Genomic DNA, 144,179 nt, shown 5'->3' on the forward strand with positions numbered 1-144,179 from the left:
AGTGCCATAGAATGGAGTGGAGTGGTGTAGCATTGTTAACTTTGTGTCAGTGCATGCTCTGGTGCCTGCTCCAACCACTACCTCCAAAGCTATGTCTCCCTGATATTTTGTGCAGTGGGTCTATGTTCCATGTAGCAGGGAGCATCGTGTTCAGGGACTGCCTTGTGACAAGATTCATGGTAGCGATGCCTCAGTACATTGGGGGCTGTGCTGTGTTCATTGAAGTGCTTGTACTGATGTGCTTGTTTATAATATACTACTGCTGCTGGTGTTGTTTTTTTCTTCCAGCCCAGTTTTTACAACCGGCCTTCAATTCCTAGCTGCCCTGGGGTGGCAGACACTTTTAGTGGGGCCTTCCTATTTAAGGCATTAACTTTTGGGCTGAGGTTTATAGTTGAGAGCTCCCTGTGACAATAACTGGAGAATAAGATGATCTCGAGCGCTCTTACCACACGAGTGCTTATAACTGGGGGGGTGGTATTAGTGGTGCATCATTCTGCATCGCACATTAAAGTGGTTTTAGTGTTAAGAAATCATGTCCTTGAGAAACTTGGAGTGTTTATGTGTAGCGTGTGTGACATTGTGGGTGAGCTACGCCAGTGCAAATCAATCACACCATCAGTGTGGTCTTCGTTGCCTTAACCCACTTGGGAAGAACATTTCATGAAAGAGACTCCGCAGCTCTATCTGATGATTGTATACTATTTGTTTATTGTAAGCTAACCCACTCTATTTCAGATCTCCCTCCCTCCCTCCAGTTCACTTGCAGGCACCCTTTCTCTCACTTTGCCACTCTAATACTCAACGCTATAGTAATAATAGCCTCTAAGTTGGAGGTGTCTGGCACTGGACCAAGAGATTATTGGGCAGATCCTGAGGAAGGAGCCATTGTTGTCAAGCATTGAGTGAAGTAGCGTGTTCTAGACCAGCAGCCGGAGCCAAGTAGACTAGAATGACGTTGTATATAGTAGACTATGGGTTGTAGAGTGGAGTGGTTTGTTATACAGTAGAGTGGACTGGTATGATGTAGCTTGTCAAAAAGTATTGTAGAGTGGAGTAGAGCAGAGTGTCACATAGTGTATTAAAGTGTTGTACAGTTGAGTGGCATAGAGTAGCATGCAGTGGAGTGGAATAGAGTGCAATAGTGGAGTAAAATTGAATATAGCAGAGCAGTGTCTCATAGAATAGAGTATATAAATGAGGGTATGGTGGCAAAGAGGGAGTTACTCAGAGTGTTGTAGAATGGAGTAGAGTGTTGTAAATGTCTATAGCATAGAGCATGGCCACTTACTAACATTTTTCCAGGGGCAAAAGGTTTGTCTGTGATGTGACAGAGGGTTGCATTGATGCCAGTAAGGTGAAGGTGAAGGTGGGTGCGAGTGGTGCTGGGGGGCTGTGCCAGTTTGGTGTATGCACGGAATGCGAAACATATACATCCAGTGGATCAATTGCACAATGGGAAACTAGAAAACCTGGGATTAATTCCGGCTTCCCCACTTCACCAAACTATGTGATTCTAGGCAATTGTTCAATTTCACTTTTCCTCCTTTATCGTGCAGGATAACCTAGTTACTTCCTTTCTTTAGCTTCAATTAACCTCTAAATAAATGCTTGCATGTTCATTTAACTTATTTCTCAATGCTACTGCTGAGTTGAGAAAACAGCAGACCAGTGCTGCTGTTGACCAGGGGACCGCATGCAGCCCCCAGGCCGTACTTTGGGTATCACTGGGATAGAGTGGCATTGACATTGTTGTACAGTGTAGTGCTATACAGTGGACTATAGTGTGGTACAGTGGAGCAGTGTAGACTGTTGTTGAATGAAACATGGTGGTATGGAGTGGAGCATTGTGTAATGGCATGGAGTGGAGTTTCTTAAAGTGGAATTGCAGGGATAGAACAGAGAAACGTACAGTTCAGCGGATTAGTGTAGTGTGGCATAAAGTGCAACAGCGTACATTGGAGTCACGTAGAATGCAGTGGCATAGAGTGGAATATCATAGAGTGGAACGCGGTAGAGTGGTGCTCAGTGTCGTAGAGTAGATTGGCATACAGTGGAGTGCCATTGACTGCAGTTTTCTGAAGTGGAGTAGCATGCAGGGGAATAGCGTACAGTGGAGTGCTGTAGAGTGGAGTGACATAGATGGGGTTGAGTGGAGTGGCGAACAGTGGAAAAGCATAAAGAAGACTGGCGTACAGGGGAATGGTATAGTTTGGAGTAGAGTAGAATGGAGTTGGGTAGACTGGAGAGGTATAAAGTGAAATACTGTAAAGTGGAGTGGAATAAAGGGGAGTGGCATAGAGTGGAGTGGCATACACTGGAATGCTGTAGAATAGACTGATGTGAATTGGAATAGTGTACATTGGAGTTGCAAAGAGTTGAGTGCCTTACAGTGGAGTGAATACAGTGGAGTGGGGTCTGGGGGAGTAGTGGACACTGGAATAGCATCCAGTGGAGTGGAATAGACTGGATATTTTTTCTAAATATTTCTCTATTGGTATTTAGGTATCATTACAGTACAGTAGTAACCAAGGCAATAGTCATAGTGCCCACGAGAGCACAAAAATAACAAACAGGGCCCACTTAGGGGGAGGGAGCTCTAGACCGCACAGTTTACCCCATACAATGATACCTGTTACTAATACTCACATGGTCATAATGATCACTAATGTGTGTAGAACAAACAAACAACAATATTCAGGGTACCAGGGGGCAGTCATGGCAAACCAACGGCCCTGGACAGAGAGAGGGCAATGTGAGGACAGTTGACATTGAGACGATGTTCCACTTTCACAGATAAACCCTCTAAAGGACACCAGGCAGAGCATTAGCCATGCAAAACAGGGAATCAGAAATGCTCCCAAATCTAGCACTAGTCAAGAGGTTGCATCTATTTTATCTTGTAATTTAAGGACATAAGTGTCACAAAATGTGGCACCCTTAGCCCCCCTCACATGTATCTCTCGGGACATAACATTAGCCTCAGCTGCAGCCCATTTCAATACCACCAGGTGCCAGCAGGTAATCAAAGGTGGTGACAGGGTTTTCCATTATATTGCATTGAGAAACTTGAAGAGACCTGTTGGACCCGGGCCTTTGGGCTGGTTCACCCCTGAACTTTTTGCTTTTGATGGCGACCTGGTGTTCATGATTTCTGGCTTGGAGCACTTTTTCCCAGAGTAAAGTGTGTGCGTGTAGTATGGCTGGCTGCCCTCCCATAGGAATGCATGGGGAATGTGCGTGTCCATGTTAGATCCTGATGCGTGGGGAGTGCAGGCTCGAGTTTGGTATGTGCAAACTCGTGAGATTGAATGCTGCGTGATGATGCATGTGGCATGTATGTGTCTAGTGGGGAAGTGCAACTTCTAGACATTGATGTGTGTGTGCAGTGAGGGTGCTGGAGCGTGATTGGCTGGAGCTGGCTGGCAAGCCTGGCTCCAGGAAGTCTGGATGGGTCTGCCCAGGAGTGAGTGGAGAGATCAGCATGAGTGATGTGTGGGAGTGCTACACCTGGTTCCTGATGGGGCTGGGCTTTCCCCACACAATCCTGGCTCCGCCCCCTGTGGTGCATCTAACGACCCTAGCCTCCCCAGTGAATGAAAGGGGTGGTTGGGCCATCAAGGGTGCTTCAAAACCAGCTGCGACTGGTTCTTCCCCCACCCTGCACCCTGAAACAAAGGATCTACTAGTATAAGAAGGGGCTGTCCCCTTAGAAAGGGTTCTCTTCCAGGATCCTGAGGGGGCTGCTGCTGTTGCTGGGCAGGGGGACCGCCACTTGGATTGCCTCCCTGCCTGGAGGCCCAGTAAGCTGGCTCTGGGCCCAGCCTTGCCCCCTGCCCACCAAATAACTTTGCTGGACTTTGCCAAGTGCCTGGAAGCACTTCATTTCTCCCCCAAAGCGCCTGGGAGCTCTCTATCTGTCTTTCTAGCGCAAGGAGCGCTTTATTTGTCTCATAGCGCCTGGGTGCCCTTGATTTCGGCCCCAGCGCTTAAGAGCGCGTTATTTGCTATTTTAGCGCAGGGAGCGCTTTAAATTTCATTTAGCGCTTGGGAGCGCTTCAAGGGTGTTAGCGAGTGCTCACCTCGCGTTACAATTTTAAAGGAGCCGGTGCCCACCCGGCATTGCCCTGCGAAGTTGTCTCCGTCCCCGTCGCCGCCCGGCCGAACTGGAAGTCAGGCAGGCCGGGGGCGGGACGACGAGACACCCGGAAGCAACCTCCCTTCCCCGGGGCTCTGAGACGAGAGGAGAGCCCCGGGGTGAAGCAGCAGAGGCGCGGCCACCGGCGAAGCCCCAGAGGAGAGGAGCCCCTCCCGCGGCCCCTCTGGAGACTCCAGTGAGGTCTGAAAGAAGAAGCGCCCCGGCGAGAGCAGCCCCCGCCAAGGAGCCACACCGGGACCAGAGTGGAGTCCCGCCCGCCTCCAGCAAAGTCCGGAGCAAGTGAGTCGGTAAGTGAGGCGGGCCCTGTTGGTCCTCCCGGGTGGCCCCCATTGGTTCTTTGAGCCCCGAGAGGCTCCAGGCATTCCGGGGGTAACAGAGCGGCCCCGAAAGGCAGCGGGCCGTTCCAACGGGCACAGCTACTTTCCGAGTCCACGAGGGACTCCAACGAGAAGGGCATTTAATTATTTAGAGCCCAAGAGGCTCTGGGGCACATTTGGTTTTGAGCCCTGGAGGCTCCAACGACGCCCGCATTTTGCGCTTTAGAGCCTCGAGAGGCTCAGTGTGCCATTTTTGCTTTACGAGCCCAGAGAGGCTAGAGGGGGCATTCGTTATTACAGAGCCTGAGAGGCTCATCGCCCACCTTTCTTCTTCGAGCCCCGAGAGGCTCCAGCCACAGTTGCTTTGCGAGCCCCAGAGGCACGAGTTGCCATTGCGTATTGTAGAGCCTAGCGAGGCTCTTTGGGGGATAGTGGATTTGGCCAGAGCCTGCGAGGCTCCAGCGTTGGCCCTTGTTATCTACACCAGTTGCCCAGCACTTTGTGGGCAACTGCCACGTTTAGGCCCCCCTGACACTGGGACACAGGGCGTCCTAGCCCCAACAAGGCCAGAGGGCCTAGGGACTGCCACAGGTTGTGGCTCATGTGAGTTTTGCGCAAGTGCTTGTGCTTGCACCTCTGAATGTGTTTTGATGCATCATGTGTTTTTCCTTCCTTACACCTCTGAATGTGTTTTGATGCATCATGTGTTTTCTTTCCCTACACCGATGAATGTCAATGCATCATGTGTAATGTTCCTATGCTTATACCCCTAAATGTTGGTGATACTTAGGTGGTTGTTTTTCTCCTAGTACAGGTGTTGCTAGTGAGGTCTTGGTTCCCTGCGCAATATTTTCTCAAGGTGGTTAGGGTTGCGTAGGAGGTACTTACCCTTTACCAGTAATTACTGGTTGTGTGCTAATTTGTGCTACATTTTCTATTTGGTTCTAAAAGTGTTCTATGTGCTAATTACTATTCCTAAAAAGTGATAATTCCTGACAGTGGTCCAGGTGGTCCTGTCTTGTACATATCCCCTGTCAATTCTGCCCGTGCCTGTTGGCACATTGTAAAATGTGTGTTCTTATCTAATGTGTTTTGGTATAATACAAAGGCTATTTTTATATAACCTTGTGTGGAGTTTCCTTTGTGGTGGGCCTTGGGAGTTGTTGCTGGGTGCGCGCGCAAACACTTAACCTACATAGCCTCCAAGTTTAGCCTGGTTGCTCGCGTCACGTTACCTAGAGGGTGAGCAGGGGTTATCTTGGTGTGTGACTCCCTTGCCCTGATGTGGAAGTGGTGGTCTCTGACTGACCCTGGCGCAAGCCTTGGCCAGCCAGAGATCCCGTTTCTAACAAGACCCATGGCCAAATCAGCTAATTTCAAGTAATGGTTGGTCTACTTCATATGTTTCACAATACCTAATAGGCTAACTAGAGGATTTACTGGTAAATGCACATCAACAATCTCACAGACATGAGCCATGAATTGCCTCCAGGTCTGGAACAAGGGGTGGATTCCTACACCATATTGACAAAAGTTGCGCCATAATGGCCACATCTAGGACTTCCTGAGCCACCCCCAGAAACATCTTGTGGAGATGGTGCAAGATGAATTAACTATGACACAAGTAAAAAAAAACTGGGAAACCTTAATTGAGGATTATGGGAAACTTGCTTTACCTGTGTAAGAGCCATCTCCCACTGCTTAGATATCAACTATGCACCCAAACATGCATCCCACTTTGGCCTACTAGTCAATGCCAGACTCTTATCTCCCACCTGTAGCACAGTATATGGGACTGTAACGGCTCTACGTCCCAATCCATGCATAAGTATACATTGTAGTCTTGAACGGTGAGGATCCCCTGTCCCATTGTGCAAATATTTCCCATCTCAAGGATCAGGGCATTATAAGTCAGGAATTGGCTGGCCTCCGACCCAGTACTGTCCTGTAGCTCCTGAAAGAATCACACATCCCTATTTGTTAGCCGGTTACCAAGACACATCACACCTGTCTCCCTCCAAGATGTGGAGTTGTGGGCTTCCAACAGAGCCCACAACCTAGGCATGCTCCATAATGGCAACTGAGGGTCATATGGCGGGGCACCTCACTTAGGTTAATGAATTTATTCCAGCACATTTTCGAAATGCGCACCAGTCTGCTCATTCCCCTAGGGAGGGGCCACCAGGCGACACAACAACTCCAATATACCAACGTCATGGAGTTCATCCCTAATCAATTTACCTTCGCCCATCGGGTCACCTGCCAACCAAACGACCCTCCATCAAAGAACACTGCAGTGTATGAATGGAGACCTGCTTATGCACTGCTCCCCAGATTAGATCAGCCAGGACACACCGGAGGTCCCCAAAATAGGCCCTGGTAGGAACCACAAAGACTACCACAAAGAAATAAAGGATCTTCTGTAATAATAAAATCTTTGCTGTATAGAGGCCCGTCCTCTAGTTTATAGGGGTAGGCGAGTCCAAAACCGTACTGATTGCTTTTTAAGGTCCTGTAGTGATTACCATCTAAAAGGTATTTGCCCAAATGATATATATTGACAATCAAGTACCGGAACATCACTGGATGGCAAGGGAGACGGCCATGTTCCAGCCTCTCCATCTTCCCTAGGCCTGTCACTCACAGAGGAAAGATACACGACTTGCCACAGTTGACCTTGAGTCCCAACATCTCTCCAAAGTGGTCCAACAAGACGAAGAGAACAGAGAGGTCCTGTAAAGGCTTCCTCAGATACATCAAAACATCAGCCGCTTATAGGGATACCATGTTCTCCGCCACACCCCATTCCGGTCCCCTAGCTCAGAGCAAGGTGGCTAGGGGTTCCATAGCCAAAGCAAATATTATGAGCAATAGTGGGCACCCCTTTTGAGTCTCTCTGCCAAAAGAGAACTGACAAGAGATATTGTGTCCCATCTGCACCCTGGCCCATGAGGCTAACCCAACTCAAAAACTCGGGCCCATCCCTAAGGTCTCCAGGACAAGCGGAAGATAGGACCACCCCAGGGTGTCAAATGCTTTTTTGAAGTCAAGGGAAAATGCTACCAAAAGCCCTGTGGATCCCTTGACTGCCCCCATGATGTGACACAATCTACGGACATTACCAGAGGTAGCCATGTGGGGTATGAACCCACATTGGTTGGTGTGCACCAGTGTCTGGAGCATTAGCAGCAGGTGATTCGATAACAGGTTACTCAAGTTGATGTGCTTTATGAAAGACCTCAAGCAACCTGCATGTTAGTGTGTCCCTGAATGTAATATAATATTCAACAGGAAATCCATCAGAGCCTGGGACTTTATTACGTGCTATCTGACTCATGCCCGGGTGCATCATTTCAATCTACCGGGGCTGTTCGAGTTACTGAAATTACAGGAAATTGAGGCAAGGGAGGCCGGCCCCAGCAGTGTATGCCTATAGGTGTTCCAGTGGTGGATCAAGGAGGGGAATACAAAGTCCCATAATATTGTGAGAAAATCTCACAAAATGCAGATTATTAGTTCACGATCTGTCCTAGGGACCGCAGAGCGCAGGAGCCACGCTAGTGTGTGGCCAAGCTTGTCACCATCCGCGTGCTGATAAGACACAAGGTGCTCTATAATCAATGTTAGCAATGCCTCCTCAATACATGCAGTCACTCACATGCCTCCATCTCGGTCACTGCTTCTACCTTAGTGGGATGGAGGTAAGCCTCCAAGGTCATTAGAACCCTAAGGAGTCAGGACCATTCCTTCATGTCATCTTAATACAATGCCCCCTTAGGACCACCTTCATGACATCCCATTCCACACCTCTAGATCCTGTTGAGCTATCATTCTCCTGGAAATTAGGAGCTAGATGTCTGAATATGACATCCCTATAGACCTCAGTCCACAATCGCCAGGTAGCAATCGGAGGTCTGTCACTCCCCCATTTAAATGTCACTTTAAGGGGGCTGTGATTCAATATTGTACGCTCTAGGTACTCTGAGTCCTGTACACATGGCCACAGCTCAGCATTGCAAAAAGCACAATCCAGTCTCGTATGTACTTGATTTCCCGGGGCATAGTAGGAATATTCGGTGTCGCTCAGGTGCCCCATATACCAGATGTCATGCAACTGTGTGGCGGCTGTCCAGTGCCAGACATGCTTGGTGGTCTGCAGACCTGTTCTTCTCAGCAATGGGGGCACCGACTCATCTCTCTCGGTGCAGTGGACCCAATTGAAGTCTCCCCCACAAAGGCTCGGGCGGAACAAAGCTGGCAAAAGTGTAAAAAGAAAATCTTCTTGAAGTGTGTTAGGTCCATAAACGGACACTAAGAATAATGTATGCCCATCCAGTGCCCCTTCCAATAGTATAAAATTGCCATCTGGGTCCACCTCAGACCTGCCCTGAACAAAGGAGACCCCAGGGGCTATTAAGATCAAACCTCCCCTAGCAAATGCAGGGAAGCTAGTACCTGTCATCTGCCTGCCCTATCTCCTAGAAACCTTGCTCAATTCAACAGCAGTAAGGTGTGTCTCTTGTAGATAAGCAAAATGAATACATCTCCACCTGAGATTAGTATAAATTATGTGACTCGTGTCGGGGTCGCCACCACCCTAATATTCCATGTTAAAGCATTATAAGTGATAGCCATGAGAGCAATAAATCTCCCCATCTCAGAGACCCAAATACAAAATAAAACAACAAGAACTCCCATTCCCTTGGCTCAGACACCAGCAGGTATCACACAAAAACATCCCCAACAAGGTAGTGGACAATGATTATGTGCCTTAGCAGTAAAACAGTCTATGTGGAAGTCAATGGAGGGTGGGCCAAGAAGAAGAGCTAGTCAAAGTTCATAAGGGCCCCAAGCATGCTGGTTAATACCTACCATTTATAACACAAATCTGTTTACTCACAAGCATATGACAATGCTTCTAATTGGAGAAATCTTTTTAGGTGACCTTACCATGGCATTCGCAAACTCATCATTGGCGACTACAGAACTGGGAGCTTCTTGCATAAATTTCTGATCGTTGTGTGCCTGCAAACCCCAAAATCGATTCACCCCTTGTAGTGAACCCTCTGTGACCATCTGCGCACATTCCCATTCAGCCTGCTCATTAGCCAGGTGCAATCTGGGCCTCCTCTGGAGGTGTCTACAGCGGGGTCTTGCATCGAACTATGCTCTCAGATCGTCTTCTTCCGGCTCTGGTGGGATCTGCACGGAGGGTGACCAACTGGCATGGGTGCAAATTCAGGACAGTGAGTGTAAAAATTCAGGACAAAGGGTCAAAATTCAGGACAGACATTCAGGACAGTAGGTCAACATTCAGGACAAATGTTTGGGACAAAAGGTAAAACAAAAAGCCAGAGTCCAGAATAGGTGAAACCCTGTTGACCAATCCACAGAAGCAAATACGTGACATTTGTAGCAACAACAATTCTTTCAGTTAACATATTAGCTGTCATGTTTCTGTTTATTTTTATACATTTATGAATACTGCCAAAGGAAAATATGTTTTCTTCTGTATTTATAAACAAAAATGCATTTAAATGGAAAATCGGAGCCTTAATTATAAGTCAGTATGTTATTGGCTAATGGCTGTGTTTACCAAATGTAAATTTGTCAGTTTCAGCACAGTTTGGCTGTTTTCTGTGGTCTACATTTCCCGACATTCTGAATTAGGGTCTTACATAAAGGTAAGCAATAGGTTTTATTGTTGATCCCTACCTATTACCATTTTATTAAAGGGTAAATAGGAGGAGAACTGCACATATAATGTTTTATATATTTTTACAGTAGTTCTGGGGTAACTGTGCATAAAATATTTAAAGTAGAACAGTAATTTGTAGGTATTACCATGGTACTCTGCAGACATTTTTGACTATTTAAATATGTTTGAAAATAGAAAATACTCTCTAGTACACTAATTCATAAAATATAAGGCATTGCAGTGCATATTTGAGTTTTGTTATCATATATAAATGTCTTTCTTTATGTTTTTAGGTGCCACTGTACTCTTGAGGCAGTAAGCAGTACACCGTACATTTTTTGGATTTAGATCCATTTTATTGATTTTATATAGAATAGGCGAAACACAACAACGCACATACATCCACTGGCTGGTGGTGATCCTAATAGTAGGCAGTGTAGGCATGCATCACCGAAAGGTAGAAAAGGATGGATAGAGTGAAGAAAGAGGCAATAGAGGAGTTTAGGACAGGGAGGAAGTGGCATTCTGGCTTGAGCAAGGTGGCAAGGGCTTCAGGTGTGAGCTCAGATGTTCTAGCGACCTTCAGGTACAGCTGCTGAGGTTAAGCGCAGTATTTGCAAGTACCGGGGGCAGGACAGCTCTCGGAACTCATCCCACAGGTATTGAAGGCAGGGTTGCGGCATCTTATCAAAGAAGGGTAGGCGATGCTTTGCCACTGATGGCGGTACAAAAGGGGGTGGTGATGGACGGAGCATCTGAACCAATCAAACACTCACACCCAGTCAAAAGATCTGGGTGTAATACATCACCGTTCTTTAGCCCACTCTGCCACCCCAGTTCAGACATGGCTATATGCAAATCAGTCTTACCCTGTGCCTCATGGGAACAGTCCAGCCCGAACTGCCAAGCCATGCCTTCCCTGGACCGGAAACAAGCTTCCGAGGACCGGTTTCTGGCATTACAGCCTTCTTCAGCCCGGCTTGCTTGAATCCAGTGGCAAAGTGAGCAAGGGACTCACGTCTGAGCATACCCTGCCACACTTATGGTGGCCAAAAGCGGTACAAAAGGGGGTGGTGATGGACGGAGCATCTGAACCAATCAAACACTCACACCCAGTCAATAGATCTGGGTTTAATCCATCACCGTTCTTTAGCCCACTCTGCCACCCCAGTTCAGACATGGCTATATGCAAATCAGTCTGACCCTGTGCCTCATGGGAACAGTCCAGCCCGAACTGCCAAGCCATGCCTTCCCTGGACCGGAAACAAGCTTCCGAGGACCGGTTTCTGGCATTACAGCCGTCTTCAGCCCGGCTTGCTTGAATCCAGTGGCAAAGTGAGCAAGGGACTCACGTCTGAGCATACCCTGCCACACTTATGGTGGCCAAAAGCGGTACAAAAGGGGGTGGTGATGGACGGAGCATCTGAACCAATTAAACACTCACACCCAGTCAAAAGATCTGGGTTTAATCCATCACTGTTCTTTAGCCCACTCTGCCACCCCAGTTCAGACATGGCTATATGCAAATCAGTCTGACCCTGTGCCTCATGGGAACACTGATGGCAACTTTCAATCCCTAGTATATCCCGTAATTTGTGAAACCAGTCTAAATGTGTAGGTATGGCGTCCGTATCCCATTTAGCAAGGATAATCTGTTTAGCTGCTCCTAGTGGTAGGGTGATCACTCTGCCTCTATTGGTCTCAGGAATCTGGGAATATCTGTCATAATCATAATGGAGGGCAACCCTCCCAGTTCCCCGGTCTATAGGAAATTGAGGTGACTTATGGCCGATCATGTTTACGCATATTCTAGCCTGGGGAGCTGCTTAACATGAACAGACCCAACTACGGAACGGGGTGTTGAAGCCCATTTACTCGTGTTGTTGCTACATCCTCGCACAGGAATAAATCCGGGCTGGTCAGGATCAACCAATCCCTGAATGGAAGGGGCCAGCTGATGGGCCAGAACACTCATAAAGATCTTTGTGTCCACATTTCAAAGTAAGATTGTGTGGTAGGAGGTGCAACACTTGGGTTCTTTGCCTGTCTTGGGAATTCCCATCATGGTGGCTAGGTGCAGGAATCTGGTAGCGTACCCATCACACTAAACGAGTTGAACAACCATGCCTAACAGTAGCCAGCTGTGTTCCAGAGGCCTTGTAAAATTCCGCACTATAGTCATTCGGGTCAAGTGCCTTGTTGGGCTGTAGTATTGGGATGGTGGCCAGGACCTCCTGGAGTGTGATATCAACATCTAGGGCTGTACATGTAGTGAAGTTGGCATTAGAGGAGAGTGTCTAGGAGAGGTATACACTCACATCAGATTCCAGCAGGGGGTTGGCAGTATAGAAGGCATCATCTCTGTCTTTGTCCATAGAGCACATAGAGCCATCCACCCTTTGTACTTCGGGAATCCTACAATCCACCACCTTGTTGCCACCAGCATAGTATTTCTGGCATATTCTAAGCAGGGCATATTCCGCCATCCACATATCCACCGCCCGCAATTGTTTCTTTGCAGCTGTTAATTGACAGCAATCCTTGACCTGTGACTCCAACTGGCGGAGTTTGGCTCGCCTCTCCTTGTTGTAGCCCATGGCCAGGCCAATAAAGTGGCCTCTAATCATGACTTTCAGTGTCTCCCACAGCGTAGCGATGGAGAGTAGACCTCAGCTATATCATTGATTTCCAAAAAACATGTTTATGGCCGTCAGTTTGTCTGCATCTATTTGGTTATAGATGAGATTTGTATAAAGTTGCCAGTTAGGTGGGGCAGGCAGATGCTAAGGTTGAACTTCAAGACAATGGGGGAATGGTCAGAAGGAGCTGCCACTCCAAGATCCACTGAAACTGTGTCTCGGGTTACCCCTCGGGATGTGAAGAAATTGTCAAAGCATGCATACATCTGGTGGGCAGCTGAGAAGAAGGTGTAGTCCAGAGTTTTGGGGTGTTTTTACCTCTATACATCCGTTAGTCCCACGTCACCCAACCATTGTCTAGTGTCTTGTGTAAGTCCCATGACTTGTCCCACCCACAGGGTGGACCTGTCCCTCCGTGTGTCCATTGTGATGTTGAAGTCTCCAACCATTACTAGCTCCTTATTTATCAAGTTCAGCAGTCGGCCTAAGAAGTCCCTAAGGAATGCTTCCTGACATTCATTGGGTGCATAAACCGTGGACATGGTGTACCTAATGCCCTGTATTAAGACATGCAACGCTGGAAATCTGCCCGGAATCTCCATAAAAAAACACGCCACCCTCCCTGTAAAATAAGTAGCAAGCAAGATTGCCACCCCAGCCTTCTTGGTAACCCCTAAGGAAAAATATTGATGATCAAACCAGCAAGAGTGTTGTCGTGGTAAGTCACTCTGGAGTAAACGGGTCTCCTGCAACATAAAAATGTTCATTTAGTGTCCTTAAGGAAAGAAAGAAGGACTAGTCACTGAGAAAGTGCATTAAGGCCTCGAACGCTGAGAATAAGTAAAGAAAGTACCATAATAACCTGAGTAGAAAGATAATACTTTGCACCTTCGCAACAACTGCACACTGGGCCTCCCAGGAGGGGGAGCGTGGGGTAGCATGGACAATGAGAGGAAGAAAGGAGGGAGAGAAAGTGTGTAAAATATGAGACAGAGAGGAAAACGGTATATCAGGAACTTTCCCCACCGGGGGACAATCAAAAACTGGAAGAGAGTTCCATGTCATAGGAGAACATAACTGGAGTTCATCACCATCAGAAAGGAACACAACCAGTAAAGTGGCAAGCCTATGGCAGAGGAGGTACATGATCAAAATGACAGTAGCATTGGCATCGAGAAGGGTTTCTGGACTAGTGCAGGGCAACTCCATACCCTTTGACAATAAGCGATTTACAAATGCACTTACATAATTGCCCTCCAGCTGAAGCTATTGGAGCAGCCAAGAACATTTTTTGTGGCTGTCTGCTTTGGAAGGCTTGCTCAATTTCATCTTCTTCCATCTGGAGGAGCGCTGTGAGTCGGGCCTGTAGACCTGGATTCCTGTGCTAGTGAGCCCGCAGGTGCGGCATGTCGCAGGGATGGCATGTCTGGAAGCACCCGGGCATCTTCAAGGGTCCGTATCACCAAGACTTCATCTTCTCACACAAATTGAAGGCAAAAGGGGTGGCCACATTTATGTCTAATGTTCTAAGACTGATGAAAATCCATGAGAGGTCTGAGGTCTTATCAATGCTGTAATGCTAGCGGGGAGAGATCCTGGTAGAGCCATAGATCGCTTCAAAGTCGATAATTTTCAAATCCAATGCAGCTGTCATAATAATATATTTCTGCTGATAATAATGGAGGCAGGTAAGTATGTCCTAAGGTTGGCCTGGTGTGTTAGCCGGTCATCCAAAATGATGCATATGGTCTAGTATGATCGCCTGATCCAGCAGGGAAATGTCCACTTGCTTGAAAAGATGAATGACAAACTACTCAACGTTGAATGGAGCGGCAGGATCTAGTCTCAAGATCCTCAACCTGATAATGGAGTTCCAAGTTCTGGTCACGCAGCTCCAGCAGCTCCTGGCGATGACCATTCAGTTTCTCCTCCCAAGCGTCCTGGCCCTGCCGCCAACTATGCCATTCTCTGTTCCATGGCTTCCACATGTTGGCAATTCTTAATCTCAGATGGTAATATCCCACTTGAGCCCTGTGAAGTCTTTTTGCAAAAATGATGGGGGAGTAATCTCAGGCAGCGCCTCACAATCAAGCAACATCCACAGATGATTCTGGTGCAATGGCCTCAGATGCCACATCTGTTTTCCTAGTGGCAGTTTTAGGGAATATAACTTTTACTGAAGGGTCTTTCTTTGCCACTCTGTGGAGACATAGCCAGACCTCAATGGTGCCACTGTGAACAGAGGTCACTGCACTACCACACCAGAGATCCTCAACACCAGTCGGGTGGTCCACTGCAGAGGTGCTTTAGGTGGGCAGGCCAGTGGTGCCCACACTGGTGCTGCCCCAAGAAGATCAAAATGCACCAAGAGGGTAGCCTGTGCACCACCAATCACTGACTGCAAATTAACGGGCTGCCAAACCTGATCAGAGGGCCCTGGAACCCCTCTCTGCCCAACAGAGCTAATCCCTGACACAGGCAGGAGGCACATTTCAAGGGGCCAGCACACTGCCCTGCAATTGCAAGAGACCAGGAGGGTAGCACCAAGAGAAGTTTGTCTTGTGCTACCGCATAGGTGCCCCTGCCACCAAAGAATCATTGTACAAAGAGGGAGCAAGGCGGCACAGAGACGGGCCAACCCACCATCAGTGGGCCGCAGAAGGCCACAAGTACTGACCCTCATCTTGCACCCCCCACTGCAATTGACTGGCAGACAGCCATGTATTAGGGACTTTAATTTGCACGCCCACGTTCTCTCCACAAGGTCCTATGCTCCTTGACAAACACTGCTGTGCCACCACAAGAGATAAGCAGTCAGCAATTTTATTGATAACTGTGCGATTACTTAAAATCTGTACAGTATAACACAAGGAACATCAACCCACCCCCCCGGCACACCCATTGCCCAGTAAAACCATATATACAACTTTAAAATAAAATACTTTTTGTCCAATCAAAAATTCTGTTAAAGAAAAGAAAGGGTTTTGTTGTTCCTTAACTTCACTCCTTCTAGAGTCTAGGGGAAGTGTGGAAATTCGGCAGGAACATTCTCACTGCACTGCACAGTGGGTGAGTTCTTCATTGGACCCTTGTCAATTCCTGAATTAATTTCTGGGTCCAATAGTTCAGTTACTATGCGAGAACTCCCTAGATTAACTGTAGGCTGACATCATTAGGACACCGGATGGTGCCCCTTGCACAGTGTCGGGACCCTTATGATCTTTGGCCTTTTGATGGAGGTCGAGTGCCATTTTGACTTGATGGGTGAACTTGCCGACCCTAGCCAAAAGACAGGTTGTAGTTTCTGAGAAGCACCAGTCCGAGGCCTCACTGCATGTTCTATGGCCTAGAATCCGTAAGGCCGGGCTCAGCAAACGATGACGGTCGCTGGCCAACTTTGTACAGCAACACAGCAGGTGTAGTGAAGACTCTAGTTGCATAATCGGCAGGCGATGGCACCGTCCTTTCGTGCCCATTTTGGATTGAAGTCCGCGATCATGAGGGCCAAGAGGCGCAGATACAGGATTTTCTTTCTCGCATGGGTTGTTATTGAGTCTTGCAGGTATGGTTGGGGTTTGCCAGGAATATAGGACTTATCCAGGGCCAGAGTTAATGGATTATGCCATAGTGATAAAAGGTCGAGCTCGAACGAGATGGTCTGGACTTGACGCTTTACGGCTTGCGCCCAGGCAGAGTATGGAATTTAGTGAAGGGGCAAGTTCTTGCACTCGATTTTCAATAGGTCAATGCCTAGTGCCACCTTGGAGTGCCAAGGGGAGCCAACTTCACCAAATATAGTTTTTAAGGAGTGCTTTAGGGTGTTTACGGGCGCTCTCAGTACTCTGATGTAATATTTTAACAGGTCCTCCAGTAGTGCCAACTCTGGTCGTTTCATGCCTAATTCTAGCCTTAGCCTGTTGTTCCTTGCATGTCTAGGGGCCTGTAGCACCATCTTATATGCTTTCGCCTGGGCCGCGTTGACCACTTTCTCGAATGCACCTGGATAGGCAATGTTGCCATATGTAATGGAGGGAAGCAGTTTTGCCCTAAGAACTGTAAGCATCGGTTCTACTGAAGGACTGGCCTAGCAATAACTTAAGCATCTTAAAGACAAAATAGTTTTGTCTATTTTTGGTTTTAGCTCCTTTAGGTGTTTGACCGCGGTGGCCCTCTCGGACACCCAGACTCCCAGATAGTTATAGAATGAAGCGGTAGTGATTCGATGTTCCCCCAGGGCCCATGTTGCTTCTTTTTTACGGTGATATTTGCCGAAGATTACTATCTTGGTCTTACTCGCGTTGATCCGTAGGTCATTTTCCTTGTTGTACGTTGCCAGGCTGTTTAAAGCTCTTTGAAGACCCACCCTAGTGTGGTCCATGACCACTTTGTCGTCAGCGTACTGGAGCGTGCCCAAGACCAGCTTCCCCAATCTTGGAGGTGCTAAGTTGGCGTCTTTCAGAGCTTGCCCCATGTCCGCAGTATACAAGTTGAAAAGTAGCGGGGCCAGGACGCACCCCTGCTTAAGTCCAGATTAGGTGTCAATTCTTGCTGTTGTAATTGTTGGACTTAGTTTCACCTGGACCCATGTCCCCTCATTGAGTGCTTTTATGGCTTTTAGCAGGGCTTGGGGAAGCCCCCAGGACTCAAGTTTTGCCCATAGCCAACTTCTGTTCACTCGGTCGAAGGCCATGGAGTAGTCTATAAAACAACAGTACAGAGGCAACTTATTCCTCGTGTTGGCCTTCTTCGCAAGGTATGAAAGCGCTATGATGTTATCCAGGGTGGAACTGTTAGCCCTGAGGGCGGAAGAATACCGTTCTTATCCACCCAGGCCTCCAAATCCCTTAATAAGCAATCCTCATAAGCCACACCCACAATTTTGAGGGCCCTGTTCACCTGAGCAGGACCGCAGACTTGTGACCCCCAACCACGTCTCCAGGGGCAGTGGCTCCTGGCACCTTTAGAGAGCCTCTGTGGAGCTTATGCTGGAAGTTCGCTCCAGGGGACTCCACGCACCACCCGACAGTGCCTGCGAGTCAAGCTAAAGGCAGCAAGGGAGAAAGGGACGTTGATCCTCGCTTCCCAGCCCACTTTGTAGCCATTTTTGGGCAGATAACTGCACAGGCCGGCCCACACATGCCACCCTCAGGGGCCCCATGAGGTTCAACCAACACCATGAACCACCACAAAATCCCCGCAGACTACACAGACCATGCCGGAGTCCCCGGAACCCAACCGAAGGCCGTGGTAAAGAGGAATCTACCACGTCGCTGCACGGCCCTGGTCCCCAGAGGGAGTAGTGTAGAAAGTCCTCTACAGGTTGCAACCGCAACCCCAAATTTGGGGATCGCAGGATATAGCAGCTCACTGCAACCCCCTGTTCCCACGGGTGCCCGCTCCAGTCACTCACCAGTAGGGGGCACGATGGAGGGGGTCACCATATGCTGCCGGGTGAAGGCCACAAGGCAAACCAGTCAGAGGTAGCATTCGTGCTCCCAAGTACTTTTTAAGTACGACTCCCTCACCACTCCAAACCATGTAACTGCCCCAGATGCCACCCGCCCACTCTCCTACAGCCAGCGCAGCACCCCCGGTGGGGTGGCACATACATCCCACCGGCGGATGTGGATGGATGCAGCCGCAGACAATCCTCCTCCACGGCCATTGCAGCGCGGGCCTAAGAATTCAGTGGAGCCCTGGGAGATGAGACTTACTTGGTCACCATCTTGGATACCCCTATCCAACTTACATTTAAAAAAAAAACTTATATAAGCTAATGAACATTTTTCTCTAGCTTTTACCACTTTAAAAAAATAGTAGTAATAGATAGAGGAATAATAATAAACCTAATACTTACCTATACCTACATAATGAAATACAGAACACTGCCAAAGTGAACCAGAAAACAACATGGCTGCCTTACTTGTGTAAAAACCGTAATATAATGACTTGTCAATGCTTTGCACCATGTTACTTCTACAAAATACTGCGAAATGTGGGGAAATTTTCCATGAATGCACAATAACAGATATCACTAAGTTAACCCGAATTATATCTTAAAAAATACTTACCCTACTTACCTTTACTACCCAAAAGCATCATCTGTGCACCATAATTTTTAATACTACTAAATTGCATTTCAATTTATTCAACTGTCTTTGGGCTACGCGAGGTACAAAGTTCTGCGGGGAAAATGCATTGGTGGAAAAAAGCATTTTAGGACCTCCCTTCAATCTTTTCACCCCCTTGACAATAACCAAAAAGCTATAGGTCTGAAAGTTTTTATGGGCATTAGTCAAATAGGGGATACGTTATTAAACACCGTCGTGAGTCCTCGGCCGCACTGTGAGCACTCGAGGCAACGGAATTAGTGCAGTCGACGACGGGGGCAACTGCGGATGCGGCGGAAGGCGGGGCCGTGAATAGAGCCCACAGCCGCTGGGAGACTACTGACGGCTGCAGGATGAGGACAGGAATGGAGTCCTCCATCGGCTACTGAGCTTTTTGGGAACGACATGAGACAGGACAATGTCGGCAGCGGGAAGAGGACAAGAACGGAGTCCGCCATCGGCCATCTGTGCAATTGGGAGCTGAGTGAGATGGGGCAAACAAGGATGAGCCCCAGCCACTGGAGGGTCGAGCGCGGACGGAGGCGGAGGAAAGGAGCAAGGAGGGCTGAACACAGAGAGCAACCAGAGGAGCCTGGTCTTAGCCCCACGCTGGCGAGGACAAGCAGGAAGGTCAGAGGGTGAAGAGTTTTGGGCTGCCTGTTGCGGTGGGAGGGTAGAAGAGGGTCTTTTGGAGGGTAAGAGAAGAGAGTAACTAGGGGGGTGCCGAGGCTCAGAGGAGCTTCCCAATACTCAAAAGGCTTGGACAAAGAATATGAAACACAGGACAGGTGAACCCTGGAATATTAGCAAACAAAAAAAAGCTGGAATATAGTATTTGAGTAGTCCAGCCACCATTTTAAGGAGCTATCGTTTTGATCTGTTGAAAACAGTCAGGCACTGCACGAAATGGCATAGCATGAAAACCAAGATAGGACTTGGGATCTAATTATACTTTGTAGTTAAAGGGTCTCTTGTATAGAAGTTAACAAATGACCACTACTAGAGGAAGAAATAGAAATCAACAATGGACTGCTTTGTAAGTAAAATAGAAATCATCAAAAGACTACTTCGGAAGCTGATCCACTAACATAGACAGAGGACTTCTCTCATCTCCAGCCAGATAATACCTTGGCAGCCATTTTGGTAGGGGCAGAATTTCTACATGTAATCTAAATCTAAAACCTGATCACTTACTATCTCTCTTGACCGGTTCACGCAGAAGAATCTGGTGACAGAATACTATATCTCCAGTAGCACATACAGTAATTTAAGGTTGGTTATCTCCAGCCTGAAACATGTCAGGGCACTATCTAAAAAAAGAAGGATTAAACTCTTACTCAATAATTTACCTTACCAGTTTGTCAAAATATTCTTCCAAATCCTTTAAACAAAAAATTCTCAGAAGTAGCCCTGAAACTTTAATCCTGGATCTGTAAACTTTAAAAAAGGCGTGATAATCAATGATTTTATTTTCTTTACAAACAGTATGGCCAGATTGAGAAAGACATTAAATAACTCTCTAAAAATTCAGGAATCTAAGAATATTCCCTATCAAACTAAACTACTCATTACGCCATCTAGAAAACTGCGAGCAACATTAAATATTACATGGCACTTTGCTCATTCAAGCTGCCAACAGAGATCTGGAACGTTTTGAGAAATTCTTCTTGACACTAAAAAACCAGGTCATCAGCAGCTCCACCTCTGCAAAACGTAATCCACACACGATCGCACAAGACATGGTCCCTCATGGGTACCTACCAGATATGGTGGAAAGAAGCAGGGGGAGTGTTTCACAACAGTCTAATCAAGATAGGTCGGCTGGCCAGACTAATATCAAAGATGAACCCCAACCTATACACCAGGAATTAAATAATGCGCAGCCAAGAGAAAGTGGTAGAGAATGTAAACGAGCTAGCACAAACCCCAGGGTAGAACCCCAAACTATACACCAGGAATCCAATAATACGCATCCTAATGAAAGTGGTAGAGAATGTAAACGAGCTAACACAAACAACAAACTGCACCCCAAGAATTCTACTCCACAAGCGATAGTGCAAATAGATCCACCAGAACCCTAGAACCTCAACAGGTAAATACTACCCAATCATTAAAAGACATGTCACCCAACGAGGAGCCCCAACAATTGCGTCAAGAACCCAGCAAGGTTAAAATAAAGACAACAGTTAGAAAAAAAATTCCTTTCTGTGTTATTAGGCTTTTATATTAGTGACCAACAGGCCTACATGCATATCAAGTTACTTTTGTTTTTAGCCGTGACACTAAAAGTTCAAATTGCACCACGCTAGTTTAGATTTGAGTTTCTCAAAGTTTATTTTCATAAAACATATTCATTCATCATTAAAAACATTTTGCGAAATATCTTCGTACAGTGCTCTGGTACAAGATTAGCACCTTTTTCTAACAAATCCGCATTACGGTATTCTAGCACAGAGTCACTGATGGTTATGCATCAAACTTAAATATTAAATAAAACAAGAAATACACAAATTACTTGATGGGCATATTATTTCAATATACACTTATAATAATCTTATAATAAAAACTAAGTCCTTTGTCGACGCGTTTCGGTGCTTAGAGGTATAGTGGCACCTTCTTCAGGACAGACGAATTTAAAACCCAATGTACTCTTCTTTTTGAGTTGTTGGGGTACAGTTCCTGTTCTTAATATTCAGGACACCTATGTCATCAATTTTGATCTTATTGGTTATGCGACCTTTTATCATAAGTCACGTAGTTGTGGAGCCGGGGAGACAATTTATAAATGGTCTGTATTTTCACCACGGCGGCGTCTTTCAATCTGCGCACAGGCGATATCAAACTCAGTGATGTCATAAAGATTATATCGTTGTTGTTCGATCAGGCTGTAAATTTAAGCGCCAATACCATCAGTTTCTTGATGCCGTCAGTCTGTGCATTTCCTAGTGGCAGCGTTCCCGTTATTTATGCTGTCCTCTGTCGTGCATTTGGTGGGAGGCTCGGTACCTTGTTATCGCACTTTATCGTTTGTGCACTTCTGATGTGGATCTTGAAAAAACGGCGATCAGTCTCTCGATACTCCCCAGCTTCCAGTATCGAGTATCGAGAGACTGATCGCCGTTTTTTCAATACTTTAATACTCATACACTATTATATTAAAAATGTAATAATCATTTTAATTCAAAATCTCATTGATGAATAAAGCAAATATTTCTAAGAATGTTCTAATTATAACTATATATATATAAAACTACAGAAACATTTTAAAACAACTGTGCAATCTGGTATTATGTTATGATGAATTCTAGAGCAGATTTATCATCTGTGAGGGTGTCCAGGCACTTGAGAAGGAGTGCAGGTGTTGTGATCCCTTTGTGGTTATGCAAAGAGTCAGGTCTTCAGATTCTTCAAGAAGTAAGGAGGAGGCTCTGATGTGTTGAGGGAGGTTGTTGTCCGTTTTGGGTCCTATGTAGGTAAATATGTCACCTCTTTCTCTGCTTTGCGGACTGCAGAGGTGTGTGCGAGTAAGAGTGAGGCAGAGAGTAGCTGTTTGGCAGGCTGGTGAATGTGTAAGTGGCTGTTCAGGTATGCTGGTCCAGTGTTGTGCAATGCTTTGTATATGTGCGTAAGGAGTTTACATTGGCTGTGTTTGTGAATGAGGAGCCAGTGAAGCTCTCTGAGGTTAAGTGAGATGTGAGTGCCTTTCAGAAGGTTGAGGATGAGTATTGCAGTGATGATCTGGATGGTCTGTGTGTGAAGTGCTTGAAGATTTCAGCATAGAGTGAGTCGCCATAGTCAAGTCTGCTTGTGATTTGTGCTTATGTGATGGTTCATCTGGCGTTCTGTGGCAGATATTTGAATATATTTCATAGCAATCAAAGGAAGTGGAAGCAGGCAGCCCTCCCTGCATTGACCTGTGCTGTCATGTTGAGCTTGTTGTCCCGGATGAGCCCCACTATTCTTGTGTTGTTGGTGGGTGTTGGTCTGAGCTCATTTGGCCACCAGGTAACGACCTATGGGGAGGCCTTGTTTCTGAATACAAATACTTCCATCATATCAGAGATGAGCTTCAGGCAGATGGTTCTGATTCATTTTGCGACCTTGTCATGCAGTTGGTGAAGTTGGTTCCAATGGTAGTTGTCTTGTCTGTCAGGGAGAGAATGAGTTGTGTATCATCAGCGTAGGAGATAATGTTTATGCCTTGGGATCAGATAATGTTGGCGAGCCATGTCATGTTGACGTTGAACCAGGCAGGGCTGATAGAGGATCCTTGGGGGACTCTGCAGAGCCGGTCCTTGGTCTCCGATGTGAAGAGTGGCAGTCTGATTCTTTGCGTGCCCATGAGGAAGGAGCAGATCCAGTTGAGTGAGGGACTTTGGATGCTGATCTTGTGAAGTCTTCTGATGAGTGTGTTGTGGGAAACTCTTTTGGTTGCTGAGCAGCGGTCAAGCAGGATAAGGTTCACAGTCTGTCCTCCATCCACAATGGGCCAGATATCATCAGTGGCTGTGATGAGTAATGTGTTGGTGCTGTGCTTTTTTCTGATTGAGCATAATAAAGTAAAAGTAATAAATGATAAATATGTTAATATTTAAATATTTCACTACCTATAGCCAATAAATATGAACATAATATATAACAAAATGTAATGCATAAAAAATATTAACTATGATGATGCTTTAATTTACAATATTTTAAACATTGATGTTACTGTTAATAAACAACATCCTTACCTTTGAAACCAGCTATCTTGTATTTTTAGTCATGATTTTTTTTACCTTAATAGTATAGTCAGATGATATTCTGGAATCAGTATTGAAGGGACATACTGAGTTGAACAAGATAGGATTTGCAAGTAATGTTGAATAGAAAGAGGGTAAGTGAGTAGCTAGCACTCAGATTAGCAGTTTATGATAATGGGAAGAGCTTCCAAAACAGTAGTAAATGCAACCAAACTCTGTTATATAGTAAGTCAATCACCACACATGGCCAACCACTGGTACTGAAACACTGTCCTATAGAAAATAATGGAGGCCGGGTGTATAGGAGGAGCACATAGGAAATAATGTTAAAATAAATGAACTTATTATGATTATTAAAAAGTATATGCAAATGTATTTATTACTTTTTTTCAATTTAGAACAAAATGTAACTATACTATTTAAAACATTAAGTTAATTTAGAATATTTCTACATATAGCTACTAGTACTTCTTAATGCATAATAAATAAACATAAGCATTTCATATTTAGGACTTTTATTAAATCTTTAAAACCATACTTTATTTTAATTTTCTGTCTTTAAAAAAATTTAACATTTCATTCGAAATATATTACTTTGTGTTTTTTGGTACATGTAAAATAATATTATAACATTAATAGACATTCATTTTTAACGTAAACTATTTTTACTCATGTTTTACACAGTTTAGCAAACTTTTGCATTTTACCTATATTTATTATAGGGAGATATTCAATGCTGTCACAGAGCCCTCCACTTATGTAAAGATACTAGTAGTAACTTCACACTTGTGGATTTGGCTCCATTCCCTGTTTCAGGGCGTGGAACATGTATATCTACACTGTCTAGTACATTTATATCAGAAATGGTGATTAACCAAAAGTAGTAAATCTACTACTATAATCTATTCACGTGTAAATTTACTTTTGTTAATCGACCTCTAAATTTGCATGAGGAAGACAGAGAACTCACTTGCTTTTGATATTAAGGGCCCCATTAGGATGTCGGACGGAACGCCAACGCCATGCCTGTCACGCTGCCTGTCACGTTGTGCATTGAAGTGCGCAATGTGCATTTTTAGCATTGTGGCGGGTGGTGCTTTCATCACCGCCCGTCACAATGTTAAAAATGCGGGATGCGCCCACCAGTGTGGCGGGCGGATCCTAATGGCCCCCAGGGGACCGCCGCCCTTATGGCGGGCGGTCCCGTGTTACGTCGGGATGGCAGGAGGACAAAGTACGCCCGCCATCCTAATGGGGCCCTAATTATTGAAAATGCTTTGAGTGATTAATTCATCAATAATCTACACCTTTTCGTTAGAGCCAAATGAAAGGACAATTAAGGTGCAAGCAAACAAATTGCTGATAAACTGAAACAATATGAATGTACCCTAATGGTATTTCTATTTATACACTATATATATATTTGTTTTTATCAAGATGCCTTTACACTCAAAATGCACGTCTTCTGCCATACAGCTTTTCTTACAGTAATCTCAGGAGGTGAGCATACGCAATCTAGTGCGAAAGCCCCTGCTACACAAAGCCAACATTTGCAACTATTTCATACTTAGCATCAATGTGTTTGTCATCTAGAGCAAACAGAAGAAAGCAATCAAACTCTAAATCATTGTTATAAAACATTTATAATCTGAACGCAACATACTATTTATCATTTTATTTTCCACTTTTGTAATTCATTTACAACCTAAATACCCTAAGCAAAGCTGTCTCGTCTACTTAATAATCTCCAAATTGGAAATGACCTTTCAATTTTAACGCTGCTCAATGGTTCATAAGAGGAAAGGGCAGAGGTTTTACTCGGCCTTTACCGACAACAGGCCATTCTGCTATGATAGTACCTGTTCTTGATAGCCCTGTGTATGGCAGCCCATTACGCGTCACCATATGATATTACACTGCAAGTTTGAAGCAAACCGTAGAATGATCTGTCACCAAGGAATTATTTACAGTAGTTATTCTTCATTGTTTTGTATTCAGCATATTCGCTGAATTGCAAAATAGGAATAATTTAGTGAGGATGTGGCTTGCATAGAAAATGGCACAAACATGCTGCGGAGAAATATGCAGAATTTTCTGGGACTTGATACTTTTTAGCCACCTTTGAAATGGCCTAATGGGCTTCATCCTAGGAAGCACTGAAATACACTACGGTAAGCGAAATTTCCATTAAATGTAATCTCACATAATTTCGCTTATTTCGTGTTATGCTTTTTACACGAAAATACCCTATTATGGCACATCGTGTAATTAATTACATGCTGGTCAAGTAAAACATTTAGAGCAAGGGAATAATGCAAGTGAGCAGAACGCAAGCGGATGCTGTTTGTGTTTTTTGTGTTTTGGCATTTATTTTGAGGATGGATGTGGATCAATAAATGCATTTCATATAATTATGCGTAATCTTGCGTAATTTTCTCGAAATTTCACATAACTATGCGAATGTAAATTATGTAGATGTTGCACAATCTTTGCCAGCATCACTGTAGTTAGTTGACATTCACATTAAGGTAATATGGAACACATCATTTAAAATACTTGTAAATGTTCACACCCAATCTATGAGGACTGTTCCTTTCATTTGATTTACAGCTATCCATTGAGGAGCAGTACTTGTTTTGGTGTATGAGATGGCAGAGGGCACTCAATGAGAGGTCGAGTGATTGTTTGTGCAATTATTAATCTTTGTAGGTTTTTGATTCCATCAATGGAGACATTTTTCATTTAATGAAACATTTGCAATTAAAAATGTATCATTATTACTTAGAAGGCAGACATAACATCTGTGTTTTGCATAATTTATGTCATCACAGCTGGACATAACTGCCGCATTCATAATGCATTTCAATGGCAAATATAGGTAGAAAATAGAATTAAATTATGTATACTGACTTGTTTGCGATTGCTTGTGTGAGTATGTGAGTGTGTGTGTGTAGGTGTGTGTGTTGGGGTGCCTGTGAGTGTGGTGTGTGCGTGTGTGTCTGTGTTTAACTTTAAACAGTATGAATTAAATTAAATTAAATTAAATTAAATGAACGTTACTTTCACAATCGATGTTTGGGATCTTGATGGAAGAACCAGGAAGTGGAGCAGAAAGGGGATTGGTGCAGACAAATAGGACAGTACTGAAAAGCACACTATGCAGTTTGCTTTATCCATAATTAACAGTATACCATTGCACTTATTTATATTACACCCATTTGCAATATTATCCTGTGTAGACACTAGCACAGTTGCTACCTGGTATAATAAATTAATAGACAGGAGCAGTGCAGATGACAAATATGACTGTTTATCAGTATTCGAAAAACATCAACGCATGGAAGTTGCTTAAACTATATGTTCACATGTTCATTGTGGAAATAACATCCTTGAACTGGACACACTCTAGCTAGCTCACCATGGGTGGAAATTATATGTGAACATAACCGTGCTATCACTTCACATGAATTCTCAACTCATGTCTTTTTGTGCTGCAAATTTCCGTTTCGAACAAAACGAAAGCTTTAAGAAAATGTACACAACACAGATAACAGAGAGTATTTACACCGCCATTTAAACGTGGCATGAATAGAGATGGGTTTGAAATAACTAGAAGTTAGAGGACACATTTATAATAATAAAAATATCGTATTTCTTATACCACGCTTCATAAAGCAGATCTCCAACTGGGAAATGTTTTAAATAACTAATGTTGCTATTGCCCAGTTTAATGGCACCCACTTTATTGACATCAGGAGGAATGAAAGACTAAGGTGGCTTTAAGGTGATGAAACCTTATGGCCTGCAGCTAATAGCACGTAGATGCATCAGGCATTTACCTCACTAAGCACTCATGTCATCTGAAGTGAGTTATTTGATTGTCTTATGACACTAGAAGATATCTCTGCTAACCTGATATAATATTTTCACATGTGATATCAAGATTCCCATTAACTGAAATACATTTGAAGTGTGGCTTCCAGTTTGCTGGTAAGAGTTTTCAATACGATTCCAAGATATATTTAACATTTGAATGATTGCTCACTTTAAAAGGCTAATGGAAAGCAAATATGTACCCTCTTTAAATTATTATTCCAATGTTTCAGTAACCTCACAGTACAAATGAAACATTCAACGAGGACCAATTAGGAACCTTGCCTTTCACAGCAATAGAACAAGTGAGCAATATAACATACAGAGTAACCATTAAGACCATTGTAAGAAAATGGTAGCTAGTTGGAGTCCTTCCCATGTAATTAGTCCACACTCCTTCAAAATCCAACACACAAATTCAATTAAGAAACCTCTGATCACCCTGTGATAACTATGGCACAAAGCAGGCAGAGTGCAACTCAAGAAAAGTGTGTAAAGTATTTAGCAGTAAAAATAATTGAACAATCAAACTGCAACACAATAAAAATCCCACAATCTCTAACAATTGATACGCACTTAATAAGAATTTGACACCAAAATGACTAAAATACAATAAAAGGAACTGTAGATATCAATTTTGTTTGTAATGTTTTAGGATAAAAAGTGAAAAGAAAAAGTCAAGCGCCAATCAGCAGTCAGTGTACGTATATGACTGGGATCTAGGCACACTTCTAAGCTGGCTAGGAACAGAGGGCAGATACACCAAGCGGGTTATCTTGGTCAATGTTTTTACCTTCTGACTGAGTCTCTGAAATGGAAGTTGTAATTCTGCAGCAGAGTAAAACTGCAGGCAAAACCAGTAAAGTCCTCTCTTAGTCAGATAGTCATTGGATGAGGACCTGTTGAAGCCATTTGGTTTGGAGGTAAGAGCCCCAAGTGGGAAAATTCGAACTTTGCAGCCACTGAAGTCCTCTCATCACGCAGATCCTTTTATGCTTTTGCCCAGTCAGGAATTCTAGTTTTGCACATAGTCTCCATTTTGGAGCTCAAAGTCCTCCAGAGGGCATGCCTTGAAGCTGTATCTGAGGAAGACCTCTGGAAATGGGACACCCTAGCCGTGAACTCTCCCAGAATGTCCAGAGGTCTTTGAAGTAAAAACATTTTCTAAATGCTAATTTTTCTGACTTTCTGGAGGAGGCTGTTTATCTTCATAACTTCTAAATCTCTGAGGATCTCAGGAACAGTACAGAGGGGCCAAGAGGCAGTCTGGTTCCACTTGCCGCTCATCAGCTGGTCCTTGTAATCACACAAGAGGTCAGCCAACTGACCTCTGGAGTCCACTTCCTATTAGTAGGTGCAAATAGGGGCAGGCCTAACCTTGCAGATCTCCACTCAGTTCACAAATGGAAAGCCATGTACTTTTCAGTTCTTCCACCGATCCAGAAAGTGTCCTGATGTGCTTTGAGTGAGGGGGCACTTTTGTAGGATTCACTAGCAAACTAATGGGGATGGCACCAACTTACTAGCTATCCGAAGGGAAAAAGTTACCAGGGCAACATTTCCCACTTTAACAGCTTATCCTGCAATGCACTAAACTAAGTCAAATCTAACATGGAAGAACCCTTCTGCCCTTGGCGGTTTCCTGTGTCACCAGCCAGTAATCTCTTTAGGAAAGTGATCAGTCCCCTATCCCTCAACCACGCCAAACTGGTTCTAAGTCCCCAGACTGGTTTTGATTCCAGCTATCCCTGCGACTGGGCTGATGCGAAGATAGCTACAGATCTTAGAGGAAACAATTCTTCTCTCCCCCAGGTCTCCTTTCACACATAACAATCAATGGACAGGCATCACCCTAGTCCCTTTCAAGTTAATAACTTTTCTGAATCCTTTCCAGTCACACACCTTACACTCAGGTCCTTCGGCCAAAAGGTCTAACCCATTACTTCTGCTCTGGAAGCAGTTTTATATATCTCATTAAGGGGAAGCACTGACAGTGGCTAGTGGCTCTCTGGCTAATGCAAAGTAGTCTACTCGAGGTTTAAGCAGACAGTGTAACCTTTTAAAAGTCACTTTTCCTAAATATATATCCAGAATATGATTGCACAAGTGAATTGGATTTTAATACATTTTACAAACAGTGGTTGAATAATTTCTGTAAATTAGGAAACAGCGAGGGAGCACATTACTACCCTCTCTGCCGGATTGCCCCTTTGCATTCTGGTACATGCAGTTTGTATGATTCAGGACAAAGTTCGTAAGTATTTCACCAAGGTTGGTGCAAGTAGGTACTTGGTATAAGGTATCTCTAGACACCAGACACGACTCGTGTTTCTGGAAAATATCCTTCATCAGTAGAGATCAGTTTGAGGTGGCTTTGAAGGCTGACAAACAACACTAACAGGCTTCAATACCTATCGGGCCCGCAGGTGCATCACCAATAGCTCGTCAGCTACGGAGGCTCACGGGAGCCCTTTAACAGGAAACAGCGAGGGAGCACACTACTACCCTCTCAACCGGATCGCCCCTTTGCATTTTGGTACATGCAGTTCATATGATTCGGGACAAAGTTCGTAAGTATTTCACCAAGGTTGGTGCAAGTAGGTACTTGGTATAAGGCATCTCTAGACACGAGACACAACTCGTGTTTCTGGATAATATCCTTCATCAGTAGAGATCAGTTTGGGCTGGCTTTGAAGGCTGCCAAACAACACTAACAGGCTTTGTTGCCTCTCGGGCACGCAGGTGCATCACCAATAGCTCATCAGCTACGGAGGCTCACGGGAGCCCTTTAACAGGAAACAGCGAGGGAGCACACTACTACCCTCTCAGCCGGATCCCCCCTTTGCATTCTGGTACATGCAGTTCGTATGATTCAGGACAAAGTTTGTAAGTATTTCACCAAGGTTGGTGCAAGTAGGTACTTGGTATAAGGTATCTCTAGACACGAGACAAGACTCGTGTTTCTAGATAATATCCTTCATCAGTAGAGATCAGTTCGGAGTGGCTTTGAAGGCTGCCAAACAACACTAACAGGCTTCATTGCCTCTCGGGCGCGCAGGTGCATCACCAATAGCTCGTCAGCTACTGAGGCTCACGGGAGCCCTTTAACAGGAAACAGCAAGGGAGCACACTACTACCCTCTCAGCCGGATCGCCCCTTTGCATTCTGGTACCTGCAGTTCTTATGATTCAGTACAAAGTTCGTAAGTAATACACCAAGGTTGGTGCAAGTAGGTACTTGGTATAAGGTATCTCTAGACACGAGACACGACTCGTGTTTCTGGATAATATCCTTCATCAGTAGAGATCAGTTTGGAGTGGCTTTGAAGGCTGCCAAACAACACTAACAGGCTTCGTTGCCTCTCGGGCGCGCAGGTGCATCACCAATAGCTCGTCAGCTACGGAGGCTCACGGGAGCCATTTAACAGGAAACAGCGAGGGTGCACACTACTACCCTCTCAGCTGGATCGCCCCTTTGCATTCTGGTACATGCAGTTCGTATGATTCAGGACAAAGTTCGTAAGTATGTCATCAAGGTTGGTACAAGTAGGTACTTGGTATAAGGTATCTCTAGACACGAGACACGACTCGTGTTTCTGAATAATATCCTTCATCAGTAGAGATCATTTTGGGGTGGCTTTAAAGGCTGCCAAACACGAGCCGTGTCTCGAGATACTGGAAATACCAAGTACTTACTTGCACCAACCTTGGTGAAACACTTACGAACTTTTTCCTAACTCTTCAAGTCATACGAACTGCATGTACCAGGATGCAAAGGGGCGATCCGGCGGAGAGGTTAGGAGTGTGCTCCCATCTTTGAATACTTTTAAGGGCTCCCGTGAGCCCCCGTAGCTGACGAGCTATTGGAGATGCACCTTCGCGCCAGAGAGGCAACGAAGCCTGTGACTGTTGTTTGGAAGCCTTCTCAGCCACCCCAGAACTGATCTCTACTGATGAGGGATATTATCCCGAAACACGAGCCGTGTCTAGAGATACTGGAAATAACAAGTACATACTTGCACCAACCTTGTTGAAACACTTACAAACTTTTTCCTAACTCTTCAAGTCATACGAACTGCATGTACCAGGATGCAAAGGGGCGATCCGGCGGAGAGGTTAGGAGTGTGCTCTCATCTTTGAATACTTTTAAAGGCTCCCGTGAGCCCCCGTAGCTGACAAGCTATTGGAGATGCACCTTCGCGCTAGAGAGGCAACGAAGCCTGTGACTGTTGTTTGGAAGCCTTCTCAGCCACCCCAGAACTGATCTCTACTGATGAGGGATATTATCCTGAAACACGAGCCGTGTCTCGAGATACTGGAAATACCAAGTACTTACTTGCACCAACCTTGGTGAAACACTTACGAACTTTTTCCTAACTCTTCAAGTCATACGAACTGCATGTAGCAGGATGGAAAGGGGCGATCCGGCGGAGAGGTTAGGAGTGTGCTCCTATCTTTGAATACTTTTAAGGGCTTTCATGAGCCCCCGTAGCTGAAGAGCTATTGGAGATGCACCTTTGCGACCGAGAGGCAACAAAGCCTGTGACTGTTGTTTGGCAGCCTTCTCAGCCACCCCAGAACTGATCTTTACTGATGAGGGATATTATCCCGAAACACGAGCCGTGTCTAGAGATACTGGAAATACCAAGTACTTACTTGCACCAACCTTGGTGAAACACTTACGAACTTTTTCCTAACTCTTCAAGTCATACGAACTGCATGTACCAGGATGCAAAGGGGCGATCCAGCGGAGAGGTTAGGAGTGTGCTCCCATCTTTGAATACTTTTAAGGGCTCCCATGAGCCCCCGTAGCTGACGAGCTATAGGAGATGCACCTTCGTGCCCGAGAGGCAACAAAGCCTGTGACTGTTGTTTGGCAGCCTTCTCAGCCACCCCAGAACTGATCTCTACTGATGAGGGATATTATCCCGAAACACGAGCCGTGTCTAGAGATACTGGAAATACCAAGTACTTACTTGCACCAACCTTGGTGAAACACTTACAAACTTTTTCCTAACTCTTCAAGTCATATGAACTGCATGTACCAGGATGCAAAGGGGTGCTCCAGCGGAGAGTTTAGGAGTGTGCTCCCATCTTTGAATACTTTTAAGGGCTCCCGTAAGGCACCGTAGCTGATGAGCTATTGGAGATGCACCTTCGCGACCGAGAGGCAACAAAGCCTGTGACTGTTGTTTGGCAGCCTTCTCAGCCACCCCAGAACTGATATCTACTGATGAGTGATATTATCTCGAAACACGAGCCGTGTCTAGAGATACTGGAAATACCAAGTACTTACTTGCACCAACCTTGGTGAAACACTTACGAACTTTTTCCTTACTCTTCAAGTCATACAAACTGCATGTACCAGGATGCAAAGGGGCGATCCGACGGAGAGGTTAGGAGTATGCTCCCATCTTTGAATACTTTTAAGGGCTCCCGTGAGCCCCTGTAGCTGACAAGCTATTGGAGATGCACCTTCGCGCCCGAGAGGCAACGAAGCCTGTGGCTGTTGTTTGGCAGCCTTCTCAGCCACCCCAGAACTGATCTCTACTGATGAGGGATATTATCCCGAAACACGAGCCGTGTCTAGAGATACTGGAAATACCAAGTACTTACTTGCACCAACCTTGGTGAAACACTTACGAACTTTTTCCTAACTCTTCAAGTCATACGAACTGCATGTACCAGGATGCAAAGGGGCGATCCAGCGGAGAGGTTAGGAGTGTGCTCCCATCTTTGAATACTTTTAAGGGCTCCCATGAGCCCCCGTAGCTGACGAGCTATTGGAGATGCACCTTCGTGCCCGAGAGGCAACAAAGCCTGTGACTGTTGTTTGGCAGCCTTCTCAGCCACCCCAGAACTGATCTCTACTGATGAGGGATATTATCCCGAAACACGAGCTGTGTCTAGAGATACTGGAAATACCAAGTACTTACTTGCACCAACCTTGGTGAAACACTTACAAACTTTTTCCTAACTCTTCAAGTCATATGAACTGCATGTACCAGGATGCAAAGAGGTGCTCCAGCGGAGAGTTTCGGAGTGTGCTCCCATCTTTGAATACTTTTAAGGGCTCCCGTGAGCCCCCGTAGCTGACGAGCTATTGGAGATGCACCTTCGCGCCCGAGAGGCAACGAAGCCTGTGACTGTTGTTTGGCAGCCTTCTCAGCCACACCAGAACTGATCTCTACTGATGAGGGATATTATGCCGAAACACGAGCCGTGTCTAGAGATACTGGAAATACCAAGTACTTACTTGCACCAACCTTGGTGAAACACTTACAAACTTTTTGCTAACTCTTCAAGTCATACGAACTGCATGTACCAGGATGCATAGGGGCGATCCGGCAGAGAGGTTAGGAGTGTGCTCCCATCTTTGAATACTTTTAAGGGCTCCCGTGAGCCCCCGTAGCTGACGAGCTATTGGAGATGCACCTTCGTGCCCGAGAGGCAACAAAGCCTGTGACTGTTGTTGGGCAGCCTTCTCAGCCACCCCAGAACTGATCTCTACTGATGAGGGATATTATCCCGAAACACGAGCCGTGTCTAGAAATACTGGAAATACCAAGAACTTACTTGCACCAACCTTGGTGAAACACTTACGAACTTTTTCCTAACTCTACAAGTCATACGAACTGCATGTACCAGGATGCCAAGGGGCGATCCGGCGGAGAGGTTAGGAGTTTGCTCCCATCTTTGAATAATTTCTGTAAATTACCCCAGACCCAAGTTAGTGGAAAAAATTATTTATTCTGAACTTTAGTTTTCTCATAAAAAAACAGCTATAAGTCAAAAAGGTGAAAATAGCTTTTGGGGGCTAGTCACCGTAGGTAAAGGCCAACACTACATTTTTACATGTACTAATTTTGAATACTAGGCACCTTAACTTGTGGGCTACAAGGCCCACTTAGGGGTAACATATGATATTTAAAAGTAGGGTCGTTTCCTGTCAAAAGGGGTTATTTACACAGGGTTTCCGCCAATTATAAAAGTTGCAGAAGTCATGCTCATGCTTTCTTTGTCAGCCAAGTGGATGGCATAATACGTGCTGCAGTCCACTGGTGATATTCATCTTCAAATGCCTTGGGTGCTTTTTCTTTCTTGCATGATATACAATGGCCTTGCTTGAAAGTTAAATATTCTAGTTGGAATTTAGCCATTTTAGTATGTTTTAGGAGTCAGAGGACATACACTGGGAACTGGACAGTAGCGTCCCATGGTTGCAACGTTTCAGAACCAGCAATACTAGGCAGCTTAAATTTGGGGTGATCAATCAAAATGACAATATCATTTTAATTTGAGAAAATAGAGTCCCATGTTTCTGATTTTAAACTGAACTGAAATGTGACATAGCAGGATGTTGCCCTACAGGAAGCCCCTACTGAAGATCTGTTTAGTACCACCACTGCAGCACATGGAGTTTGTCCTCCTCAATGAAGATCACATGGCCATATTCATAAATCTGTAACTAATCTAAGTAGAGATGTTTTCATGTATTTCCCTTCTGGGATCACACACAACATTGCCAATCCATGTTTGTGCTGGAAACACACAATCTTCTGCTCCACAACTGGTGCCACGTTGCCAGCAATGAACTTCCCTTATTTACTGGTTCTCTGTCAGATTATGTGTCATATGTCTAGTTTTTACAACAAACGTGTCACAAAATAAATTGAAGAAAACCTCCTACTTTGCTTCAAGTGCCTCTCTAGCAAAAACCCAAGCAATAGTGTCTCCTATTTTTGAGAAGTACAGAGGGCAGGGAAAAATATAGTGGGACGTCTCTTTCTGCCTATAGATGCAAATTTCAGACCTGGGTATATATTTCTTTTGAACAGTGTACTAACTGTGTATTCACCTCTTCTGGCCAATGCAAACAGTCTCCTTTATTGAAAATATGTGCGATTCAGCAAGTAAAACTGAGGGTTTTGTTAAGCATCATCATGCTCACATAGTCCTGCTCATAACATTGTCCTAGAGTCTTACATCCACACCCTGTTTTCCTGGCCATAAATGTTTTTTAGCATCAACATACACACTTCAGAAAGATACTGACTTGAGTTGGTTCCAAAGCACCAGAACCTATACCTACCTTAGAGGCTTCCTCTTTCCACAAATACATGTATTTTGATTTGGTTCTGGCTGTGAAAAGAACCCAGTCACGCATACATTCAAACAAGAGATTAGCACTGAATGAAGCTTCATATTTCTGTATTGCTTTATTGATAGGCTCTTCCTAGCCCATGCTACTCGACAATGTTATACCCAGTTCCTGGAAAGAGAGCACTTGCTCCAAATTAGTGATCCCAAAATAAAAATCTTGGTATGCTTCCTTTGTTTCCTAAAGACTGTAATATTTGATATCCTACTATTGCTATGCAATCCATCTGTAGAGCAGAAATGCATCATAACAGATATCTGAGCTTGTCAAGTAATCAAAATGGAGCCTTCTTCACATATTAAAGCTGGAGTATGAACACCCTCTAGTGCTGGAGTGTCTTGTGTTGCTGCTATGGCTTCTCTATACATCTCATTTTTGAATAGTGAGAACATGTGTAGTGGTAATAAACACCTCAGATGGACTTTACCTAGAATTTAAATGGCCTGCTCAACCTCCCCTTTTTGGCTCACTCTCTCTTGAAAAGTAGTTACTGATGATAGGATTATGAAAAAAAGACCAACACGATATGTTAGTTTGCAGGTTTTCCAGTTTTTACCACAATCTTGCCTTCAGGACCATGTTGAAGACTTCGGGGAGGGGGGTAGGAAAGGGCCTAGGACACAACCCTTTGTTTTCTGTGAATATCTGCATAATTGGTTCTTTATTCAAGCTCTCCCCATCTGGTTCTAACCCTGGCATCGGGCACACTGGTTCCAACCTTGCTGCTTACAGATCTTGCGGTGCTTAAACCTCCAATGAAAAAGGGTCCCTCAGATTCTTTTGTTACATTTACCCCCAGATTGTTCCTAAGACTCTCCAGAACGTCAGCAATTTTTCTGTAATAAATTAGCATAGTCACCTCAGCTGCTGTCTCTACCATGCTCCCCCTTTTTTTCTCATTATCAAGGATAAATAGTCATGCTATATGATATCGCCTATATCATATCTCTTGATTAACCCTTTTCGATGTCCAGATCCTTAAGGTGTTCCTTTTTTGTTGCTTTCATCATAAGGCTTTTCCTTTTAACGTTTTGTTCTCTGTCACCCGCGTCGGGATTGAATATAACATATTCTCAAAATGAGCTAGCAATTCTTACAGGTAAATACAATTTCCTTCCATTATAGCAGGATTGGATTGAACTTTCTTTCATCACAAAATGTGATGTTCTCCTTACAGTGTTAATGTCAGCTGATTTCAGTGTAACCCTGTTAGATCTGGGGGGGCTCTAGTTGGCAATGGTATACGCCTTTGTCCAAAGAGGGACCCTTACTTCTAAGTCAGGATAAGGGGATTACACTCCTTAATAACCCCTGCTCACCCCCTTGGTAGCTTGGCATGAGCAGACAGGTTTATCTCAGAGGCCGTGTGTTAAGCATTTGTGAATATACACAGTAATTCAGTGAAAACACTACAGATGGATACAACACAGCTTTTATAAAAATAAGTATTCTTTATATAGACTAAACACAAGACCACAAACGACAAAAATCCACAATACTACACTTAAGATTGCTTTAAAGATGATAAAAGTTACTTAGTTCAAGTTGATGATAATTGGGACAAAGTTCTCAACAAAGTACCTGAATGCGTAACGCAAAGTAAACAAAAGGCTCGCAAAAGGGGAGATGCGTAGATTCTCGGCCTGTGCGCCGGTTGCGGTGCGCAGGATGGTGTCTTGATGCAATGCGATGATCCGGTTGCGATGCAGAAGATGGCGCCCTTGATGCGACGATGTGATGATGCGTAGACGCCCCGGCAGCCTTGCGACGACTCTGTACTTTGGAGCCGCAACAGGCCCTGCGACACGCTTCTCCGGTGATGTGATGGCGACTCTCACAATGGCGTCACGCTTCTCTGGTGATGCAATAGTAGGCAGCTTCGATGAACACACGCTTCCAGGGAGATGTGGCGAAGGCTCGCTTCTCCGGTGATGCGACGATTTCAGCTGCGGCTGCGACATTCTTCGGCTCGAGGCGTCGCGCTTCAAGTTTCCGGCGACACGCAAATGCCTAGAGTCAGAATTCCCAGCAAGGAAATTCAGAGGGGAGCTGGAGATGAAGTCTTTTGTCCCTGAGACTTCAGCAGGAGGCAAGCACAGTTCAAGCCCTTGGAGAATATTCTGAAGATGATGAAAGTCCTTAAAAAGTTCCTTCTCCTTTTCTTGGCAATGAAGTGACCACTGCAGGCCAACCTAGCAAACAGCACACTGGCAGAGGGGCAGTACAACTCCTGCAGCTTCCTTGGTTCTTCCCATTGGCAAAATGTTTCTTGTTCCAGAAGTGACCTAATTTCTTGGGATCAGGGTCCCAATATTTATACCCCAAAATCCTTTGTTCTCTGAAGGCAGAGGGCTCTGCCTAGTCCAAACCAGTTCCTGAGCTCTCTGTTTACATGACTCTCTTCTTCCTTTCACTGTGCAGGGCAGAGACATCAGCCGCCCCACAGGAGGTGGAGCCAGCACAGGGAAGGGAAGATACGGCACTGGAGCACTTTGTTGACATGATTCCTCTTCTCCTTTCACAGTGCAGGGCAGAGACATCAGACAAGCCACAGGAGGTGGAGCCAGCATTGTAGAGGGAAGGCCCATCCCTATTCAGGTCCCAGGTGCAACTCCTCCCTCCCCTCTAGATGCAATTCTCTCTATTCACCACTGGGCTGCCCGAGACTGTCTCTTGGAAACCCCCAGCCCTGTCACTCACAAACTCAGACAAGGAATACACAACCTAGCAGAGGCAGGCCTGGACAGTTAGGCAAGAAAATACCTACTTTCTAAAAGTGGTATTTTCAAACACAGAATATTTAAACGAACTCTACTAAAAGATGTATTTTATTATTCTGAGTTCAGGCATACTAAATTCGAATTTCTACCATGTTCCCTGAGTCAGTTAGGATTATAAGGATGTAATAATCCAGCTGCCCATTCTGGCCTATGGAGAACAGGTAGCCTTCAATAGTAATGGAAATGGCTGTAATTCACTATTAGGACATGCTACACAAACCAGAGCAGCATGTCCTACCTTATACTTACAATGCACCCCGCCATTGGGCCTACCATAGGGGTGTCTAATATGAAGCAAAGGGAAGGTTTAGGGACTGGCAAGTGGGTGCACTTGCTAAGTCGACATGGCAGTACTAGACTTCACACAGGCCTTGCAATGGCAGTCCTGAGACACACTTTGCAAGCTGCTTGTGTGGGTGGCACAAACAGTGCTAAATGTCCACCAGCAGCATTTGATTTACAAGCCCTGGGCACACATGGTGCACTGTACTAGGGGCTGACAGGTAAATCAAATAACCCAATCATGGAATCACCAATTAGTACATCAATTTAACATAGGGAGCACTTGCACTGTGGCACTGATTAGCAGTGGCACAGTGCCCAAAGCATATAACCAGCAAAAACATATCAAAACAGAGGAGGCAATCCGTCAAAATGGAAGGGAGACTCACACCAATGATGCCAGGTCTAGCAGACCCCACACAGAGAAATTCAACACTTAGAACATGGGCATTTACTACATCACAGTCAAAAACATTAGTGAGGCAACAGACTTAGGAAGAACACTCCCAGATACCTGCAATGCAGCACAATTCAAGATAAACACTTTGGGCTGATTCACATAGATAAAATTAGACAAAAGTGTAATCAATGGGCCAGTAGGCAATTTTTACAAAAAGGAACCTTATGAATGTGCGATAAATGATAGTGGAGGTCATGAAAATCAGTTTGGGCAGGGAAAGGGTGTGACTGGACACTAAATCATATCCCAGAAATGTTTTCTCCAATGCATATCAACAAAACAGTCAACACTCGGGTGTGTGTGTAGTAGACCAAACAATGTTCCTCATTATTATTTTAGTTTTGGTAACTATTTATTTCGTATCCATTCAACTGGAGCCTCAGGGGGAACAGAGGGTACAGGCCGCCCCCCACTCAATCTGTAATAAACAAAATATGGCCTGTCCCTCCAGACACTGTTACTCCTTTTATTTTGCACACAAGGAATGTACCGTTGCAAAAAAACTTTTACTACCGCATTTCCAATGTTTTTTGGCTATTCATAACCATGCCAGTGTCAAATGATGTCAAGGTACACAAAAAATACTATAAAATTGTCACAATACCATCACCAACCACAGATTTTGTGGAAAAAATGTGGAGAAAAGAGTGAGCCCCTCACAGTAGCACTGCCAATGGGGTTTTCTGGCTAGTGATTGCCAGTATACCCATTTCTCATCATAGGTGACTCACTCTTGTAGTAGTGGAAAGGAAAGACAAGAAAAAGACCAACAACATATAACAGTGCGTTTTCATAACATTGGTCAGGCAGTGAACTGATTGTTCGTACAATAACAAGTATTTATTTCGGAAAATAAAATGGTGTAAAAGACTTTAAAGCAGAAAATTGTATACTTTACAAAAAGCATACCACAAATCAATACAGTGTTTCATAAAAATGTACAAAATATAAGCAGAATACATACACAGACAGCTTCTGCTGATAAAGTGCAAGGGCTTTCAAATTATGATACTCCCATAGGAATAATATGGTGTATGTTCACACGTAAATAAACACACAGACAGTCAAACTAAATAGTCCTACGTGAGCAAGTTAATAAAACCGAACAGAGAGTATTATTTCCCCCCACGTCCGTTCCTATCAATAAATATAAACAAATAAATAAACTGTCTCTCTTCTTTGCCTGTCATTAAATTTAACAACAAAGGTTTCAGTAAATTTCCTTTCAAAATGTTTAATAAAGGGACCATAATAAAATAAAGAGTATTGAAACTTTACGTACTCTGCGAACAAAAAGAGATACTAGAAGTTTCAAATTACCTTCTGGAATCATTCTGATAGAATATTAAGTAAAAATTGCAGATAGGGAACAATGTCATGTTGTTGAAAAACAATGTGGCCTAGTGCCTGCTTATGACACAGATGACACCATCTAATATAAAGCAGTATATGTCAAATTGCTAACACCCAACTCAAGCCGCAGTAGCTTTATGGGAGTGAACAAACACTTCTTAAGACATCACTATGAACTATTTATTTTAACGCAGCACCTACGTTCTGCTCCATGTTAAGCACTTGTTCAACAATAGCTCCATAGGTTTCCAGGGGGGCAGTTAAAGGGCCATTGCCCATCTTAGTCATAATTAAGATATAGCGATGGTAGAATTTTTATAAGGCATAAATTATAAGGATATTGCAAGCCAGCAAGGAGTTCCACAACCATAAGGTTATGAAACTCCATGGTGATGTGCAATATCCTTAACATGTATCCCAAGGGTACTTTATCCCATATAATACATGGTCACTCCATCACATTTTCCATGCATCACTTAAAACCTTGGTAATTAGCTCTTTCATATGAAAGAGCAACCATGCTTACAAACATGAAAAATAGAAATAAAACATCTAGTGCAAAACTAAACAGATCAAAAACCTGTTAGATATTTGTTGCAAACAGATATTAGAAACAGTTCAATAAAAGTAAATTTTTTAAAATGCTGCAGTAGTTTGGAATGTGTACAAAGACGAAGATTCTAGCTTTTCTCTAGCTAAGGAATGCAAAAAATAAACATATTCTCTCTGCTTGTCATTTTAAGCTACAAAGAAGAAAGAACAGCAATGTTCATTTCTCGTTGCTTTAGACAGCTGCTTCAGTTATGCTCCACAACCTGAACAACCTTTTAACTCAACTTCTGTTTCTGGCAGCAGGCATTGTAAGGTCAAAACCAAAATCTAATTCCTTATAGTAGTTGATTTCTTTTTTTTTCTTTATTTCAGTTCCTTACAGAGTCACACAATTTCCACAATACATCTTACTGCATACACACTAATAAAATATTATCCAATTCACCATTATTACAATCTGCAGAGTATGAAGTGCAAGTGCAAAGTGCAAACGGGGGGGGGGGTGTATATAGGCACAGATAACATTAAAATGATGGATACAGTAATTCCGGCATTACTTTCTTTCATAAAAAAAGCTGATATACAGTCTTAAGTGTTTGAAATACAAAACTTCTTTCTCTGAAGTATCCAATGTGCAGGTTCAAGGTGCTCAGTGCCAAGTGCTAAGTGCGAAAATAGCAACTTACATATGCATCTCAAAGTGCCAATTTTTAGAATCCCATGCTGAGGGCAATTATGTCCAATACTTTCCCAGCTCCTGGATGCTTATTACCATCACATTAATCAATTAATCAAATAGTCCTTGTATAGTGTGGCTTATGACCCTAGAGGGTATCCAAATGCTGTGCTGCAGGTATCAGTTGAAAAGCCAGGTCTTGAGTCCCTTCTTGAAGTGGCTTAGCGTGGGTGGGGTGGGGAGGTGAATGGGAAGGGCTTTGTAAGCATTGGCAGTGAGGTGGGGAAGGAGTGTTCTCCAGACTGGAGTAGTGGATACGTGGTAACTGTGAGGGCAAGGTTTGCGGAGCAGAGATTCCTGGTCAGTCAGTGGAAATGCAAGTGGTGGTTCATGTAGGTGGGTCTTATGTCATGGGAGTTTGCAGGCACGGGTCATAAGCTTGAAATGGCATCTCTTCTGGACGGTAATCCAGTGGAGGTCTTGCAGGTGCTGGGCGATTTGTGTCCTCTGAATATATGACGTTAGACCGCAGGCAAAAATCCCGCATACCATCATACCGCAAATATAATACCGAAAGTACTATTAGTCCGCAAAATAAGAGAACGAAAACTTTCAAAAACGAATATGCTTTTAGGACGCATGCCATTACAACGAAAAGGCATGCATGTTAAAGATATACTCGTTGTAAAAGTTCTAAAGGTAAGTAAGAGTACCCTACCCTACCCTACACTACACTCTAATGTAGTACCCCTGCACCACCCACCCTTGACACACAGTCCTTTCCAACATGTACACTACCCAGCACAACACCCCGATTCTACCACAAAGACCTTTACTGCCCTAAACAAACACTACAACACTACCTTAATACACTACCCCCAGCATGACCCTACACAAACACTACAATACTACCCTAACCCCACTACACCCCAGCATGACCCTACACTCCACAAACACTACAACACAACCCTAAACCCTAAAAAACTACACCCCAGCATGACCCTACACTACACTACACAAACACTACAACACTACCCTAAACCCTAAAACAGAACCCCCATCATGACCCTACACTACACTACACAAACACTACAACACTACCCTAAACCCTAAAACACTACCCCTGCATGACCCTACACTACAACACTACCCTAAACCCTATAACACTTCCCCCAGCATGACCCTATACTACAACACTGCCCTAAACCCTAAAACACTACCCCCAGCATGACCCTATACTACACAAACACTACAACACTACCCTAAACCCTAAAACACTACCCCCAGCATGACCCTACACTACGCAAACACTACAACACTACCCTAAACCCTAAAACACTACCCCCAGCATGACCCTACACTACACAAACAATACAACACTACTCTAAACTCTTAAACACTACCCCCAGCATGACCCTACACTAGGCAAACACTACAACACTACCCTAAACCCTAAAACACTACCCCCAGCATGACCCTACACTACGCAAACACTACAACACTACCCTAAACGCTAAAACACTACCCCCAGCATGACCCTATACTACACAAACACTACAAAACTACCCTAAACCCTAAAACACTACCCCCAGCACGACCCTACACTACGCAAAAACTACAACACTACCCTAAACCCTAAAACACTACCCCCAGCATGACCCTACACTACGCAAACACTACAACACTACCCTAAACCCTAAAACACTACCCCCAGCATGACCCTACACTACACAAACACCACAACACTACCCTAAACCCTAAAACACTACCCCCAGCATGACCCTACACTACGCAAACACTACAACACTACCCTAAACCCTAAAACACTACCCCCAGCATGACCCTACACTACGCAAACACTACAACACTACTCTAAACTCTAAAACACTACCCCCAGCATGACCCTACACTACGCAAACACTACAACACTACCCTAAACCCTAAAACACTATCCCCAGCATGACCCTACACTACGCAAACACTACAACACTACCCTAAACCCTAAAACACTACCCCCAGCATGACCCTACACTACGCAAACACTACAACACTACCCTAAACCCTAAAACACTACCCCCAGCATGACCCTATACTACACAAACACTACAACACTACCCTAAAACACTACCCCCAGCACGACCCTACACTACGCAAAAACTACAACACTACCCTAAACCCTAAAACACTACCCCCAGCATGACCCTACACTACGCAAACACTACAACACTACCCTAAACCCTAAAACACTACCCCCAGCATGACCCTACACTACACAAACACTACAACACTACCCTAAACCCTAAAACACTACCCCCAGCATGACCCTACACTACGCAAACACTACAACACTACCCTAAACCCTAAAACACTACCCCCAGCATGACCCTACACTACGCAAACACTACAACACTACTCTAAACTCTAAAACACTACCCCCAGCATGACCCTACACTACGCAAACACTACAACACTACCCTAAACCCTAAAACACTATCCCCAGCATGACCCTACACTACGCAAACACTACAACACTACCCTAAACCCTAAAACACTACCCCCAGCATGACCCTACACTACGCAAACACTACAACACTACCCTAAACCCTAAAACACTACCCACAGCATGACCCTACACTACACAAACACTACAACACTACCCTAAACCCTAAAACACTACCCCCAGCATGAGCATGACCCTACACTACGCAAACACTACAACACTACCCTAAACCCTAAAACACTACCCCCAGCATGAGCCTACACTACACAAACACTACAACACTACCCTAAACCCTAAAACACTACCCCCAGCATGACCCTACACTACACAAACACTACAACACTACCCTAAACCCTAAAACACTACCCCCAGCATGGCCCTACACTACACAAACACTACAACACTACCCTAAACCCTAAAACACTACCCCCAGCATGACCCTACACTACACAAACACTACAACACTACGCTAACCCCTATACCACTTCCCCCAGCACAACCCTACACTAAACAACCACCACAACTCTACACTACACTAACACAACACTACACTACACAATCACTAACGCAGCACGACAAAAAAATTAACCCAAACCCCCTTACCTCTCTCGTCATCGTGGTTTTCACAACGCAAATGCATTTACCATACATGCCTTTACAACGTAATTCGTTGTAAAGGCATGCGTGATAAATGCACATGCGTTTTGAAAAAATGCGGGATGATGGTATGCGAGGTCAATAACCTTGCGGATAAATGGTATGCGGACTGAAAGTCCGCGGGGGAAAAAATGCGGGATAAAGGATAATTACCGTGTCCTCTTGAGCAGGTTGGTGGTCAGTCTGGCAGCTGTGTTCTGGATCATCTGGACTCTTTGCATGAGTTAGGTGGTGGTGCCTGCATAGAGTGTGTTGCCCTAGTCTATTCAGCTGGTGATGAGGGCCTGTGTCACCATTTTCCTGCTAATGATGGCGAGCCACCTGAAGGCTTTGCAGGACATTAAGAGCAAGTAGAAGCAGGCTGAGGAAGTGGCATTGACCTAACTTCATGGAGACTTCTCTGCCCTTTTCTGATGCTGAGCTTGTGTGCATGGTCTTTTGGCATGGGGGTGGGTCTGATCTCCGCCGTCCATCAGCAATCATTCCAGAGGGCGGTGTGTCTGCCGAAGATCAGAATGTCAGTCTGTCCATGTTGAGATTTATCCAGGCTGAGATATTCTTCATACAATTGTGATGGGATCTGCTGAAAATGAGAGGAGGAGCTGGGTTTCATCAGCGTATTAGATGATTTTGATATTGTGCGATCTGACGATGTCTGCGGGTGGTGTTATTTAGATGTTGAAGAGGGTTGGACTGAAGGATGAGGCTTGGGGTACGCCGCAGATGGCATTCTTGCGTTGCAAGATGAAGGGAGGGGGCAGACTCTGTGGGTGTGTCCCATGAGAAAGGATGCCATCCATATGATTCCAATCTTGTGAAGTCGATCAATGAGTGTGTGGTGAAGTCTGTACAAATGGGGCAGAGTATTTTCAAATTCTTGTAAAGCTTCTATCTTTACCAGCTCATTTTGCGTAGAGCTGCTTCTTTAAAAACACCATATTCATCTTTTCTAGAAACATTTGCAGCCTAGGTGGTTCCACAGATTTTCATAGTGCTGTACTAGTCGACCTTTTCAGCAACATTGCAGTATACCACCAACACATGGCTGAAACTGGGTGAATACCTGGGAAATGTGAGCAATCCAGCAAAGTAGCATTCACATCCATTGAATAACATTTCCACAGAGAACCCACGGCACTCCCAACACATCTTTCCAAAAGATTTGAAAACAATATAAATCCAGGAGCCCTAATCAGTGCATCCTGGCCTCTGGGACACTAATCAGATAACGTTTGATACATGTAACAAAGATGGAGTATAATCTACTATCCATTGGGCATGTGATTGCATTTTATAAATTAGGTCTACATAAAACTTTGGAGTTTAAGGCAGAAGCTTCCAGCCACTGGGCCCGAGTAAAATTCACCCGATTTTCTTCTGACCTTTTGTTTTGCACAATTCAGAGCTGTGCCTGGAAGCTGTCTCCCTCCAAATGTATCCATTGTACCCATTGGGTCTTTTTTATATAGACCTGCACATTATAAAAAAAGATCCACAACTACCTCCTGAGTTCTTTGTATTATACAGTGATTGACGTTTCTTTAAATTGGATGTAATGTGATAATATACACACTTATTCTGCCTCCAAAATATCAAAAAAAGGAGATGAGCACTTTCCCATGGATCCAGTGCCCCATTCACCATCCAATCCCCAACTTTCCTAAGATTTAATTTCTCCAATATCGAACCTACCCCCAGCAACTACCAAGAGCAAAATCACTTAATAGAACCGTCTTGTGAAAATTTGGAACTAGTTACACCCAAAAAGTTGCTTCTGCTTAGTTCTACAGACTAAAAACGTACAATACTCAACATTTTTAGGATTCTTTTCCAAGGAAATATTGGGGTCTAAGCAAAATGAAATTCCTTCAACCATGGCACAATTATCTGAAGTTTTGCCCTTGACTAAATCTGCAAACCTGGCATAATTCAGCAAATGGGCTGCTAGATAATACATTCTAAAATCTGGTAGGGCTAACCCACCTTGATCACTCAACAGAGACAACCTCTCCATACCACTTTTTGGGCATCTTCCCCCACCATTCCAACAAAACCTTAATATTACCGACCAAGGAGGAGTAATTTAGATGATACAGATCCTCATAATTTTCAGATACCCTTATACCCCGATACCTGACAGATTTTTGCTGATCATTTTTTAGAGTTTGTCAAGTTAAGGGTGGTAACGGGTTCCTTGGTGAGGGAAGCCTTGCTAATTGAGGAGGTATTTTTTCATAATTTTCTTGCAGCTATTTATACAGATGACTCACCTTCTGAGATATATGCTTAGCTTTTTAGATCGTGTCCCCCTTCCAAAAGTTGTTGAGTTATACGGCTCTAAGTCTTGTTTGTCTGATATCATCAGCAGAAGTAGAGGCAGATGTTAGGGGCCGATTGCAGAGACGGGCGGACTCCCACCCACCATCGTAGCGGGATCGGGACCACCCACCTGCAATGCGGCAGTCTGGCACCCCTAATTATAATACGACCGCCACCACGGCGGTCGCATCTGGCAATTTAACATTGCGGCGGGTGCTGCTGGCTGCAGCACCCTCCACACGCAGTGCCTGCCACTAGTACATGGAAGGAACCCCCCAGTACACAACTGCCCCCTCACTACAGGGGCCCGTAATGGGCTACCCAAAGCCAGCCTCCACCAGCCTCCATCAGCCTTTCCATTGTGATCTGGCGGGCCCCTATATCCCCGGCCTAATTTGCTCCATCAGGCAATCGTCACGATTGCCTGTGGTGAATGCGTGGCAGGCGCTGTTTCCTCCTGCCACTCTGTTGGCACGATTCCCCTCGCCATCCTAATGTGGCAGGGGGAAATGGGAGCCAGATGCCAGAGGGACCTCCATTGTCTGACCGGCAGTGGCGGTCCCTCCACCATCGTAATGAGTCCCTTGGAACCTTGTCGAGGGGGAAGGCACCAAGAGAAGATGGGTTTCCTGCTGATTGGATTTGTTCTCAGAGGTGAAAACCCCATGACAGCCACATTTAACAACAGGTTCCATCCCACCCTCCTTTCTGAAAGGCTTACTTACATGCTTTGTCAAGAAGAATAAAGACCCAGAGAATGTAAACTTGTGGCAACCAATTAAATTGCTGAACTCAAATTTATACATTTTGATGAAACATTTTTCAACACGGCTGGCAGTAGTTATGCCATTTTTAATTGGGAAAGACCAATCGGGGTTTATTCCTAGCCATCAACTTTACTACGTTACAGACCAGTTACCAGATATCTCTTAATGGTAAGGTTTTGAATCCTTTTCAAAGCTCCAGGGAAACTAAGCAGCATTGCCCTCTATTGCCAATTCTTTTTGCTCCTTTTATAGAGCATCTTGCTTAGCATATTCATCAGAGCGGGGGATGGCAGCTTCCGGGATTTCAACTCAAATTATATGTGGATCACCTTGTGGTGTATCTTGCACCTGGGAGGGTGGTGCTCCAAGAACTGTTTGGTATTTTTTTGTGTGTTATAATTATTATTTTCTTTATTTTATTTTTTAAAAGTTTTTATTGAAAATAAACAGACATACAAATGAACAAACCAAACCTCACAAGGCAGAGACATAATAATACATTGTCATGGGACCGTGCAGGCAAAGCTCAAAGGCTAAATGAATACAATGCAATCAGATTGAACGGGGGCAGGGGCGGACAAGGAAACAAGCGGAATCATTAACCATAGATGACGGGTGAATGCCAATTAGGGGGACGAAGACACATCAATGGTCACATCCTGTGGGGGGGGGGTACATATATTACCACGATAAGCATTCCACTGGGACCAGATTCTACCCCATTTCCTGGGCCTTCACCGGGAAAGGTACACAGTCTTCTCCCGGAGTTATAATTATTTTTATTAGCATATTAAAAAAATCCGATCAAAGAACATTAATGATAATGTCATATTACTATTTGAATTATATGAATAAATATAAAAAAGAAGAGAAATTCATGTATGATGAATATATGATGAATACTATGGGGCCCATCAGGGTGGCGGGCGGATTGCCCCCACTGGGCTGAGTCCAGCAGGCAACCATCCATGGGAGGGCCAGCCATTCCCAATGGGGTCCAAATTGCGAGTGCCACATTAATATTTATGAGGCTGGCATTTTGCGACTTCATTGGGATTCGCAAGCAGTGTCTCAGACACGGTTGTGCATTTGAAATTGCGACCCCCAAATTGTTAGTCGTAATTTCAAATGGTTGTACATCTGTCTCTAGCAGCTTAAAAAAAGATGACCATCAGACAGCACCCCCAGATTCGTAGCCACCTCTTTCAGGAAGGGGGGATGTCTGGCAGTCCCTCAACCAACATCCAGATAGTGGGTTGGGCCAAAAAGCTATATTTTTGTCTTTTCTGGATTGTTTTGCAGATTATTAGATCAGAGCTACCAACTGCCTTCATACAGGCTAAAAAGCTCTCCTTGGCTGAGGCAGAATCAACCTCATAGGAGAGCAGTAACTCTCCTATGAGAGTAAAATGCCACTAAGAAAGCAAGCAGGGACAAATAAATGTTGAATAGGGTAGAGCTTAGTGGTGACCCCTATGGCACTCCACATTTAACAGTCTTAGCATCTGAAAAATGTGGCTTTATCCAGAATGCCTTTTTTCAGAAATTCAGAAACAAACTAAACCATATCAGTGCCGATCCTCCCTCCTCAATTGCTGCCAGCCGTTGGAGTAGAATATCATGGGAAACAGTGTCATAAGCTGCTGAGAAGTCTAATAACAGAAAGGCGGCAATTTGACCGAGATCTAAGGAAATCTTGTAATCTCTCCAAGAACACTGAGAGTTGAGTATTGATGATTTTTCTAAACATTTTGGGGCAACAGGTAAAAGAGAGATAGGTGTCAAATTTGAGAGAACCGAAGTGCCTGCATATTTTTTTACTAATGCCTCCCCACCAGAGTAATGCATTCTCCTGCATTTCCTACTGCTTCTACTGCATTTCTCCCACCCTGCACCCTCTTACTTCGCAAAACACCACCTAGCATAACAGCCGGATGTATGGCACTACAACGCATGCTTTTACAACGCATGCCATTACGACGCAGGTTTTACAACGCAAGTCGTTACAACGACTTGCGTTCGGGGGTGCTGGATAGTGAATAGTTTTATTTATTATTCCAACTCCAGTCCCCGTGTATAGTAGGGAAGGTGTTGGATAGTAATTAAACTACTCCCTATCCTAGAGTGCCCCCAGCGCAATTTGTTGTAATACCTTGCGTTGTAAAAGTTGTGTCGTAATGGTAGCATGCTGGAGAAGTCTAGGTACCTCCTGTATGACCTCTCTCCAGACCTACAGTTCTTCAGCGAGACCTGGCATAACCCAACAATTGCCCGGACATTAAAGTGGACATCCTTTCTGGCTACAATGTTACAAGACAGGACAGAACCAGCAAACCAGGTGGGAGACTCATCATCATCTACCAAGAACATCTTAACGCATGGCCCTCAAACTCAGCACCTCTAGCTCCACCACCCTGGGAGTGACCCTTCTCTACAGCCTACCTGGAACAAGATCCAATTTCTGCATCACTCTTGCAGAAAACATCTCTGAGCTGTTGCTCATATACAACTCCTTCAGTGTACTTGAACACCTCAGTAATCACCTAAACGATCAAACTGACCACAATCCCACCAACCTACCGGTAGCCTTCAGCGTTTTTGGACTCAATCAATGAGTGAATAACCTTAACCACATAGCTCAACATCTCCTTGACCCTGTTTTCATCAACTTCTCTGACATCACACTTGGACAAGCCCACCTGTTTCCCCCTTTCCATATGCAACTGCCCAACCAATATAGAACCCTACATACCAAGACCACAAGGTACATCTGAAACAAGAACCCAAAGAAATCTGGACCACGGAGCGTTAATCTTGATTCCCCACCTAACATGATGACCTATCTATTACCATCATAAAGTTCAACTTGAGGATCACCTACTGTGATGATTCCCTGGTGCTGCTTAAAACATCTTCATATCTTAGTCAAAACAATGGCAAGCTCATAAATGGAGGAACTCTGTCTCACCAAGTCCCATTGCAAACAACTGGAATGCAGATAGAGCCACACCCACAACAATGACAGTGACACCTAAAAATCAGTGCACTAGATCTACCACCAGTGAATCAGTGCCATCAAGAACTCACTGAACAGATTAATAGCACCTCAAATTCCTTAAAATAAATCTTCACCATTGTGAAGGAACTCATATCCTCTGCTGCAAGCTCCATGATCATCACCCTCCACAGGAACTCTACATCCTGTTCTACCCCTACTTGACCAACAAAATCAACATCATCTGCAACACCAGTCCTTTCCATCCTCACTATTCTTCAGCGTAATGGAAGGAAAAACCCAGAAACCATCCTGACCTGCTTTCTGGACATCACCACTAAACTCCATCCACTCATGGGCCCCTTCAGATCCATACCCTCACTTCATTTTCACCAAAGGACTTGGCAGCTGTCACTCCAATCCTCAATGACACTCTCCCCACTGCCACCGTCTTGGACCCCTGAAAGCATGCCACTATCTTACCACCCCTGAAGAATTATTTGGTGAACCCGAAGACACTGGCTAACTACAGACCCATATTCCTCCTCCCCTATCTTGCCAAAGTACAAGAAAAGCTCATCAACAACTGAGTGGCTGACCACCTGAATGCCAACCACCTCGTGGACCCATTCCAGTCTGGATTCAGACCTAACCACAGCATGAAGACCACCCTCATCGCTGCCACCTAGGACATTTGACTAATTATGGTCAAAGAGGGCACAGCGGTACTCATCCTATTCTCTCTCTCAGCCGCATTTGACACTGTCTTCCACCCCATCCTCAAGCAATGCCTCCATGAGACCAGAATACACAAGCAAGAACTAGGAAGGACAACCTCCTTCCTCCCAGTATGCACCCAGCCAGCTTAGCCCCACACTCATCCACTGCTTCCAACCTGATCTGCAGCATCCCTCCAGGCTTCGAACTCAGCTTCTTGCTATTCAACAATTACATGAACTCTCCAGTCAACATCATCTGTGCTCATGGTCCCGGCATCATTGCTTTCCTGAGCAACACCCAGCTCATGCTCTTCCTCTCTAATAATACCAAGGCACTTTCATCAGCTCTCTGAAGTTGCAAAATGGATGAAACCCAACAGCCTGAAATTCGACACTGAAGAGATGGAAAAAGTCCTAACTGGAAAAGGCACATCTCTCTGATTTTTGGCCTGGTGTCCCTCAGAGCTAGGACCAATGCCAATCTTGTGAAAGTGTTAACTTATAAAAAAAAGTGTTGTCATTTTAAGTTCTGGAGCACCTTCGATAACCTCTGCTAGAAAATATTAGACCACACTACAATTCCTAAAATTAGTATGGTGCATTGAACAAATGCTTTACATTGTGACTAAAATCTGTTATCACTATTTATATATGTTGTTTGTGTGACCCTAAAAGACAGGCTTGCACTACAATGTATTGGAACAAGGACCATACCCCCGAACTCGAAATAACTTTCATAGAATGTTCTTTATGTTGTCCCCAGTTAATCAATGGGGTCCCATTCACACCCCCCACAAATGCCCCTATGGGTCCAAGTCTGCTCAATCTTCCCTCTTGTATGCTGTTTAGGTGTTTTGAGGCCACTGGGATATAGGTGCTATAATGGTTGCCATAACATAGTGTTCATGTTGTGAATCCCCTATATATATTTTTTGGCAGCTTAAACACAGGATCTGCTAGTGCTAGTCATGCCAACCTGAAAAATTGACAAAAGCATTTTACCACACCAGGCACAGTAGTATACCTTTGAATTCGTAAACTACCACCCAAACCAACCTAGAATGAACAAAGGCAACACCTGACACATGTATTTTGTTCTGATACAGATTCTCAGACTGACATAGCTTTCTTCTAATGCCCTTGAGGCCCTGATATGCACATCATATTAAGGAGAATGGAACTGAAGAGCTTGTGGCACTTGTACTGTGGTATTTTATAAAGCTTTTAGATTACAATTGCACTTTAGCACTTTAACGCCTGAAATTTGCATTTTTGCAATAGTCGATTGATCTTATAGCACTATTTCGGGATGTACTTTCCTGCTAGATGCATGGGGCTGTATTTGTACTTTAATGTTTCTAGTGTTTAACGTCCGTGTTTTATTCTCTTATATTTTGATTTATATCACAGGACCATCTTTGGTTGCACAGCTTTCTGATGGATATACATAAGTATTCAACTCTATAAAAAATACAATATGCTTCTATTTGTCACACCAGAAATTGAATATTATATCAGCAATATTTGCTCCTTTTCTTTTTTACTTTGTGAATATCATGGCTTGCATTTGCACATAACTTGTAAAGTGGTTTTCGATAATGATTAGTTGTTAAATGTCAACTATTTTACCCATGATAATGTATTTTAAAACTAACTTCACATTTTTTATTCTATCTACCTATTATGTTTTAGACTTTTTGAATGTATATGTATATCTCTACGGTTTGTCAAACCGAATAAACACTATTCAACTAGCTTTGTTCAGATACAATTTGGCACACAGTGTAAGTCAAAACAGAATTATAGTGCTGCATACAATATGCAAACACGAAATTGCAATGCAATAGCTCTCGCATTTGCGAGAGTTTGAGCTGTTGGCATTGTAAATGACAATGCCTTTTATTTACGTGTTGGTTTTTAAAACATAAATAAAAGGCATTGCCGTTTACAATCCAAATAGCTTAAACTCTCGCAAATGCGAGACCTAAGCATTGCAATCACTGAAGAGCAGCAGGTTGATTATACTCATGGCATGCAAATCTGGCAATGGCTTGTTTCTTCACTGAAGGGATACGTTTATTTAGTGCAAGGAGTGAGTAACTCCACGCAGACATGCACAACAATGAGCACACGTTTTAAACACATCGGGCTGCATCAAGGAAAGGTAGAGCAGCAGAAGTTGCAATCAAGGAATTTGGCAATACCCTGTATCCTCCCCAACCTCTTCCTAAAAGAGCATCTTTCCACAACTTGTGTTCCAGCAGCTTTGGTATGGGTGAATCCTAATATTAATAAATTTGCCATGATTCAAGTGATAATGAAAAGGAATTGAGCCCTATACGATATACCATGGCAAAATATAGTCTGACTTTTTGGTTTTCTTGAGGTACAAACATTCTGTGTGATTCTGCTAATGCCCTCTGTGTGCCAAAATCCCAACCAAAACAATTTTGGATGCATGCCCTTGCATTCAATGGGCATTTACAAATTCCTGCTTGTCACAGAGAAGGCCCAGCAAAGTCCCAGGGATAGTGTAAATCATTTACAAACAAATACTTGACACAACTGTATTCATTTGACAATAGTCGGTACTATAGCGCAAAGCAGGGCGTGAAGATGTAGGTACATTGTAAATTGCTAAGGCACCAATACCTTTGAAATAATGACACCAACTACTTCCAAATCTCTTTTATATAAAAGAAAAGTGTGGATGCCACTCACAAAAGCGTTTTTTATTACACTATCTGGAACACACAGTCTCTGAAATGACCTGTTGACTACACTTGGCTTTGAAAAACATGAATAATTAAATAACAACCACTGCCATATAGTGCATCAGTATGCCATATAGAAAGAAAGGGTATTTTTTTGGGGTATCCTCACCCTTATTGAAATGTTACAGTCCTATTGTGCTAAAACTTCCCCTATAGTCAGGCAACATGTGTAAGCAATGTGAAAACAGAGTATCGACCAATGGAGCCGCACACAAGGACTTTCTGCCCCTCCAGAAGCATGTCCAGGTCACGACACCCATTGAAGGGGGCGTTTCCGGGAAAATGTCCAGGACATACCATGTATATATGCTATAAAGGCAGCAAACGCCTCAGTGACATGGCTTGAGTTTACAGAAAGACATACCTTAATCCAGTTTTGTATTTATTGCGCCTCGCACTTCGCCAGAGTCTGGACTTAAAACAAAAATCCTTTGTAGAAACCGTTTACCAAATCTCCGCCCAAAAATATGCAGCTTCTATTTCGTTCCCGCAGTTAAATTCCTCAGTAGCTGTTTTGCAAACTCCGCTCGGCTAACTTGCAACAATCAACCTCCTGCGAGAGGTAGCACTCCCGAGTGGCGGAGGAAACCAGAGACAATGTCAACACCACATCAGAACAGTGGAGCAGATCACCTGATTCGTCAGACGTGGTAAACAACGTTCTGTAATCCCTTTCGCGGAGCCTCGTAGCGAAAATATAATTAAATAAATAAACAAGCACGGCCGAAGCAGTCCGCTCTAAAAATAAAAATAAAAGAAGTGACCGCGGTGTCCTTAGCGGACGCAGCGCTCTTTAAAGTAAGAAAGAACATACAATTTTGAGCGCATAGTGCTGCAGCTGCCATTGTCCCCACCAGTGTCAATTGTAATAAAAAATAGTGCTCACACACCGGATAAAGCCCACCATGTTACGCCGCGAGTGCAAAATCCAGTCCGGATGGGCGAGCAGAAAAGGAGACAGGGAGGGAACAAACAAGCCTCACTTCAAATAGAAAGCGAGGTTTTAACATAAAGTGTGACACGTGCCAATAAAAAGCATGGGAGGAGCTTCCACTCGACTTCCGGAATCGCCTCGATTACAATAGAGCTCCCAGAGCATGTAGAGCATGCAACGCTAGGCGAGACCTAAAAAGGATGCCGGAAACCCGGGGTAGTTCCCACATATTAGGTGCAGCTCTTTTATATGGAGCTCTGTTCAATACCACCAACACTCTAAATAATGCCAAAATAAAGTTGGATCAAGTGACAGATCTAAATTTAAAAATAAAACTGAAACGTTTGAAACGTTAGTGGGGCACTGTTGTCCATCCTGCAGTGTATGTGCTCTGGTCCCCCAAAAGATGGTAAAGTTGTCTAACTCCCAATTGAGATGTTTAAATTCCCAGTAAGGCGACAGAATATGGTGCACAAAGTGCACCAATGGTTGGGAGGTGTGTTGCACTGTAAGGGACCATGGTGGCCACCTGTGATAGCCAATCAGCAGCTCTGGTCTGGAGTGATGCATTTTACCCATACCTCTCTCTAGACCCAGAGGCATGTAGAATATTAGCAAGTAATAATTGGGCAATACCAGTGTACAATATTAAAAATAGTAAACAAATTAATGTGATTACTGCTCATAAGGACCACTGGTGAATGCCACTGCTAGAGCTGTGACATGATCATCGAATAACATCATCACAGACTCGTTTGGCACGAGGCAAGAGAAGCTGAACCCTCTCTAGACGCCGCTACAATACGGGCAGGTACTGCAAGTGCAGATGTCGACTGGCACACAAGTGACTGGTTGAAGAGGAATGTTCTTCATGGCAGTAAAGAAACATCAGGAAATCAACTAGTAAATGATGGGGCATGCAATACCAAAAGCTGGGATGCAGTATTGATATATCTATTAGGGGCCCGCCACTCGGAAGCAGGTTGGGGAGGGACGATGTTCAATTAGGTCTTCAAGAACTGCAGCAAAAGAGATAAACAGTAGCAAAACTAGTGTACAAAATGTTGTTAGTTTTGGAGCGAATAAAGGGCACTCTGGCAAAAGGTGGACCTTAAGAATTGTAAGGAAAACATGCACAGGGGTTTATACCTAATAACATATACTGCACAATAGTACCATAAACCATCACTCAAGTATTTGAGCAAGAAAGGGATGCCTAGGGAGAAATAAGCATCTGAAAAGTTGGGCATGAAAATGGATTACGCTCTTTCTCTAAAATTATTCATTTAAAATCCAGCGAGATAAGTGCAGATGGAAGTCGGGTTAAAACGATGATTAGTGATCCCCAGAACAACTCTTCCGCACATAATATACCTCTTTTGGCTTATCATAGGCTGGGAGTGTAGAGTAGTTCCTATATTCTCAATAGTCTCTGCGCATTAGAATAATATATCCTATAGATTTGACGTAGGACTTATATCTACTAGGTATCTATCAAAAATACTAAACTTAATTGTGAGTGCCAGCTAGCTCAGAGGTCACTAGAAACTTTCTCAAGTTCACAAGAAGGGATTAGTTTCTGACAACTGCATAAACATGACAACTTTGTTTCCCAAGAATAAGAAATATATCTCTAGAGTCGTGGAAACAATAGATGAATATTTTACTCAGTCAATCATGCATGCTTCGTTTCAACAGAGGTGTAGAGAAATAGAGAGACAGGCGTTTTCAATAAAAAGGTTTAATGAACAGTCTTCTTTCTCATACAAGAGAAGTGAACTGCTACAATCGTAATGCAGGCTGCAAAGTATCATGCGTACAGCGAGAATAAAATTATAAAATAATACTGTAGAAGCATTGTATGGTTTCTAAGCCATATAAAAATACATACATAAATACATAGGCTAAAATACTCAATGGGTGCTTCTAGAATACGCCTACCCCAATGTACCTAACCTAAATTTAGTGCGCGGGAGGGAGTAAGTATTGTGTAGCATAGGTTTGGTTTTCTTTGCCAAGAATCTATCCAAAATTTCTCTTAGGGTCTAATCAGCTCCATACCTTAGTTTAGAATGAAGGAGGTCTGATATCTCTGTCTCGGGACTTGATTTCCCAACACCCTGTAAGGGGTGCTTGGAAACACTGGAGCTGGATTCTCAGCAACAGAAAGGACAGCTTCTCGATCAGTGTGTCAGCTGGAGGGTCAGCTTCCTTCAGGACTTGCTCTAGCGAGCTGCGTCGGGCAAATAGATAGTCGAACTGCTCCAAGCCACTGTGTCTTGCTAGAGCAAGTGAAGTCATATTTATACCTTTAAGGTGCCTAGCTTGACGTAAAGTCAGGCATAATAAAAACATCCGTAAAGAACCCCAAGGGAATAGTAGTTCTTTGTAATGAGTTCTAGGACAAATCAATATTCAAGCAAGGGGAGGTCCCTGACTGCTTACGACAATTTTCCAAGAAATCGTTGTAACGTTTTGGTTCGGGTGGAAGTAGCCATGCCTGTATTTGGACTGGTCTTAATATGGGTATGATTTCTATGCCTATATTAGGGCAAATGTGAAGAGTACCTATATATGGGCTGAATCGGGAAATTTCGCTCGGATCCTTAAACGCCATACAACAGGGACATACACAAATATCTATCCCAGCAGTAGAGGTAAATAATAGATGCGATTGGAGCATAGTGGTGGCAATCGGACCCTGTAGCAGAATGTCACGGAGAAAGTTCCAGTATAGAAAGAGCATGTACAGACAAGGATAGGTCCCCCAGGCGGTGTCCAAAAGGTGCTGATAGAGCTCACAACTGAGATCAAGAATAGATTTGCGGTCTCTGTACCAACTAGAAGAAAATATACATGCAATTTTGGTAAAGAAGATGAACCGCTTAACTCTATGTACACAATCTCTGCATAAAACTGTATAGGACATCAATAGCAGTGTAAGCACTAATAGGGAAGAGATACAGAGGTTAAAAGAAAGAGACTAAGGCATGGAGGACAAGATGTAATACAGTAGAAAATAATGTAAAGCTTAAAAACAAACTAATATTATCAATTAGGGAAGGACTGAAACGAGGAGATGTGAAGCTTTTTGTGGTTTATTTGTTAAAAAAAGGCTAATATCTTTACCCAACAATTCGATAGATCTTATGTCAGAGATTCAGAGAGTGCCTTTTATAGACAAACCCTACTCAAAAGAAGTCACATATTGTTAACGTGAACATCCTTTCATATAGGACAACTCAACAAATATTAATTACAACCCTAAAACCTAAAACTTTACAAGTCCAAAATAATGTTTCTAGTAGGTCCGAAATAGCGCCCTCTGCACAAGATAGTGGGAGCTAAGGAAACATATGGATGAATCTAAAGGGTTTGAAGCAAACATGCAGTTACATTTAATAAATGTTTAATCTGGGTGAGCCAAGTGAAAAAGACATCTTGATCAAGCATATGCTGTTTCATTTCATTTTAAATAGAACGAAAAACTGCAGAGACCATAAAAATGCACACATACGAGGCAGATCAGGAGATGAGAGAATAAAGAGCAGTAGGATCATGCCAGCAGAAAGACAGGGGAATAGAACCCAAGGGAGGGAGAAGTGGGTAGCGGCACTGAATGAGCAGCATTTGGTGGCAAAAAGAAAAACAGGTAAATTCCTAATTCCACACAGCAAGCTAGTGGGCTTAAGTTGACAAATAAAGTTTGAAATTTTTTTATTATTTTCATATTACACTAAAAAAAGAACATTAGTTGGAAGGACTTAGGGCCAGATGTAGGTAAATCTATTTTACCGGCTCATAAATACCGAATTTTACCGATTCGGTATTTATGAATCGGTAAAATAGAAAGAGGGAGATGTAGGTAAATCCAGATGTGCATTTACCGAATCGGTAATATTCGGTATTTACCGCTTCGGTAAATACCGACCGGTAATGCCCATTCATTCCTATGGGCTTTGAAGCCCATAGGAATGAATGGGCATTACCGATTCGGTATTTACCGAATCGGTAAATACCGAATTTCACAAGGGTGCAGGGGGTGTCACTTTGAACCCTCTAGCACCCCCAAAACAGGGTCGGGTGCCATGTGGCAGGCATACATGCCCTAAGGGCAGGTCTGCCTGTCATATGGCACAGGTGTGCATGCACACATGTGCATGCACACCGGAATCGGTATTTTACCATCAAATTGAATTTGATGGTAAAATACCGATTCAGTAAGGCTTGTGGGACTCAGAAGAGTCCCACCTACATATCACATTTACCGAATCGGTAAAAATACCGATTCGGTATTTTACAGAATCGGTAAATTTACCGATCGGTAAATTTACAGATTCTGTAAAATGACTGGCCCTACATCTCAAAATCCAATTACCGGTCGGTAACGTCCGAATTCGGCCGTTACCGACCGGTAATTGGCCACCTACATCTGGCCCTTAGTGCATCTGTAACAGAGAATTGTCTATGCACTGTAGTAGTAATAGACAGGAGAAACAGTCAATGAGCTATGCATTGTAATATCGTGTAAAACAGGTTAGAAATATGCATATCTTTCAAGCTTGTACAACCTAAATGCATACATATTAAAACATGTATTTCTTCTCATAGGTTAGTAATTATCATACATCTATGGCCCATACCCTGCAAAGAACAACACCCAATACCATCACATTTAGTTACCCCTTACCAAGCTATGGGGTTTTTAATTCCTTTCCATCTAAAGCTTTCCCACTAAAAACAATTACTTCCACCTTCTGAATCCTCCAGAAAAATCTGAGAGCAGTCAGGTGATTCTGAGCCAACGTCTGGAGCTCATATGTTATCAAGTAAATGTTCACATATTCTAGCCTGATCACATTTTTCCCACTCTTTTTTTTTTTCATGAAACAGTTCAGTAATCTGAAGTCCTGCCCCCTTAACTAGCTCATCTGACCTTTTTAACAGTTGTGGTCCTCTAGTAGATTTCCAAAGCATTGTCAATTCTCTCTTTGCAGGTATCAATACGAAATCAGTAAATCTAGTAGTGGTGTTTCACTTTTTAGGGCATGGAAACCCCCCCAAGTAGACATGCCAGAAGTGTGCAAGGGATCTCACGGTGCATGCTTTCATTGACAAAGACCACCACTGCCTCAAAATACCCTGTTAAAGATGGGCAGGACCATATCATATGTTCTGCTCCAAGTTCCCTGCATCTTAGACATACTGCTGCAGGATCTGCATAGAAGCAGTTGAATCTACCAGACATAAGGTAAGCTCTATGTAGATAATAAAAAGTAATTAATATGAATCTGGCATTACAGCAGAAAGCGGGTATATTTGCTAGAATTTTATTCCAATCAATATCAGCAATCTGCGCCTCCAAATCCGTCTCCCATTTAACTTTCAAGTCTGTGAGGGAAGTTAGAATATTCATACGTATGGCTTGATACAATACCGTGCTCACTTTTACAGGACCTGCTATTGTACGGAGCAGATGTGCGTTTCAGGTTCCAAGTCTCCATTTCCTCAATGATTCCTAATTATGACTATTATTGCCTGTTGCAACATGAATTGGCCATCCGGAATACCAAAGTCTTTTACTAAGTCTGCAAATAAGCGCAATTCTCTGTCTTGATATAGATCTCCAACGTGGTTTAACCCATCAGCAGTCTACCTAGCAATCACCTCCAAAGCCCCATCCCAGGCCACCATTTTCAATCACCTTAGTGGCAGATCTAGCGAGTAAGGTTTAGGGACGCGAGTTTGCTTGCAGTACCACTGTATAACCATGAGCTCACTCAGGGGTGCATGCAGCCGCCTCCAACAGCCACCTCAACATTACCATTCAATGGATCTTGGTGGTTATGAAATATATTAACATGTAAGTAAATTAGACATTGCTAGACCTGGCACCATTGGTGTGGGTCTCCCTTTCATTGTTTGCTGTTGCCTCTTATGTGCAAGTGCTTCCTATGGCTTAGTGACTACATGATTGGTTTGTTTGGTTTACTTGTCAGACCCTATTACAGTGCACTGTGTGTGCCCAGGGCTTGTGAATCAAATGCTGCTGGTGGGCTTGCAGCACTGATTGTGCCACCCCAGAGCAGCTTGTAAAGTGTGTCTCAGGTCTGCCATTGCAGAGCCTGTGTGCAGTCTGGTACTGCCATGTTGACAGGGCAAGTGCACCCACTTGCCAGTCCTGAACCTTCCCTTTTATACGTATTAGTCACCCCTAATGTAGGCCCAAGGGCACGGTGCATTGTAGGTAAAAGGTAAGACATGCCCTGATGTGTGTGGCATGTCCTAATAGTGATTTACAGGCATTTCCGTTTTTCACTATTGCAAGGCTACCTGTTCCCCATAGGCTAGAATTGGCAGTTTGATTATAACATTGAATACTCCTAACTCACTTAGGGAACTAGGTAGAAATTTGAGTTTAATATGCCTGAACTCAGAATGATAAAATGCATCTTTTGGTGAAGTCGGTTTTAACATTCTGTGTACGAAAATATAACTTTTGGAAAGTATGTATTTTATTGCCTAACTATCAAAGTCTGCCTCTGCTAGGTTGTGTATTCCTTGTCTGGAGTTTGAGTGACAGGGAGAAGGAGTCCTATAAATAAAGTACTCCAGGACTGACCAGAACTGGTTTGAGTTAGGTACAGACACTCTCTGCCTTCAGAGACAAAGGATTTTGGTGTATAAACGAGGGTACCCAGACCATAGGACTTTAGATCACTTCTGGGAATTTAGACAAACCTTTGCAGAGGAGAAGAACCCGGAAGTTGAAGAAGGAGACTACCCCTGTGCTGTGTGTTTGGGGGTTGGCCTGCAGTGGCTGCTTCATTGCCAAAGAAAGGAGAAGAGTACTGAGTGTGCTTTTCACCAAAGTGAAGAAGAATATCGAAGGGCTTGACCTAGAGCTTGCCTCTTGCCTGAAGTCTCAGGGATACAAGACTTCACCAATCAGCTCCCCGCTTAATTGCCTTGCTGGGAATTGAAGTGCCTTCTGTTGTGCTGGGCCTTCTGAGAGACTGCATGTCGCTGGGAGCTGGAAGAGCGATGCAATGACAAGAACCGTGTCGCCGCTGCAGCAGCTGTCGTCGCATCGCCGAAGAAGTGAGCCACCGCTGTCATCGCATTGCCGAAGCGCGGCACATCACCGGAGAAACGTGCCGCCGTCACAGTGGTTGCCATCACATTACTGGAGAAGCGCGTCGCAGGGCCTGTCGCAGTTTTAAAGATCATCAAGTCGCAGCACGGCAGTCGGGCGTGCACGAATTGCATCAACATTGTCGCACCGTAACCAAGATGCCATGTTGTCGCATTGCACCAGACAAGAGTATCACATTGAGGTGCCATCTTGTTACATCGCACCGGAGAGCAGTAAGAACCCGACGCATCACCTACTCACACAGTAGGGAAGTGAGCATCAACTCCCCTGCGCAGCAGTAAGGAACCGACGCATCCACTCCCCTGCGTGTAAGGAACCGAAGCATCACCTTCCCAGCAACTCTTTTATTTTCTTTGCGTTACGCATCCAAAGGTACATTGACAGTAACGTGTCGCATTTACAACTTGAAAGAACTGAGCTATTTTATACTATTTTAAAGTCTATTTTTGAGTACAGTATTGTGGATTTTTGTTGTTTGGTCTTGTGTTAAGTCTATACAAAAATACTTATTTTTATAATACAACCTGTGTGGTGTCCATCTGTAATGTTGTCAGTGTATTACTGTATTTGCTCACAAATGCTTAACACACTGCCTCTGAGATATGCCTGTCTGCTCATGCCAAGCTATCAAGGGGGTGAGCAGGGATTATTTTTATGAGTGTAGCCCCTCAACCTGACTAGACGCAAGGGTTCCTATTTGGTCAAAGGTACCTACCTCTGCCGACTAGAGAAGACCAAATCTAACAGACATGAACGGTTCCAGGCAAGTCTGAGTTAGTCCTGAGGAGGACCAGTATCCGTGTAAAGTGGAAACAGAGTATATTTCTGCTAATCAATGTGTAGACTTGAGATTGCACCAAAGCGCTCCTGCAAATCTATTGTGTCAGGCAAGTCAATCCCAACAATTCAGAGAATATAATGCCACATAATGAGATTGCCCAAGAACTTCTAACCCACTGTAAAATCCCCATGCACGAGCACCGCTGGACAATGGCTCCATTGCAATGGCAAAAAAGGGTGGTGAGAGGACACCCCTGCCTAATACCTCATTCCATTTCATCCAATGCAGAAATAGTTCTGCCCGTGCAAACTTGTACTATTGGACCTATATAAAGGAGTCTGATTCAGTGTATAAACCCAGGCACCAACCCCTTATGAGCCATTAATGATATAGGAAGTCCTAACTCAGACTGTCAGGCATGGACAAAGGCAAATAGGCTCTGACATCCGGGGGTGGGGAGGTTGACCTAATTTCAATGAAGGGAAAACCAAAGCTTCACATGTGGATACAGGAAGACTGCTAGATTTACAAGCTAAAAGTAGAGTTTTACTAATTTTTTTAGCCAAAGTGTTCCCATATGAGGCAAACAACTCTACAGGCAAGCTGTCACTTCCAGGAACCTTACTGCATGCCATAATTTTAAAGGCAGCTCTTATTCCTTCTATTGCAATATTTCCTCCTACTTCATCTTCATCTTCCTGCGGATGCTCTCATAGGTGACCCAATGCCAGGAAGTCTTCTATGGTCTGAGATGGTATCTTTTCTGATGGGGCATAGAGGGATGCATAATAGTCCTAAAATCTTTTATAATGGCAGATTGGTATCTAAAGGTTCACTAGAGATTGATTCAAGCTCTAAAATCATGGAACCCCTAATTTTTTGATTAATAAGCCACGCTATTATGTGCCTGTTTTTTCATGCTCCACATGTGCATACGTCAGATATTCCCTGTAATCAAAACAGCCTCTCAACTCAAGCTGTCAGTAATTCCTTTATCTCAAGCAATGGATGCTTAAGGGTGGGATTTCCATGCCTTTGCCATTTCAGATCTCGCAATGCCCTTTCCTGGGATTCAACCTCTCCTACTAGTGTATGTCGCACGCCAACTACTTCCAAAACACAGCGACCTCTGATCACAGTTTTAAATGCATCACACTCAATCAAAGGAGATGAAGAAGACCCAGCATTATCTGCAAAATAGTTTCCTATGGCCTCTCTGAAAGATTTTTTGGGGAAGACCGAATAATCCAAAGCCTCCACCCGTAATGGCCAGTCAGGAATCTGTGCATGCTCATGCTTCTAATTCTAAGAGAGTAACACTGGGTTAGGGTTATGATCTGTTTGGCACAGATATTCAACACCATGTACCTTTCGATGAAAGTCTTAGTGCATAAAAAGGTATTTAACATGATGATCATGCATACAAGAATGGAACGGGTAGTCTGGGGTCACAGGGTCATCTCCAAGAATCTACCAACCCCCACTGTCATTGCCAGTCAGAGAAGAAGTGCACTAACCAGACAACCGGGGAATACCCCAAAGGTGGATGGCTTTAATCAAGAGAAGGGTCTGCCACACAAACAAAGTCACCAGCCAATATTTTGGGCTGAGTCAGATATGGAGCAAAACCCTTGAAAGCTCCACAAAAAAGCCTGGTCAGTATTTGGAGAATAGATTCCAATTATTGTTAAATCATGACCAGACAACCTCCCTGTAAAAACTAAGGGACCGATTACGATGGCGGACGGACTTGCATCCGTCCGCCACCCCGGGGTGGATGGACCGTCCGCAAGGACAGCGGCATTCCCTCCATGCCAATTAGGATGTGACCGCCACCCTGGCGGTCACATCCTGTATCTTTAACATTGCGGCGGGTGCTGCTTCAAGCTATGGTTTGGGAGAGCGGGGCATTCCCTTACTAGGTGTCAGAAGGTGCGTCAGGGCATGCTGCAGGTCACTGAGGTCCTCTTCCATATTTGAGAATATGCGTACGGGGGTCAGGGAGAGGCCCTTCATGTCAGGAGAGGGGGAGAGGAGTTGGCCTAACGGCTAGGGCGCTCGATCTGGGGATCTGGGTTCGAGTCTCGGTAACGACGCTAAAAAAACCTCCTGTGATTCTGGGCAAATCACTTAATCTCCCTATGCCTAAAATGTAACGTAACTGGAAAAATATGTAAAGCGCTCTGATACCTGATTCGGTTCGGGTCTAGTTCGCGCTATATAAAACTCTGAAAAAAAAAAATAATGTTAAAAATGCATGCATTGCATTTGCATGCACAAAGCGTCAGCCACCGCGCGATGCCTGCCGCTTTGTGCATGCACATGCAGGGGGGTACCATAGGTACCCCTCATGTGCACCCCCACCCCACCTTCACCCTGGGGGGCCCACAAGGGCCCCCTGAAGCAAAGGTCCACATGCTTTTTCACGGCGGAAAAACCGCCGCGGAAAAGCATGTTTACACACGCTTCCTAATTTGGCTGGCGGTGTCTTGCAGACACCGCCACCAAATAGCGATCTACACCCCGCGGATCAGCGGCGGACCTGCCGTCCGCCGTTGATCCCCCCGCCATCCTAATCTGGCGGGTGGTGTTGTCAGGGACCGCGGCGGTGAATCCGCATCCTCCGGCCGGCGGGGGCTTCCACCGGCCCGGAGGATGCGGATTCACCGCCATCATAATCTACCCCATAATGTCTACCATCTGGGTCTTAAATCTCAAAGGTTTTCTGGAAGGGAACCCCCGGTCTTACCCTTAACCAAACTCATCCGGAAAAGGCTGAGTAAGTTGAAGTGCACACCTGACCCTGCCATATTTAATGGAGAGACAATCCCTCAGAGTTTGTAAGATGGGTTTCCTGCAATAGTTGTATGTGTGTTCCCTGCCTCCTAAGGTAGGAGTTCACTTTGTATCTATATGACATATTAGTAAGACCCCAGACGTTCCAGGGGATGACATTATATCTCACAGGGTATGTCATGTGAAGTTATCAAGGGTACCAATCATTCTAGCTCACAGGTTACCTTATTTCTTTCTATAGTATCATAGAGCAGCAGGCAGGGGTAACTTTATGAAAAACCCTTAAACAATTACAATTAATAAAGCTCCCCATCCACAGGATAAGAAGCAAATGGCTTCCCATCCAAACAGATGTAAACTTATGTGCATGCATTACAAGCACAATAACGATCTTCGCCGTTCCACCGAACAATACATCAACAGAACGCGTACATTATAATCCCTTCAAAATTGGCACATGCAAATGGAATAATGCAAAAAGAACAATTGATAGACAGAATGCTGACCAATGTCAAACTTTCACCCCCAGAACAGAGATCTGGCCCTAAAACAACGATCCTGCAGACGGTTTTGAGTTCTCACCCTTCTTAAGCTAGGCTAGCTTGGCTCTAGTGACATGGAGAGCACAGGACCCATGTCTGGGCATACTCGTCCCACTCGGGGTGATAAATGCAAAAAGAACCATTGATGGAGAGAATGCTGAACAATGTAAAACATTCACCCTCAGTATAGGGATCTGGACCTAAATCCATCATGTTGTGTGATCACATTGCCATTCCAGTTGCTTCCCAGCATATCCAAATCAGCACTGACCCTGCTCCACAAGGGAACAGTCCAGCCTGAATTGCCATTCCACATCCTTGCTGGACTGAAAACAAGCATCATGGGACCTGTTTTGGAGTACCATCCCTCATCATCCAGGCTGGCTTGACTTCAGGGGCGTGGGGAGCATGGGACCCATAACTGGACATACGTTACCACTCGGGTGACAAATGTAAAAAAGAACAATTGATGAACAGAATACTGAACAATGTCAAACATTCACCCCCAGTACAGACATCTGGGCCTAAATGTATCTTTTTTTTGCCCATCATACCATTCCAGTTTGTTACCAGCAATATGCAATACAGAGATCTGAAATCCATTGCTTTTTTACAGCTATATTCAAATCAGTCTTGACCCTGCTCTTCATGGGAACACTCCAAACCAAATTGCAGGGCCAGGACATCACTAGAATGGAAACAAGCATCTTGGGATCAGCTTTGTGGTATCACTCCTCATCAGCTATCTAGCTTACTTCCAGTGGCATGGAGAGCAAGGGACCCATGTCTGGGCATACCCGTCCCAAACGGGGTGACAATTGCAAAAAGTGTAATTGATGGACACAATTCTGAACACTGTCAAACATTCACCCCCTGTGCTGTGATCTGGACCTAAATCCGTTGCTTTTTGTGCTCACCATGCCATTCCAGTTTGCTCCCAGTCATATGCAAATCAGCCTTGACCCTGTTTCCCATGGGAACAGTCCAGCCCGAACTGCCATACCAGGTTGTTGCTGAACCAGAAACAAGCTTCATGGGTCTGGCTTTGTGGTGTCACCCCTGATCAGCCAGCCTAGCTTGACTCCAGTACATTGGAGAGCACAGCACCCACTTATGGGCATACCCTTCCCACTCGGGGTGACAAATGCTAAAAGAACAATTGATGGGGGGAATGCTGAACAATGTCAACTATTCACCCCAGAACATAGATCTGGGCCTAAATGCATCTGCATTAGAGAGGATGTTGCAGCTAGATCTGAAAGTCTCAACTGTAGAGGGGCCGCAATCTTTTAGCATAAGGGACAGGATAGGAATAGACGGTTGTGTGCAGCCGGAAGTACCTCAGTCCCTGTCCTCCTCCATAAGCACCAACCCACGCCCCCTCCTAGTTGACAAATAAAGTTGACTCTCGTACTATCACCATTATGTTTTAGAAAGAATATAAAGAATAGTTTTGAAATCATAGTCTTCCGGTTTTATCTTGAAATGGCATGTGTGTGCACAACATGACAGTTTGAAAAATGCACAAAATTGCATTTTTCAGATTTTTCGCAAATTACCATGAGGTCCAACCTCAAGGTAATTTTTTCCTCCTAATTGCGAATTCGCAATTTTTTTAGGTGTCTTAAGGAATTGCAAATTGCGATTCCTTAAATGCAATCGCATTTTTAGAAATCGCAAAAAATAGCGATTTCTTGTATTTTTGGTTGATGCACCCCAATAAGTGATTTATGAATCGCAAACGGCCGAATTTTGCGATTCGCACAGTTTGCGATTCCTAAATCACTTGATACATGTGGCTGTTTGCCCTTTAGACATCTCACATACTCAGAAATGAATGCAGAGATCTTCAAAACGCTACAAATGAATTCGATAATTTATTTGAACAGGCCAGTTATGTTGTTCAAAGACATCGGCAATTTTTGCACCATGTACTCAACTATGAAGTAAATAATGCACAGAGGTGGGTAATTGTGGAAGTGAGTGTCTACCAGAATATATTCACATATATAAAGATAGATGACCCGCAACCTTTACACAATCTACATATCAGTCTACAGGAATGTAATCTCTTTATTATAATGGGGTGATTTGATGTGTTATTGGATGATAAGCCAGATAGATCATCATCATGCACAAATATGAACACCACTAGAACACACGTGCATTACAGATTCCTGATAAAAGATTTAGAATGATATGATGTTTTGCCTTTGGGAGCAGGTCCTTTTAGAGACTAAACACTCCCCAGAGTAAGAAAATATGGACATTATTCTAGGTAAGATTATTTTTTAAACAATATGAGGGAAGTAAATAAGGTTTCCACTGTGAAACAACTGCCTGCTCATTTATTTGACCACTCGGACTTTTTTTTAGAACTCACTCTACCTAATCAAAAACACTATTTCAGAGGGACAATGGGCAGACAAATCCTGCTAAAATCAATATGAACGTTTAGGAGATTTTATTGAGTTGAATACTGGCTTGCAGGACCTTGTGAGGGATAGGAGCGACAGAATCTCATGTACTAGGAACAACAGAGAAAACTGAGCATCTGCAATTTGAAAAGAAGATGGTGGGCATTGAATAACAATTAAAAAGTCAGGGACTTTAAGAAATTGAGATGCAAATTAACACAAACATTACAGGACATTCAGAGAAATATGAATGTTACCCTGGAAGAAAAAAGAAAACATAGTAAATGGGAGAGAATTAAAATGGAGCATTTTAAGCATGGTACAAAAAAGTCGACCAAAACAGGAATTACATAAATGTAGACCCTGGCTTAATTTATAGTTATGCTCGAGCAATTTTGGTAATTTTGCATAATGAAGTTTATCCAAAATCACTGATATTAAACTATTACACCACATTGCATAATTCCAGGTGCAAATGTTATTTAAAGATGTACCCGGCGGGTAGTTTTGCATTGCGAGCAGCTTTTAAGATATTTTTTTTTACCCGAGCAGACAGTTTGGATAATTTTTGAGCGTGAAACAAGTCCGAATGCGCATGTCAACAAACATTTCAGTTGGATTTTTTACCTGAGCGGACAGTTTGGGTAATTTGTTAGCTCAAATGTAAAAATCTGGACACAAGCAGCAGTATTTGAATGTATTTATATGGAAATCAACTTGAAATCACATTTAGGTATATGCATGTGCTACTCTAATAAAGTAAATAGTTCCCGTCATGGCGTGCATGGCAAATGCACCAAGCACGTTAAAGCCACTAAATCTGCAACACTTTCTGTTTTTAATTTTTTTAATGGTTTCCAAATATTTTCAATTGCATGCTTCAATCCTACAGTTCTGGTGTTTCGAAATGTAATGGCAACTATATTGCAAGTTAATTCTCTGGGGACCACACAATTCAGGCGGCATAATATTGGAGTGCCCCTGGAGAGCAGCAGACAGTTGTTCCCACTTTTTGTACTCTCATATTACAGAAGGGGTGCATACACTTGTGTAGCCCCTTCAAAATTATCGATTGTGGAGCAGATTTAATAAACCTTGATACAACATAACACAGCAAGGGAATTTGATGAACTGCATTCCTTTAACCCCTTGCATGCGTCGGACGGCCTCCGGCCTTCCAGCGCCGCGGTGGGCGTGTGCGTCGGACGGCCAGAAGCCGTCCGACTTGCGCACGCGTGGAATTTTGCCTCACCGCGGAAAAATTCCGGCCGCGCCCAAGGGGTTATAGGAAGAGAGCAACATTGTGCCATATCTACTAGGATATGCCACAGTTATGCTCTCTCATAGTGCCGGTGTAATTCTAGCTGCCTAGCGTTAATTCAGGCACAATGACACAAGGCAATGACAGAAACGTATTTACACAGGAAGGGAAAACTTGCTGCACAAAAACTATTCTTAGATGCTCAGTCCTCTTTGGATGTGTTCTGTAGAATGCAGCACACCTGCAAAGAGGAAATAACAAGGAGAAATAAAGATAATTAAGGTTTGCATGACTTTGTAACTACCAAATAGATTTTGCACTGAGTCAGTATCCCAAAAAGTGACCTAATCCAGACACAAACTCTTGGTGAATTTGTTTCTATATGTGCACACATTTTGCACTGAGGCATTCACAAATGGAACACCTATGGTCCTGTGTCATTTTTCTGATGCGTGCAAAGAGCTATCATGAACCAGAAGGGAATGTATTTGCACAGTCAGTGTGCCATTCAAGAGTGGAGGGGCATCTGCAAAGGCCCCGAGGGAGCTCTCTAATAGGGAATACTTCTACTTCCTTAATTCTCGTTCAGGATCTGCATTAAGAACACATTTTGTTTGTAAAATGGCACATTGCCCCACTTTTCTCTATTTACATAACATGATCTGTTGACCAAGATTTGAGACTGAGCTCTGTGAGTTGTGTCATGCTTTCAAATCTTCTGCAAAACCAAGAGGTATATTCCCAAGAACGTGTGATAACTACCGCAAGAGTAGCGTTACACAACTTTCAACATCGCAGACTATCGTGGGAAAATAACCCTGTGTCAACGTGGAACTCCAAAAAACATGTGCTGGGCCAAAGTGCGATAAGGAAATCAGTGATAAGCAGCACCAGGCCTGCAACACACATCTGGCTGGTGTAAAAAATCACCATAAAAGTAGAAAAAAACACCCAAACACGAACCTTGGTCAGCGGACTCGATAATTCTCGCTTCGGTGCTTACTCTAATCTGGGGTTCCACTCGGCAACTCTGGGCATTAGCTTGCCTAATCTCCACAACGGCCCCACCAATTCCGGGGATGCCTGGCTCCACTTTGGGGTCTCCCAGCAAGGGACCATCCCACAGGGAAAGCCAGGACGGGTTCCCCAGAGTTATACAGTGCCGGGACGCCCCGTTGCTGGGGCAGCTGTGCGCTTTACAAGTATACTACATTTACATTTACATTTACATAAAAGTAGAAAAAACACCCAAACACGAACTGACCAACACCCAAGCACCATGAAGGCAGCCAGAGTAGGCACAGTGGATGAGCGCAACCCCACAAGCACCCCGAAGGACCAGCCTGGCACCTCGGGGACAGTGAAGGGCAAGGAAAAGAAGAAGAGGAAGACAAAGTTCAGTCCGCAGGCAAACAGGATCATAGTCACAAAGGTGTTGGAACACCATCAACAATTGTTCGTCACCTCCAACGTGTCATTGGGCAACAAAAATGGAATATGGGGGGACATCGTGGACAAGGTGAATGCTGTCGGTGAGCACAAGAAGACAATGGACGCAGCCACGGCCAGCAGTGGGAGTACCTGCAGCGCGGTGATGTGCAGAGGGGGAGGGGCAGGGTGGGGAGTAGTAATGTATGTGTTACGGAGTTTTACAGGTAAGTAAACATTTAAATAAATAAAACAAATTTCGTTGCGTGCACTGCATCGCATTTGGGGATGCTGTGCACTCAACGAAATTTGTTTTATTTATTTATATGTTTACTTACCTGGGAAGCTCCATAATCCATACATTACTAACCCCCACCCTGCCCCTCCTACTCCCCACGTCACCCCCCTGCAGGTACTCCCACTGCCGGCCGCAACTGAATGGATGAGGTCAAGAGACAATGGAATGACATCAAGTGGAGGACCAAGGAGAAAGTCTCTGCCAACCAGAAGGCAGCAACGCAGACTGGAAGTGAGGGCCCAGCGCCACAGCTCAAGCTGGATGACATGGAGGAGCTGGTGTCGACAGTCATCAGTGTGGAGACTGTGGCCGGAGTCGGGGGATCAGACACTGCTCGACAGGACATAACACAACCGCAACACGCTATGTGACCAGGGCGTACTGGGGGGACGGGTGGAGATGGGCACAATGGCACACATGCACAATCAAACAGAGCACAGTACACACCCACAATGACTCTGAGTCCTCGCCCAGATCTACAGACTGTCACAATGTACAATGCCATACTGTCTGAATGTCAACATGTACCATGCAACTACATACATGTGGACACATTGTAATACACCATCTCCCCTTCACATCGCAGGGGTATCTTCCACACCTGCTGCAGTACAGTCCCAGCCACTCTTCACTGATGAGGAGGAGGACAACACCAGCATCGACACCCAAACCATCCAAGACATCATTGACCTCATCCGCCACTCACCTCCAGGATCAGGGCAGCTTAGCTACATCAAGGAGACCCCACCCACTACCCAAAGCACCCAGCAGGAGGCACCCACAGCCCCAGCACTCCTCCAAGACCCTCAGGATCATTAGAACAAGCCAGGGTACCAACTAAATGAAAACATGCCCTAGTCAGGCCTATCCTAAAAAAAACATCAAAGACCCTATCCTATTGGTTAACTACCGGCCCATTTCCCTACTACCTTACTTTGGGAAAGTATTGGATTACTTAGTGAACAACGGCTCACTACATTTGTGGAGGCACACGTGATTTTAGATCCGTCCCAGTAAGGCTTCTGTGCTGCCCACAGTACAGAGACGGCAGTCCTAGAGATTGTGGATAATATCAGGCTTACGTTGGACAAAGGGGAGTCAGCAATTCTGGTCCTTCTGGACCTATCGGCAGCTTTTGATACCATCTCCCACACCATTCTGAAACATCGATTGTGGGAGATGGGTATCAGAGGAAAATACCTTGACTGGTTGGGTAACTATCTTACTGACCACTCCACTACAGTTCAAGTTGACTCCATGACCTCCAGCAGCCGCCCAGTCACTGTAGGGGTACCCCAAGGATCTATCCTAAATCCTATGCTGTTCAATCTATACTTGACCCCGCAGGCCAACATCATTAAATTTGCGACTTCTGAACCGTATCGTACGCTGACGACACCCAGTTACTTATTACATGCGGCCCAGACTACTCTGACACTGGTCTCTGCTTTAAAAACTGCATGATTGATACAAGTAACTGGATGAGCAGCAACAAACACCAACTAAACAGCAGTAAAACAGACATCATTCTGTTTGATAAGGCCGAGGAATTTTGGTCACATGAATGGTGTAATGAGTTCCAGGCAGGTTCCGCAGGAGCGTCAAAGATCCGAAGAATAATCCACAGCCTTCCCCTACGGCCTTCCGACTCTATCAAACACTAGAGTACCGAGAGGCTCGCCAGGGGAAAACAGGGAGACAAAACAAGGAAAGGTGGGGAAAGAATATAATCTTGGTCGTAGTCTTCTGTGTGAATGGACATACACCCGGTCAGGACCTCTGTGTGAATGGACTTACACCCGGTCAGGACCTCTGGTGGATGTGGGAGCTGAAATACAACACAAACTTCTAACCACTGTTAACATACACATAAAAATGTAACCAATTGTAGTACTTGAGTGTTACATACCAATATATCTTAAACTTTGCTGTAGTATAATTGTATAGTGGTTGCAGGGTTCAGTTCGAGCTAAAGTAAGAGAACAAACAAACAAAAAACATTAATGACTACTCTATGGGGACAGTGAGCTTGTATAATCCTGTTCAGAATTGTAGAGTTCTTACTTGATGACATGTAGAAGACTCCTAAATAAACATCTATATCGAGGTGGATTGGACCAGAATCAGAAGATAACATCCCTGTATAACTGAATGTCTAAGATACAAAATAGACATCTATTAGTTCAAAGTAGAGAAATATTTTAATAACATAAGTGTAGCGCACAGCGCTGTTACCGTGATTCTGGGTGATGCGGAAGACTTCTGTGCCCCTCACGAGTCCACGCAAGTGCCCCCAAACACACACTTTAGGGATGGCCAGGAACACAGGAAGTGATGGAATATGATTACGGCCAAAAAGGAAACAAACGACATGAAAGGAACCCACCGGATGGCGGAGACTAAGCCCCGCCGCCGGGTGGAGGACAGGGTAAACAAAACTAAATACCTAAGAAATATTCCTGCTGGGCGGCGGAGAACAAGCCCGGCCGACTGGAGAAGCAGGTAAGGGATTAGGCTGACAGAGAGAAGTGTAGCCCGGCCGGACGGCGGAGTACAGACCCGGCCGTCGGGCGGAGCCAGTAGGAAATGGGGAAGTCAGAGGTTATGCCCGGCCGGACGGCGGAGCAACACCCAGCCATCGGGCGGAGCAAGTAGGGAATGGGAAACTCTGACCTGCTTCCCGGCCAGATGGCGGAGCAAAAACCCGGCCGTCGGGCGGAGCAGGATAAACAAAAACAAAGTTCCGTGAAGGTTCTACGAAACGGAACAACAGGGGGAGCAAGGAAAAAGCCTCAGGGCAGTAGGACGGCGAAGAGCCCGTCCTCTCACAATGACCAACCGGAAATCAGGCAAAAAACAGGAAACAAGACGGAACTGCAGCAACGGGAGCTTGACGCAAGAACGTAAAGCGTCGCTCCAAGGGCTCTGACGGCTTATGTAGGAATTTCTCTTAAAGGGACAGCACATTGGGGATCTCGAGGCATGACAGCACACTCCCCCCACAACTCCCTTCTCCTAGTTTGGGTTTGTCAGGATGGGCTTGGTGAAACAGACGAATCAGACGCGGTGCATGGATGTTTGACTCAGGTTCCCATGTACGCTCTTCTATTCCATAACCCTTCCAGTGGACCATATACTGTAAGCCTTTTCCTACTCTGCGGGAATCAATTATCGCCTCCACTTCATATTCTTCTGAATCCTGGAGGTTCACAGGAGGTGGTCTTTGGGGTAGTTTGGTACCCGGTTCAACCGGTTTCAACAGCAAAACATGGAACACCGGGTGAATTCTGAAAGAGGGGGGAAGTTCCAGTTTCATGGCCACCGGATTAATCATCTTCGCCACTTTATAAGGGCCAATGTATTTGGGGTTGAACTTGCGTGGACCCCCTAACGCTATATGTTTTGCGGAAAGCCACACTTTATCTCCTGGTGTGTAAATGGGTTCTAGCCTCCTGTGTAAGTTTGCCCCTTCTGTGTATCTCACTTTTGCCATCTCGAGACAGTCTAATGCATTCTTGTGTACTTGTTGTAATTTCTCTAGTCTGTCCGTGGCAGCTGGATTGGAGCCATCAGTAGGGACTCCTGAAGGCAATAACTTGGGGTGATACCCATAGGAACAAAAGAAAGGGGTTGTGTTGATAGAGGAATGTGGACTGTTATTGTACAAGATCTCAGCTAACCATACCAACTCATCCCAATCTCTCAAAGAGTGTAATACTTGATTACGTATGTATTGTTCAAAACACTGATTGACCCTTTCCGTCTGTCCCTCCGTCTGTGGATGGTGACTTGAGGACAGTCTGACATCGATTTGGAGCAAGGAACATAAACTCTTCCAGAAACGTGATACAAATTGGGCACCCCTGTCAGAAACTAGGACGGAAGGGACCCCATGAAGTCTGGTTATTTGTTGCAAGAATATGGAAGCCAAGTCTCCTGCTGTGGGTAACCCTTGTAAGGGTACGAAATGGGCCATCTTCGTGAACAAATCTACCACTACCAGCAATGTGTTGTTCTTCTTCTTAGTAAGTGGTAACTCTACTATGAAATCGAGAGACACCGTATGCCAAGGGCTAGGAGGAGAAGTTAACGGCATAAGAAGGCCCACTGGATTAAGGTGAGATGCCTTAGTTTGAGCACAAACGTGACATGTCTTAACGTAGGTCTCTATATCCTTAAGCATACCAGGCCACCAAAATCGCTCTCTCAAGGCCCTGGTGGTCTTTTTCATTCCTGGGTGTCCTGCCACTGGATGTGAATGATACCACTTCATAACCTGTTGTTGTAAGTCTGTAGTGGGTAGGACCACTCCCCCCTTGTACCCAGGCTAATCCCTCCTTTGAGGTCACGTCTTGGGAACCCACCAAAGTTGTCATGTCCACTGCAGCCTGACTACTCCGAACTTGCACTGCGAAATCGTCTTCTTTTGACACCCGTCCTATAATACTTGATCTGGGGATGATGTATGGTTGTTCAACTACATCTGTAGGGGATTCAAACCCTAATCTTGACAGTGCATCAGCCTTGCCGTTTCTTCTCCCTGGTCTGTAGTGAACGGTGAAGTCGTATTCGCTGAAGAATTGTGACCAACGTAATTCTCTCATTGAAAGAGCCTTTGCTGATTTGATATACTGTAGGTTGCGGTGGTCCGTATACACTACAGCGGGATACCTGGCACCCAGTAAATACTGCCTCCATTCTTCGAATGCTCTTTTAATGGCCAGTAGTTCTTTGTCTCCCACTGCATAGTTGTATTCAGCAGGGGTGAATTTATGAGAAAAATAGGCTACTGGATGACACTCGCCTAACTCTGTGTCTATTTGGGACAGTACACCACCCACTGCCACCTGCGAAGCGTCTACCTCCACCACAAAGGGAAAGGCCGGATCCGGATGCCTTAAAACAGGAGCGCTGGTGAAGGCCGCCTTTAGCCGGCAAAAAGAGTTTGCAGCTGCTGGGGACCACACAAAAGGAACTCCTTTCCTCAACAATGCGGTGATAGGCGCCACAAGCGGGGAAAATCCTTGTATGAATCTTCTATAAAAATTGGCCAATCCCAAAAAACTTTGGATCTCTTTCACTGTACGAGGCGCTGGCCATGCCAAGACTGCTTCCACCTTAGCGGGATCCATGCTGAGACCCCCAAGGAGACACTATATAACCCAAAAAGGGGACCTCCTGTGTATGGAAGTTGCACTTTTCTAGCTTGCAATACAGATGGTTCTCTAGTAACCGTTCCAATACATTGCGTACATGCTGCACGTGTTCCACTATAGAAGGAGAAAAAATCAGAAGATCGTCTATATATGCAATAACATATAGGTCTAGCATATCTTTTAAAACTTCGTTGATGAAGAACTGAAATGCTGCAGGAGCATTGCAGAGCCCAAAGGGCATCACAGGATACTCGAATAGACCGAATTTGGTACAAAACGCGGTTTTCCATTCATCTCCCTCCTTGACTCTCACAAGATGGTATGCGCCACGCAAGTCCAGCTTAGTGAAAAACTTGGCATTGCGGATCCGGTCAAGGAGAGAAGAGATCAGAGGTAGCGGATATCGGTTTTTGATCGTGACGGCATTTAACTTCCTGTAGTCAATACAGCAACGAAGACCCCCCTCCCTTTTAGGGATAAAAAATAGAGAAGAGGAAGCTGGGGAACGGGAAGGCCTAATAAAACCCTTAGCAAGCATGTCGTCCAAGTAATCACGTAAATACACATTCTCCTTTTCAGTGAGAGCGTACACTCTGCTACAGGGAATTCTTGCCCCTGTCTCTAGGTCAATGCGGCAATCATAGACCCTGTGTGGAGGGAGGATCTCTTCTTCTTTTGCATCAAAGACGGAGTGCAGATCTTGATAACATGTTGGTAGTTCAGTCTTATTCTCGTCAATACTACTACACATGGGTACCTTGTCAGCGGAAGCTCCTACTATTTGTGCCCCTGGATTTGGCGGAAACGCTATTGTAGAGGTTTCCCAATTGATATCAGGGTTTTGAGCTCTAAGCCAAGGAATACCCAAGAGCACCGGGAATTGAGGAGAACAAATAAGATCAAAACTTATGTCTTCGTGATGATCAGGTTCTATAGTCATGTGTAAAACAGAGGTATGATGTGTTACAGGGCCTGAAACAAGTGGGCTACCGTCTATGGTGGTAACATGACTGGCTATCTCTTTCAGAGTACAAGGTATCATGTTTTCTTTGGCCCACTCTCTATCCATGTAATTCCCTGACGCACCTGAATCAACCATCACCAACACATGTAAGCCATGCACTCCATAAGACAGAAAGGCCGACACATACAGATGATTTGTTGGGGTGCTACTGTAATCAGAGGAAGAGACTGTTAGTCCTAACCTACCTGGAATCCTTGTCTCACAGGATTCCAGGCTTCCTAGTTTCCCGAATACTTGGACTGTGCGGGTTTTACTGGGCATTCCTTCAAGAAGTGGCCTGCCTTCCCACAATACAGACAAAGTCTAAGGGTTCGTCTTCTTTGTCTTTCTTCTTGTGTGAGAGGACCCCTTACTATGCCTATCTGCATGGGCTCACTCTCATCGTTGGGCTTCTCTACAGTGGTCTTCTTTTCTCTTAAAGGCAGATATCTTGCTTAATGTTTACCCCTCTCTTTCCTTCTTTCTTGCTGTCGAAGATCTATCTTTACTACTAAGTCAATAAGATCATTACATGATGTAGGCAGATCTACGATCTGTGAGAGAGCGTCCTTCAGATCGTCTCTTAAGCCCCTGTAAAACATTGTACCACGTTTCTCCTCTGGCCAGTGGGATTCAACTACAAGTCTACGAAAGGAAGTAATGTAGGCGACAAGATCTTGATTGCCCTGTTTCAGAGTCAATAATTCCGTATCTGCCGAATGGGTGTAGACATGTCTGTCAAAGAGTTTACGAAACTCCCTCCTAAATGCGGGGTAACTATGTAGCAGTGGATCATCTCTGTCGACTAAAGGTATGGCCCAATCTGCAGCCGCCCCACTAAGGTAGGATATTACAAAAGCTACCTTCGCCTGCTCAGATGGAAAACAAGCAGCTTTACAAGAAAAATGCAGCTGACATTGACTAAGGAAGGCGGCACATCGTGCCCCGTCACCAGCATACCTTTCAGGGGGTGCTAAAGGTAGAGAAGGAGGTGTGGTTACCTGAACCACCGATGTGCCTCCACCCGTAGCTCCGGCATTCTGTTGTCGCTGCAATGTGTCCACTCTAGATATCAATGCTTGGGTCTCAACCTGCAGATTCCCCAACATACTAGCGACATCAGCTAGGGAAACCGATTCGAGACCCATGACGCTCGGGCAGAACAAACCACGTGGGCTTTACCTTCTGTAATGAGTTCCAGGCAGGTTCCGCAGGAGCGTCAAGGATCCGAAGAATAATCCATAGCCTTCCCCTACGGCCTTCCGACTCTATCAAACACTAGAGTACCGAGAGGCTCGCCAGGGGAAAACAGGGAGACAAAACAAGGAAAGGTGGGGAAAGAATATAATCTTGGTCGTAGTCTTCTGTGTGAATGGACATACACCCGGTCAGGACCTCTGTGTGAATGGACTTACACCCGGTCAGGACCTCTGGTGGATGTGGGAGCTGAAATACAACACAAACTTCTAACCACTGTTAACATACACATAAAAATGTAACCAATTGTAGTACTTGAGTGTTACATACCAATATATCTTAAACTTTGCTGTAGTATAATTGTATAGTGGTTGCAGGGTTCAGTTCGAGCTAAAGTAAGAGAGCAAACAAACAAAAAACAATAATGACTACTCTATGGGGACAGTGAGCTTGTATAATCCTGTTCAGAATTGTAGAGTTCTTACTTGATGACATGTAGAAGACTCCTAAATAAACATCTATATCGAGGTGGATTGGACCAGAATCAGAAGATAACATCCCTGTATAACTGAATATCTAAGATACAAAATAGACATCTATTAGTTCAAAGTAGAGAAATATTTTAATAACATAAGTGTAGCGCACAGCGCTGTTACCGTGATTCTGGGTGATGCGGAAGACTTCTGTGCCCCTCACGAGTCCACGCAAGTGCCCCCAAACACACACTTTAGGGATGGCCAGGAACACAGGAAGTGATGGAATATGATTACGGCCAAAAAGGAAACAAACGACATGAAAGGAATGCACCGGATGGCAGAGGCTAAGCCCGGCCGCCGGTTGGAGGACAGGGTAAACAAAACTAAATACCTAAGAAATATTCCTGCTGGGCGGCGGAGAACAAGCCCGGCCGACTGGAGAAGCAGGTAAGGGATTAGGCTGACAGCGAGAAGTGTAGACCGGCTGGACGGCGGAGTACAGACCCGGTCATCGGGCGGAGCCAGTAGGAAATGGGGAAGTCAGAGGTTATGCCCGGCCGGACGGCGGAGCAACACCCAGCCGTCGGGTGGAGCAAGTAGGGAATGGGAAAGTCTGACCTGCTGCCCGGCCGGACGGCGGAGCAAAAACCCGGCCGTCGGGCAGAGCAGGATAAACAAAAACAAAGTTCCGTGAAGGTTCTACGAAACGGAACAACAGGGGGAGCAAGGAAAAAGCCTCAGGGCAGTAGGACGGCGAAGAGCCCGTCCTCTCACAATGACCAACCGGAAATCAGGCAAAAAACAGGAAACAAGACAGAACTGCAGCAACGGGAGCTTGACGCAAGAACGTAAAGCGTCGCTCCAAGGGCTCTGACGGCTTATGTAGGAATTTCTCTTAAAGGGACAGCACATTGGGGATCTCGAGGCATGACAAATGGTGGCCGCCGCAAATGGGCTCGTGCCCCCTTCCCCCTCGCCCCCCCTAAACCTGCAATCCGCAACCTAGGGATTACAATAGATCATGCCCTGTGCATGAAAAATCATGTCAGCCAGGCAACTGGCATTTGCTTTGGGATTATGCGTTATCTCCGGAAGATCTTCAAATGGCTTCCTATCGAAGCCAGGAAGCCTTTAGTGCAGGGCTTGGTCATCAACCGGCTCGATTATGGTAATGCTCTGTTTTTTCGACTCAACGAAAACCTGCTTTCCAAACTGCAGACCCTGCAGAATGCGGCGGTCAGACTGACTCTCGACCTTCCGCCCCCACTTTAAAAAAACTCCATTGGCGTCCCATTCGTCAGAGAAGCCAATTTAAGATTCTGAGTCTCACGCACGCCATCTAGTATGACTCTGGTCCTAACTATCTCAGAAAGAAGCTTAACTGGTATGCACCAAATAGATCATTAAGATCCAGCAATAAATCATTCCTGATCCAGCCCCGTGTCCGTACCTCTCGAAATGGCCACAGCTCTTATTCTTATCTTGCCCCTCGGCTGTGGAATAAACTGCCCCCCCACCTTTAATCCATTTCTGAACACAAACTCTTCCGTGCTAGTCTTAAAACCTGGCTGTTCCCGAAAATGAGGCTCGCCGTTACCTGGAACATCTTTTCGGCACTGTTCAACTGTTTTTCTCTGCCTAAGCGCCTTGAGGCCTTGTGGTGATAAGTTGAGCTCTATAAAAACATTTGACCTGACCTGACCTGAGGAACAACACATGGCCTTCCAACGCCGTGTGCTGGAGTGCCAGAGGGAGACCGCAGAGCAGGTGTGGTTGGGCTTCGGCATCATGGCAACCAAACTTGACACCATCCTTGGGTGTGTAGGCCCGCTCCATGGTCTCCTGACTGACATCGCTGGAGTCCTGATGCAGATAGAAGAACACCTGTCCGCTCAGAGAGGCTCCAGTGATACCAGCCGTGAGCTAGCACACATGTGGAGGCTCATGGAGGACATGGTCCGCATGAAGCAGAAAGGATGGCAGCCACCGCAGCACATCAGCGGAATGTGGCTGGGATCTAGCTGCCCCAACACCATCCACATCTCCGCACCCCTGGTGTAGGTAGGGACAGTGATTTCTCCTTGCGTCAATGATGCTCATCCTGTGGGATGCCAGTCGGAGGGTGCTACATAGCAATTTGTGTTACAGGTCCCATGGACACCACAACAAGGACACACGCATCAGCCACTTTCATGTCCAGCCATTGACTGAACCATGCCCAGTGACCACCAGTCATTTTTTAAGCCCTGCGCTGTTCCAGCGAATGGCAGGCCAGCCCAGTCCGCTAATTCTCTGAAGGGTGGGCCTCATTGCTACCCGTCACAAGCGTACTCGCTGGTGGTGTGCAGGTCACTGGTCTAGTTGTCAGCATGTCACTGCCACTCCCAGAGGGCAGGTTTGCATGCATACTACACCCATCCAGCACATACTCATATGCCGGTGGTGACTGAATGCGCGGACCCGAGGCCTTTAGGCCTACCTCCACGTGGTGCGAGAGGGGTTGAACAGGGTTTGTGGCACATGATGCATTGCAGCTGGCAAAGGCAACCCGCCACAGGACTTTGGGTGCACTGGGTCAGTGGCACTTTAAGCTGCTGAGCGGGTGTACAGCCTGCGATGATACCCCGTCCCGGCGGTCAGGATGGCTCAGGATTTGTGTGCCTTGCTGGACCGCAGTGTAGCTCGAGCCAGCAGGCTGCGTGGGCCTCCCGCCATGTGGCCTTGCTTCCGGGATCACAGACTTAGTGGCACCCATTGGGCTGAATGCCTGTGCAGCCTGCGATGGTGCTGGGTGCCCTGGTATGTCCTAGCCATGGAGTAATCAAAAGCCAGCACCAGACGTGAGACCTGATGGCCTGCGCAGTGTGGCTGCATGGTGTGAAGGGTGCCATGTCCGCGGGCCTCGGGCTTGTGGTGGCGGAAAGTGAGCAGTGAGGCCCAGGTTTGCATGGGCGGGCATGCTCCAATGGGCGGCGGGAGGAGCTGGGGCGCCTCTGCCTGGTTGTGCATGGTCGAGCTGGCGATGTTGTCTTGTGCAAGTGTATGTACTGTGCCAGACATGTATCTGGACTCTGTTTCAGACAACGGCTCTGACTCTGATCTGTGACCTGGTGTACTGCTATACATACCAGCAAGTGGTTGGAGACAAACCGGTGGCAGCAGGTGAGCAGTGTGGCCTGGGTGCGCAGGGGCAGCACTCTCTCTCTCTCTCTCCCTCTCCCCCTCTTTTCCTCTCTCTCTCTCTCTATCTCCCCCCTCTCTTCTTCTCTCTCTCTCCTTCGCTCGGTCTCTGTCCTTTGATGTGCGCCAGACACACCTTCTCATCATGTTTTTTGTCTTGCAGGCTGTGACCTACGGATTGACCCAAGAGGAGCCGCCATGCGTCTTCATTTCATTTTAGTGTTAATTTCAATAAAGTTTCGTTGGTTGCCTCGAGAGTGAATGTGTAATGCTCATTTCTGGGATGACACATGCATGTCACCAGTTGTGATTGTGCGACATCAGGCGGATTATTTCGTACATGTTTAGGTGTAGCTGATGTGGCATGTCTTTGGTCGGGGTGCCAGGGAGGGGTGGTCGTGGGTGTGGTGTCGATGGGTGTTGTGGCCCTCATGGGTATCCGTGCTGCATGTTCAGTTGCTCCATGGCATCTGTTTGTCTTCAAGTGTGGCTCTGGGCTGTGTTCCTGTTTGTGGTGCAGGCTGTGGACCGACTTTACACCAGGTCAGAGCAGGTGCTAGTATCATGCTGCTAGCGCGCGTTTTGTGTTCTTATTGCTGATCTGTCTGGTCGTTGTAAACATTGAGGTGTTGTGTTGTCGCGGCTTTTTGCATGGGAATGCCTATTCTGCATCTCATTAGTGATTGTTGCGGGGGTCCTCTGTGGTGATATTATTTTGCGGCTGCTATCGCGGGAAAACTGGTGCAGTGGGCTGTTTGCACCGGCTTGTGAATGGGAGGGAAAATTTATCACAACTTTGGCTGCGATGAAGTGCCCGTTATTTTGGCGTTAGCTTCTTGTGAATATGCCCCCAAGTATGGTAATTGCACTGATTTGTACGAGGCATATTTAATAAGATTCGCACCATAATCTGGACTGGGTAAATCTGTGACCCCCTAATGCTGATGGTAGAAGAGGTGCTGAATTTCAGAAATAAAATATTTCACTTATTTATCTAAATGCAAATGGTAATCAAATACTGTTTTTATAAAATATGAAGTTTACATTGATATCGCAACTGATACATTTTAAACTGAAAGAAAAACAGCTTGACTACTTTTATTATGTGAGTTTAAGGCTTGCACCATTAGACGAGAAAGACGTGTTTAAAGACAGCATCAGAACTTCGCATTAAAGCTCAGATAGGAAGTGAGAAGGAATAACTGGAAATGTGTCTGAAATAAAACAACACACCAAATATGATTTCGTTCCGTGAAGGCATCCTCCACCAATGCGGCGCTATCACAGCTCCGCAATATCTTTTTGATTAGTGCTGACATTGAAGCAATTCGAAGATGTACAACAGTGTGTGCCTCGGCAGCATCATTTCCCATTACCACAAAAGGGCAACTGACACTGAATGAAAGTTTGTCTATTAAAGGACGGGCTAACCCAAATTGCTCAAGGGTACGAAAATAAAATAGGATAAGGCTATTTCAGACATACCATGCCAGCCTGTGGATTTTTCAGTGAGGCACTTTAGGATTTCATGTTCATAACAAATCCATTATCCTTCTTATCTGAAAATCTGTTCTGCTGCCATACAGAGCTGCAGTTGCAAGGGAAGTGGAATTGAAAAACCTAACAGGCATAGAAAATTTCAAAGTGCAGTATCTCAAAATATGATGAAGTAAGTCACCAGCTGTAAAAACACAACATGTTTTTATTTGTGTTTTAGTTATAGGGTATCCCTTAAAACGAATGAATACGTTCAGGTCAAGTATGTATTTTAGCAATGTATATATTAAAGGGTGATATTGATTTAAAAAAAAAAAAGATTACAACGAAACTTGAAATAAAGCTTGCAGGCGACATTTCGCCAAATAACCTGGGGCAGCAAATGACATCCCACTGAGTAAGCTCTGATATCATAGGACCATTCCTACCTAAGAAGTGCAATTGAATACACTTATATATATATTCACTGAAAAAACCATAGGTTATAGACCATATATAGTTAGGAATTAGCATTTACAAAACCTTGAAAATTCACTGAAAAAACCATAGGTTATAGACCATATATAGTTAGGAATTAGCATTTAAAAAACCTTATTTTACTCACACAAAACCATTGAAATTCCATATATAGTTAGTTGCACTAACTATATATCGCGCACCCGCAATCCACTGCTGATGATGTCACATATTACATCATTCATGACATGGTCAGTGACATCACTGATGACATCACTGATGACAACATCCAGTGATTATGTGTTTCCGTAAAGTTTAAATATGTTTTACATATTGAAGAATGAGTGGATGTATAAGTGTCTGAATGAAGGTTTTAGTAGGTGCGTGATTGACTGTATGAGTGAGTGATTAAATGCGTCTTACTGAATGCACGGGTTAGTGACTAAACTGTCTGAAAGTGTGCATCAGTATGTCTGTTGTTGTGCAAGCTGCTGCATGTGTTGATCAGTAGCTATATAAGTAGCTATATGGGTTATTGATTGGTTGCACAAGTATTTGTATGGGAGACTGAGTGTGTGTATGGCTGGCTGGGAGGTGTGTGACTCTGTGCAGATCAATGTGTACTTGTATCAGTGATTCTATAAGAGAGTAACAATGTGTTAGTATATGTTTAAAAAATGTAAGGTGTTCTGTGTTTAACTGTATAGATGAGAAAATGGAAGTGTGATTGATTCTTTTCAGGACTGACTAGGTGTGTGAGTAACTCCATGGATGAGTGGCAGAGTGTGAGTGTCTGTATAGGTGTATGAGTGCATATGATAGTGTTGTAAAGATGAGTGATTGTATGTATGAATGATTGTATGAGTGAATGTGTGTGTAGACATAGGAATCAGTGAGTGCGTATGTAGTAACTAGTATTGGTGTGTCAATGGTTTCAAAAATGATACTCTCTATTTAACACTGGGTGTAACGGAGGTTATATTACAGTGTGAGGAGATGCATTGTATTATCACATGAATGATATCATCAGTGATGTGATCATTGATGTCAAGTGAGATGTCATCAGTGATGTCATTTGAGATGTCATCAGTGATGTCATCAGTGATGTCACTGACCATGTCATGAATGATGTAATATGTGACATCATCAGCAGTGGATTGCGGGTGCGTGATATATAGTTAGTGCAACTAACTATATATGGAATTTCAATGGTTTTGTGTGAGTAAAATAAGGTTTTTTAAATGCTAATTCCTAACTATATATGGTCTATAACCTATGGTTTTTTCAGCGAATTTTCAAGGTTTTGTAAATGCTAATTCCTAACTATATATGGTCTATAACCTATGGTTTTTTCAGTGAATTTCAATGGTTTTTTAATAGCAAATATCATAAGCTGTCGAATGTCAAGTACGTGGTAAGTAAAAACATTTTCGTGTTTATGCACACTGATCTGCTTTGAATGCTGCCCCCCACCCCTCATTTCTATTAGGAGTACTCTCTCTTTGCAGATAGTGAAGGGTAGTTAACGCAGCCCTTTGCCCCCTTTGTAATCCGTCGTGCCTGCTTCTCTCTCCATTTGATTGATTGTTCTCTTTGGTTCAATCTCTATTTACAAACAAGCACAGAGTCAAAATACTCTGTTTAGTCTTTGCAGATAGCGAAAAACCGTGTAAAAAAACAAAAGGAATCGAGCAAAATCAGTAGGCCACTAATGGGATCTCTTTTTGACCTCGCTAAAATAGAAACATTAGGAACAACCTGTTGAAAATAGCAATGCGTATGTACATAAGCGGCGTTCATTTGTGTTCACAGTACCCCTTGTTGATTGTTTGAATCGAGCATTGAATTGTTCGAAGTTGGTTCTCTTAAGGATCTTCTCTGCCTGCAAACGAGGAAGAATAGGAATATTCTCTCTCCCTTTGCAGATAGTGAAGGGTAGGTAACGCAAGCCTTTAACACGTCGTACCTATTTCATTCCTCATTGATTGATTGATTGTCCGAACATTGACTGTTTGGGAATTAGTTCTTTTTGGAGGTATTCCCTGTTTGCAAATAAACGTAGGAAAATCTTTGCAAGTAGTGAAAGGGTACGTAATGCGGACCTTTCTCCCCCGTTGTAATCTGTCATGCCTATCTACTCCCCACTGATTGATGCACCTGTTTCACCCGGACCATTTACTAGACATACGTCATCTGGCCCGACCAGAGAGCACACCTAGTGAAAAGGACATATGCAATAATAACGAAGTGATCACTGTATCCTGTTAACAGAAACTTTAGCATGAAACAACCTGGAAAGAAAAGAATAGGAAATCGAAAATCAGTAGGCCACTGATGAACATGAACTTTTATTAAACAACGAACAAAGAAACGATAACATAACGTAATGATAAAACCTATTAATGTCCTAGAAACAAGAAAACGTTAGAAATATGCCAGTGGTGAGAGACCAGAAAAACAGTAAGAGAAACCAAATCACCCCTCGCTGTCCCACCGCCTGCCACGCCAAAAAAATCGATAGACTAGGGAAAATGCAAGTCAGTAGAACATCCGCCCCCACTCTGGAAACTTCCAAGGTGGGGCAGGGTTCCGGCTACGCCCAGCCGGGAGCAGCCCATATAAGGCAGGTCCTGCTGCCACGCCTCGGCCAGGAGATCCTAACGTAGGGTGTAGCCGGAGGAGAGGCCGAGACCAGCGGGACCCGGCCAGGGGATTGCCTTTACAACGCTGAACAGTTGCAGGGGGGGGGGAATGTCTCCTCGACCCTCCCCTCTCTCTCCCAGTCCGGCCGCGGTGGCCCTTGAGAGTTGTAGGTAGTCCCGCCACATGCTCTTCCGGTCCGGCCACCAACGGTCGGGGGGCCGAGGCCGACGGGATCCGGCTGCAGCCAATAAACCAAGAAACCCGTTCATGGGGCCAGAGCCAGGGGCGTCCGGCCGACATCTACCGGAAGCCCGGCCCGAAGACGGAAGGGACACTTCTTCTTTCTTGTATAATTGCTGCAACAACCCTGGGGGGGGATGTCTTGCACATGCCTCCGACCCCCCCCCCCCTCGTCCTCATCGCCTGGTCCGGCCATAACAAATCTCAAGCGAGACGCCGTGGGGTGCACTGGGAGGGAGAGACGGTGCGAACAGGCCTCTCCCGCCTCCCCAGGTGGAGGCTTCCCAGCTGCACCCTCAGCGCTCCAGGCGCCCGGAAAAGGGTTCTTCCACTGTGGCCATGCTGCAACGTCTCGCCCGGCAGGGTGGAGCCCGTCCGCTCATTTGACCCCGCGATCGCCAGTAGCTACCGAACTCTCAAAATGGCGGTCGACCTGGCAAGAGCGGGCCCAGCATAAAGAAATGGCCCGGTCACTGGTTGACTCCACCACCGTAGTCCTCCACGACCTTGAAGATTCTAGAGGAGCCGCGGGAGTCTCCGACCCCCGATGGGGAATGACTGCCATGATCACCCGTGGAGTGACGAAACTGTATCCGCGGGACGTCGGCGCCAGCCTCACTTTGAATTACTAGAATCCTGCAGACCTCACTTCCGGTGAAAGCACAGTGTGACCCGGTAGGAAAAATTGTTGCACCCCCTCCCCTTTTTGACTGATAGTTCAAACCACCGATCCTTTCCTTTGCCCTTTTAACGGAACTTTGGACTGCCTCCCCCTCTTTTACATTTTCTAGAGAAAACAAAACATTAACCACTACAATAACATAGCAGTTGACACCAGAACTGTTTTCAAATTGAAAACCAACAACATCTTCAACAGAATCCTTTTTGTTTCTGCTGTGACCCTGCTACAGCACAGGCATTGTCCCCAGCAGTAATTCTGCAATGCCGGTAAGAATAGCTGTGGTGCCTACTGGACTCACTCACCCCCGCGGCGCCCCACGCCGTTATTTGCTGGGCGGCAACTTGCTAGACATCACTTTCGTGCCATCTAGATTTCAGCGCGTTCTGCTGCCTTGGAACTATTCGCACAACAGACCGCTACTGACAAGAATATTTCATTATTGGTGCTGTCAATTTCAATAAATCTATTGGATAATTCAAAAGAAATTGCCACGGTCTCTTCGTTGTTTAAATGTTTTTACAGTTTTTGTTTTGTTGTATATATTTATATGTTATTAAAGTTTTATATTCCTACTACTTTGTTGGAGTGCTATATATTTTTAATGTGACACATAATTGTAAAAACTTTGATGTACAAAGAGTGATTCCTGGAATCTTCCGCTTCAGGCTCGGTCCCCTCCCCAATCACAATACAGGATAGTTTTCAGATAGTAGGAACACGTGTGGTGTGACGGATCTCATCGGGTGTGGGCCTTGATCTACTATAACTCCTTTGAAGAGGGGTGATTCTTTACAGATGGGGCCATAAACTACATCTGCAGGGCTAGCTGATAGCCTGGACAATCGGACACAGAGGAAGAGGAGTGTCAGAGGGTGCGGTAGTGAATAGGGCGAAAGGGAGGTGTCGGGCGGGCACAGTGTGATTCTCAGGGAAGAGCAGCGCAGATGGGGGGAGGTTTATTGCCCATGCATAAGACAGAGAGCGGGGGTGACCAGTGCCTGGGGAAGATGCTTGCGAGGGTGAGGAGCCATGCTACGAATCGACAGCGTGCAGAGAGTGGGTCTGGTCAAGACATCTAAAATGGCTGCCGTGCACGACAAAAGTGTGGCATTTCAAAAAAGGCAAGATGGCGCAGACAATGTTTTTCAACACTTCCTCATTTCCTTCGAATCGAACGTTAACAGACGTTGGGGCATATTACCAAAGTTAAGCGATATTTATCGCTAACGATGCTTACCAACGAATTTTTTACCGCTAAGCATCATCAGAAATTATCGAAGATAAACCTTGCTATTATCAAGGTTTATCACAAATGCGATAATAAACGGCCGCAATGCATGAATATCGCTAAAAACTCAGCGATATTCATACATTACCGAGCTAATGCTCTTAGCCATGTTATCCACCTCCCATTGGATAACATGGCTAAGAACTGCTCAGGGCAGGTGTTACTTTTTGGAGATATTCGCGCTTAGCGCGAATATCTCCAAAAGTTGGTAATAGGAGATAGATATCTTGCATGTTGTAATGCAAGTTATTGTGGTATATGGAACTCATACCATAATCTCTCAGGAAAGCAGAAACTGATCCTTTTGGGACCGCCTAAAAAGGCCTAGGGGGTGAGGAGTACTCTACTTTGCCCCCTTTTCACGTTCCGAACTATTTTATTTTACTCTCTTCTGTAATTACACAAAATAGCAGCGATAAGATGCATCGGAGACACACAGTGAGAGAAAGGAGGCCGGAGATGAAGAAGAGATGTCAAATACACATTGGAGATAATATAGTGGCAGAAGGGAAGTAAATATGAGTAAACTTACCATGTAACATAAAAATGTTGCACTCTATACTATAAGTCTCATTTTATACTACAATCACTTCGCTACAACCTCATAAATTAAAAATAAAAATTAATAATGTCTCAAACAATTTTTGATTTCTAAATATAAATTTATTCTTCAGAATTTTCTAAATTTGAAAGAACTAGTAACATGTCCTCATCAGCAATGTCCTCATGAAAAGTCTCCAATAATGATTCTTGTAACTCTATGGTCTCCAAACACTCGATAAATTCGCCATCAAGAGATTGATCAAAAAAATCATTCAAGTCATCTCCTCCTTCTGACAATATTTCATTATTGGTGCTGTCAATTTCAATCAATGTAGTGGAATCATTCAAGTCATCTCCTCGTGACAATATTTCATTATTGGTGCTCTCAATTTCAATCAATGTAGTGGAATCATTCAAGTCATCTCCTCCTTGTGACAATATTTCATTATTGGTGCTGTCCATTTCAATCAATCTAATGGAATCATACAAGTCATCTCCTCCTTGTGACAATATTTCATTATTGCTGCTCTCAATTTCAATCAACGTAGTGGAATCATTCAAGTCATCTCCTTGTGACAATATTTCATTCTTGGTGCTGTCCATTTCAATCAATCTAATGGAATCATACAAGTCATGTCCTCCTTGTGACAATATTTCATTATTGGTGCTCTCAATTTCAATCAATGTAGTGGACAATTCAAAAGAAATTGCCACGGTCTCTTCATTGTGAGCCATTTTATTTTGAAATTGCTTGCTGTAAATTGCAGAAAAAAATAATCACTTTCATTTATCGTTTTTAGTAATACATAATATAAAACTAACTTTATCAAGTATTTAGTATAACAGAAGGACTGCAAATAAATAACAGAAAACATTTTTCAAATTATCTTCAAGTGTACAACATAGTTCCCCTTACAAATTAACAACTCACCTTTTTAAAAGTAGGAAAAGTGTTAGTACTGTGTAAATCAAACACCAGAAATTCACCACCAAAAATTCCTCACAAATGTACCTCAGACAGTAGTATCACAAAATGGCTGTGGTTTCCTCTCATTTGACATATATACATAACCAATTAACTTTCATCACACACAAATACAAAACCAAAGTAACATTTTAATTGGTTCTAAATTTCAACACTTTCAAATGTGTTTTCCCCATGCAATTTTCCATAGGACATTTACATACGTCTACAGCCTGAATGGCTGAACGGAATTACACCAAACTTGGCAAAATGGTACATCAAACCTAAGAGGTCAGGAAGGATCTACTATGCCCCCTTATGGTCATTTCCCCCTTCGCTTTGACCTCCTCTTGTCTCTCAATCCTACCGAGAGACAAGATGGCGGCCGCTACGGACTGTTTGGAATGTTGACAGACGCCGGAGAACCAATCAGCTTCGCAAAGCTCCGTAACGCGAAAAGTACGCGAAGCGGAGCGCTGTTACAGATATATATCTTTTTTTGAACGTTAATTTCTCAAAATCCACTGGAGCACATATATTGAGACCTAGCAAAGGCACATCGGGCTACCAGTCCCTAATATTTTACCAAGTTTCGTGCAAATCCATTCAGCCGTTCGATTATTATTATTATTATTTTTTTTTGCCCCGCGGGGCCCTTTTAAAACCTCCACATCAAACCTAGGGGGTCAGCGAGGATCTACTATTCCCCCTTATGGTCATTTGCCCCTTCGCTTTGGCCTCCTCTTGTCTCTCGATCCTACCGAGAGACAAGATGGCGGCCGCTACGGACTGTTTGGAATGTTGACAGACGCCAGAGAACCAATCAGCTTCGCTTCACAAAGCTCCGTTGCGCGAAAAGTACGCGTCCTGGGCCGCTGCCCGGTCCGCTGTTACAGATATATATCTTTTTTTAAACGTTAATTTCTCAAAATCCACTGGAGCACATATATTGAGACCTACAAAAGGCACATCGGGCTACCAGTCCCTACAATTTTGCCAAGTTTCGTGCAAATCCATTCAGCCGTTCGGGCTAAAAGTGAGGCCAACCGCCCTATGGAAAACTCAATGTTAAAAACACGTTTTGGGACCCCCCTTTTTTCTCGGCCCCCACTGGACGAACCCCCCCCAAATTTTCAAGGGCTGCTCAGGAACAAAATGTGCCATTTTCCTGAAAATTTCAGCCAATTCCGTCCACAAACGCCAAAGTTATTAGACATAGAATTTTCAAAAAACCCATAGAGAAAAAATCCTAACTATATATACCTACTGGCGACCGCCAGTAGGTAATATATATATATATATATATATATATATATATATATATATATATATATATATATATATATATATATATATATATATATATAGTTGTTCTCACAGTAGTTATATATTCTAAAAGAAGGATATATGTGGAACGGATGCCGCATGTTAAAACTTAATTTTCAAACAATGTTTTCATTTTTTTTGTAATTTCTTTTATTGAACAAGTTGCAAAGAAAAACAAAGTTCATATAATCTCTAAAATATGTTTGACAGCTTCACCTCAAAGTAACATAACAGCAGTAATATATCAAACAAGTGCTGTAGTGCATTACGAATTCGGGAAGACAAAACCCTATTTAAATTAACAAAGCAACAAATATTAAAGCGTATCAATGCATAATCCCGAAAAGGGCAATATGCAAACCAATACAGTGCAAATTATGCTTATCAAAGTTCCTTTATATAGCAGCAGCTATTAAAGTGCAAAGGTGTATACCAGCGAGTTACATCGTTGAGACAATCCCCCTGAATATGATCCAAATGAACAAATCGGATTATAGTTCACCCCCTAACTTGCCATCTATTATAGATCCTATGTCGCCTATGAGGTGTATAATAGGCTGTCCTTCTGGATAAAAACGTAATTCTCTTGAATTAAGCAGCTCAAAGTGATTTATAGCCCACTTCAGACAGGCACTGCCATCCCTTGATATTATACCTACAATCGGTTACCTAGAAAACTTGTAACTGCAACTCTGGGGATACTGTAGCCTTAGCAATTGAAACCAATTTCCCACTCTCTCCAGCCTTATTTCATATATACAAACCAAATGGCGAATCTCTTCCTTCATTACCCTATAATTAATTATTGAAAAGCTGGTAATCTTGGTAAAACTGAACGATAACAGCATATTCTACGTTCCAAATTGTGGATTTAACAAGTCCCATGAGATCAGGTTTGGACCATTATAAAAATCCCATTTATGAGCTGCCATTTTGGACAGTTAATTTTCAAACAACTCTTGTCAAATTGAATAAAAAGAGGGTTTCCAATAGAGTCCAAAGAAACAGATAGGAGCAATCTATGGTTGAAATAATAAGCATTTCCTAAGTGACACCTGTGCTGAGTGCCTTCTTCAGGTGTAGTGCAATGATGCCCACAGATGCATGCTCAGAGTAGCTACAGCATATATTTCTAAAAACTCTTATTTTGTATTTTGTTGAGACTGCTCCATTGAGGTAGTGATAGAAACTCTTACAACAATGAAGTTATTGTTTGAGGGAAAATACATTCACATTCCAGTAGTACTGTAGGAACTGTTCAACAGCAGTAGATGCTATATTCTACTCCAAAGCTTGCCCCACCGTGTCATGAAATATATTGGGGAATAGTGAATTACCCTACAGTGGAGAGAGAGAATGAACAGTTGGTAAATAAAACTTAATACAATTTTCATGGCATATTCGGATTACGTCCCTTATCACCTTGAATCTCACCCTTTTAAAATAGTTAGGGTATGTTAGCTTATGCATTGCATACCTAATGTCTGGTCCTAATGCTAATTGATACCCAACTGTTCTTGTCTTAGAGTTATCTCCAACTAGTACACTTTGAATCCGACCCATAAATGAGGCCCAGAAATAAAATGTAAAATCTGTCAGTTTAAATCCCCCCTGCTCATAGGGCACATTCATATATCTCATGGCCCTCCTAGCTCACTTATACCCCCATATAAAACTACCAATTGCCCCTTCAAGACATGTAAAATACAAATCAGGGACCCACAGTGGTAAAAAACAAAAAAGATAGAGGAATTTTGGCAAGACATTCATTTTAATAATATGTCATCTTCCCCAAATACTCAAGGGAAGCAGATGCCCTTATCGTAGCTTAGTAATTACGATCTTTAAAAGTGGCTCATAGTTAAGAGTGACTATATTTTCCACCTGGCTGCTAAGCCAGACCTAAAAATATATAGCATCATCCGTGACTCCCATTAGTGAAGTGGTTGTTTTGGAATTAAGGATAATTTGAGTTTAATCTTATATCCTGAAAATACGCAGAATTCTTCTGCCTTCTTAGATATGAGATCCATAGCTATACATTGGTTAGCAGCATACACTGCTATGTCATGTGCCTATGCAGTTATTTTCAGTTCAACCCCGTTTAATTTTAGGGGCTGTATATTCTGAATCAGCATCAGATGTTTTATATAGGGCTGTATATATAGAGCGAACAGCAGTGGGGTGAGTGGACATCCCTAACTTGTGCTGCTAAATATGGACAATAGAGAGAAGGACTAACCACCCATTATAATTTCAGCCCTCGTGTTCATATATAATTTCTGCACTAATGCTATAAACATATCCCCAATTTCAAAAGCCCCCATAATCGATTTCCAGGTGACCCAGTCAAATGCCTTCTCCATGTCCAGAATAATCATTCCCATGCGGTTCCAAGTTAGACAGGCGAAATCAAATGCTGTGATTGCAGTGCTAATGTGCGCCATTGTATCCCTGCCAGGCACAAACCTGTGCTGTTGTTTGGAGACCAACTTGTGCATTAGAGGGGCAAGGCGAGTTGCTAAAATTTAGGAATAGATCTTTGCATCTGCATTTATCAGTGATATTGGGTGGTAGAACCCCTATCTTCAGATGGCTTGCCCTTCTTCAGAAAGACAATATTAGTCACCCCTCATGATGCTGGCGCTTCAACCCCACCATAGATATAGTTTTTCAATTCTACAAATTCCGGGGCCAGCATGTCCATTAATATTTTATAAACTTCTAGAGGGATACTGTCCTCCCCCGCAGCTTTTCTCAGATGATAAAGTACATACAGCCACCTCCCCTTCCACTAGCCCCTGCTTTGCTTCTAAAATAGAGCCCTTCATAGAGTCTAACTGGGGAATCTGACTCTCTCCAAGATAGTTCACTGTGACCTGCTGATTAATTCAATACAGTTTACATAAACAGCAGCAAATTGATTTGCAATTGACTGTGGCCAGTTGTAGCTATCTCTGTCATCTCCTGAAATACTTTGTATAGTGCTACGTGCTTTTTTCCAGCTATCTGATGGGCTAAAATGTAACCTACTTTCTCCCCATACTCATACTGATACATTTTATTCTTTTGATAGCTTGTTGCTGCCTTCTCAATTATCCCCCGGCTAACCATGTACCGCCTCTCCTTTAACATGAGAGATATTGCCTTTTAAAGGGGATTGCTTTTAAGAGCTGCCTGCATTTGTTGTAGTTCGAAGTCTAAGCATTCCTTCTGTGATTCAGCCAGTTCCAGTTGCATGCACCTATTCTGCTTTATAATAAATTGAAGTGTAACACCCATGATATATGCATTCATACAATCCCATGTGGTAGGCAAAGAGGCAGTTCCCTTGTTATTCTGAATAAATTCGACTAGTAAAGTTTTTAGATGTTGACGATACTCCACATTATTAAGCGAATGTCAAGGGAATGAGAAAGACCGAACTCTCGATCCTACTTGTGAGGGTCGCAGTGTTAGTGCTATAGCGGTATGATCAGATATGATCTTAGGGCATGTCTTAATCTTTGCCCCTTCTAACATTTGCTCTCTTACAAGTGTTATGTATTATGTCGATAAGAGAGTACTGCTTATGGGTAGAGGAATAATAAGTGTAGCCGGGAATTTGAGGGCATAGAATTCTCCAAACATCCTCCAGTCTATGTAATCTCTTCAATTCCTTAATTGACGCCATCGTTTTAGTCATACAAATATTAGGTTGTCGATTAGTGAAGTGTATATCCTTAACACAATTAAAATTAAGTATGGGCGAAATTTGCGAATTCGCGGTCTGCAAATTCGTGCGAAATTGCAAAAAAAGTCTGCGAGTTCGCGAATTTTCCCACAAACTCGCGGATTTTTGTGCCATTTGCACAAATATGTGACCACGTGTGCCTGTAACTTTGCCAGCACACCAAAAGGTGCCGAGGTCCCTTGAGTGAGCTGGCCATTATAGTGGGGATGGGCGGGAAGACGTTTCATACCGCTAGTGTGTGGTGGACGGGGCCAAACAGGCGGGGCTTCTATGCGAGTTCACATGCATCTTGTTTATAAAGGGTCAGAGACCGAGCAGAGCAGCAGGTGAGGAGAAAGCAGCCTCCTGGTCACAGGAGCTACACGGGGATGGCGCTCGGGAAACTGATGATTGCAAAAATACGTTTGGCACAGGACCCCAGAATCCTTCAGATGTCCAAGATAGCTCTGCTGCGCGTGTTGTTACAAAGCCATTCTGATCCTGCTCAGTGGGTTCAGGCGCATGCAGCTGCTGCTGCTGGACAATGTCCCATCTCATACTAAACTGCCCCTTACAGGCATATGCTGGCGCTGGGCAGTAGGGTGCAGTGGCATGCGGGTGCTCCACGCCTGGTACATGCGCATACCGGTGCCAGGGGGGACACGTGTATATTTGTGCTGTGTAGCATGTTATGACTTTACATTTTGACTGCACCAGACGGTGGTACCACCTACAAGGATCAGGAGCATCCAGGCACCAGACTTCATGTTGCAAGAGCATAATGGTGCTGAGCAGTACGGGTATATATGTACTGGGGGCAGGGGGGCACTTAGCACAATGTGTGCTCACACCCAGAGGGCACCAAGGCAATTGAGCACAAATGATTTTCACACTGAGAGGGCTCCGGGGCAGTTCAGCAGCACAGGGGCTCACACCCACTGGGCAGCTCAGCAACGCAGGGGCTCACACCCACAGGGCTCCTGGGCAGTAAAGCAGCACCAACCTCTGGTTCATCACTGCCCCCCTCTGGTTCATCACTGCCACCCTCTGGGTCACGACTGCCACCCTCTGGTTCATCACTGCCACCCTCTGGTTCACCACTGCCATCCTCTGGTTCACCACTGTCACCCTCTGGTTAATCACTGCCACCCTCTGGTTCATCACAGCACCCTCTGGTTCAACGCTGCCACCCTCTGGTTCATCACTGTCACCCTCTGGTTCATCACTGCCACCCTCTGGTTCATCACAGCACCCTCTGGTTCCCCACTGCCACCGTCTGGTTCATCACTGCCACCCTCTGGTTCATCACTGCCACCCTCTGGTTCGCCACTGCCAACCTCTGGATCATCACTGCCACCCTCTGGTTCATCACTGCCACCCTCTGGTTCACCACTGCCACACTCTGGTTCATCACTGCCACCCACTGGTTCATCACTGCCACCCTCTGGTTCATCACAGCACCCTCTGGTTCACCAGTGCCACCCTCTGGTTCATCACTGCCACCCTCTGGTTGATCACTGCAACCCTCTGGTTCACCACTGCCACCCTCTGGTTGATCACTGCCATCCTCTGGTTCATCACAGTTCATCACAGCACCCTCTGGATCACCACTGCTGCTCTCTGGTTCATCACTGCCACCCTCTGGTTCATCACAGCTCCCTCTGGTTCACCACTGCCACCCTCTGGTTCATCACTGCCACCCTCTGGTTCATCACAGCACTCTCTGGTTCACCACTGCCACACTCTGGTTCATCACTGCCACCCTCTGGTTCACCACTGCCACCCTCTGGATCGTCACTGTCACCCTCTGGTTCATCACTGCCACCCTCTGGTTCACCACTGCCACCCTCTGGTTCATCACTGCCACCCTCTGGTGCATCACAGCACCCTCTGGTTCACCCCTGCCACCCTCTGGTTCATCACTGCCACCCTCTGGTTCATCACTGCCACCCTCTGGTTCACCACTGCCACCCTCTGGTTCACCACTGCCACCCTCCTGATCATCACAGCACCCTCTGGTTTACCCCTGCCACCACCTGGTTCATCACAGCACCTTCTGGTTCACCACTTTCACCCTCTGGTTCACCGATGTCACCCTCTGGTTTATCACTGCCACCCTCTGGTTCATCACTGCCACCCTCTGGTTCACCACTGCCACCTTCTGTTTCACCCCTGCCACCCTCTGGTTCATCACTGCCACCCTCTAGTTCATCACTGCCACCCTCTGGTTCACCACTGCCACCCACTGGTTCACCACTGCCACCCTCTGGTTCATCACAGCACCTCTGGTCCACCACTGCCAGCCTCTGGTTCACCCCTGCCAACATCTGGTTCATCACTGCTACCCGCTGGTTCATCGCTGCCACCCTTTGGTTCACCACTGCCACCCTCTGGTTCATCACTGCCACCCTCTGGTTCCCCACTGCCACCCTCTGGTACATCACTGCCACCCTCTGGTTCACCACTGCCACCCTCTGGTTCATCACTGTCACCCTCTGGTTCATCACTGCCACCCTTCGGTTCATCACAGCACCCTCTGGTTTACCACTGCCACCCTCTGGTTCACCACTGACACCCTCTGGTTCACCACTGCTACCCTCTGGTTCATCACTGCCACACCCTGGTTCACCACTGCCACCCTCTGGTTCATAACTGCCACCCTCTGGTTCATCACTGCCACCCTTTGGTTCATCACTGCCACCCTCTGGTTCACCACTGCCACCCTCTGGGTCATCACAGCACCCTCTGGTTCACCACTGCCACCCTCTGGTTCATCACTGCCACCCTCTAGTTCATCACTGCCACCCTCTGGTTCACCAATGCCACCCTCTGGATCGTCACTGCTACCCTCTGGTTCATTACTGCCACCCTCTGGTTCACCGCTGCCACCATCTGGTTCATCACTGCCACCCTCTGGTGCATCACAGCACCCTCTGGTTCACCCCTGCCACACTCTGGTTCATCACTGCCACCCTCGGGTTCATCACTGCCACCCTCTGGTTCGCCACTGCCAACCTCTGGATCATCACTGCCACCCTCTGGTTCATCACTGCCACCCTCTGGTTCACCACTGCCTCCCTCTGGTTCATCACTGCCACCCACTGGTTCATCACTGCCACCCTCTGGTTCATCACAGCACCCTCTGGTTCACCAGTGCCACCCTCTGGTTCATCACTGCCACCCTCTGGTTGATCACTGCTACCCTCTGTTTCACCACTGCCACCCTCTGGTTGATCACTGCCATCCTCTGGTTCATCACAGTTCATCACAGCACCCTCTGGATCACCACTGCCGCCCTCTGGTTCATCACTGCCACCCTCTGGTTCATCACAGCTCCCTCTGGTTCACCACTGCCACCCTCTGATTCATCACTGCCACCCTCTGGTTCATCACAGCACTCTCTGGTTCATCACTGCCACACTCTGGTTCATCACTGCCACCCTCTGGTTCACCACTGCCACCCTCTGGATCGTCACTGTCACCCTCTGGTTCATCACTGCCACCCTCTGGTTCACCACTGCCACCCTCTGGTTCATCACTGCCACCCTCTGGTGCATCACAGCACCCTCTGGTTCACCCCTGCCACCCTCTGGTTCATCACTGCCACCCTCTGGTTCATCACTGCCACCCTCTGGTTCACCACTGCCACCCTCTGGTTCACCACTGCCACCCTCTGGTTCATCACAGTACCCTCTGGTTTACACCTGCCACCATCTGGTTCATCACAGCACCTTCTGGTTCACCACTTTCACCCTCTGGTTCACCGATGTCACCCTCTGGTTTATCACTGCCACCCTCTGGTTCATCACTGCCACCCTCTGGTTCACCACTGCCACCTTCTGTTTCACCCCTGCCACCCTCTGGTTCATCACTGCCACCCTCTAGTTCATCACTGCCTCCCTCTGGATCACCACTGCCACCCACTGGTTCACCACTGCCACCCTCTGGTTCATCACAGCACCTCTGGTCCACCACTGCCAGCCTCTTGTTCACCCCTGCCAACATCTGGTTCATCACTGCTACCCGCTGGTTCATCGCTGCCACCCTTTGGTTCACCACTGCCACCCTCTGGTTCATCACTGCCACCCTCTGGTTCACCACTGCCACCCTCTGGTTCATCACTGCCACCCTCTGGTTCACCACTGCCACCCTCTGGTTCATCACTGTCACCCTCTGGTTCATCACTGCCACCCTTCGGTTCATCACAGCACCCTCTGGTTTACCACTGCCACCCTCTGGTTCACCACTGCCACCCTCTGGTTCACCACTGCCACCCTCTGGTTCATCACTGCCACCCTCTGGTTCACCACTGCCACCCTCTGTTTCATCACTGCCACCCTCTGGTTCATCACTGCCACCCTCTGGTTCATCACTGCCACCCTCTGGTTCATCACTGCCACCCTCTGGTTCACCACTGCCACCCTCTGGTTCATCACTGCCACCCTCTGGTTCATCACTGCCACCCTCTGGTTCATCACTGCCACCCTCTGGTTCACCACTGCCACCCTCTGGGTCATCACAGCACCCTCTGGTTCACCACTGCCACCCTCTGGTTCATCACTGCCACCCTCTAGCTCATCACTGCCACCCTCTGGTTCACCACTGCCACCCTCTGGATCGTCACTGCTACCCTCTGGTTCATTACTGCCACCCTCTGGTTCACCGCTGCCACCCTCTGGTTCATCACTGCCACCCTCTGGTGCATCACAGCACCCTCTGGTTCACCCCTGCCACAATCTGGTTCATCACTGCCACCCTCTGGCTCATCACAGCCACCCTCTGGTTCACCACTGCCACCCTCTGGTTCACCACTGCCACCATCTGGTTCATCACAGCACCCTCTGGTTCACCATGGCCACCCTCTGGTTCACCACTGCCACCCTCCGGTTTACCCCTGCCACCATCTGGTTCATCACAGCACCCTCTGGTTCACCACTTTCACCCTCTGGTTCACCAATGTCACCCTCTGGTTTATCACTGCCACCCTCTGGTTCATCACTGCAACCCTCTGGTTCACCACTGCCACCTTCTAGTTCACCCCTGCCACGCTTTGGTTCATCACTGCCACCCTCTGGTTCATCACTGCCACCCTCTGGTTCATCACTGCCACCCTCTGGTTCACCACTGCCACCCTCTGGTTCATCACAGCACCCTCTGGTTCACCCCTGCCACCATCTGGTTCATCACTGCCACCCTCTTGTTCACCACTGCCACCCTCTGGTTCATCACTGTCACCCTCTGGTTCACCACTGCCACCCTCTGGTTCATCACTGCCACCCTCTGGTTCACCACTGCCACCCTCTGGTTCATCACTGTCACCCTCTGGTTCATCACTGCCACCCTCTGGTTCATCACAGTACCCTCAGGTTCACCACTGCCACCCTCTGGTTCACCACTGACACCCTCTGGTTCACCACTGCCACCCTCTGGTTCATCACTGCCACCCTCTAGTTCATCACTGCCACCCTCTGGTTCATCACTGCCACCCTCTGGTTCACCACTGCCACCCTCTGGTTCATCACAGCACCCTCTGATTCACAACTGCACCTTCTGGTTCATCACAGCACCCTCTTGTTCACCACTCTAGATTAAGAGGAGAAAGCACACCTGCCCAGCTGCAACCGGGGGCTGCTTAATGTGTTACCGAATTTGAGCTTCAAGTCCGGCACCTGCTTCCTTATCTGTAAGTACTTCCTGTTGTAGTTTAAGTTTTTGTGACAGCCTGGAGCATTGTGCCATACTTGTAACTATTCTCTGACCCTGCTTCGAGGGTCAGAGCAGGGTCAGAGAATAGAGGCAAGTAGGCAACAACTCTGGAGGCGCCGCTCAGGAAGCACTTACAAGGTTACAGCAGGTGCCCAAGTTGAAGTTAATTTCTTTGTAACCATTTTGTAAATGATACAAAGAAATTAGCTTCAACTTGGGCACCTTCTGTAACCCTGTAAGTGCTTCATGTACTTCAGGTTTTGAAAATCCGTCCCGCACGCGATTTTGTGGATTTTTCAGCAATTTCGTGAGATTCGCAGACCGCGAAATTGCGGAAAATCCGCAAATTCCGCAAACGGGACGGATTTTACCCCCATGCTTAATTAAAATCACCCATTACTACTAACTCCCCTTCCCAATCAAGTAGTTCTAAGCTAAGGTTGTCAAACATAGCAGGTTCATCAGAATATGGGCCATAAACCACACAAATAGTGTATCTCTAAGTATTAATCAGCAGCTGAGCAATGGTCCATCTCCCACTGCTATCTGAAGAGGTTTTGGCGATTTCAGCTGCTAAACCCTGACATTTCATTTTAGCCACCCCGTATAGATATTGTCTGAGATGAGCAGGTGATACTATCATACCCCAATTTCCTTAGTTTCTGCCAATCTTTATGTGCTAGATGCATTTCTTTTACATGTAAGATATGAGGTTTATAAACTGCCAATTCCTCTTGGGCTAACTGCCTTTTATGAGTTTGATTTAGCCCAGCAGCATTTCAGCACATCAATTTCAATCTAGACATTGTATATTTTGAAGCGCCCACCAAACCTTTTTCCTCCTGTCTTCAATATCATACAGTCTCACAGTCTCTCAGACATTGCATTGCCATTTGTAAATACTTTCTGATCGATCTGACTTTTAAACCCCACCCTCCCTAAAAGTGTGATCGTTAAAACTTCTATTTCTACGCAAAACTTAGCTCCCCCACCTCGAAACTTCTTACACCCACCCGTACCAAAAAAAAGTAATCACCCATCCCCTTACCTGCAAACTGATATGGCGGTCCTCTGGGAATACACAAATGGAACCCTCCACCTCCCCTGATGCCCACCAGAAAAGAAGAGAAAAAAGGGACATTAGTGGCCCACAACATACCACAAAACAGCCATATTTGATTTCCCCCCTTTAAGTTACTAATTTGGTATCATATATCCCAAATCATAAGCCTAGAGCCCTTGACTTAAAGCTTTAGATGCTTCCAGTTCAGAATACAATATTTGCTGATGTCCATCTTTGATGATTTTAAGACATAATGACTCTTGCAGGAACACCTGTGCACCTACTGCCTTAAATGGATCAATTAGCTGGTGCATCTTCCTGCATCGGTCCAATGTAGCCTTACATAGATCTGATTGACCCCAAATGGACATCGACTTTACCTTTAAGGATGCAGCTGGTGGTGCTTTCAAGTGAATGGCCTGTTTCAACAAAAAGTTGCTAACAAAAATGTCAATGGGGCTAGGGTGTGCTAAATGTACCTGTACGGTTTGTCTTATTGCTAGTGGCAATCTATGAACCCTTTGAATCTGGGAGTCCATGTCCCAATCTGACAACTCCAGAAGGGCCTTCGGCAGTAAGTTCACCACAAATGTTCTAGGGTCACTGCCTTCTCTCCCTTTGGGTATATCAAAAAGCTTCAGATTGTTGCATCGCTGCATGCTCTCCAAATCCTCCAGTTTGCTTTGATGAGCCGAAATGAGCCCTCCTTATTCCTGAATTGTTTTCACAGTCACTGACCCAACTTCTTCCTCACTTGCAACTCTTTGCTGTAGTTCCATCATATAAGCCAACAATACTGCCACTTTGCTAGAGACATCTGAACGAGACTAATGTATCACTGCACTGTCCACCTTAACCTGTGCATAGTGTTCCAGAGCCTCCATCCACTGAGTTTGCAAAGACTGAAGGATTGTCAATATGGTAGGCTCATTAGTATCCGATGCTCCAGCACCGTGATCAGTTAGGAGATCTCCAGATTCAGTTATATCAATCAATCAATCAATCAATCAAACATTTGTAGAGTGCACTACTGACCCGTGAGGGTCTCAAGGTGCTGAAGGGAGGGGGGGCTACCACTGCTCGAACAGCCAGGTCTTGAGAAGTCTCCTGAAGGTCAGCAGGTCCGAGATCTGTCGCAGGTGGATGTGGAGGATATTCCATGTCTTGGCGGCGAGGTGGGAGAAAGATCTGCCACCGGTGGTTGTTCGGTGGATGCGTGAAACAGCGGCGAGTGTGAGGTCAGCAGACTGAAGCCGGCGGTTCAATTTGAGATTCCTTAAATGCAAAGAATCGCAATTTAGCGTATTCTTAATTAGCGATTTTTGCATTTGGGATGATACATCCCAAATGCAAAAATAGCGCTCGCAAAGGGCCCTTTGCGAGCCGATTTCGGCTTAATGAATCTGGCTGTTAGTGAGTTAACTTAAACCAATATGTAGAATGGTTCCAGAGATGCCACTGTCATATTTACTCCACAGTGATGCTGTTACTGTGCATTGTGGGATAGACATTCTCCCAGGGTGTTTTCTTTTTCTTACCTCTAAGATGGCAGAAGAGTGATCTGAAGACAATGATCTATTCTTGGCCTCAAATTCAACAAATAGCAAAGCAGATCAGCTCAGACTTCTTCAAGGTTTTCCAATGCATTTTATTAAACATGTCCGAGAAACTTAAGTTAGCTTTAGGACACTTCCCAACTGACTTATTCTTCAAAGGAACTAGCTTTAAGTATTACATGACCTCCACAATTTAGGACACAGCTCCCAAGTCAGCATCTCATTCTGACTACTGTTAATGTTCCCTTGAAGCTGAGCAACATATTTCCTCCTAGGAAGACTGTCCAAAGTCGTAAGCTGAACATGGCATCTAAACTTGCCTCTTTCTAAAGCTTGTATCTTATTAGACCTCTGCATCTGTATTAGGCTCTGTCTCAAAGGCTGATTAATTCAAGAAGGTAGTTCAAATGTAATGATATTTCTTTAATCAATACATGTTACATTAAAAGCAGCTTTTCTTTAACAAAAATATAAAATACACTCTGAAGTAGAAATTTCACTTACTAGAAATTCAGGTTTGCCCCAGCAGTTATCACGTATTGGGGCAGAATTAGCTGTGTTATTGGGGAGAAAGTGGGATACGATATATCTTGCATCCTAGATTTCCAAATAGACATCCGAGCAGAAAAGTACAGTTGACTTGAATAAATGGGTTATTATTATTTTCCTTGGTGTAACTGGCATCATAAGCTTGCAACCGTAGGAATTCAGGAGGGGCTAGGACAATTCATTCGTACAAAGCGTGTGGGCCAGTAGCCAGTTTATCAGAGCCTAGGTCATAACAGACGGCACAATAAAAACACTAAAGCCTGTATGGAAATACTCACACTTTGACTTTATTGTAACCGTATTTTAATAGCGGATCTGGCACATTTTTATTCTTGAAATATCATTTTGCACAACTCATATATCTGTGAAGACTTTTCCTAGTAGCTAGTTCTTCTTTTAGTGCATGAGCGTGGTGCAGTTTTTTTATGGCACACCTGTGAATTTGGACCACGGAGGCCATCCATTTTAACCGCATGCGTGCGGCGCAAATTCCCCGCCCATGCTGACTCCGCCTTGCGCGGGCGGAGTCATGACGGAACGGTTCCGTCATCAGCACAGCTCAACCGACGCTCATGACGGAACCGTTCCGTCATCAGCATCGAAGGGGTTAAGGAATGATTTTATTTGGTATTGTGTACACCAGGTGCCGTATTACAGAGTGTGCCCTGTTGGTGCAACAAGCGTTTGAGCCTGCTTTGTGCACCCCAACGGCATGTTGGTATTACAGAAGGGGCCGCAGACACAAGTGCGCCCCCTTCTGTAATACTGAAAGTGCTCACGCACATGTAGCGCTAGAGCTTTCTTTAAAGGGCATTTCCTCATTTGCATGGAATCAGTGCCTCATGCAAATGAGTGGATTATAGGCGCGCTAATAGAAGCAAAGATGTTGTCAGGAGGTGCACTGACAATGCAACACCTAAAAGGTGGCGCACTTTCTAAAAATCACTAAAATTATTTATCAAACTATCAGTGCGCTCCCTGATGGCAGCCTCCGGAGGGAGAAAAAGGGTCCTGTGGACCCCCAGACATCCCTTTGCAGGGGAGTGCACTGTACCCGTCTGAAAGGGGATCTCAAATCCTTTTTTTAAAGTGTAGGAGGGTTGCCACCTGCACAGAGAAACACAGAGCAGATTTTAAACAGCTGCTCCATATTTCTCTTGAAATAACTGCTCCCTGGGTAGTACAAGTTTGCAGCTGCCCTTGTGGGCAGCGCATTCTTACTGATAGGGTGCACTTTTCCTGATTGCACCTACCTAAAGGTGTGTTGAGGCGCAAACAGGAAAAGTGTGCCCTCTCTATAATAGGGCACCTGCTGTTTTATTCTTTGTGAAAAATGCCTTATATACTGGAGAACACCCTTACCAAACTAAGGGGCATATGAGCAAGAACCTTGTTAAAATTACCGCTGTTTTAGCGTCAGGAAACTGCAGCTAAAACGGCGATAATGGGTTTGCTAATATGCGTTATAGAATTCCAATAGAAGCCCAGGTTAGATGTGCAGGACATCTAACCTGGGCTTCTATTGGAATTCTATAACACATATTAGCAAGCCCATTATCACTGTTTTAGCGGCAGTTTCCTGTAGCTAAAACGGCGATAATTTTAACGAGGTTCTTGCTAATATGCCCCCATATTTGTGTTTTATTTCTAACAGCTTTGCCCTTATCCAATTATAGGGACAAGGAGTTTCATGATCAGGTTTTATATGTGGTAAAGGGCTTAGCCAATATCTTTTTGAGTACCAAATAAAAATGTACATATTCAGTTTGGAAGGTTCTTGGTGCAAAGTCATAGAACAGTCCGATCTGACTCAGCAAAGTGCTTTACTAATACACCAGAGGCTCACACGCTGGAGCAACAGGGAAGTTCACTTCTGACATTCCCTCTTGGTCCTTATTTGATCATAGTGGCAGGAACTATGCTCTTCATCTCCGATTTAGGCTTCTGAAAAATTTCCCTTCGCTTGTGTAAATTACTGCTCATGATTTGGCTACAGTTTTTAAGACATTTACAAATCATCTTTCAATAATCGCTCTATACAGTCATTCCCTTTACGGCCCAATGCATACAAATATGATAGATGTTCAGTTACAGGACACATGAGCCCTTACTGTTTGGCTGACCTTACAGTTTTTATGGACTAGGCTAAGGTATACTTCTCATCCTTAATCCAACCATCAACCTCTCAAAATACAGCCAATCGGAGGGAGAATCAACTAACCAAATGTAATCCATATTGTAATCCTTCCTTTCTGTGGGTGGGAGCACCACCTGTTGCACAAATGCAACACCACATTACATAATCCCTAAAGAAGCTAGTTGCTCTAAAAAGCACCAAAGTTCATGTGTAACCTTGCTCTAGTAGATATGTAGGTATTTCAAAGAGCCACATGTATGCGCATAGGACTGTCCTCCTAAACGCATCTTCATTGAGCCAAATACCTGAACTGAATAGCCTAAATCTCTAAAACAAATCTGACATCTTTAATCTAAACATGCATTGTGAATTGAAGTCGACTCCCAAACAAAAGAAACAACACTATTTCCTTGAAACAATTTTCAATCACCCATGTACCATTTCAAAATATATTGACTTAACATTGCCAAAATATTTTTATTACAATATGTACAGTCAACAATGGGGTCCATGCATTCCACTACATCAATTCATACAATATATCTCTGAACATGCCTGCGGTACCTTGCAGAGTTTCCATAATACTTCATGCACCTTTATTAGGTACAATTACCAGCATGAATGCTTCACCTGGACAGAAGTATAAATCATTACTCAAAAAGCATTTCACATAAACACATAGTGATATATCATCAATCTGCAAAACAACTTGACACTTTTCGACCTTTAACTCTTAGATATAACTTCTAAAAATCGATCGTTGTTTGCCATGTTACTACAAGTAACCAAAATAGTTCTTAAGGTTGCATACAATTTAATGACTTTCACGCTGTTTCAAAAAAAAGTATCATGTGAGGCATTGTGTAATTGTGTTTTACATTATTATCATTACTTCTTGAACAGTGTGCAACCCAGATAAAACTTTGCCATCAAAAGCAAAATGTTGTGTTTCACTTCACCATGAAGCAGTGAACTGCACATAGACCTGAAGATGGTATTGTGTGAGTATAGTGTTACTATGGCATGGCTTGAATATGATTCCCTATGATGTGCAAGTATAAAATGCAACACAAAAAGATAATGGACGTAATGTTGAACGTTGTCAAACATTCACCCCCAATCATCGATCTGGGTTTAAGCCTTCGTTATTTTGCTCACCACGCCACTCCAGTTCAGACATAGCCATATGCAAATCAGTCTTGACCCTGTGCCTCATGGGAACAGCCCAGACCGAACTGCCAGTCCATGTCTTCACTGGACCAGAATAAAGCATCCTAGGACCGTTTTTTTTGGTTTTAACACCCTTCAGCCAGGATAGCTTGACTTAAGTGGTGTAGTGAGCACGGGACCAACATCTGGGCATACCCTTCCCACTTAGGGTGAAAATGCAACACAAAATAATGATGGAAGGAATGTTGAACATTGTCAAACATTCACCCCCAGTCACAGATCTGGGCTTAATCCATCGTTATTTTGCTCACCACCCAGTTCAGACACAGCCATATGCAAATCAGTCTTGAACCTGTGCCTCATGGTAACAGTCCAGACCGAACTGCCAGGCCATGTCTTCCCTGGACCAGAATCAAGAATCCTAGGACCGGTTTTGGGGTTTCATCCCTCTTCAGCCAGGATAGCTTGACTCCAGTGGTGTAGTGAGCACTGGACCCAATGCTGGGCATACCCTTCCCACTTAGGGTGAAAATGCAACACAAAAAGATGATGGACGGAATGTTGAACATTGTCAAACATTCACCCCCAGTCACAGATCAGGGTTTAATCCAACATTATTTTGCTCACCAAGCCAGTTTAAACATAGCCATATGCAAATCAGTATTGACCCTGTACCTCATGAGAACAGTCCAGACTGACCTGCCAGGCCATGTCTTCCCTGGACCAAAATCAAGCATCCTAGGACTGGTTTCGGGGTTTCACCCCTCCTCAGCCAGGATACCTTGACTCCAGTGTTGTAGTGAGCACGGGACCCATGTCTGGGCATACCCTTCCCACTTAGGGTGAAAATGTAACACAAAAAGATGATGGACAGAATGTTGAACATTGTCAAGCATTCACCCCAGTCACAGATCTGGGTTTAATCCATCGTTATTTTGCTCACCACGCCACCCCAGTTCAGACATGGCCAAATGTAAATCAGTCTTGACCCTGTGCCTCATGTGAACAGTCCAGACCGAACTTCCAGGCCAGGTCTTCCCTGGACCAGAATCAAGCATCCTAGGACCAGTTTCGGGCTTTCACCCCTCTTCAGCCAGGATAGCTTGACTCCAGTGGCGTAATGAGCACGGGACCCATGTCTGGGCATACCCTTCCCACTTAGGGTGAAAATGCAACACAAAAAGATGATGGACTGAATGTTGAACATTGTCAAACATTCACCCCCAGTCACAGATCTGGGTTTAATCCATCGTTATTTTGTTCACCACGCCACCCCAGTTCAGACATAGCCATATGCAAATCAGTCCTGACCCTGTGCCTCATGGGAACAGTCCAGACCGAACTGCCAGGCCAGGTCTTCCCTGGGCCAGAATCAAGCATCCTAGGACTGGTTTTGGGGTTTCACCCCTCTTCAGCCAGGATAGCATGACTCCAGTGGCGTAGTGAGCACGGGTCCAACGTCTGGGCATACCCTTCCCAATTAGGGTGAAAATGCAACACAAAAAGATGATGGACTGAATGTTGAACATTGTCAAACATTCACCCCCAGTCACAGATCTGGGTTTAATCCATCGCTATTTTGCTCACCACGCCACCCCAGTTCAGACACAGCCATATGCAAATCATTCTTGACCCTGTGCCGCATGGGAACAGTCCAGACCAAACTGCCCGGCCACGTCTTCCCTGGACCAAAATCATTGCTTGATTCTGGTCCAGGGAAGACATTGCCTGGCAGTTCTCTATATCACATGAGTTAGTCACTCTTCTCAACACTGATCATGGACATTTTTGCACCTTCAACATTCTGATGTTTTAATAGATAAAATGTGCAAATATGTTCAATTATTTAATCATAAACAAATATTGACTATTTGATTTCCGTTACATTTTGTTGTTACAAGGAACCATTGTTCCCATCTGCTTTTACTGATGTTCGTGATCATGGGGGTTTCCTTTGATCCTTCGTACAGGTGTTTCACTTAATGTGTTAGTGCAACAGCCCTGTACATTTGTTGTGCCATGAAATTGAGAACACTGCATGGTTAACAAAGTGGCCCTGTACTGTTTGTTGTTCACTGCTCACCCAATGCTATTTATCTTTTAACAAAAATGTGCTTAATCTTAGGGCATGTTATTAAAACTGTAGTACAAGGTAATGTGACCACAATGTAAAGTATACATAAGGTGAAATTGACTAGCACAAGAGTTACCACTGAATATATGGCATAACAGAGGGGCATATTACCAAGCAATAGCGATAATTATCGCTATTGCTTGGTTAGAGACAAAAATGTATCGCCTACCTGCGGCGATTTTTATCGCAGATAAACCGTTTATCGCAAATGCGATAAAAATCGCCCGCAATGCATGAATATCGCTGAAAAGTCAGCGATATTCAGGCATTACCAAGCTAATGCTCTTAGCCATGTTATCCACCTCCCATTGGATAACATGGCTAAGAACTGCTCAGGGCAGGTGTTAGCTGTTGGAGATATTTGCGCTTAGCGCGAATATCTCCAAAAGTTGGTAATAGGAGATAGCGATGTTAGCGACTGTTTCCAGTCGCTAACATCTTGGCACGCCCACTTTGCATGTCATTAGTGATACATTTCTCTGACATGCAAAGCGGGGCCCAAGATGGTCGCTATCTCCTACTAGCTGTCGCTAACTGGTGTTAGCGACAGCTAGGTAATAGGGAGATAATTTTATCTCCGCTTTCTTGGCTTTTAAAGCCAAAAAAGCGGAGATAAACCCCCTTGATAATATGCCCCTCAGTCTGTAAAGAGAAATTCTCAATAAAAAAAGAGTCCTGCTAACTCATCATAGAGACCCTATGGCCTGGATGTATATTATAGGATATAGCAGGTACTTCTGTTGCGTGTCCCTGTGTGCCCCAGAGATTGAGTGTCATGGGTATAGCCACTGCCCAGCTCACCTCATAGTAATCCACAACTCAGTTATGGGTTTCACACAGTGAGATAAAAATCACACTCATGTTGATTATTGTATGCAAGTATTGTTCCTAAATAACATTATTGAATGCAGGTATTGTTCCTGAATACCATTATGTATACACGTGAAGTTCTTAACTGGTTAAAAAGCCCGGAACATACCTGTGTATTATGAACAAGCTACAAAGGTTAGGAACACAAGCTGCAATCTGCATACACGAGTATGCTAATGCAAGAGGCACATGCATCATCCTTCCACACGTGCTCACGTGTAAACAGACAAAACGTGCTACAGGTGTCAAAGAGCAACAGTGGTTGAAGCAAGGGCATTTAAACCACTTCCGCCTTTCGAGACCGCTTAGCCTCGTTGATCGGTTCCACTTACCTGTCTCAAGCTCCCTCATCGGCGGTGTCTCTTCCCCTATTCCTCTTCTTGGCTCCGTCATCCTCCGGCTGGTCTTCTCTGCGGAATCCTCTTCCTTCCTGGTTCGCAGCTGGGAACATCAGACCCTGTAAAGAAAACACAAAATGAAACAAAACAATGTCAACAATTGTGCAGTCAAGTAAGGTAAAACAGAAAATTAACTCACATCGCATTCCGGTGAGTTAAAAAAAATCCTTTTAATTTAAAAGCTAAGACTTCGGATCGCTTGTTCACAGAGAAACTTTAACGCAAGTGGATAAAGGCTTGAATTGTCTTACGGTGAGGTTAACCGCTAAAACGCTGAACTGAGTGAGGCAAACAAGATACATTGGTACAAAGACAGTCATTTCTAGAGACATTATATGCATTGGACGCTCTGTGTTTTTTTCATTTGATGTTTATTTGTTGGAATGTATGTCTTTGAGGATACAATTGAAAATGGACAAGCAAATGATAAATATTAAGTAGGATTGCAAATATCCACGCGCAAAGAGTCTATAGAAGGCAGGGACATTCGCAGAAGTTAAAGACCTTGATTTTCTTTTTTAGGAAGCTTATTCTCACGTTTGGAAAAATTTGCCCAAAAGTAAAAATACTAAATCCAGAAAACATAACAACTTGCAATTATACTTAAATAAAAAAGCTATTATGTACAATACATCACTTATATAGTGAATATGTGAACTAAAGTAAGAGATCTTCATGCATTTGTCCATACATGACCTATGTCTTGTTTATGCTCAGTGGCAAATCAAAGAACAGAGTTTGTGCACAAAAGTAGTATAGGCCCAGAACTTGCTGATTCCCAAAGATCCAAAGAAACTCCAGTATCCTAGAGAGAGGACCATACAGTGCAGCGAGGCCTACCGGTATTATCTTCTTTTCTTCTTTCTCTTTCTCACCCCCTTTCCCCCTGGGGTCTTCCGGATTGGCAGTGTGTGTCTCTTCTTATTGCCTTTCCATTTAGCTCCAGGGACTTGGGGACTTACCGTCATCAAAGCAGAACAATCTGGAGCTCAGGTGTGTGACCAGTCATAACATTGAGCTGCCCATGTAGATTCTGGCTGTAGGGCAGACATATAATAGGGATATTCATCAAATCATGGTCCTACCAAGCCCTATTTGGCCAAATGCCATCGGCAGAATATGCAAGCCAAGCATTTTTTTTCTTGATAAACTGAAATTGCCATAGGGCACCCCTGTTAATGTGGTTTTCATACAGCACTCTAAGCAAGTACCTGATGTTTAGTGCCATGCTTTTCTTTTGCCATCCATCCTTGTCTGGGTGAACTAATAGTGATAACATTGGGGACTGCCTCCTTGCGAACATTTGCCAATAATCATGTAGACTGAGTTTAACATCTATTGAGCTAAGTAGGAGAATCTATCTGTGGGGTATTGCATCCAGATTTATAGAATGACAAAATAGCAGCCGTTCAAGTCGTGCCATGAAGGTATCTCTTATCCAGATATGCAGAAGAATAAATCTGCATTAAGTGCATGTCAGGAGATCCGAGTATGTCTGATGTAAGTCCATGGGTAAGTCACAGGATCTTTTCCAAGAGCCTAATCCTGAATGGCTTCTTTCTCTTCAGTTACACGTTGTTTCAATATTTGAAGGTAGTCACACCGAAAACAACAAATGCCATTTTCTTCAAATATAAGCCAACATCCAACTGCTTCTACTTTGCTATAAAAATTGGTACAGTACTCCAGAAATGATCTGTTAATCTCATTATAGGTGAACAGTGTTTCTCATTGCTGTCAATCAGTAGGGATAGCCCTTTGCTTCATCTTGGTCAAAAGGAATATAAGCGTCTAATGATATTGTCTTCCGTGTGAGCTCTAAATAAATAGTTTTTGTGATTAAGGCATCTACATTTTTTGAGTAATGTGTCATATTTCCGCCTCTTTTTCAAAGGTGTCAGGTTTTTCTGGGTCCCAGCCACAGTTTGAATCCAATAACCTCTAAAGACTATTTTGAAAACTCCCTTTCCAAGTCATAGAAACAGTTCCCTCATTTTCTCTAAAAAAGTATTGTGTGGCACCGCTTAGGGATTCTCTAAATGTCCTGTCCTCCAGCGTGATGCACTGTAGTCTCAGGCAGAAATTGCCATGTTCTGCCTTCTCATTTAAAATCTATCAGTAAGGTGTAGCAGTCAGACAGTGTTCTATGAAGGATTCAGTGTGTGTGATCAATTGTTATATTCTGACACAACATATTCTTGGATCTAACATGCAAATAATGTATCAGGTATTAAAACAAACATTGGAAGACACCATGATGTAACTGCCTCCATATGTCGACATGCTCCCAACTTGTCCTCCGCAAGGTTACGCCCAAGTTGGCCTCTTTGCCAGTTTTCCAAAAGTAGTTGGAGGAGAGCAGATCAAATGTATGCTTTATACACCGCCCAGGAGTAATGAGGTCCCAGCTTGGTCAATGGAAAATCTACTCTCATAAAGTTGAATAAAAGTCATCACGCTCAATATTGGGGGCAGAAATGTCCAGCACATCTAATCCCCCTTCAACAATTACATACCAACTCTCATTACCTGCCAATCTTTATGAGCAGAGTTCCCCATCTTACCCAACTGAGGCTCATCTGGCATAGGAAGAGCACTCCATGGCATAGATCTGAATTCTCCACCTGCTTTCTGTTCTACATTGTGAGGTGCGTCTTATGAAAAAATACTATGTGCACTCCTCAGCATCTAATGTAGGAAATAATACTTAATCTCCTAGTGATTGAAACCAAGCCACTGGTGTTTCATGTGTGCATATTATACAAGTGTAAGTTAACCATCAGTGCATCTACATTGTTCTGAAAATTTAAGTTCCCTGGAATCACCCTGCGTCTCCACCCAGTCGCTCTACAATCCAGATTGTGTTGTTCCAACCCTGGCAACTCTTGTTTTTACTGAGGCTAGAAGACAAGAATGCTACAAACCACACTAACCACGCCCCCAACACCCATTCCTAGGGCAGGATAAAAGCTTGTTAATGCCACAAGATAGTAAAAGAAAACTCCAATCAAACATCACTGTAGTGGAATTGTGGAGTGGTGTTTAGAGGCCCTGAATTTCTCTGGCCATCCAGATCTCATGTCTTCCAATTTGGAAGCATTGTTGTAATCCCCAGAACTATTCTAAAGATGCAACTCCAGGCAATTTCGAACTTCACCAACTTGTTATTAATTTGTCACAGGGAGTCTTTGATTTCCTCAAATCTACAGAACTTCATTTAGAATTGATATGTTTTACACACAAAGGGGACATCTGGCCAGATGTTCATTGAACCATGTGACAATGCAGGATTCATCAGACCACACTCTATGCTCTTACAAATTTGATCTAAGAGCAGTCAAGTTATTTCCCAATAGAAAATAATCTATGAGCGAAAAGGGCTTTTAGGTACCAGTGGTGTGAAATGGGACGGCTTTACACATTACTGTTGGGGAAATTCGTTGTACTCCCCTCCCAGTTAGATGGTATGTAGCGAAACTGATCTACTCAATCATCAATCAATCAATCAGGGTTTTGTAGAGCTTACTACTCACCTGTAAGGGTCTCAAAGCTCAAAGGGGGGCGGGGGAGGGGGTGAGCAACTCCAATAGGGTCATTCAAAGAGCCAGGTCTTGAGGTCCTTTCTGAATTGGTTCTTGTCGGGTTTCGTCAGAGGTGAAGGGGAAGTTTGTTCCAGATCTTGGCTGTGAGGCAGGAGAAGGTTATTTCACCTGCTCTGTTCCTGTAGAAACGAGGGACTGTGGCTAGGGCGAGGTTGGCTGAGCGGAGGTTTCTCTTGGAGGCGAGGGTGGAAATTCGGTCATTGAGGTATTCGGGTCCGGTGTTGTGGAGAGCTTGGCAGGAATGTGTGAGCAGCTTGAAGGTTATTTTTCTTTTGACGGGTAGCCAGTGGAGGTCGCAGAGGTGTTGGGTGATGTAGTTGTGTCGTGAGATGGCGAGGATGAGTCTGGCTGTGGCGTTCTGGATGGTCTGGACTTTGCAAAGGAGTTTTTAATTGATTCCAGCATAGAGAATGTTGCAGTAGTCCAGTCTGCTGGTGATGAGTGCGTGGGTAATGGTTTTCCTGGAATCAGAGGATCCACATGAATGTCTTGCAAAGTATGCGGAGGGTGTTGAAGCATGCAGAGGATACAGCGTTGATTTGGAGATTCATGGTGAGTGAAAAATCGAGAATGATGCTGAAGTTGCATGCATGGTCCATTGGAGTCAGTGAGATTCCAAGGGCAGGGGGCCACCAGGTGTTGTTCAATGCGTATGGGGTGTAGCCAAGGATGAGGATTTCTGTTTTATCTGTGTTGAGCTTAAGGCAGCTGTTGCTCCTCCAGGTTGCAACAGCTTTCATCCCTTTTTAAAAGTTGCGCCTGGTGATGTCGGGCTCCTTAATGAGGGAGAGGATGAGCTGGGTGAAGTTGGCGTAGGAGACGATTTTGAGCCAGTGGTTTCTGACAATGGTTGTGGTGAACAGACAAAATATCAGGTTCTTCTTTTCGAAGTACTTTACTATCGAGATTTAAATATCAAGGTACAAGAATATAGAATATCGTGGACCAGAATATCGACAGTAAGGTAATAAATATATTTCTTTTAAATATCGAAGACACTATTATCATTTGTAAAAATATTGTTGTTAATAATATCGATGTTTATATTAGTGTACTGTGATTAGTATGTTTTTAAATGTATATGTTCTATATTTTTGCTTAAATATTGTATTTATTTTTTAATATATGTATTACATTTTTAGAAGTTATACATTTTTATTTTTAAGTACATTTTGCGTCTTTATTCTGTAGTGGGTTGTGGGTTTATAGTGGATTAGGGTGGGAAATAATGTAATTATAATTAATTAATACGTTTTATTAATTAATACTTATATATTTAAGATTTTATATTGTTAATTGTGGTAATTAATTTATTATCAATTAGTTATTATTGGTTGTTAATTATTAATAATTATTTAGTAAATAAATTAATTGTGCTATTTTTTTAGGAGTGGGTTGTGGGTTCATTGGGGAATAGGGTGGAAGTAATTTAATTATAATTAATTAATTAATAATTTGTATTAATTAATAATTGAGTGTTTATGATTTCATACTGTTAACTGTGGTAAACAATTTATTATTAATCCGTTATTCATTGTTTGTTAATGATCAATAGTTAATTGGTAAATACATAAACTGTGTCATTTTTTTAGGAGCGGGTTGTGGGTTTATAGGGGAGTATGGTGGGAAGTACTTTATTAATAATTTATGTATTTATATTTGTAATTATTTAATATTTCTGTATTTACAATTTTATATTGTAAATTGTGGTAAATAATATATTGTTAAATATTTATTAATTCGTTGATAATAATTATTAATGATGTTATTTGTGTCATTTTTTTACGAGTAGGTTGTGGGTTGACAGGGGAGTAGGCAGGGAAGTAATTTAATTTTAATATATTTTTTAAAATGTTTCTTTAAAATGTATTTAAAGTTGTGTTGCACTGTTAATTGTATGAATAAAATTATGTTGGTATTGTTTTTAAATTGCTTGTTAATTTTAATGAATGAATTAATTAATTATTAATTAATTATGTTAATAGTGTTATGTGTTAAAACATTGGTGGTGTCATTTATAGGGGAATACGGTGGGAGGCAATTTTTTAAAATTAATTAATTGTTTGTTAATTAATTTTAATTATTTTGCTTGAGTGGGAATAGTAAATTATTGCCCTATGCAATGCAACACTTTCCCTACTGTTGCACTTGCTGGAGTGGGAACAGTAAATATTATTTTCCGCTATCCAACACTTTCCCTACTGTTGGACTTGCTGGAGTGAGAAAAGTAATTGTTACCCCTCCGCTATCCAACACTTTCTCTACTGTTGCACTCCCTGGAGTAGGAATAGTACAGTATTCCCCTCCACTATCCAACACGTTCCCTACTGTTGCACTCGCTGGAGTGGGAATAGTAATTATTATCCCTCCGCTATCCAACACTTTCCCTACTGTTGCACTTGCTGGAGTGGAAATAGTAATTGTTACTCCTCCACTATCCAACACTTTCTCTACTGTTGCACTCGCAGGGATAGGAATAGTAAATTATTCCCCTCCCCTATCCAACACTTTCCCTACTGTTGCACTCGCTGGAGTGGGAATAGGAATTGTTACCCCTCCACTATCCAGCACTTTCCCTTCTGTTGTACTTGCTGTAGTGGGAATAGTAAATTATTTACCTCTGTTATTCAACACTTTCCCTACTGTTGTACCCACTGGAGTGGGAATAGGAAATTATTCCCCTCCGCTATGTAAACTTTCGCTAGTGTTGCACAAGCTGGAGTGGGAATAATAATTTTTACGCCGCCACTATCAAACATTTTCGCTACTGTTGCACTCTCTGGAGTGGGAATAGTAAATTATTCCACTCCCTATCCAACACTTTCCCTACTGTGGCTATATCTGGAGTGGAAATAGTAATATTTACGCCAATGCTATCCAACACTTTCATTAATGTTGCACTCCATGGAGGGGGAATAATAAATTATTACCCTACGCTATCCAACACTCTCCCTACTGTAGCACTTGTTGGAGTTGGAATAGTAAATTATTTCCCTCTGCTTTCCAACACTTTGTAAAAGAATAAATATATTTTAATATGTAGCTTTTTCTATATTGAACATTTTTTGGGACACAATGGGAATAAGAGAAGGCATTGACCTTCAAAAGATGGCGGATCTGGCAGGCACTGAGCCATAAGTACATGAAAAATTTAAGAGAGAAGCTAACAGATAATCAAGATGTCTCCTAAAAACGCACTAGTCGTAACAAAAATAACAAAACACAACAAACATTGTGTCCCAAAAAAGTTTTCAATATAGAAAAAGCTACATGTGTATACAGTCACTGAGACTGGTCTGAAACACAAAAGGGAGACCTCAAATAAAGATACAGATTAAAAACTTGGCAACAAATAATAAAACTTTGGTGAGCCAAAAGAAATTCCCAACATGGCTTCTGTACTGAGAAGTTCAAATAACATTGCTATGTGGCAGAACACGTTAAACAGATCGATAACTTTATTATTATAGTTTTGTTTATATTATACATTCTTTATTCACAATTGGGTGATATGTTCTGAGAACTACCTGACCCAGAATGCACCATAATATGCACAATGGTGACCAGGTATAAAATACAGAAACTGTGAAGGGACTAATGTTTTGCACTTTGATCAAGCCCAGCAGGGTGAAACGCGTTGGTGAAGGAGGATAATGGCTATGCTAAAGTTTGAATAAATCGTTATCCTGCCAAACTGGGAAAGTGCTGCGTGTTTTTGTAATTGGTGAAAAAAAAAAATATATATATATATATATATATAATTTTTAATATGTTTCTAACATTTTATAATTTATAATAATAATTATTTATCAATATTATTAAGTACATTCATATATTAGATTTGATGTTTATGCATGCTTATTTATTTTTTACAATATATTTATTATTCCTAATTTTAAACATTTTATTATAATTATAACTATTATATGTATTATTTACTTTATTTTATATTTATTTTACGCATTAAAAAAAACAATATTTTTATCAAGATTTAAAAAAAAAAAAATACTCTATATTTTTGTACTTACCATGATGTAGATAGGATGTCGATATTCTTTACATCGATATTTAGCTCCCGCTATTTTGGGACCTCGATATTGTGTTCATCGATATTCTGTCAGTGATTCGATGGTTGTGAGGGGGGCCATGTAAACGTTGAAGAGAGTGGGGCAGAGGGAGGATCCTTGGGGTGCTCTGCATCTGATCTCTGTCGGTTCTGGGAGGAAGGGCCGGAGTCTTATTCTCTGTGTTCTGCCTGAGAGGAAAGATCATATTCTGTCTAAGGCTTTTCCTTGAATGCTATGATTATCGGCCACAATCTGCGCTATAATGATAAGGTGTCCAGCCGGACCCTGTTTATTAATCAATACACAATAGAGAGGAGATTTCAGAGCACACAAATATACAGTGGGACGCAATCCGGCATCCAGTACACAAAACAATAAAACATGACAAACAATATATACAAAAATAAAGTGCATCTCAGGCAAAGTTAGAAAACTAGTGAGACGCTAATGAAGTAACAGAATCAATCTAGCTGTGCTCATGTAGTACAACACAATTGGGTCACACGATGGAGAACTAGTGCATAACTACATCAACTGTCGACGGCGTTTCGATCCCATTAAAAATGAAGGATCATCATCAGGACTGACAATGTTTTGCCTGAATTATAAGCCTGTAAGAGAACAGGGAGACAAGGAACATAAAGAACATTTGTTTAAAACCTCTCCTAGACCATCGATTCTGACCGAATTTACAGACCATGCTTATAGTGAATAACTGCCATACGTGAGTGTGCAGGACGTGTGTTGTGACAGGCACTCAACTGACAGTCAAGGAATTAAAATTGGTTAAAATTACCCGTGGTGGAAGGTGAAGATCACTGGTGTGAATAATGAAGAGGACGGTATTTGTGACCTATAATGAAGTGACAAGGGTTAGCCACTGCTCTGGAAGGGGAAGGGAGATTTCAAGGTAACAATGAGTGCCTGGACAATTGTACAACTGTGCTGAGTTGGGTCCAGGGCATCAGGCATCGAGCGTTCCAAGCCACAGGGTGGTTCTGTGGAAGTGAATGGACAGAGTGAGAACTAAGCAACCCCGTTAGGTCGGGAGCCCAGGTACTTGAATCGGCATACATATCTATGCCTAAAATGAAGGCACAAGGGAAAGGCATCCATGGGGTTTAGCCGAGCATCGTGGTGTCGGGCAGAATGTGTTAGTGCAGAGGGTCGTGGTTGGCCCAGGATCGAAAGGGATCGACGCTGTGGTCGTGTCTGTGGAGGAAATAGTGCTCCGTTAATGGAACCAATTGCCGCTGCTGGTTCCCGTGGGTTATAGGACGGAGAGATGAACATACCTGCAATTCCTCCGGTGGAGTACCGTAATCAATTGACCAGGAACCGCTCTTGAATTTAGTGTCTGAACCTATTGGGATAGTGGAAAGGAAAGGAAAAGCTGTGGGGCTGGCCTGGGAATTATCATAATAACAATTACTGAAGCTGGTGGGGTGACTCACCTAGTAGTCCAGAGCACGGGTCCTTGCGGGGCAGGATCGCGCCGGTATGAGGAACCGTCTCTTTGTGGCGATCCGGTATATATAAGTCGGTCTCAGCGCTACAAGGGGCGTAAGTGCCGGCATGATGGCTATGGTGGCCATATTGGGAGGGGAGGAAGTACCGGCGTTATGGCTATGGTGGCCATATTGGGAGGGGAGGAAGTAGCCCCTTGAAATTAGGTCAGCCATCTTGGAATGGTGTGAGTAATTATACACGTCCAAGGTTGTGAGGGGGGGATCGGCGCATTGAGAATGTATTGTCCAATTGGTATAAAATTAAAAGGAAGGAAGGGGAAAAGGACCGAAAGTCGGAATTCCAGATTCTGTGCTACTGACCGTGATAAGAGAACAATTGAGTTAAAAACAAGTGGTGCAGTGAACATGCGAGTGACTTTTTACAATAGGCAGCTGTACAGTTAGAATGACATGGGTTTACAGAAAGATGAGCCAACGGTTTACAAGAGTGAGGTCCAATCCTCATTACAATTAAGTCCATTTCTTATACTGTCCAGAAGTATAATCATTTTCAGTTCCTCTCTGTTGAGTAGGCGCGCCATGTCGCCTCCACGCGGAGGCAGTTTCAATGATTTCAAGACAGTCCATTTCAGGTCATCCTCGGTATGTCCCTTTTCCATAAAGTGGTCAACCAAGGGGGCATTCACAGTCTTACAACGGATTCTGCTGCGGTGCTGGCATATTCTTGTCTTGACTTTTTGCACGGTTTGACCAACATACAGCAAATGACACGGACATTCAATCAAGTAAATCACATCACTGGTATTACAGTTAGTAAAGGTTTTGCTTTGAAACATAACGTTGTTAAATATGAAGGATTTGCCATCCATAGTCAGGTCACACACAGTACATGACCCACGCCAGCACTTCCGCCCCTTGTAGCGCTGAGACCGACTTATATATACCGGCTCGGCACAAAGAGACGGTTCCTCTTACCGGCGAGATCCTGCCCTGCTTGGACCCGTGCTCAGGACTGCTAGGTGAGTCACCCCACCAGCTTCGGTAATTGTTATTATGATAATTCCCAGGCCAGCCCCACAGCTTTTCCTTTCCTTTCCACTATCCCAATAGGTTCAGACACTAAATTCAAGAGCGGTTCCTGGTCAATTGATTACGGTACTCCACCGGAGGAATTGGAGGTATGTCCATCTCTCCGTCCTATAACCCACGGGAACCAGCAGCGGCAATTCATTCCATTAACGGAGCACTATTTCCTCCACAGACACGACAACAGCGTCGATCCCTTTCGATCCTGGGCCACCCATGACCCTCGGCACTAACGCATTTTTCCCGACACCACGATGCTCGGCTAAACCCCATGGATGCTTGTCCCTTGTGCCTTCATTTTAGGCATAGGCATGTATGCCAATTAAAGTACCTGGGCTCCCGACCTACCAGGGTTGCTTAGTTCTCACTCTGTCCCTTCACTTCCACAGAACCACCCTGTGGCTTGGAACGCTCGATGCCTGATGCCCTGGACCCAACTCAGCACAGTTGTACAATTGTCCAGGCACTCATTGTTACCTTGAAATCTCCCTTCCCCTTCCAGAGCAGTGGCTAACCCTTGTCACTTCATTATAGGTCACAAATACCGTCCTCTTCATTATTCACACCAGTGATCCTCACCTTCCACCACGGGTAATTTTAACCAATTTTAATTCCTTGACTGTCAGTTGAGTGCCTGTCACAACACACGTCCTGCACACTCACGTATGGCAGTTATTCACTATAAGCATGGTCTGTAAATTTGGTCAGAATCGATGGTCTAGGAGAGGTTTTAAACAAATGTTCTTTATGTTCCTTGTCTCCCTGTTCTCTTACAGGCTTATAATTCAGGCAAAACATTGTCAGTCCTGATGATGATCCTTCATTTTTAATGGGATCGAAACGCCGTCGACAGTTGATGTAGTTATGCACTAGTTCTCCATCGTGTGACCCAATTGTGTTGTACTACATGAGCACAGCTAGATTGATTCTGTTACTTCATTAGCGTCTCACTAGTTTTCTAACTTTGCCTGAGATGCACTTTATTTTTGTATATATTGTTTGTCATGTTTTATTGTTTTGTGTACTGGATGCAGGATTGCGTCCCACTGTATATTTGTGTGCTCTGAAATCTCCTCTCTATTGTGTATTGATTAATAAACAGGGTCCGGCTGGACACCTTATCATTATAGCGCAGATTGTGGCCTATAATCAATTCAAGTCCCTACATAAAATTGTCAAGGACCTTTTGTTGCTTTTGAAAAAACAATACCCCTGGTCCTTGGTTACTCAGTGGGTTCCCTAGTTCGCTTAAAATAATTTCCTTGAATGCTGGCATCATGGAGTCTGGTGGATAATGTGCAGTTGGAGACTGTGTCACAGGCTGCCAATAGGTCCAGGAGGATGAGGGCTGCCCTGTGGCCTTGGTTGTGGAGGGCGCAGATGTCATCGGTAATGGCAAGGAGAGTAGTCTTGGTGATGTGGTTGCTGCTGAATCCAGATTGAGAGTTGTCTAGGATGCTGTTGGTTTCTATGAAGTGTGCTAGCTGGGTGTTGACGGCATTTTTGATGACTTTGGCGGCAAAAGTAAGCAGTGAGATAGGCCTGAAGTTCTTCAGGTCTGTCAGGTATGTTGAGGGCTTCTTTAGGAGGGTATTGAATTTGGCGTGCTTCCAGTTGTCAGACAATGTGGCAGTCTTGAAGGAGCAATTGAAAGATCAGCGTAGCTTGGGTATGATGGCAGCGGTGGCCCTGTGGAAAATGGGTGGTGGGCAGGGGTAGGAAGGTGCATAGGATTGTATGCGCTTCATTGCATTTAAGGTGTCTTCGGTGGTGAGAGGGGTCCAGGTAAGAAGAGTCTATTGGATGGAATCTTTGGGGGAGGGAGTTGCAGCAGTGCTGTGATCTTGGTTGTCAGATTTGTCGTAGAGTGTCTTGATCTTGAGGTGAAAGAAGGTGCTGCATAGGTCTTGGGAAGAAGGACAGCAGTTGTCACACAGACTCGCTTCCTTGTACCAGTGACTTCCAGGCTCACCTTGGGGAAATCTGCCGTTCTACCGGCGCTGCTGCCCTACCACTGTCCTACCACTGCTCCTGCTGCCGGACGCCTCCCCCCGCCGCAGCCTCTCTCCACCTGTGCTGCCGTGGTGTGGGGAGTGCGGGACCACAACTCCCAGCGGCCTCCGTGACCGGAAGTCACGTCCAGGCGGAGCGCGCCAGGAGGCGCTCAAATACGACCTACATCTCCCGCGTCGCGGGAGCGCGCGGGGCCGCGCCGGGCTAAGCCCGGGCAAAGGGCGGGCCCTCTACGGCCCTCAGCAGCCAGAGGAGGTCAGGTCAGGCCCCCTCTCTTTCATTTCGACCTCCAAGCATTAAGGGCTAGGATTTTGTACCATCACTATATTTTAGACTTTACGCGCACTCCAACTCATTTTCCTCGTTAATCTACAATATGAGGAAAGGTTTGAAACCTGGCAGAATGCCTGTCTTAAGATCTAAAACCAAATTAAAAGAACCTACAGCGCAACCTGTTCCTACCCTTACTGCTATTGACATTATGTTACAACAGACTATAGGGGCCGTATCTTCTGCCATTGCTAATACTGAAAGGAGGTTATCTCTTCCACCAACCCTACTTTTGCCTGACTCTCAGGAGGAAGCATTGATTCTTTGGCTCTATCTCATGATGCTAACGGTGAGCTGGATTTAAGCCTTGGAGTCAGCGCATCGTTTGCCGAATTTCCGTGTGGTCAACCTCCCATTGAACAACCAGGGTGCTCACAAGTCACTCTATCCAACATAAGCCCTACAAGGGAGCATGGAACAAGAAAGAATTTACCGGTAGAAAAAGCCAGTACGGGTCCTATAAACAACAACAATCCAATGTCAAAGGAAAAGCCCAAAAATGTTATACAGAACCATAACCTGGTGTCTCCCACTCTTAACTCCGCACCCGGAATACCGTGTTGGATAGTAAATATGGTAGCTGATCTGAAATCAGATCTTGAAGCCACGATTATTGCCCACATAAAGCCCCTAATGTCTAAAATCGATAGACTGACATCACTAATCAATACTAAAGGGTGTGGCTCCAACAAATCAAGTGGAAATACGGCAATAGTTACCAAAGAGAATTTAAAAGGGGTGTCATTGGGAGACTCGATAAGCAAGTCAACAAAGGCCTCCCCCATTCAACCTAATTTGCCTCCAGCAATCATAGCAGTAAATACTCAACGCCCGATTCAATCTGGGGACAAATCTGCTGCCACTCCCTCAAATTGTATCATCAGTGGCTCTATTTCAGAGACGCAACAGGATCTGGGCACCCGGAAATTGCCCAACCAACTAGCGAAGGGTGCGCAAAGTACTGGCAAAAGTGTCCCAACAGCCTTGCCTCCAATCACAAAACAAGAGCCTCCAAAAAGACCAGCTCGCTTTAAGACAATTAATTTGCCACCGGAGGCTTCGCCATTCGTGGTTGTGTTAACGGGTGTTCCTCCCCTCAAGGAGGGAAGAAGGGAATCCTTTGTTGAGCTGAGAAATAAATGTGCACAGTGGCTCAAGTTACATAGACCTTTACCCCATAACATGTGTGGCCAAATACTTGCAGTCAGAAGAGGAGAGTGGGTTGGAAGAAATACTAAGACTATAGCAGGGGACGTTATAACTGTTAATTTTAGGGACACGGATGTAGTAAATTACATATGTAATGCACCTTGTAGTGGACCCAATACCCAAGTCCATCCATTCCCGCTTTCCTATTTCTACCCTGTGGCACCAAGACAGCCATTTCCGAGATCTGGTTTTCCTACTAATAGGGCCCATATATATGCTCCCCATCATACTATCCAATACCGACAGCCACTCTGGCAAGACCCCCCTGAATTCGACCCCTCCCTATCTCAGTTTGCACAATGGAATAGATTCTGTGCCCTTGACGAGGTAGATTGACTCAAATTTGAAGAAACTACTACCCAATACTTAGACTTGAACTGGTGTGAGGAGGAGCAAGCGTCGATTGCACTACAACCTATAGGCTCTAATCCCTCTACCACGTTAGCCACTAGTTTAATCCACCAAACACCCTCTATATTGGCAAGTGATTGCCTGGAAGGCCAAATCCTTAGTGAAGCTAACAACCATAAAAGTAAACCTGACAAGGAACCAATAAAAATCCTTAGTTGGAACCTTGCAGGTATCCATAGGAAGTTGGGCCTGCCTGAATAGAATGACTTGGTCGAGGCACACAAAATCTGCCTCTTCCAGGAGACCTGGAGCATAGAACCGCTCCATCGGGTTGGATTTGTAACCCATTTTGTACCTGCAGAGAAAGCAACGCACGGGAAGGGACGTCCTTCAGGGGGTCTTCTTATTTGGATAAGCATCTCCCTCAACTGCTGTATAACATCTAGGCAGGTTAATAGCCCAGACATATTAGGGATCCTACTAACTAATCCTTGTATGGGCTTATCCCTTGCCATATATAATATCTATGCCAGAGGCACAAAAAATGGGTGCACTTCTATGGCGATTTCCGATTTGGAAACACAACTTAGAAACCACGAGGAAGCTGACCATATCCTGGTAGCAGGTGACTTTAATTGCACCTACGAGCCACTCCCTATGGAGGATAATTCAGATCTTGGCGAGGAGGACAGCAGATGGGGTATCCCTGCACTCACTATCCCCCCGATTAAAAGATGGTCTCGTAGTGCAATACAGCTTAATGCGCTGACTTTAGAATTTGGTTTAAGAGCTGCGAATGGTCGCACAGCTTCAGACCGCCTGGGTGCTCATACGTTTAACAGAGTCGATCATTCCTCCGGGATTGATTATATTCTGTTGGACCTAAAACTTTGGAGACTGGTCCAAGACATGGTAGTGATACCCACTGTGGAGAGTGACCACAATTCACTTTCACTATCTTTAATGAACCCATGGTTTGGCAATGTATCTGCAGTTTCACTTAATTGCCCACACTCAACTATTGTTTCTTCCTGTGGAAGACGTCTAAAGTGGAATAAAGTTGCCATGGATGCCGCCAAGATTTCCACTATAGACGAATTACTTATGGCCTCACAAACAGAATTAGACAACACTAATCCAGCTTTGCTAATCAAAAAGGTAACACCTATCTTCGAAGCAGTTGTCAAGTCCATAGGGGAAGTCTTTTGGGTAAGGGGCCCTGCAGGGAGGAACTTGTCTCATCACAAACCCAGGGGAAAGCATTATTGGTATACCCCAGCATGCAGGTGGGCAAAGTCTCTCTTACTAGAGGCCGTCAAAAGCAAATCCCAATCTCTGATACAGACAACCAGGAAAGAGCATAAGAGCATACTGGCACACGCTAAAAAAGAGTGGGAAGAAGAGTACTGGTCCACCCTCAAAGAAGCTAGCCTTAGAAAAGATCCTAAATGTTTCTGGGATACAATTAGAGCCAGAAATAGGCCAGATAGTGACCTTATTACATGTAACATTTCAAGCCAGGCGTGGGTTAACCACTTCTCAAAGTTATACTCCCGACAAGATGATTTGCCTCTTATTGAGGCTCCCAATGATGCTGAAGGGAGGATTGTGGCCTTAACAATGAATCAAACAGACTGGGGCATTGACCCCGATGATTTTGGCTTCACAACAAAAGAAGTGGAGTATGCCGTAAGCACCATCAAGCCCCAAAAAGCTGCTGGCCCGGATGGCATTCCTGGTGACCTTCTGAGATCAGATATCCCAAAGTGGGGGAAACTTATTCACTCCTTACTTGTTGCCATCTGTAGGGGTGCCCCGATCCCCTCGTCATGGAAAGGGGCAGAGGTGGTCCCCATCTTTAAAAAAGGTGCCAGAGAAGATCCGTCTAACTATAGACCTATCAGCCTGCTGGACATCACTCAAAAAGTAGTCGGCAAGGTTCTACTGGTCAGAATATTGGACTGGATAGAAGAGAATAAAATCCTTTCCGACTACCAGGCTGGATTTAGAGTGGGTACTGGGACAATCGAACAAGTTTTCAGGCTCATGATGGTGTATTGGAAGGTCGTGGTTATAGGCAAAGGCAGTCTTTATCTCGCGTTCATCGATTTAAAGACTGCCTTGGACCTTGTACCGAGGGAGACCCTGTGGAGAGTTCTGGCCGATCTGGGGTTGCCACACTACATACTCTCACTACTGATTAGGCTACATGAAAACAGTTTTGCCCAGATTAGGTGGGGTTCAGGAGGGGAAAAAACTAGCAGTATCCCGGTAGAGAGAGGGGTCCACCAGGGATGTGTCCTTGCTCCCACCCTGTTTTCCCTTTATATTAACGGGGTGGTTGAGCACCTTCGTGAACATCCTTCAGATGAACCATCCCTGGCCGGAGAACGTATACCCACCCTCCTCTTTGCGGATGATACGCTTTTAATATCGAAATCCCCAATAGGCCTCCAAAGGCTTTTGAATAATTTCCAATCTTTCTGCACTAAACGGGGCCTGGTAATCAATACAGGCAAAACAAAATATCTTGTGTTGAACCCCCCAAAAAAACTTGCACGTCCTCCTATTCTGAACGCTGAACCTTTGGAGAGAGTAGAAGTGTTTGATTACCTTGGCATTCGCTTATCTCATAAAATGCAATGGTCCCCACATTTGGATAAAATGCTATTGGCCCATAAGAGGATAACAGGAGCCATTTTGAAAGAGCAACGCTCCTGTGTAACTAGACCAGTAGCTGTTGTCCTCGACATCTATGCAGCTAAAGGGGTCAGTTCTGCTTTGTACGGGGCGGAGCTGTGGGGCTCATCTATTACCAATGATTTGCCAAAATCGGAAAAGAAATTCTGTAGGGCGATTATGTCACTCCCTCAGGGTACCCCTACGGTCCCATTAATGCTGGATTTAGGCTGTCACCCTATAGACGACTTAGCAAGATTACGCCCACTTTTACTTTGGGCACGATTATGGCGAGTGCCCGAACTTAGTAAATATGCGCAAGGCCTCACAGAAAATCAAATGGTTGAGCGACATGAAAACCTTGCTACTTAATTTGGGCCTAAACGATGCGTGGGCTAATAGATCCTCTACCCCAAAGGCAACCCTTAAGAAACTTTATTGGAACTGGATTGCTCTACAACAAAATACTAATGTTTCCATGGGCAGACTTACTGAAGAGTTTTTAAAATTTAAGGACCTACCAAAACGTGAACTTTATTTGGACTCTATTGGCAAACCATATGATAGGGCACTCTATTTTAAATTTAGAACTGGAACATTGCCGTTGTATACTTTTTCCTCACGATGGAAATTGCCTGCACAAACTGTAGAGCTCTGCCCAGTATGTCTAGTTAGACCAGAGACAGTGGCACATTTTATGTTTGAATGTGGAGAGTACACCTTACCCAGGAAGATATGGCTTAAACATCTATGTCGCCAATTGGGCACTAGGTGCCACTCAGACGCAATACGCATACTAATGTCTGATAGCCGTACCACCTATGTTTGTGCTCTTGCCAAATTTTTATCTTGGGCTTGGTCAATCAGAGCCAAAAGGCTTAAATTAACTGTTTAATTTTTCTTAACTAACTTATGATGCGACTTTTAAAGAAAAACAAAAACATTGAATTCTTTTTAAAAATAACTGTTTATGTATAGATTTTTTTACTGTAATGTGTCTTATCCTTGGTTCCTTTCAATGTACTTATGAATTTTAATGTGAAGCTTTTATGATAATCATTTTATCGAAATAAAGCCTTTTTGACTTGACTGACTTGACTTGACAGCAGTTGTTTCACTTTTGGGATTGGCAAGATCCTGTATAATGGCAAAGAGTTTCATAGAGTTGTGAGTGTTGGAGTGGATTCTGTCTTGGATGAAGTTTGTCTTTGTTAATTTGATGAGTTGGGGGTGTGCTGTGATTGTGGTTTTATAGGCGGAGCATGCTTCAGGGGTTTTGCTATTTCTCCATGTCTTCTCCATTCGTCAGCAGGAGTGCTCGGATTCTCAGAAATACGTTGTGAACAAGTTGGCTTTCTAGCTGTGTCATCTCGTGGTTTTCTGGAGTGGGGCAAGAGAGTTGGTGCAGTTGGCGATCCATTGGTGGAGGTTGCTTGCTGCTGTGTTAGCATCTGTCATAGTTGGGGAGGAGTGCATGAGAGGGTGGAGGTTCTTCAGAGATTTTGTTCCTGCTTCTGTGCAGGAGGCAGTGTGTGTGCATGTGTGCAGGGAGTTTGGTAAAGAAGAGGATGAAGTGGTGGTCTGTCCAAAGAAGTTCTGTGGTGTGGCTGAAGTTAATGTTGTTTCGTCCGGCGAAGTACAGTGTGTGTCCTGTTGTTGTGTGAGTGGGGGTGGAGGTGAGTTGTTCAAGTCCTATGTTGGTAAGGTTCGCCAGGAGGGCTGTGGTGTTGGGATCGCTGTGGTTGTCCAGGTGGAAGTTCAGCTCTCTGAGTAGTATGAAGTCCATAGAGGCGAGGGGTGTGATCTGGTCAGTGATGACGTTGATGAAGGAGGTGCAGGGACCAGGAGGTCTGTAGGCCATTGTTCTGTGGAGCGTCATTCTGGGGTTGGGCTGGATCTGGAAGTGGATGTGTTCCATGGGGGCGAGGCATCATCTGAGTTGGTGGCTGTGAGTACGAGGGAGCTTTCGTGGATGAGGGTGAGGCCTATTCCCGGGCAGTTGGAGCGGTCTTTTCTCAGGATCTTGTGTCCGTCAGGGATGGCGATTGCGATGTCAGGCGCAGAACTGGCATTGGTCCATGTCTCTGTGAGGAAGGTGACGTTGGGCATGTGAGTGTTGAAGAGGTCCCAGATTTCTACGGCCTGTCTTTGCATGGAGTGTACATTGAGGAGGATTGAGCTCAGCTTGTGTGCAGTGGTGTGCAGTGGGTTGAGGATAGCTGTCCCAGTCAGAGGTGGGTGGGTATTACCTACTATAGAAGAACCACACAATCAGTAATTGGAACAAAACATTTCTTCTCTCAAGATGAAAAACTAGCTAATGGGTTCCCACAAAGCTTGACAGAAGACATGGGGTTAATTGAAGCAGATTTAAGGAAATGCTAGGACTATGCTTTGATTTGATTGGGAATTTATATAGCGCTCTATCACTCCGAGGAGCATCTTGGCGCTTATTTGTGGCTTGTGTAATCCAGAGAAAGAGGTGGGAGATGTAGTGACCCATAAGGCGTTTCAGTTTTAAACCAGGGTTTTACAGGTGGTGACTGCTTGATTGTAGATCCAGGTTTTGATGGTTTTCCTGAATTTGCTCTCGCAAGAGATTTCCCGAATTTGAGATGGGAGTTTGTTCCATGCTTTAGAGCCTTTGACCGCTAGAGACTTTCCCCTTCTAGTGGCCAGTCGGAACTTTGGGATAATCATTAGGTTGGCCGTAGCAGATCTCAAATGACGTCCAGGGTAATAGCGATTGAAGTTGTTGAGCAGGTATGTTGGGCCTCTTTTATGAAATGCCCTAAAAGTGATTATCAATAGTTTGAACAGGATTCTTTTTTGTATGGGGAGCCAGTGGAGAGTGTCAAGTGCTGCAGATGCCGAGGACTTTCTTGGCATTTTTAGCACTAATCTTGCTGCGGCATTTTGTACCATTTGCAGCTTATGTAGGGAGGCTTTGTTGACGCCTATATACAGACTATTACAATAGTCTAGCCTAGATGTGATTAATGCCACCGCTACCGTTTTCCTGGCTGGTAGGGGGAGGAAGTCAAAGAATTTCCGAAGGCTCTTAATGACATTGAAACAGGAGCCAGCCACTTCACTGGTCTGTTGCTTAAAGGACAATGCCTCATCAAATTTGATTCCTAGGTTTCGGGCACTCTTTATAGTGCTCGGCGGGGCTTCTACGTTGGATGGCCAGCAGGTCTGGGGAGAGAACAGATTGTTTTTCCCGAAGGGTAAGATTTCGGTCTTTGCAGTGTTACATCTCAGATGGTTTGTGTTCATCCACTCAAAAGTGGCTTTCAGACAATCCCTAAGGGAGCGTTCGGCGATTGCCGCGTCCTCATCTAGTATTAAAACTAGTTGAGTGTCATCGGCATAGGCTATTGAACTAATAGCGAAGGAAGAGATGAGTTTCATTAAGGGGACCATGTATAGGTTGAATAGTATGGGGCTTAAGCTGGAGCCCTGAGGTACCCCAGACTGGACTTCCCTTGCCTCAGAGTGATATGGCCCTAGGATGATGGTCTGTTTTCTTTGTCTGAGGAAGTTGGTAAACCATTTCAACACAGTGCCCCCTATGCCTGCACTACTCAGGCGATGAAGTAGAATATCGTGGGACACCGTGTCGAATGCTGCGGATAAATCCAAAAGGATCAGGACTGCTCTTTTGCCCTGATCCAAAGCGGCCCTGATTGTTTCCGTCGAGAAGATGAGGGCAGATTCAGTGGAGTGGTGAGAGCGGAAGCCCGCTTGATTTGGATGGAGAAGGTTATTGTTCTCTAAATATGCAGTGAGCTGTTTGTTTACGCATGTCTCTGTAAGTTTGCATAATGCTAGGAGAAGTGATATGGGTCGAAGATTTGACAATGTCGTAGGGTCTTGAGTAACTTTTTTTTGGAGAGGTTTAACTACTGCGATCTTCCAGCATGTAGGGATGTCTCCTGTTTGCAAGGAAGAATTCAGTATTGAGTTGATCATTGGGTTGACCTCATCTTTTATGGCCTTAAGTAGTAGAGGAGGACAGGGATCGAGAGGAGAGCCTGAGTTCAATTTTAATATGGCTTGGGAGGACTCGGCTAAGTTAATCATGGTAAAGCTGTCCCATGTTGTGGTTCCGAGTGTATCCTTTGGAATTATAGGGTCAGCTGTGTTTAATGCTAGCTGACTGATCTGTGGGAACTCTTTTGTAAAGTTTGTAATTTTCTGTTCGAAATATTCCGCAATTTTGTCACAGAGAGCTTGGGACGGTGGAATTTCCTGAGATAATATTTTGGGTTTTCTGAATCCGTTGACTATTTGGAATATCTCTTTTTGGTTATTGTTGGTCGACTCAATCAGGTTTGTATAATAGTTGGTTTTCGCAAGCTTGATAGAGGTATGGTAGTTCCTCCTGGCTTTTTTATAGTTTTCCCTATCTTCCCTCTTGTATTGGTGTCGCCATTTTCTTTCTAGAAGTTTCACTTCTCCTAGTGTGACCTTTAAGGAGTTGGTGTACCAAGGAGCGGATTTTTTTCCTTTGTATCTTTTTTGATTTAGTTCCTCCTGTTGTCAATCTTTCCCCAATAGTTTTCATCCAGCCCTTGTAGTGTTCATTATCAGTGATCACATTTCCCACTGGGGATGGTTTTTCTGCCTCTACCCAGTTCGTTAGGTCCGGGTGTTCGGTAATTTTTTTCCAGCAGGGGGTTGAGCTTGTATTGCAGGGAATTGAATTAGTTTTTCTATTGTTATCTATTTTTAAATTAAAGCTGATGAACTTGTGATCTGACCATATTTGGGTCAGTGGTGATTCTACTGTAATTGTATTGATATTCGAGCAGATGCAGTCTAGTATGTGCCCAGCATTAAGAGTTGGCTCCACTGTTTGGATTGTCAGACCTAGTATGTTCAGGATATCTTTAAAGCATACTACGTTAGGATCATTGAGATTGTCCAGATGTAAGTTTGTGTCTCCTAGCAGGGTGAAGTTAGCAAATCGTAGAATTAAGTTAGCAAGTGCTTCCCCCAGGCTTTCCAGGAACCGGGTTGCTTGTCCAGGGGGTCGATATACTAATAGGCCAGAGAAGGTAAAAGAATCATGAGCTTGCAAACTGAAACTCAAGCATTCTGCTTCTTTTATTTCGAGTATTTCCATGGTTGAACATTTAAGGGAATCACTATGTATGATTGCTAGTCCTCCTCCCCGTTGAAGAGGTCTGTCCAATCTCTGTATTAGAAAGCCCGGGGGTAGGGCTTTGACTATATCCGGATTGGACCAATCTTTGAGCCACGTCTCAGTTACCATTAGACAATCGAGGTCTTTTTCAGCAATAAGGTCATATACATGTTGGGCGTTCTTGCACATGGAACGTGCATTTATGAGGCCTCCCTTGAGAGTCATATCAGCGTTTTTGGGTCGTTTTGTCATGAAGGGTGCAATATTTTGTTTACATTGTGGGCAGTTAAGAGGTCCTATCCACTTGTCTACCGCGATGGTTTGAGGACAGTGCGAAGTATGGGTATTCAAAGATAATAGATGTTGTTTAGTAGGTGACATGTAGGAGGTGACCGGGACAGAGTTTCTAGCCCTAAGCCCGGACTCTGCGCAGACGGGCGCAGACGGGCAGGACTTTGGCTTGACTTCGGCGCCACTACGGCGCCGCTATCCGCGTCCGCTGCGCGGAGGAGTGCCCATCTCCTTTTGTAGTCTCGGCGCTAGAGCGCCGGGACTGCCTTCTTCCCTCAATATGGCCGCCACAAAACCACTATTATGTCAGGGTCTGTGACCAATGTGTCCGAGAGTGTGGGGAATGCAGGAATGCAGGAATTGCCTTTAAAATACGGCGCAAATCAAAAGTTTAACGAAGATTTTCAATTTTTAAAACGAGGTGGTGCAAGTAGCCTAACACCCGGCTTTCCGCCTCAGGTGTACACAAAACACAAAGTCTCGCGAGTTCTCGCGTTGCCTCCTTTTGTAGTCTCGGCGCTAGAGCGCTGGGACTGCCTTCTTCCCTCAATATGGCCGCCACAAAACCACTATTATGTCAGGGTCTGTGACCAATGTGTCCGAGAGTGTGGGGAATGCAGGAATGCAGGAATTGCCTTTAAAATACGGCGCAAATCAAAAGTTTAACGAAGATTTTCAATTTTTAAAACGAGGTGGTGCAAGTAGCCTAACACCCGGCTTTCCGCCTCAGGTGTACACAAAACACAAAGTCTCGCGAGTTCTCGCGTTGCCTCCTTTTGTAGTCTCGGCGCTAGAGTGCTGGGACTGCCTTCTTCCCTCAATATGGCCGCCACAAAACCACTATTATGTCAGGGTCTGTGACCAATGTGTCCGAGAGTGTGGGGAATGCAGGAATGCAGGAATTGCCTTTAAAATAGGGCGCAAATCAAAAGTTTAACGAAGATTTTCAATTTTTAAAACGAGGTGGTGCAAGTAGCCTAACACCCGGCTTTCCGCCTCAGGTGTACACAAAACACAAAGTCTCGCGAGTTCTCGCGTTACCTCCTTTTGTAGTCTCGGCGCTAGAGCGCTGGGACTGCCTTCTTCCCTCAATATGGCCGCCACACAACCACTATTATGTCAGGGTCTGTGACCAATGTGTCCGAGAGTGTGGGGAATGCAGGAATGCAGGAATTGCCTTTAAAATACGGCGCAAATCAAAAGTTTAACGAAGATTTTCAATTTTTAAAACGAGGTGGTGCAAGTAGCCTAACACCCGGCTTTCCGCCTCAGGTGTACACAAAACACAAAGTCTCTTTGGACTAAACAACTCTATAATGAAAAGGGCGATAAAGCTGAAAGGCTTTTATCCTATAAAATAAAATTGATTCAAATTAGAAAACTCACAGGGCTTCAGGAGAATGAACACAGATTACATTATTCATGTATTCTCTGGATATTGCACAAACCTCTATGTCTAGGGAAATACCTCAGCCTCACCCAAAGATTAGACAGACTATTTCCAAGACATCACATTCACTAAAACCCCACCTTCACTGCTGGAGCAAATTGATGACTTTATTGCACACACGAATGCCTGCAAATGTATGCATCTTACAAAGGGTGCACATGCCCGTGGGCTGAATGGTTTCACTGCAAGATGCTGCAAGGGGGCACAGCGGATGCACCACCAAGACTGCCATACCTGCTGCACCGGCCAGCCGCTCCTGGGGCCCTGACGCTGTTGGTCTCCCCTGCCGCCATGCCACCATCACTGCACGGCCATACAGGGGGGAGACTACAGCTCCCAGGCTGATTTGCGGCTGCACCACCCACTTCCGCCCCATAGCTCGCCCGGAGGCGCTTAAAGATCTGCAGCTCCCTCGGTGGAGCGGGGGACGCAGACGCTGCAAGGGGGCACACCGGACGCACCACCAAGACTGCCATACCTGCTGCACCGGCCAGCCACTCCTGGGGCCCTGACGCTGTTGGTCTCCCCTGCCGCCGACGCCACCATCACTGCACGGCCGCAGAGGAGGGAGACTACAGCTCCCAAGCTGCTTTGCGGCCGCACCGCCCACTTCCACCCCATAGCTCGCCCGGAGGCGCTTAAAAATCTGCAGCTGTCTCCGCGTCGTGGACGCGTGCGGGCGACGCCGGGATAAGCCCGGGCAAAGAGCGGACCCTCTGTGGCCGTCCGAGGATGGAGGAGGACGGACGGGCCACCCCTCTTTGCCCGACTGAACCAGGTGTTCATCGGCCTAGCAATTGGAGCACATATAAGCCACGAGAAGACGGTCTATAAGGCTCACTGTTTCGGACTCTGAATATTGGACCGATTAACACAGTAAGCCAGAAATATTAAAGGGGGTTTAATATTGTGCGTATAGGCATTGCCATATGTGACTGGGTGCAGTTATAAAATTGGACATATAGATCGTTGTAACATGGCCCCAAAGGTTAACACTCGTGCTACAAGACTGAAATCAAATATACCTCTTACCCCCAAGGTAATTGTGCAAGACTGTAACACAGGGGCCCCCTTCGGCATACAGCCAACTGCGATAGATTTAATGCTGCAGAAAGTTAATAATGAAATAGAGCGCACAGAGATAAGACTGTCTATAACGCCACCACTAGATATCACTATTCCACCACAGGTTAATATTGACGAATTGACAGTCGATCCCTCAAATACTGGTAGAGAGTCCCTAACCCAGGAAATTCCCTGCGCCCAATTAGCCACTTGCATTCTGGTGATGACAGTTACATCAGACAAGAAAGCATCCACCAGTAATAAAAGAAAACCCTGTCAGAAGACCCTAGGCCAAAAAAAATCCAAAACCCGACCACTAATCCCACAAGAGAGACCTAATGAGGTAGAAGACACTGAGGTCACTGAGGCTCCCCAAATCGGCCCTCCATCCTGGATGGCTGATGTAGTCACAAGCCTACAACACTCCCTAGAATTACTCATAGCAAGTCAGATTAAACCTATATTCAGTAGACTTGACAAAATCATAAATGAGTTAAATAAGAGAGGAAAGACCCAGGCTAATACTGCAAACAACTGTGTCAACTGCAGTATCTCCACAACAGTCACTAGCCCACTCATTCAGCCTGCCACATTAACCCCTTCGACGCTCATGACGAGCTGGGCTCGTCATGAGGTAGCCTCCTGCTACGCTCATGACGAGCCCAGCTCGTCATGAAACATGCGTTTTTAAAAATCTCAGCACTCGAGCAGAATTCCGCTAGCGCGCTTGCGGTTAATGGACCACACTGAGAATAGACAGCATAGTGGAGTGCATGATATCACACTAATAGATTCCTCATTATCGATGAATGCGGCATCACGCCAGGGCAGAGGGCTTAGTACAATTGAAGGAGGGTTAAGCATGTTAACAGCATGCGCGCAAATGGAAAAATCAGTACCCCAAATACGATGTGAAACCAACTCAAGAGCCCTACCCAGTATAAATCTGCCTCCTGAGGCCTGTCCTTATGTAGTGGTACTCGGGGGTGTTCCAGAACTAAAACCTGAGCAGAAAGAATCTTACCCCGAGCTTAAAAATAAGACAATTGCGTGGTTGAATAAAAATAGACCATTGGGAGGAACGAATGTGGAGAGATTATGAACTTCAGAAGGGTGAACTGGATAGGCAATAAAAATAAAGACCTGGCAGGTAACTGCATAATTGTGAATTTCCGGGATAAGAGACTGGTGGAATATATATTATCGGGGGATTATCACAACCATTAAGTACCATTAAAACGCTGCCACTGGGATATTTTTATCCTTCACATCGCGGCCCTTTTGTCCCTAGATACCCTCCGGGAGAGCAGGCATGGACCAACTTATTTATGGGAGGGGAAGGCTAGACACAACCGCTCTGAGGGTGCAAGAACAAGATGCTGCCATGTGGGAGAATAGATTCAACCCCCTATTGAGCTTAGATAACAACGATTGACCACGAATACACCAGGTATCAGCCATTGAGAGTTTAGACATGAAGGGAGATACAATAAGTTCTTTCGGTGGGGAAGGCAAAAACACGAGGTTGACGAATAATAACAATGCACTAAACAAAACAGCCAGTCAAATACATTCCCCAATGGCAACCACAGACAGGGAGATTGCTAAGGAGGCCGAAATACATCAAACCCCCCGAATCACTCAAACACAGGAGGAAAATGGGAGGGTAGCCTCAGCGCAGCAGTTGATACATGACTCTGGGACTCACAATACACCCCAAAGGTCAGAGGAGAGACCGATGTCTGACGGTCAGAAAAACAAGAATTCAGCAGGGGACTATGAGGGAGAGCTAAAATCTTATCTTGGAACGTGGCGGGCCTGGCTGGAAAATTCCACAACAAAGAAGGGAGAGAGTTCATAGGGGGGTTCTAGATAATTTGTCTGCAGGAAACGTGGGCACTTGAAAATAACTCTTTTCATATGGCTGGTTATAAATGTTTTTTTTGTGCCAGCACAAAAGGCTAGCTCAGGAAGCGCTATTGGAGGCCTGGTGGTATACACAGACCTTAACTTGAAAGGGGTATGGACGAGCCCTCCGTGGCTAGCGTATAATATACAGGCACTACGGTATGTAAGGCCGGGACTCAGACTAACATTGTTTAATCTATACAATACAGGGATGGTGAACAGGGAAAACCCCACATTACAGGAACTAGACCACATGCTCCAACAGGAGCTAGATCATAGAAAAGGGGTCATGGAAAAATTTCTGGTAATCCTGGGGGACCTAAATTGTCATCTGTGCCCAACATTGTTCCCACTGAATGTAGATTGTCCCGATGCTCCCTGGAGAAGGGCCCACATTTCGAACATTCTACAGAAGGTTTAGTTCTCAGTAACATATTAAAGACCTACGACCTGGAACACACAGTTGAGCTGGTCAGCCTTGTAGAGGACGAGTCTCTTACCCCAACTTTTAAAGGAAGAGGTTGCTCCACCTACATAGATTACATCCTGGTGTCTAGACATGCAAAAAAATTAATTAGTACAGTAGGGATCGAGTGGAGTGCATTTAGCGACCACAACCCCCTAATATTAACATTCAAACAGTGGGGCCGCTCTAAGCTTTGTCCCCCGAAGGATAGTGTGTTGAAGCTCACAGATAGAGGAAGGCGGCTTAGATGGGCAAAAATTGACGGGGAAGCGTTTTACAAAAAGCTAATATCACAAGGGAAGGCACAGTTTGAGGAATGCCTAGACCCCACGATCGAGGGGAGAAACTTACTTGGGGCATTTATCTTAGTGACTAAGCAGGTGGATGGTCTATTAAAAATGAAAGCACCCAAGAGGAACAAACTGCAGCCGAGGTGATTCGATGGCAAGTGCTCACGAGCCCTGAGAAATTTAAAACTTAGCCTAAAAACTAAGCCCAGGGACTCTTATAGAATAGGACAGTGCAGACATATGTACAAAAATGCACTGAAACAGAGAAAGACCTCCCTACAAATAGAAGCCTGGGCAGATCTGAGAGAGGCGGGAGAAAGAAGGGATATGTCCCAATTCTGGAGGATTGTTAACAATCCTTGTTTTCAGGACAGTAATACTCCCGAGATCAGGACGACTATCCTACCGGAACAGTGGGTCTCACACTTTAAGGGTTTATATAATCATAATCAGGACACAGAAATGGACTGGGTGGCGGAAGGCCAGCAGGGATCAGGAATTTAGGTCACCCTCGCAGAAATAATAGGTGGGATTCAGGGCCTCGCACGTAACAAGGCGCCAGGCCCTGATGGATCCCCACCTGATCTATACCTGAGTAAAGGAGATCTTTGAGCCCCGATCCTCACAAGAGTGTTTAACTCCTACAGCGCTACCGCGTTTTCCCGCTGTGCGCTGAAGAAGTAGAAAAAGGCTTGTTCCTGACAGAGCCAGCTCATCATGAGCGCAGCATAGGTAAAGCCCATGACGAGCTGGCTTTGTCATTAGCGTCGAAGTGGTTAACACTGCAATTCAGTTCGGTTTGCCCCGATCTTGGTCCACTGCGGTTATTGTCCCTATCTTTAAGAAGGGTAAACGGGACAACCCGCAATGCTACCGACTAATTTCTCTGATCGACGTCTCAGCAAAAGTGTTGGGCCGGGTAATTCTTCAAAGGCTTATGAACTGGACTGAGGAACACCACCTAATCACTGATATCCAGTATGGTTTTAGAACAGGAAGGTCCACAAGTGATCAGTGCCTTAACCCCTTCGGGGCTAATGACGAGCTGGGCTCGTCATCGCGCTTACCTGTCCTGCGCGGATGACAAGGCCAGCTCGTCATCAGCCCCACCCTCGGGGGAAGCGCTGGCGCTCCCCCCGAGCCTCTCTGATCGTCGTTGTTTTGCTGGGGGCGGCAGTGGAAGAGCTTCCGCTGCCGCCCCCGCCCCCCCCCCCATGGTAATCCCTGATGACGTCAGCGCGCACAGCGCGCGCTGACATCATCAGGGATTCCCAGCGCTCGGGAAGCCATTTGCTTCCTGCGCGCTGGGAAAGAAGGTAGGTTTCTCGAGGCTGGCGGGGGTTTGGGGGCAGCGAAGAGGCATCAGGGGAGAGGAAAGAGATTTTCCTTTCCCCTGATGTCTCTTTGCAGGGCATTTCTGCCTCACGATCGCGCACAGCGTCGCGATTGTGCGGCGGAAATGCCCCCACTAGACACCAGGGATATACTTTTAGTTTTTAGGAAGTGACCCCTTGGGCAAGGGTCGCTTCCAGGCTGGCTGGCAATATGTTTTCGTTTTTCTGCCCCCCCTGGGGGGAAATCGGCCCGTTTTTTCGGCCGTTTTGCCCCCAGGGGGGGCAGAAATTCCCCACTAGCACCAGGGATATAGATTTTTACAAAGATGGCGGCCATTGATTTTGTTTACGTTTTTCTGTCCCCCCTGGGGGCAAATCGGCCCGTTTTTTTTTGCCGTTTTGCCCCCAGGGGGGACAGAAAATGCCCACTAGACACCAGGGATGTAATTTTAGTTTTTAGGAAGCGACCCCTTGGGCAAGGGTCGCTTCCAGGTGGGGTCTGAGTATGTTTTCGTTTTTCTGCCCCCCCTGGGGGGAAATCGGCCCGTTTTTCGGCCGTTTGGCCCCCAGGGGGGGCAGAAATTACCCACTAGAACCAGGGATTTTTGTTGGGGCAATGTGTTTGTTTTGGGAAGCGACCCCTTGGGTAAGGGTCGCTTCCAGGTGGACATGATTGTGTTTTTGTTTTTCTGTCCACCCTGGGGGCAAATCGGCCTGTTTTTTTTGCCGTTTTGCCCCCAGGGGGGGCGGAAAATGCCCACTAACACAAAGTTTTTAGGAAGCGACCCCTTGGGCATGTTTGCTGGTGGTGTGTGTGGGGAGTGGTACTTGGCTGGATGGTGTGCGTGGAGCGGTGCTTGGCTGGCGGTGTGTGTGGAGTGGTACTTGGCTGTCGGTGTGCGCTGAGTGGTGTTTGGCTGGCGGTGTGCGTGGAGGGGTACTTGGCTATCTATGCACGGAGTGGTGCTTGGCTGGCGGTGTGTGTGGAGTGGCGCTTGGCTGGTGGTGTGTGTAGAGTGGTACTTGGCTGTCTGTGCACGGAGTGGTGCTTGGCTGGCGGTGTGTGTGGAGTGGCGCTTGGCTGGTGGTGTGCGTGGAGTGCTACTTTGCTGTCTGTGCACGGAGTGCTGCTTGGCTGGTGGTGTGTGTGGAGTGGCGCTTGGCTGGTGGTGTGCGTGGAGTGCTACTTTGCTGTCTGTGCACGGAGTGCTGCTTGGCTGGTGGTGTGTGTGGAGTGGCGCTTGGCTGGTGGTGTGCGTGGAGTGCTACTTTGCTGTCTGTGCACGGAGTGCTGCTTGGCTGGCGGTGTGTGTGGAGTGGCGCTTGGCTGGTGGTGTGCGTGGAGTGCTACTTTGCTGTCTGTGCACGGAGTGCTGCTTGGCTGGCGGTGTGTGTGGAGTGGCGCTTGGCTGGTGGTGTGCGTGGAGTGCTACTTTGCTGTCTGTGCACGGAGTGCTGCTTGGCTGGCGGTGTGTGTGGAGTGGCGCTTGGCTGGCGGTGTGTGTGGAGTGGCGCTTGGCTGGATGGTGCTTGGCTGGCGGTGAGTGGTGCTTGGCTGGTGGTGCTTGTGGAGTGGCGCTTGGCAGGTGGTGTGCGTGGAGTGCTACTTTGCTGTCAGTGCACGGAGTGGTGCTTGGCTGGCGGTGTGTGTGGAGTGGCGCTTGGCTGTTAGTGTGCGTGGAGTGCTACTTTGCTGTCTGTGCACGGAGTGCTGCTTGGCTGGCGGTGTGTGTGGAGTGGCGCTTGGCTGGTGGTGTGCGTGGAGTGCTACTTTGCTGTCTGTGCACGGAGTGCTGCTTGGCTGGCGGTGTGTGTGGAGTGGCGCTTGGCTGGTGGTGTGCGTGGAGTGCTACTTTGCTGTCTGTGCACGGAGTGCTGCTTGGCTGGCGGTGTGTGTGGAGTGGCGCTTGGCTGGATGGTGCTTGGCTGGCGGTGAGTGGTGCTTGGCTGGTGGTGCTTATGGAGTGGCGCCTGGCAGGTGGTGTGCGTGGAGTGCTACTTTGCTGTCTGTGCACGGAGTGGTGCTTGGCTGGCGGTGTGTGTGGAGTGGCGCTTGGCTGTTAGTGTGCGTGGAGTGCTACTTTGCTGTCTGTGCACGGAGTGCTGCTTGGCTGGCGGTGTGTGTGGAGTGGCGCTTGGCTGGTGGTGTGCGTGGAGTGCTACTTTGCTGTCTGTGCACGGAGTGCTGCTTGGCTGGCGGTGTGTGTGGAGTGGCGCTTGGCTGGTGGTGTGCGTGGAGTGCTACTTTGCTGTCTGTGCACGGAGTGCTGCTTGGCTGGCGGTGTGTGTGGAGTGGCGCTTGGCTGGTGGTGTGCGTGGAGTGCTACTTTGCTGTCTGTGCACGGAGTGCTGCTTGGCTGGCGGTGTGTGTGGAGTGGCGCTTGGCTGGCGGTGTGTGTGGAGTGGCGCTTGGCTGGATGGTGCTTGGCTGGCGGTGAGTGGTGCTTGGCTGGTGGTGCTTGTGGAGTGGCGCTTGGCAGGTGGTGTGCGTGGAGTGCTACTTTGCTGTCAGTGCACGGAGTGGTGCTTGGCTGGCGGTGTGTGTGGAGTGGCGCTTGGCTGTTAGTGTGCGTGGAGTGCTACTTTGCTGTCTGTGCACGGAGTGCTGCTTGGCTGGTGGTGTGTGTGGAGTGGCGCTTGGCTGGTGGTGTGCGTGGAGTGCTACTTTGCTGTCTGTGCACGGAGTGCTGCTTGGCTGGAGGTGTGTGTTGAGTGGCGCTTGGCTGGTGGTGTGCGTGGAGTGCTGCTTGGCTGGAGGTGTGTGTTGAGTGGCGCTTGGCTGGTGGTGTGCGTGGAGTGCTACTTTGCTGTCTGTGCACGGAGTGCTGCTTGGCTGGCGGTGTGTGTGGAGTGGCGCTTGGCTGGTGGTGTGCTGGAGTGCTACTTTGCTGTCTGTGCACGGAGTGCTGCTTGGCTGGCGGTGTGTGTGGAGTGGTGTTTGGCTGGCGGTGTGTGGGGAGTGGTGTTTGGCTGGCGGTGTGTGGGGAGTGGTACTTGGCTGGATGGTGTGCGTGGAGTGGTACTTGGCTGTCGGTGTGCGCTGAGTGGGGTTTGGCTGGCGGTGTGCATGGTCTGGTGCTTGGATGGTGGTGTGGGTGGACTGGAACTCTGCTGGCGGTGTGTGAGTAGTTACTTTCTGTTGGTCACTACACACACTGCTAGTTGAGTGACACTCTACGCAGTCCATCATTTTCTGTAGTTGCTATGTCAGATATGTGGGCGTGTGAAAGTGATGGGCGGCTGGCGGTGTGAATGTTTTGTATGTGTCACACGTACAAAAGGTGTATGAATGTCCTTACTGCCCCTGTGTGATATGGGTACTGGTA

The sequence above is a fragment of the Lissotriton helveticus genome, chromosome 9 (assembly GCF_964261635.1).
Source record: "Lissotriton helveticus chromosome 9, aLisHel1.1, whole genome shotgun sequence".
Taxonomy (NCBI): Eukaryota; Metazoa; Chordata; class Amphibia; order Caudata; family Salamandridae; genus Lissotriton; species Lissotriton helveticus.